At 48.6% G+C, this 144,179-nt stretch overlaps 2 protein-coding genes across 2 annotated transcripts; both read right to left on the bottom strand.

The window, feature by feature from the left end:
* Positions 1-16,886: 16,886 nt before the first annotated feature.
* LOC134949868 (3-galactosyl-N-acetylglucosaminide 4-alpha-L-fucosyltransferase FUT3-like) lies at positions 16,887-17,975 on the bottom strand. The gene has a single exon (XM_063938570.1). It carries the CDS (start codon positions 17,973-17,975, stop codon positions 16,887-16,889), a length of 1,089 nt encoding a protein of 362 aa, XP_063794640.1.
* Positions 17,976-47,951: 29,976 nt separating this feature from the next.
* Positions 47,952-123,454, bottom strand: RSPH6A (radial spoke head 6 homolog A). The gene is made up of 7 exons (XM_063937611.1): positions 123,045-123,454; positions 87,194-87,428; positions 82,511-82,966; positions 82,123-82,410; positions 81,885-82,029; positions 67,836-67,953; positions 47,952-49,743 (listed from the first exon to the last, which is right to left on the bottom strand). The coding sequence occupies exons 1-7, from the start codon at positions 123,143-123,145 to the stop codon at positions 49,509-49,511; spliced, it is 1,578 nt and encodes a 525-aa protein (XP_063793681.1). The 5' UTR covers positions 123,146-123,454; the 3' UTR covers positions 47,952-49,508.
* Positions 123,455-144,179: the final 20,725 nt, after the last annotated feature.

Genomic DNA, 144,179 nt, shown 5'->3' with positions numbered 1-144,179 from the left:
GCACTCCAGTGCCTGCAGGAATGTACTGGTGTTTGAACTGTTATGCAAAACAAATGGACTTACAGACAGACTGGGGAATATGACATAACGTACACAGAAGGTGATAGGGTAACAAAATACACACAAAGTGAACAGAGAAGCCCAGAGGCTAAGGAACTGGGTATCTCCCTTGTATTAGAACTGCTCAGATGAGAAAAGCAAGATGTTGTGTTTTAATACGTAGAGAACCCGAAATGCTGTTGCTAAGGGCAACAGCAAAACCCTAAAGGGTTACCAACGGGTGTGGCAGTAAACTCCTTGGTCAGAGATGGAATGATAGACACAAGGAGAGTCTCCACAATCCTAATTCTCACTTGCAGTGCACAGGTTCAGTTTACTGCCACTAAACTGACCCCTGACACCTAGCAAAGTGAGACAGGATTAGACAGGCAAGTCTTAGAATACAGCCGCAAACTTGCTAAGTTCACTGAGTAGTAACAGAACCCCAGCAAGCTAAACGACTGACTCCAGTCTTACTGCTAGGTCTGGATTGGCAGAGTGTAATACCAAATCCCCAGGCCTATTTGCAGTAAGCAACAAACAAATACAAAGCTACACAGTACTGGCTAACTTTCAGAAACTGACTAACCAACAAAGATTCAGCAGCATCTGCTTACCCTGAGAAGAGGCCTTATAAAGCAGGTGCTGTCCACGCCCCACTCAGACCTCACAGACTGTGAGCACAAAAACCAGCACCGGATCCCCTGCCATGCACAGAGCCTATAACCACTGCACAGCAAAAGACCCGAACCGGAGTATCAGCTGCGCTCAGGTCACTCCGCTAGCACTTGTCTCCCGGTTGCCATGACGACGTGGCAGCACAGGGCAGGAGACCCTAACAGTACCCCCCCTCTGACGAGGGGTCAAAGAACCCCTACCACCGGGTTTATCGGGGAACTGCGAGAAGAAAGAGCGTATCAGTCTGGGGGCATGAAGATCACAACTGCGCACCCACGACCGCTCCTCCGGGCCATACCCCTTCCAGTGCACCAAAAATGACAGCCGACCCCGAACCACCTTGGAGTCAAGAATCCTTTCAACAACAAACTCCCTCTGGCCACGTATCAGAAGAGGGGAAGGTCTTCCACTGGAAGAAGGATTACTAATCGCCCGTTTTAAAAGGGAACAATGAAATGTTTTATTGATACCCAAAGAACGGGGCAGATCTAACTGAAATGCCACCGGATTGATAACCCTGGTGATCTTATAAGGGCCGATGAACCGGGGGCCTAACTTATGAGATGGCTGTCTCAACTTCAAATTCTTGGTAGACAACCAGACGAAGTCTCCTAATTTGAAGCTGCAGGGTCTTTTCCGCTTATCAAAAACCCTTTTGGTCACTAATGACACAGACACAAGGGCTTTCTTCACTTTCCGCCAAATACCTCTAAGGACCGAAACCACAGAGGAACCACCAGGCGTGGAGTCCAGGGGGTCAAAAGAATTGGCCTTAGGATGATACCCATACACACAAAGGAAGGGAGAGATCCCTGTAGCAGAGTGAGCCGCGTTGTTATAGGCAAACTCCGCCATGGACAGATGAGCAACCCAGTCAGTCTGACACTTGGAGACATAACACCTGAGGAACTGCTCCAAGGACTGGTTCACCCTTTCAGTCTGCCCATTAGACTGCGGATGGTAGCCCGACGACAAGCTGACAGAAATCTGGAGATCGGAACAAAATGCCCTCCAGAATTTGGCCACAAACTGGGATCCGCGGTCAGAGACCACATCAAGTGGCAACCCGTGGAGACGCACAACATGCAGCATAAATAATTCAGACAGGCGTCTGGCCGATGGCAGCCCAACCAGTGGAACGAAGTGCGCCATCTTCGAAAACCTGTCAACGACAACCCAGATGGCTGTCATCCCCGAGGATTTGGGCAAGTCCACCACAAAATCCATTGAAATGTGGGTCCATGGCTTAGATGGGATAGAGAGTGGATGTAATGGGCCAACAGGAACCCCTCTAGGAGTCTTATTTCGGGCACAGATGTCACATGCCCGAACCCACTGATCCACATCCTTAGCCACCGAGGGCCACCACACCGCCCTAGATAGCAACTCCCGAGTTCTGGCAATACCCGGGTGACTTGCAGACTTCTTGGCATGGAATTCCAGGAACACTCGCTGTCTTAACCTAGGAGGCACAAACAAAAGACCTACCGGAAGGTCTGGAGGAGCCTGCTCCTGTGCTCTAAGGACTAATGATAAGAGGTCCTGGGTAATGCCCACCTTAATACATGATGGGGAAACAATGGGCAACGGCTCCTCGGTGGTCTCCTGGATTGGAGCAAAACTCCGCGAGAGCGCATCAGCCTTGATGTTTTTTGACCCAGGGCGATATGTTATCAAAAAATTAAAGCGAGCAAAAAACAAAGCCCATCGTGCCTGCCTGGCATTGAGACGCTTCGCTGACTCTAAATATGCCAGATTCTTATGGTCAGTGAGAATTGAGACCACAAACTTAGCCCCCTCAAGCCAGTGTCTCCACTCCTCGAGTGCATCCTTAATAGCCAACAATTCCCGGTTACCCACATCATAATTCATCTCGGCAGGCGAAAATTTACGGGAAAAGTAAGCACAGGGATGAAGGCGATTATCAGACACTCCCATCTGAGAAAGCACTGCCCCAATACCCATCTCAGAGGCATCCACCTCCACCACAAAAGGACGCTCTGGATCTGGGTGTCGCAGCACCTTGGCCGAAACAAATGCCCTTTTGAGACGGGCAAAAGCCGCTTTAGCCTCACAAGACCAGTGAGCAACATCCGCCCCTTTCTTAGTGAGTGCCACCAAGGGCGCCACTATAGACGAAAATCCAGCGATAAATCGTCTATAAAAATTCGCAAAGCCCAGGAAACGCTGAAGCGCCTTCAAACTAGTGGGCTGCACCCAATCCAGGACTGCCTGTACCTTGGAACCCTCCATTTGGAAACCTTCTGGGGAGATAATATATCCTAGAAATGCGATTTGCTGAACTTCAAATTCGCACTTCTCCAGCTTCGCCCCAAGCCGGTGGTCTCTGAGTTTCTGGAGGACTAAGCGTACATGCTTCCGATGTTCCTCCAGGGAATGGGAGAAGATTAGGATGTCATCTAAGTATACAACTAAGAATCTATCCAAATATTCCCTGAGCACATCATTCATGAAATCCTGGAAGACTGCCGGGGCATTACAGAGCCCAAAAGGCATCACCAAATATTCATAATGCCCTGAGTGGGTATTAAAGGCAGTCTTCCATTCATCCCCCTCTCTTATTCGGATTAGATTGTACGCACCGCGTAGGTCAATCTTAGAAAAAATGGTGGCAGTACGAAGCTGGTCAAACAAGACCGAAATGAGAGGCAGTGGGTATGAGTTTTTAATCGTGATACAGTTCAATTCCCTGAAGTCGATGCAGGGTCGCAACGAACCGTCCTTTTTACCCACGAAGAAGAACCCCGACCCAACTGGAGACTGTGAAGGTCTGATAAATCCCTTAGCCAAGTTCTCCTGAATGTACTCTGCCATAGCCTGAGTCTCAGGACGTGACAGGGAGTACAACCTGCTCTTGGGAAGCTTAGCATTTGGCAACAAATCAATGGCACAGTCATAGGGGCGATGGGGAGGTAGTACCTCTGCAACTTTTTTGGAGAACACGTCCGCAAAATCTGCATAACACCCTGGCAATCCTGGCAAACTTAGCTGCGAGAGCCTGACTGGAAGGCTCAAGCAACTCCTGAAACAATCAGTACCCCAACTAAGAATCTCCCCAGAGACCCAGTCAAATTGAGGATTGTGGGCCCTTAAACAGGGTAACCCCAACACCAATGGGGCAAAAGTACAGACAGTCACATAAAAGGACAATTTTTCAGAGTGTGTGGCTCCAATAAACAAAGAAATCTGGCTAGTGCAAGAGGTAATTTTACCTTGGGATAATGGTTCCCCGTTTAACCCACAAATCTCAATTTCCGATGCCAAGGGTACTAAGGGAACAGAGTGTTTCAGGGCGAATTGGCGGTCCATAAAAACCCCGTCGGCCCCACTGTCCACAAAGGCCTCAGTCTTGACAGTTTGACCGAGGATCTTCAAGGTCACCGGAATGATAAAAGTCTTCTTGGGAAATTCTGACTTCTGGCCTGACAGGATATTTCCCATCACCCTCAGGCCCTGAAGTTTTCCGGCTTTTCTGGGCATGATACTACCACATGACCTTTATTCCCACAGTACAAACACAACCCCTGCTGTCTCCTCCGCGTCTTCTCACGCGAGGAGAGGCGGGTAGCCCCAATCTGTATAGGCTCCTCGGAAAATTCCTCAGAGTCTGAGGATCCCTTGGGAAGGAAGGAAATCTCAGTCTCCCTTTCAAGCCTACGCTCTCTCAGCCGTCTATCCACCCGGATGGATAACTGCATGAGCTGATCCAAGCTATCAGGCAAGGGATATTGTACCAGTTGGTCCTTTATCTGGTTAGAAAGACCTCTTCGGTACTGGTGTCTCAGGGCTGGGTCATTCCACTGGGTATCATGGGCCAACCTCCGAAACTCCGTACAGTAAACCTCAACTGGCCTTCGCCCTTGCTTAAGGATCGAAATCTGAGCCTCGGCTGAGGCCGTCTTGTCAGGGTCATCATACAACATGCCCAGTGCCGTAAAAAAAGCATCAACACTTTTAAGCGACGGACAGTCAGGCTGCAACCCATATGCCCAGACCTGTGGGTCTCCTTGTAGCAAGGAAATCACTATGCCCACCCGCTGAATCTCCGACCCAGAAGACTGAGGCCTAAGCCGGAAGTATAGCTTGCAGCTCTCCTTGAAACAAAAGAACTGCGAGCGATCTCCAGAAAAACGATCCGGGAGATTTACTTTCGGCTCCTTAACCCCTGCAGGTGCTGCTGCTGCGGGAGCTCCGCCAGCAGCCTGGGAGGTGTGCATTTTAATGGACAAATCATTAAATTGTCGAGTCAGGACCTGCACCTGATCGACCACCTGTTGCAACGTATTTTGAGGGGTATGCTCCATATTCCCACAAAATTTCAACAGGAGTATTAGGCTGCTGAATATGTTATGCACACCAGTGCCTGCAGGAAAGTACTGGTGTCAGGACTGTTATGCACTCCAGTGCCTGCAGGAATGTACTGGTGTTTGAACTGTTATGCAAAACAAATGGACTTACAGACAGACTGGGGAATATGACATAACGTACACAGAAGGTGATAGGGTAACAAAATACACACAAAGTGAACAGAGAAGCCCAGAGGCTAAGGAACTGGGTATCTCCCTTGTATTAGAACTGCTCAGATGAGAAAAGCAAGATGTTGTGTTTTAATACGTAGAGAACCCGAAATGCTGTTGCTAAGGGCAACAGCAAAACCCTAAAGGGTTACCAACGGGTGTGGCAGTAAACTCCTTGGTCAGAGATGGAATGATAGACACAAGGAGAGTCTCCACAATCCTAATTCTCACTTGCAGTGCACAGGTTCAGCTTACTGCCACTAAACTGACCCCTGACACCTAGCAAAGTGAGACAGGATTAGACAGGCAAGTCTTAGAATACAGCCGCAAACTTGCTAAGTTCACAGAGTAGTAACAGAACCCCAGCAAGCTAAACGACTGACTCCAGGTTTACTGCTAGGTCTGGATTGGCAGAGTGTAATACCAAATCCCCAGGCCTATTTGCAGTAAGCAACAAACAAAGACCTCTTCGGTACTGGTGTCTCAGGGCTGGGTCATTCCACTGGGTATCATGGGCCAACCTCCGAAACTCCGTACAGTAAACCTCAACTGGCCTTCGCCCTTGCTTAAGGATCGAAATCTGAGCCTCGGCTGAGGCCGTCTTGTCAGGGTCATCATACAACATGCCCAGTGCCGTAAAAAAAGCATCAACACTTTTAAGCGACGGACAGTCAGGCTGCAACCCATATGCCCAGACCTGTGGGTCTCCTTGTAGCAAGGAAATCACTATGCCCACCCGCTGAATCTCCGACCCAGAAGACTGAGGCCTAAGCCGGAAGTATAGCTTGCAGCTCTCCTTGAAACAAAAGAACTGCGAGCGATCTCCAGAAAAACGATCCGGGAGATTTACTTTCGGCTCCTTAACCCCTGCAGGTGCTGCTGCTGCGGGAGCTCCGCCAGCAGCCTGGGAGGTGTGCATTTTAATGGACAAATCATTAAATTGTCGAGTCAGGACCTGCACCTGATCGACCACCTGTTGCAACGTATTTTGAGGGGTATGCTCCATATTCCCACAAAATTTCAACAGGAGTATTAGGCTGCTGAATATGTTATGCACACCAGTGCCTGCAGGAAAGTACTGGTGTCAGGACTGTTATGCACTCCAGTGCCTGCAGGAATGTACTGGTGTTTGAACTGTTATGCAAAACAAATGGACTTACAGACAGACTGGGGAATATGACATAACGTACACAGAAGGTGATAGGGTAACAAAATACACACAAAGTGAACAGAGAAGCCCAGAGGCTAAGGAACTGGGTATCTCCCTTGTATTAGAACTGCTCAGATGAGAAAAGCAAGATGTTGTGTTTTAATACGTAGAGAACCCGAAATGCTGTTGCTAAGGGCAACAGCAAAACCCTAAAGGGTTACCAACGGGTGTGGCAGTAAACTCCTTGGTCAGAGATGGAATGATAGACACAAGGAGAGTCTCCACAATCCTAATTCTCACTTGCAGTGCACAGGTTCAGCTTACTGCCACTAAACTGACCCCTGACACCTAGCAAAGTGAGACAGGATTAGACAGGCAAGTCTTAGAATACAGCCGCAAACTTGCTAAGTTCACAGAGTAGTAACAGAACCCCAGCAAGCTAAACGACTGACTCCAGTCTTACTGCTAGGTCTGGATTGGCAGAGTGTAATACCAAATCCCCAGGCCTATTTGCAGTAAGCAACAAACAAATACAAAGCTACACAGTACTGGCTAACTTTCAGAAACTGACTAACCAACAAAGATTCAGCAGCATCTGCTTACCCTGAGAAGAGGCCTTATAAAGCAGGTGCTGTCCACGCCCCACTCAGACCTCACAGACTGTGAGCACAAAAACCAGCACCGGATCCCCTGCCATGCACAGAGCCTATAACCACTGCACAGCAAAAGACCCGAACCGGAGTATCAGCTGCGCTCAGGTCACTCCGCTAGCACTTGTCTCCCGGTTGCCATGACGACGTGGCAGCACAGGGCAGGAGACCCTAACATGCAGGTATATATAATATATAATGACGGACCTGCTGGACGCTGTCAGCAGACTGCTGAACTACTAGTATGAAGAAGATAGAAAAAAAAACACCCCACCACAGGTAGGTATACAATTATGGACGAGCACTGACGACACAGAGGTAGCCACAGCCGTGGACTACCGTACTGCGTCTGCTAGTATAGAGATGATAATGATATAAAAAATATATATATATCACTACTGCAGGTATATATAATATATAATGACGGACCTGCTGGACGCTGTCAGCAGACTGCTGAACTACTAGTATGAAGAAGATAAAAAAAAAAAAACCCCACCACAGGTAGGTATACAATTATGGACGAGCACTGACGACACAGAGGTAGCCACAGCCGTGGACTACCGTACTGCGTCTGCTAATATAGAGATGATAATGATATAAAAAATATATATATATCACTACTGCAGGTATATATAATATATAATGACGGACCTGCTGGACGCTGTCAGCAGACTGCTGAACTACTAGTATGAAGAAGATAGAAAAAAAAAACACCCACCACAGGTAGGTATACAATTATGGACGAGCACTGACGACACAGAGGTAGCTACAGCCGTGGACTACCGTACTGCGTCTGCTAATATAGAGATGATAAAGATGATAGAGATGAACAAAAAAAATATAACACTACTGCAGGTAAATATTTATATAATATAATGAATGACGGACCTGCTGGACACTGTCAGCAGAATGCGTTTATAGAATAAAAAAAAAAAAACACCACAGGAGTGTTTGTTTAACTTTTTCAGGCAGACAATATACTGGTGGTCAGTGGTCACACTGGCAGCAAAAGTGTGCACTGTACTCCTGCTATAACTGCTCCCCAGTCTCCCCCACAATTAAGCTGTGTGAGCAGCACTGGCAGTGAGCACTCAGCACAGTCAGATATAATACATACATAGATGATATATTATCATTATCATATTATCATGCAGCACACTGAGGCTGAGCACAGATATGGTATGTGACTGTGTATCATTTTTTTTCAGGCAGAGAACCGATTAAAATTAAACTGGTGGTCACACTATCAGCAAAACTCTGCTGCACTGTACTGAGTACTCCTCCTAATGCTCCCCAAATTAGTAAATCAACTCAAGTGTCTCTGACTCTCTAATCTAATCTAAACGGAGAGGACGCCAGCCACGTCCTCTCCCTATCAATCTCAATGCACGTGTGAAAATGGCGGCGACGCGCGGCTCCTTATATAGAATCCGAGTCTCGCGAGAATCCGACAGCGGGATGATGACGTTCGGGCGCGCTCGGGTTAACCGAGCAAGGCAGGAGGATCCGAGTCTGCTCGGACCCGTGCAAAAAAGGCTGAAGTTCGGGGGGGTTCGGATTCCGAGGAACCGAACCCGCTCATCTCTAGTTAGGACCCACCCCACCCAAATGTAACTCACTCTGCACATGTTACATCTGCCCCACCTGCAGTGCAGCATGGTTTTGACCAGTTGCTAGCATTTTTTTTGCTTAGCTTCCAAATCAAAATCAGGCCATTGGTGCCCAACACAAGTTTAGAAGAATATGACCATATTTGTGGACAGCTGTTAATACTGTATATAAAAGACCCATAGGGTGTGCTTTTGTTTAGTGTTTCTAAGCAAACTCCCTAATTATTTAATTAAAATCTCTTAGTATACTCTATGCAAATTTGTTAATGTAAACTTGTACCTGTTATCCAGCACTGATAACCACTGAAACACATAGGGGTATCAAGCCTTGGAGAGAGAGAAAATGAAGCTTATAATTGTCGCTTATCTTCACAGTCTATGAAATGACATAAGCTGATTAGTTGCTGTGGGCAACTTCTCCATTTTCTCTCTCTCAAAAGTTTGATATATCTCCCCCTTTGAAATAAAAGAGTGAACTTTGCTCAATACATTCAAAACCAGGGGGCATATGTATCAAGGCTTGTAGAGAGATAAAGGTGAGAGCGAGGAAGATGACCGCAAACGTCGTCACATAGTGGGCAATCTGACTGCATTTACAAACATGTAATGGCCTGGTTAATTTTGAAAACATTGATTTTTATTGTAATTTCAATACACACGTAAACAATGAAATGGGCGATCACAGTACCAGTACAATAAATAATCACAGAAATAAACAGCAAACATAGGGTAAGGCCCAACAATTACCAGTCAAAATGATTGAATAGAAAAGAGACCAAAACTACAGACTCTGTAATGCCGCTAAGAAGTGTGTTTGTTTGGGCGGGGAAGGGGGGGGGGGGGGGGGGAGAGACCGAAAAAAAACAATACAAAATACCAGGGGGATTGGTCAGTATTGGACTGGACCAAAGGGGTATAGGGTCAGTATATTGGACTGGCCAATGGGGAGCTAAGTCTGGGGGCCCACCTCCTTTTCTAGTGGTCAGGTTCCCGATTGTGCACTTGAATTATACATATATTACATTATACTGCACAGGACTATGGTGTATTTTATACAGAACATTTATTTTATTAATCTGGTACATTATCATCCATGGACCAGCAGTATTTAATGTATATATTTATCAAGGGGCCCAGAACATGTACTCTCTAATGGTGAGCCAAACCTCTGTGGCAGGTGGCCACACACCCCAGGAGACTGGCCACACCCATAAGTATGGGCCCATACAACGGCATTCCACCGGTGGGCCCTTCATGCACCAGTCTGACACTGGAATAGGTAACAGGAAAAGAGAAAAGGAATTTAGCAGAGACCAGGAAGAGAAGAGGATTGGGACTGATACCATGGGGACCAGATTTTGTGGAAGGTGGCCACTGTGTCATTTTGTAAACTCAGGATGTATTCTATAGATGCCACAAAATGAACCCAAGCATGAAGGGCTGTTTTGGAGGGTGCTGCTGGAGACGTCCAGTTTATGGCTCTCAAATATTTTTCAGCATTACAGATATGAATTATTAACTTATCTTGAAATTTACTAGCTGTCTGGACTGGCGCACATAGGGGCGCTGTGGAAACATACTTGAACCCAGTAAGAATTGATGACAGGGCAGGACTACCATGTATGGAAAAATGTGCCCTCCTCACCACAACGTCTCTAGCAGGAACTTGGCGTTAAGGGAAATAGTGTGTGACGTTTAGTACCATCTAGTATAAACCTTATAACGTGTTTTCTTTATGACCAAACTGATGGAAGCCTTTGTACTTCTGGACATAATGGTGAACCATCACTCATCATCAATGAAGTAGAAAGATTGTCCTCCCATGCTAATTCATGAGGTTCCCAGTCAGGAGGAGTCAGGGCCAGAACAGAATGATATAATATAGAAATGTTACCTTTATGGCCTATTGAGTATATGCAAAGGTGTTCAAATGGTGATAGCCTTCGTAGGGTATGGTAAGGAAAGTGAGAGTTAACAAAGCTAACAATCTGTAGGTATTGGTAATGACACGAGGAAGATACTAAATAAAATAATCGAATACTGAATAACGGGATTGAAGATCTGCAGACGATGACTGAGCAAAGTCACCCTTCACCTGCCTAAACCAGTCCATCTATATCACTGCCAAAAGATTGCCATGATGGTGTTACACACATGAGGACATAGAGGGTGATTCCACATAGGGGGTTTAGAGGAAGGGTGAGGAGCAAACTTATTAGACACCTAGGAATCTATCCCACACTACTAGAGTGAATCGAATAGTTGGGATCACATAGGCCGTGGCTGGTCTGAGTGATTTAGTCAGCCAAAGGATCCTGTCATCCCTCCCAACCTAGAGCATAACATTCCTTAGATCAACCCTCCTATGTGATTATGTTGTTCTGCTAATAAGATTGGAGTATCGGAAGACCAAGGCCTCCCTCGTATACTGGTTTAGTTGGTTAGATTGCCAGAGACAAGGTTTGCTATCTGTACAGATAAAACGGTTACATGGCATTTGAAATGGAGCCCATGACCCTATTTGGGACAGGGATGGACAAAGATCGGAGCAAATACAGTTGCCGAGGAAGAGGAGGAGGTTAATTTTATTGCATTAATTCTATCGAACCACAAGATATACAGTGATCTCTGAGTTATTAAGTTGTGTTCTAATGACTGGAACATTGGGAAATAATTAGCTGGTATAAAAGAGAGGAGAACTTAGTACTGGAGATCCCAAGATATTTGTTAGCAGAGAGAAGCCAAATAAAGTTCATTTTGTTGTAAGCATTGACTGTACTTTCGCGGGAACATAGAGCTTGGGCTTCAGAGGTCAGTTTTGATTGGATTATTATTGGGCTTTGCCAAAGTTTTATGTTAATATGTGCTGATATACGGTACTGTGCAAAAGTTTTAGGCAGGTGTGTAAAAATGCTGCAAAGTACTGTAAGAATGCTTTAAAAATAAAAGTGTTAATACAGGTTGAGTATCCCATATCCAAAATGCTTGGGACCAGAAGTATTTTGGATATCATATTTTTCCGTATTTTTGAATAATTGCATACCATAATGAGATATCACGGCGATGGGACCCAAGTCTAAGCACAGAATGCATTTATGTTTCATATACACCTTATACACACAGACTGAAGGGAATTTAAGCCAATAGTTTTAATAACTTTGTGCATTAAATACACACAATTGTATACATACACACAATTCATTTATGTTTCACATACACCTTATACACACAGCCTGAAGGTCATTTAATACAATATTTTTAAAAGCTTTGTGTATTAAACAAGTTTGTGTACATTGGGAGTCATTCCGAGTTGATCTCATGCTGCCGATTTTCGCTGCGCTGCGATCAGATCTCTACTGTGCATGCGTATGCACTGCAGTCCGCACGTGCGTCGTATGGGTACAATGCGGATCGTTGCTGAGCTATGGCTTTATCGAAGAATCCATTCGCACAGCTGATCGCAAGGAGATTGACAGAAAGAGGGTGTTTATGGGTGGCAACTGACCGTTTTCTGGGAGTGGTAGGGAAAACGCAGGCGTGTCCGGGCGTTTGGAGGGAGGGTGTGTGACGTCAATTCCGGGACAGGACAGGCTGAAGTGATCACAAGGGCTGAGTAAGTTCTGACCAACACTGCACAAAATATTTTTGCAGAGCTCGGCTGCACAGGCGTTCGCACACATGCAAAGCAAAAATACACTCCACCGTGGGTGGCGACTATGCGTTTGCACAGCTGCTAAAAACAGCTAGCATGGGATCAACTCGGAATAACCCCCATTGAGCCATCAGAAAAAAAAGGTTTCACTATCTCACTCTCACTCAAAAAATTCCGTATTTCGGAATATTTGGATATGGGATACTCAACCTGTAGTTTATTTTTATCAATTAACAAAATACAAAGTGAATAGAAGACAAATCTAAATCAAATCAATATTTGGTGTGACCACCCTTTGCCTTCAAAGCAGCATCAATTCTTCTAGTCACACTTGCAAACAGTTTTTGAAAGAACTCGGTAGGCAGGTTGTTCCAAACATCTTGTAGAACTAACCACAGATCTTCTGTGGATGTTGTTTCACACAAATCCTTCTGCCTCTTGATATAATCGCAGACAGACTCGATGATGTTGAGATCGGGGCTCTGTGGGGGCCATATCAGATGCCTAAATTTAAAGCCAACCAGATGCCTCCCTGATGGTACTGCATGATGGATAAGTACCTCCCTGTATTTCTCAGCATTGAAGACACCATTAATCCTGACCAAATCCCCTACTACATTTGATGAAATGCAGCCCCAAACTAGCAAGGAACCTCCACCATGCTTCACTGTTGCCTACCAACACTCATTATTGTACCGCTCTCCAGCCCTTTAGCAAACAAACTGCCTTCTATTACAGCCAAATATTTCACATTTTTATTTATCAGTCCAGAGGACCGGCTTTCAGCCTCCCACTTCCTATGTTTTCATGTATAGTTGAGTCGCTTGGCCTTGTTTCCACATTCAAGGTATGGCTTTTAGGTCACAATTCTTCCATGAAGACCACATCTGGCCAGACTTCTCTGAACAGTAGATGGGTGTACCTGGGCCTCAGGGCCGTAACTATGTGCATGCCAGGTGTGCCCGGCACACAGCGCAGATGCCCAGAGGGCGCAACGGCCAGCGGCATGTAATGAGTCAAACTGACTCATTACATGCCACCTCTGCTGTGTGCGCCGCACTGTTGAGGAGAGAGTAGCGCCGGAGGCAGCAGAGGAGGAGGGAGGGGGACTGGAGCCGCAGCAGCGCTATGTAATTGGTAGTAGCGCCGCTGCAGCAGTCCCCTCTCCTATATTGGCTGCCCGGCGCTGCTGTGAATGCTGGGATGCGGTTCCTTCATCCCAGAATTCACAGTGGCGCTACTAACAATTACATAGCGCTGCTGCGGCTCCAGTCCCCCTCCCTCCTCTTCCTTCTCCCCTGCCTGGACCGAGGGATCTGCCTGCACGAGTAGCCTGACTGCCAGCGGGGAGAGATGGTAAGTATATCTCTCTGTCTCTCTCTGTCTCACTCTCTCTATCTCTATTTTTCTCTCTATTTTTCTATCCTGTCTGCCGCAATGTGTAAAAAGGGGGACTGGCTGCCGTAAGATGTAAAAAGGGGGACACTGTCTGCCGTAATGTGTAAAAAGGGGACGCTGTCTGCCGTAATGTGTAAAAAAGGCCGTAATGTGTAAAAAAGGGGGACGTTGTCTGCCGTAATGTGTAAAAAGGGGACGCTGTCTGCCGTAATGTGTAAAAAGGGGGACTGGCTGCCGTAAGATGTAAAAAGGGGGACACTGTCTGCCGTAATATGTAAAAAAGGGGGACGCTGTCTGCCGTAATGTGTAAAAAGGGGACACTGTCTGCCGTAATGTGTAAAAAGGGGACGCTGTCTGCCGTAATGTGTAAAAAAGGGGACGCTGTCTGCCGTAATGTGTAAAAAAGGGGGACGCTGTCTGCCGTAATGTGTAAAAAGGGGACGCTGTCTGCCGTAATGTGTAAAAAGGGGGGCGCTGTCTGCCGTAATGTGTAAAAAAGGGGACGCTGTCTGCCATAATGTGTAAAAAGGGGACGCTGTCTGCCGTAATGTGTAAAAAGGGGACGCTGTCTGCCGTAATGTGTAAAAAGGGGACGCTGTCTGCCGTAATGTGTAAAAAGGGGGGCGCTGTCTGCCGTAATGTGTAAAAAAAGGGGACGCTGTCTGCCGTAATGTGTAAAAAGGGGACGCTGCCTGCCGTAATGTGTAAAAAGGGGACGCTGTCTGCCGTAATGTGTAAAAAGGGGACGCTGTCTGCCGTAATGTGTAAAAAGGGGGGCGCTGTCTGCCGTAATGTGTAAAAAAGGGTACGCTGTCTGCCGTAATGTGTAAAAAGGGATGCTGTCTGCCGTAATGTGTAAAAAGGGGACGCTGTCTGCCGTAATGTGTAAAAAGGGGACGCTGTCTGACGTAATGTGTAAAAAGGGGACGCTGTCTGCCGTAATGTGTGAAAAGTGGGGCGCTGTCTGCCGTAATGTGTAAAAAAGGGGACGCTGTCTGCCGTAATGTGTAAAAAGGGGACGCTGTCTGCCATAATGTGTAAAAAAGGGGGACGCTGTCTGCCGTAATGTGTAAAAAGGGGACGCTGTCTGCCGTAATGTGTAAAAGGGGCTCTACCTGGTGCAGTGGCGCTACTGTGCAGCGTAATTTGAATAATGGAGACTGCTGTGCACCGTAGTATGAATTGGTATTATTTTGTGGCCACGCCTCTTCCCCATGAAGCCACGCCCTTATATATTTTTTGTGCGCCATGGGGGGGGGGGGGCGTCAATGCCGTCTCTTGCACACAGCGCTAAAATGCCTAGTTACGGCACTGCTGGACCTCACTGGTTTCTGCCAGTTCTGAGTTGAGGGCACTGCTGAACATCTTCCGATTTTGAAGGGAAGTAAGCATGATGTGTTTTTCATCTGATGCACAAAGTTTCTTTGGCCGACCACTGTGTCTACGGTCCTCAGCGTTGCCCCTTTGTGCTTCTTCAAAAGAGCTTGAACAGTACATCTTGAAACCCCAGTCTGCTTTGAAAACTTTGCCATGGAGAAACCTTGCTGATGCAGTACCTTGTGTCTTGTCATTGTGTATGACCTGTGACATGAAACTGTCTTCTACAACCTCACCTTTGCAACAGAGTTTGGCTGTTCCTCACCCAGTTTTAAGCCTTCTACACAGCTGTTTCTGTTTCAATTAATGACTGCCTTTCAACCTACATATGAAAATGATGATCATTATCACCTGTTTGGTATGACTGGTTAACCAAACACCTGACTATGAGCCTAATTCAAACCCGAACACAGCAGCAAAATCTCCTTCTAATGGGCAAAACCATGTGTACTGCAGGTGGGGGCAGATATAACATGTGCAGAGAGTGTTAGATTTGAGTGGGTTATTTTTTTTCTGTGCAGAGTAAATACTGGCTGCTTTATTTGACACTGCAATTTAGATTTCAGTTTGAACACACCCCACCCAAATCTAATTCTCTCTGCACATGTTATATTTGCCCCACCTGTAATGCACATGGTTTTGCCCATTAGAAATTTTTTTGCTGATGCGATCAGGTCTGAATTAGGCTGAATAATCCCACAAAATGCCTGACTTTGTGCAAGTGTACCTCTAAAACTTGATGGTGTTTTGAAAGCAAAGGAGTGTCACACCAAATATTGATTTGATTTAGATTTGTCTTCTTTTCATTCACTTTGTATAACTGATAAAATAAAAAATTAACACTTCTATTTCCACACCTACCTAAAACTTTTGCACAGTATTGTATATTGTGGAAGTTTCCTTATTGTTATTATATTATACTTTATTTATATGGTGCTACAAGGTAGCACCATATAAATAAAGTATAGTGTAGTATGGAGAAGAATATGATAGTATAAGTAATGGAAGCCAAAGCACATGAAGGAAGAAGGCCATGCTCGTGAGAGCTTACATTTTAAAGTGGAGGGGCAGACAGCCAATGGTGACACACGTGGGGTAGACAGTGAGATTTGAACAGAGGGTTATGATGAGAGATGACTGGATTTAAGTGTCTTGAGAGCCCATTTTAACTTTTGTATGCAGGTGGAGAGTCTGCTATGGGGATGGAGATAATTCCAGAGGTAAGGAGCAGCATGGGTAAAATCTTGGAGACACTAATAGGAGGAGATAATCAGTTAGCAGGATAGATGGCATTTATTTGTGGAGCGAAGAGGATGGGTGGGAGCGTGAAGGTATATAAGGTCAGAGATGTAAATGAGACAGGAATGGGTGAGGTCTTTGTAAGTAAGTGTGAGAAGCTTCAATTGGGATCTGAAGGGGAAGGGAGCCAATGTAGCGCTTGTAGGAGACGGGAGAAAGACATAGTTTGTTTGTAGAGGAAGATGAACTGGGCAGCAGAATGGAGCAGAGAGGGACAGTAATCACTGAGGCCAGATAGGACGTTACAGTATCACAGTGTGTGTGGCCATCCGAAGGTTTTATATGATCAACTTTTTATTTTCCTATTTAGTAGTGTGTAAAGACTGGGATACTTAAAAATAAACATTTGGGAAATATTAGAAGGTGTGCAGAACAATTTTGCAATCATTCATACAGTACATTCACCTCTCAAATCCCTAACTAAACAGGAAAAGGGTATCACAAATATTAACATATCAAATACCTGATATTCTTTTTACCTGCTGGTGTTCCTACTTATATGTCTTCTAAAAACCACTTTTCCACACTAGGGATAACTTGGTAATATGGAGCCTGGCGCAGAACCCGGCAGGCTTTGCAGTAGTGGTTATCCCACCCAGTTTCTCTTACCACACGGTATTGAGATCTCCAGAGAAAGTACTTCAGGTATCTTTTGTTATCTTTATCCAACTCTAGAAGATAAGACGCTAGGTCCTTTGCGCTTGGGAAATCATCTACATGAATAAAAGCATCTCCAGGCAGAAAACGCTCATAGTTTTTACGAGAGGTCCCTAATACAATGGGAACAGCCCAAGAGTCGTAGGCATTCGACCACAGTTTCTCAGTAATATAATCCTTATAGATGGAATTTTCAAAGGCCAGGTAAAATTTGTACTGGGAGATGGTTTGATAGAAGTCATCCCAGGACAATTTCATGTGTTTCTTCCCATAGACATCAATTGGAATGTATTTCTTCAGCTCCTCATAGTAGACATTGCGCCGGACACCCGGATACCACTTACTAACCACCCAAGAGACCAATTTAGACTTGGCTGGGATGATGAAGTTACTAGGTTCTCTCAAGGCTTCAACTCGTCCATAGGGTCTGTAGACATCAGAGTCCTGCCGGAATGTCATAGTCATGTTAAATAGGTTATCCAGGAAATGCAGATTTTTAATAATCAATGGAGGTTCCATGTTGAACCATACCCAACGTTGATAATGAGGCCTTGGTTGTTGTGGCAAAGATTTCTCATCATACATGATATCCACATGGTGCATGACCACAGCATCCGCAATGTTGTATAAACTCCTGTTTGCTGTTAATTTGCACCCAGGAATACCATAAACATTCTGACAAGTGTCTAATGGGAATGGTTCTCCAAAAGGCCAGACCCATACAAGGACAAGGAGGTCTTTCTCCTCATTGTTAATCAAGCTTGTGGAAGTCTTTAGGGATTCATCTGTTTTGTAAATGATCTTTCTCTCTTTACAATCAAGGTCCACTGACTGACCTAATCTTCCCCAAGTCCATGATAGCAAGATCACAAAGAAGATAATGGGAAAGATGAAGATCAGATTGCGACAATGGAAAGGTTTCAACATTATATTTACCCTGCAAAAAAAAAAAAATTACTGTTGTAAGATAATACTATAAGTAAGGGTGGCTTACATATCAAATAGAGATATACAGTATGTATATATATATATATATATATATATATATATATATAATTACATTTTGAAATTGTTGTTGCTAAATGGTATGTCATAATCAGTGGCAGCTACAGGCCACACATTGCAATAGTAGTTGCACTACGTAAAGTTTTTGCCATCCAATGTTGAAGATCTGGCACCAAAAAATAAAACATTTCTTTCCCCAATACATAAAGCAGTGGTGAAGTAGGAAGCATAGCAGCTGGCAGGGAAAGTGTGTGTGGCTACTATAAAACTGAAGCATTACCAGACACTAATACGGCAGATGTTTATGTCTAGCATCTCTGTGCTGCCAGGGGTGTAGCCAGAACTTTGTGGGCCCATAGCAACCTTTTGAAGTGGCCCCTGTCCCAACGCTTCTAGAGAGACACATCTCCACAGTAGTTATTAATTGTATGCCCCCTAATAGTGCCCAAATCATTTTCTGAACCATAATAATGCCCTAGTTAATGTTATGCCCCATAGTAGTGCAGTAGTTAATGCTATACCCCTTAGTAGTGCACTAGTTAACGTTATTCCCCGTAGTAGTGCCCTAGTTTATTTTATGAACACAGTAGTGCCCTAGTTCACATTATGCCACACTGTAGGACTACCAGTACACATTATGCAACACAGTACCCCCTCCCCAATTCACATTATGACAGTGTCCGCAGTTCATATTATGCCATATTACAGTGCCCCTAGTTCATTCTCTGCTACACTACAGTGACTCCACTTCATATTGTGCCACATTACCGCGCTCTAGTTCATATTACGAAACATTACAATGCCCACCAGTTCATTTTGTACCACAATACAATGAGCAAGTCCAGGGGTGTAACTAAATATATTGTATATCCCAAGGCAAAAGCTTGTAAGGGCCCCTATGCTCGTGCTGGGCCCAGGTATGGGTTTGGGGGCTTGACCTAAGCAGGGGAGGTATGGCCATGCCCCCCTTACTCAAATTGGTGGGGAGGGGGAGTATTTTCAGCACCGCGCTGAGTGCAATTTAGGAGGGGGGGGGGGGGGGGGCGCTATTGTGAACCTCAGCCAGGTGCAAATCCAGAGGGGGGCATGATCAGTGAGATGAGACTGCTGCTGCTGCTGCTTATCGGCCTCAGCCTCCACTGCAACCCAGCCAACACACAGCAGTGAGTGCTGGCTGTGGAACAAGGCTGCTGCTGTTGACAGGTAACAGAGTCGGGGTGAGAGGGTTGCAGAGATCTGGGCCCCTCCATCAGGCCGGGGAAATTAGAACCCGCCCCCCTCCTCCCTCTCTGTGGCTGTGCCTATGTATCACTCAATGGTGAAAAATGTATATAACACATGCAAATTTAACAGGGAAGGTGGACCTTCTCAGCTCTGGGCCCCATAGCAGCTGTACTCCAAGCACCTAAGGTAGCTATTCCCTTGTATGCAACTACATGTGGGGTGGTACAGTTGGAATGAGGAGGTGTTGTGAAAGTTGGAAAGAGAACGACAAAATAGCCACTGAAAAAAATAATGTATTGAGTCAGTTAGTGGCAACCATTACTGTGCTTTCATAGGCGTGCGCACGGGGGGTGCCTGGTGCCCACAGGCACCCCCTAATGTCCGGCACCCCCAAACACACCACGCCTGCAGCACACTGGTCAGTGCTCATTTCTGAGTCTGCCTCAGAAATGAGAAGCCCCCACCGCGCCCGCCGCCCTCCCAGTCGCCCGGTCAGGAAGGATTAATGTAAAATTATTTTAAGGTGAGGGGCAGTCTGGGCATTCCAGCGTCGGCTGCCCTTAACAAAGATGGCCGCCGCTACAGGAGGAGGGCTGCTGCGCATGCCCAGTCGCTGCAGCTTTTCCTCCCATGGTCCTTTGCGGAGTCAGGCAGCAGACTCCGGCCACTGCACCACCACTGAGGCAGATCCACGTCCCTTCTAGCCCTCACCACAAAGCTTTAAAACTATAAAGGACCAGGCCAGCACTAAACTTGTTCAAAGCAGTAAGCCCTTTTATATTTATTTAAAATTCTGGCAGGCTGCATGTATGTATATATATATATATATATATATATATATATATATATTTGCACAAATATATATATGTGTGTGTGTGTGTGTGTGTGTGTGTGTGTGTGTGTATATATATATATATATATATATATATATACTGTATATAAAATCTGTTAAATATGTGTTATGTTTGTACATTTTATTACTATAGATTACAGCCCTGGAAATATATATAATTAATAATGTGTTATTACTCAAATAATATTATACTGTGTAATGTAATAATGCATTAATTAATAATATATATTTTGAGGGATATAATCTATGGTAATAAAATATACAAATTTAACATGTATATATAGACCTTGATCTTGATAAAGGGGTTTGCGCCCCGAAACGTTGAATTTGCTGCCAGCTTCATTGTCCTATTAGTCCCCGAGTGCCAGACATACTTCTGTCCACCATGTGTTTAAGATTTGGGGCACCGGGGCATTCTGTCTGCCATTCATGAGTGCAGGTCATCTTTGGACATTATACATAAAATGTGTTGAATATATCTGTGCATGTTTTTATATACTGTATGTGTGCCCCTTAGTCCCCCCTTTTTTTTTTATCAAGAGACCATTTATGGATGCTCTAGTATCTATACCAGTAGTTCCCAAACTTTTTTTTTTATATCACAGCACCGTAGAGTGTCAGAATGTTTCTCACAGCACCCCAAGAACAAAAGTTTCTTATTGAGAAGTTTTGAAAAAATATTAAGTACTGTAAATTGTGTTTATATGTCATGCTTAGGTTCAATTTTGTGGTGAGGGACAGGGACATGACTGGCTTCTGTTTCTCCACATATTTTATTATGGGAAGCTACAAGCAATGGTTTTGCCTATTACATTGTACTTAAATTATTTGAATTGGTCAGTGAGGTCCCAGGCTTATAAATTTTGGGATTAATAATCATCTGCCAGCCCTCACTGTAAACTCTATTTATTCAAAATCCCTGTATTAGTTATACCCCTTTCACACAGTCATAAATTTCCCGGGTTAAAACACATGAACGCGCATCAACCCGGGAAATTTCTTGGTGTGAAAGGGTACAGGGACAAAAACCCGGGTTTTCTGTCCCTGCATTTCAACCCTGCAATCGACCAGGGTTGGTCCCGGGATGATCCCTGGACCCTGGACAGTGTGAATGGTGCAGGGACATGTCCCACCTTCCCGGGTTGCCTCTGCTGATGCTGATTGGCTATTCAGGGCACTTCCTGGTCTTGTGGTTTTTCTGAGACGCCCATTTTCAGAAAATGCAGGGCCATCTCGGGTTCAGTATGAAAGGTGCAGACCCGGGATGTCACGGCAAAAAATGCTGGTGTGAAAGGTGCCAACCCGGGAATGTCCCTGCATGAGCCCGTGGCAGAATTCCCGGGTTTTGTCCCTGCATTTCTGGTGTGAAAGGGGTATTAGTTTGTACTAGTATGAGTGCCAATATACAATACTAGACACACCCAATAGGCGGTGTTAGTCACACCCAATAGGTGGTTCTAGACACGCCCCTCCAATCGTGCACACCCTAATAAAATGTGCTGCGCACGCCTATGTGTGCTTCTCCATTTGCATTATGTAACCCTCCTTCACTTCTGTTTCTGGAGAAGGCTTTTGATGTAGTTTTGCAGGGACACCCTTGTGGTTATATGGCAACATATTATGCATCCTATTGGTGGAGTCGCAGCAAATAATGGTGCACGGCATAGCAATAGAGAATGGTGGGGGAGATGGATATAGACTAGCACCCTCCATAGGTGGGTCATGCCATTTAATTTGGGGGCAACACGGTGGTGAAATGGATAACTTTGCAGCTTCACAGCACTGGGGGTCATGGGCTTTCTTCTAACAAAGACCTTTTCTCTTTTCTATGTGGATTTTGCATTTCCCCAGACAATCCAAAAACGTAGGATTAATTGCGTATGACAAAAATAACAGTTTGCATGTGCCCATGTGACAGGGAATATAGGCTGTAAGCTCAGAGGGGGCAGAGGCTGATGTGAATGACAGAATATTCCCTGTAAAGCGCGGTATAATATGTGGGTACTATATAAATATTCATAAATAAGTGGTTGACATGCCACCTACTGGCTAAAGCTGAGATCTTTGTTAAAGAACTATTTTGCTTCACTTTCGTTCACTTCCAATTTCATGGAGTTTGAAATAAGGATCAATTCTCTCAACTTTCCGAAAAGAGAGTAATAGAATCACCGTTGCCTCTCTATGAACAGGTTCTCATTAATTTTCTTAAAAAAGGGACTATTGCAGCACTGTGTTAAGTGTACTGATTAAGGTATACTTGCAGTAGAGCAAGAAGGACAATGGGGGCCATTCCGACCCGTTCTCACGCTGCGGTTCTTCGCAGCAGTGCGAATGGGTCGGTTCTGCGCATGTGCGCTGGCCACAATGCGCACGCGCGTCGCTGCACAGCGATGGCCGTCGCTGGGCAACGACAAGAATAACGAAGAAAGCGATTGCTGCCGCAAAAAGAGTGACAGGCGGAAGGCGTTCCGGGGCATCAACTGACCGTTTTCTGGGAGTGGAGCAGTGATCGCAGGCGTGTATACAGGCGCTTGGGGGGCGGATGTCTGACGTCAATTCTGGGATCTTCATCGCTGGATCCATCGCACGGGGTAAGTAACTGCAGGGCTGGTCTTGTTTCACACAAAACTTTTTTAGCATAGCTGGGCTACACAAGCGATCGCAGCCCTGCTATGCAGAAATACACTCCCCCATAGGCGGCGTCTAGTTGATCACACGGGCAGCAAAAAGTTGCTACTTGCGATCAACTCAGAATGACCCCCAATATGAGGTGTCATGCTGTACAAAAAAACGTAGCCTCTTCAGGTGTGAATTTTTAATTTTAGAGATATATAATTTAAAGATTTTTTTTATATATATTTTATTGAAAAGATAATACATTTCAAGTTAAGAAAAAAATTGTCTTGTATATTAACCAATTAAGTTATAAATATATATTCAGATGCCCACTGGAGACATCGCAAAGTCATTTGCAATTGTGTACACATTCACAGCCTGTACACAATAAAGGAAAACAACAAGGCTAAGGATTGCCCTATTGCTGCACAGACTGGATGTGGCAGTAGTGACGCTGCCTCCATATTTCCCTGTGTACGTGATCACACGCCCTGAAAATGGCAATGACGCACCTGCGTTTCTGCCACCACTCCCTGTGAACACGTCCGAATGGTCACTGTCAATCTATGAATCCATGAAATCCTCACTGCAAGCGGGATCGCAGCGGCAACTTGGCTCAGTGCCATCAAAGCACATGCACAGTCTGATGATCGCCCCATTGCGTGCACATCGGCCATTGGCTACAAACATGAATTAGGCCCTTTGTACGCAGCGTGTGTGAGAAAATATGCTTAAAGCTGCAGGAGGCGCCTTGTGTAAAAAGATACCCATTGCCAGCTTCTGTGATCCGCTGCTGCGCCTCAAGATGCAGCATTGGATCAACATCACAGTCATCGTTCTCAGCCTCAGACATCTGAGTAATCCTCAGGTTACTCAGATGTCTGGTAAAACTACACTGCCGGGATCAGTGAAATTGCTTCTGAGGACGCAGCTACTGACTTCGGGAAGCCTCAAAATGAAGGCGAAGCGCTTCCGTTTTGAGGAACGCTCTTTGGCCCTCATTCCGAGTTGATTGCTGGCTAGCTATTTTTTGCAGAGCAGCGAACAGATAGTCGCCGCCCACAGGGGAGTGTATTTTCGCTTTGCAAGTGTGCGATCGCATGTGCAGCCGAGCGGTACAATTTTTTTTTTGCCGTTTCTGAGTAGGTCTGAACTTACTCAGCCGCTGCGATCACTTCAGCCTGTCCGGTCCTGGAATTGACGTCAGACACCCACCCTGCAAACGCCTGGACATGCCTGCGTTTTCCCTACCACTCCCAGAAAACGGTCAGTTGACACCCATAAACGCCCTCTTCCTGTCAATCTCCTTGCGATCGGTTGTGCATTTGGATTCTTCGCTAGAAGCATTGCACAGCAACAATGTTGTTTGTACCCGTACAACGCGCGTGCGCATTGCGGTTCATGCGCAATAGTAACCTGATCGCTGCGCTGCAAAAAAACGTCAGCGAGCGAATAACTCGGAATCAGGGCCTTTGTCTCCTCTCCAGTGCGCAGTCCCGAAATCATCAGTTATTTGCATCTGAATTAGGACTGTATGGGGGCAGTATCAGGCCATTAGTTGTGGCTCGTGAAAGAGAAGGGTTTTAGCTATGGAATGAACATGTTAGAAAAAGATGACAGAAATACAGCCCTGGATATGGTGCGTAATCAGCAATGTTATTTACAGCTCAATATGAAATAGAGAACATCCCTGTACCAGACATGGTTTAGATAGAAGTTTATACACCAGGGAGTTTATTTAGTAAGAGGAGGTGTGTTCAACTGGAAATTTAAATGGACACAAATAGTAAAACATGGGGAGTGTTACCATTAAAAGCATTGTACTTTTACATTTAGGGCTTAAGCATCATATCATGTGCTTGCTTTTACAAGCCGCTGCTAAAAAAATAAACCACTAAAGCTGGACATACTGAAAGTCTGTCTGCACGGTCTCTGTCAGATGTGGCCATACACGTGCATAGATATGTGTGACTGTGATCATACCTAAATTTACTGCCTCCCAACTAAAGTCCAGGCCTCCACATCAGCATCTCAGAATTCCTCCCTGGCAGCCTATGCTATGGTCCAAAATGTTGAAGCATGTGCTCTGCACGCTGTCTCTCTCTTCAGTCTGGGCACTAGGACCCAGACTGCTGGAGGCGAGACCTCCAACCTGACAAGTGTGCTACTGACGCTGCTGTGTGTGCATCTAGGCGAAGTACAACAACCACCAGAATTAACCCTATACGCTCCTGGCTGCAACAGGCGATATTGCATCCTGTACCTGCTGCACAATGTTTAATCCTGGGGTATTCTGCACCTGCTGTCTACTGGTTAATAAACCAACCCCTGGTTATCTACCCAGTGAACCTCCATCGTAGGATCTGCCAATATTAAATAGACCCCTAGGTCTGGACAGAAATAATGTGCCTGTGTGTAACCATTGTTCCCCAGTTATAACATCTTCTGCTTTACAAACAGAAATGAGCTGCAAGTACTTACGTTTTATGTAAGAACATTTTAAGAACAGTTGGGAAGAAGGCAGACAACGAGCGACGACCAGTTATCCTCACATTAGAAGCATCCTCTAAATTGGATTCAGCATAGTCTCTTCTTCTAAGCCACTTCATTACAAGTGTTCTACAGACTATAGGAGACTTATGATTTGCAGGTGATTTGTGAGAACAGGTCAGGATTAGCAGCACACCAGTCATCAAAGCCTTGGAAGTGACACAGCAATCCTCTGAAATTGCATCACTGTCACACAGAGTCACAACCGTCCCACCCATGCTTTATGTCATTTTAATGTATTTCATTAATGGTCTATCGGCCTAATTCAGACCTGATCGTAGATGTGCTTACGATCAGTTACTCTGACATGTGGGGGAACACCCAGCACAGGGCTAGTCCACCCCACCCGACCTCCCCCGCACAAGTACAAAAGCATCGCACAGCAGTGATGCTTTTGTACTTGAAGAGTAGCTCCCTACCTGTGCAGCTCCTGCGCGCTGGCAGAAGCTAGTCGTCGCTGTGCGGGTCGCAGCAGCTGCGTGTGAGGTCATGCACCTGCCGCGGCCGCCCTCCCACCTGTCCGGGCATATCTGTGTTGCCCGCACCGTGCCCCCTAAATAGCCTCCAAACGCCATGTGCCTCTCCCCTTCTTGCCCAGCGACCGTCTCTGCTTGTCCATCAGGCAGAGGCGATCGCAGGCCTGAGACAGCCGTCGGCTGCCTGGCATGCGCCAGCGCACTGTGGTGCCGGCGCATGCGCAGTTCAGACCTGATCTCTGCTGTGCGAAAACGCACAGCAGCGACCAGGTCTGAATTAGCCCCTATTCTTCAGCTGGTATCATCTGCTAGAGATGTGTAAATGTGACTATAATATGAGTTAGCATTGTTTTAAAAAGGAAAGTGTAGTTTTAGAGACGGGGGGTCCGGATCCCGGCGGTCAATATTTCCGACACCAGAATCCCGATCCTGAGAATGCTGACGGTTCCCCAAAGTGAGTATGAGGGCTTGAGTTAGGGTTATGAACTAAGGAGAGGGTTAGGCTGCAGGAAGGGGGGCAGTAAGGGTAAATCTGTGGGTAGGGATAGTTAGAGTTAGTTTGCGGGAGGGGACGGTTAGGGTCAGACTCTGAGAGGGTGGGTTAGGGTTAGACTGCGGGGAATGAAGCTAGGGTTAGGAGAAGGGGGGTGTTTAGGGTTAGGATGCTGGGACAGTTAGGGTTAGGTTTTGGGAGGGGACGGTTAAAGGTAGGCTGGGGGGAAGGGCTTAGGGTTAAAATGCTTCTGGTCATCAGACTGATTCTTCTAACATGCTTCTGAATCTGGGTGCCTATAAAGAATTTTGATATGTTGCTATGGGTCCACTTTTTTCAGTTCTTGGGACCAGGAAATCTTACTAGGGTTTGTCCTTCAATTACTCTTTTTTTCCTCTATCTCTACTTTTACTCAGTGAGCTCAAGGGGGGTATGATCTATATGGAGCATGGGGCTCCAAGCGTCAAAGTAGTGTCCGTTTGCTGCTGCAGCTTCCCCTCTGTAGGTATGTTCCGGCGGTCCCGGCTTCCCCTTCCGTATCCGCAGCCTGCAGCGTTTGTGCGGGAGGAGGCTGGTGGGAGGCAGCTGCTGCCCAGGGCCAAACGTAAGTATACAAAAACACGCACGCACTCACTCACTCACTCACTCACTCACTCACTCACTCACTCACTCACACACACTCACTTGTAAAAGGGAACTCTACCTGCTGTAATGTGTAACAGGGAGCTCTACCTGCCGTAATGCGTAAAAGGGAGCACTACCTTCCATAATGTGTAAAAGGGGACTCTACCTGCTGTACTGTGTAAAACGGGACTCTATCAGCTGTAATTTGTAAGAGGGGGCTCTACCTACCATAATGTGTAAAAGGGGCTCTACCTGCCGTAAGGTATAAAATATTAGAGAGAGGACCACTCCGCAGTCTGTCTCCATTCCAGCGCTAGAAGCAGCTTCCCTGCTCTAGCATTTAACCTCTAGTGTCAGCTCAATGCTGGAGGAGGTGACTGATGTACACTGTCCGGGCGGGACCGCACTTCCTCCGCAGTTCTTCCTGGGAGAGACCTACTGCACGGACGTGCAGCTTCTGCTTTCCTGTGTAGTGAGACCTTGTCTGCCCGCAGCCGCACCCTGTGTCTGTGTAACCGCTGTGAGATCGCTGTACTGCATTACCAGATTATTGTGAGTTCCTGCTGCTGCAGAACCTCTTCTGTTTACAACGAACTGTTACCTCTGTTATTTAAATAAACCTCAATTTTGGTTAAGTGCCATTGTGTGGACTAACATCCATATCCAACACCGCAACACTCTGCCAACATAAAAGGGGGCTCTACCTGCTGTAATGTGAAAAAAGGCGGCTCTACCTGGCATAATGTGTAAAAATAAGAATTTACTCACCGGTAATTCTATTTCTCGTAGTCCGTAGTGGATGCTGGGAACTCCGTAAGGACCATGGGGAATAGCGGGCTCCGAAGGAGACTGGGCACTCTAGAAAGAATTAGGACTACCTGGTGTGCACTGGCTCCTCCCTCTATGCCCCTCCTCCAGACCTCAGTTAGGGAAACTGTGCCCGGAAGAGCTGACACAATAAGGAAGGGATTTGGAATCCCGGGTAAGACTCATACCAGCCACACCAATCACACCGTACAACTCGTGATACTATATCCAGTTAACAGTATGAATAACAACTGAGCCTCACGAACAGATGGATCATAACAATAACCCTTTAGTTAAGCAATAACTATATACAAGCATTGCAGACAATCCGCACTTGGGATGGGCGCCCAGCATCCACTACGGACTACGAGAAATAGAATAACCGGTGAGTAAATTCTTATTTTCTCTGACGTCCTAGTGGATGCTGGGAACTCCGTAAGGACCATGGGGATTATACCAAAGCTCCCAAACGGGCGGGAGAGTGCGGATGACTCTGCAGCACCGAATGAGCAAACTCAAGGTCCTCCTCAGCCAGGGTATCAAACTTGTAGAATTTTGCAAATGTGTTTGAACCCGACCAAGTAGCAGCTCGGCAAAGTTGTAAAGCCGAGACCCCTCGGGCAGCCGCCCAAGAAGAGCCCACTTTCCTCGTGGAATGGGCTTTTACAGATTTAGGATGCGGCAGTCCAGCCGCAGAATGTGCAAGTTTAATCGTGCTACAGATCCAGCGAGCAATAGTCTGCTTAGAAGCAAGAGCACCAGCTTGTTGGGTGCATACAGGATAAATAGCGAGTCAGTTTTCCTGACTCCAGCCGTCCTGGAAACATATATTTTCAGGGCCCTGACTACGTCCAGTAACTTGGAATCCTCCAAGTCCCGAGTAGCCGCAGGCACCACAATAGGTTGGTTCACATGAAAAGCTGAAACCACCTTAGGAAGGAATTGGGAACGAGTCCTCAATTCCGCCCTATCCATATGAAAAATCAGATAAGGGCTTTTACATGACAAAGCCGCCAATTCTGATAAACGCCTGGCCGACGCCAAGGCCAACAGCATGACCACTTTCCACGTGAGGTATTTTAGCTCCACGGTTTTAAGTGGCTCAAACCAATGCGACTTTAGGAAATCCAACACCACGTTGAGATCCCACGGTGCCACTGGAGGCACAAAAGGGGTCTGAATATGCAGCACTCCTTTAACAAAAGTCTGAACTTCAGGAAGTGAAGCCAGTTCTTTCTGGAAGAAAATCGACAGAGCCGAAATCTGGACCTTAATGGAACCCAATTTTAGGCCCATAGTCACTCCTGACTGTAGGAAGTGCAGAAATCGACCGAGCTGAAATTCCTCCGTTGGGGCCTTCCAGGCCTCACACCAAGCAACATATTTTCGCCATATGCGGTGATAATGTCTTGCGGTCACATCTTTCCTAGCCTTAATCAGCGTAGGAATGACTTCCTCCGGAATGCCCTTTTCTTTTAGGATCCGGTGTTCAACCGCCATGCCGTCAAACGCAGCCGCGGTAAGTCTTGCAGCAGGTCCTGTCTGAGCGGCAGAGGCCATGGGTCCTCTGAGATAATTTCTTGAAGTTCTGGGTACCAAGCTCTTCTTGGCCAATCCGGAACCACGAGTATAGTTCTTACTCCTCTCCTTCTTATTAATCTCAGTACCTTGGGTATGAGAGGCAGAGGAGGGAACACATAAACCGACTGGTGACACCCACGGTGTCACCAGAGCGTCCACAGCTATCGCCTGAGGGTCCCTTGACCTGGCGCAATATCGTTTTAGCTTTTTGTTGAGGCGGGACGCCATCATGTCCACCTGTGGCCTTTCCCAACGGTGTACAATCATTTGGAAGACTTCTGGATGAAGTCCCCACTCTCCCGGGTGGAGGTCGTGCCTGCTGAGGAAGTCTGCTTCCCAGTTGTCCACTCCCGGAATGAACACTGCTGACAGTGCTAACATATGATTTTCCGCCCATCGGCGAATCCTTGTGGCTTCTGCCATCGCCATCCTGCTTCTTGTGCCGCCCTGACGGTTTACATGGGCGACCGCCGTGATGTTGTCTGACTGGATCAGCACCGGCTGGTGTTGAAGCAGGGGTCTTGCCTGACTTAGGGCATTGTAAACGGCCCTTAGTTCCAGAATATTTATGTGTAGGGAAGTCTCCTGACTCGTCCATAGTCCTTGGAAGTTTCATCCCTGTGTGACTGCCCCCCAACCTCGAAGGCTGGCATCCGTGGTCACCAGGACCCAGTCCTGTATGCCGAATCTGCGGCCCTCTAGAAGATGAGCACTCTGCAGCCACCACAACAGCGACACCCTGGTCCTTGGAGACAGGGTTATCAGCCGATGCATCTCAAGATGCGATCCGGACCACTTGTCCAACAGATCCCACTGAAAGATCCTTGCATGGAACCTTCCAAATGGAATTGCTTCTAAGAAGCTACCATCTTTCCTAGGACTCGCGTGCAGTGGTGCACCGACACCTGTTTTGGTTTCAGGAGGTCTCTGACTAGAGATGACAACTCCTTGGCCTTCTCCTCCGGGAGAAACACCTTTTTCTGTTCTGTGTCTAGAACCATCCCCAGGAACAGTAGACGCATTGTAGGAACCAGCTGCGACTTTGGAATATTCAGGATCCAGCCGTGCTGTTGTAGCACTTCCCGAGCTAGTGCTACTCCGATCAACAACTGTTCCCTGGACCTCGCCTTTATAAGGAGATCGTTCAAGTACGGTATAATTATCCTGTACCACAAATCTGAGGTACTCCTGGTGAGGAGGGTAAATAGGGACATGCAGGTAAGCATCCTTGATGTCCAGTGATACCATGTAATCCCCTTCGTCCAGGCTTGCAATAACCGCCCTGAGCGATTCCATTTTGAACTTGAACCTTCTTATATAAGTGTTCAAGGATTTCAAATTTAAAATGGGTCTCACCGAACCGTCCGGTTTCGGTACCACAAACATTGTGGAATAGTAACCCCGTCCCTGTTGAAGGAGGGGTACCTTGGTTATCACCTGCTGGGAGTACAGCTTGTGAATCGCCTCCAGCACCGCCTCCCTGTCTGGGGGAGTAGTTGGCAAGGCTAGGCTGATTTGAGGAAACGGCGAGGGGGAGACGTCTCGAATTCCAGCTTGTACCCCTGAGATACCACTTGTAGAATCCAGGGATCCACCCGTGAGCGAACCCACTGGTCGCTGAAGTTCCGGAGACGGGCCCCCACCGCACCTGGCTCCACCTGTGGAGCCCCAGCGTCATGCGGTGGACTTAGAGGAAGCGGGAGAGGACTTTTGTTCCTGGGAACTTGCTGTTTGGTGCAGCTTTTTCCCCCTACTTCTGCCTCTGGGCAGAAAGGACGCGCCTTTAACCCGCTTGCCTTTCCGGGGCCGAAAGGACTGTACCTGATAATACGGTGCTTTCTTTGGCTGTGAGGGAACATGGGGTAAAAATGTCGACTCCCCAGCCGTCGCTGTGGAAACGAGGTCCGAGAGACCATCCCCAAACAATTCCTCACCCTTGTAAGGCAAAACCTCCATGTGCCTTTTAGAATCCGCATCACCTGTCCACTGCCGAGTCCATAATACTCTCCTGGCAGAAAATAAGAATTTACTCACCGGTAATTCTATTTCTCGTAGTCCGTAGTGGATGCTGGGACTCCGTAAGGACCATGGGGAATAGCGGCTCCGCAGGAGACTGGGCACAACTAAAAGAAAGCTTTAGACTACTGGTGTGCACTGGCTCCTCCCACTATGACCCTCCTCCAGACTTCAGTTAGGATACTGTGCCCGGAAGAGCTGACACAATAAGGAAGGATTTTGAATCCCGGGTAAGACTCATACCAGCCACACCAATCACACCGTATAACTCGTGATACAATACCCAGTTAACAGTATGAGAACAACTGAGCCTCTCAACAGATGGCTCAACAATAACCCTTTAGTTAAACAATAACTATATACAAGTATTGCAGACAATCCGCACTTGGGATGGGCGCCCAGCATCCACTACGGACTACGAGAAATAGAATTACCGGTGAGTAAATTCTTATTTTCTCTGACGTCCTAAGTGGATGCTGGGACTCCGTAAGGACCATGGGGATTATACCAAAGCTCCCAAACGGGCGGGAGAGTGCGGATCACTCTGCAGCACCGAATGGGCAAACTCTAGGTCCTCCTCAGCCAGGGTGTCAAACTTGTAGAATTTAGCAAATGTGTTTGACCCCGACCAAGTAGCTGCTCGGCAAAGTTGTAGAGCCGAGACCCCTCGGGCAGCCGCCCAAGAAGAACCCACCTTCCTCGTGGAATGGGCTTTCACTGATTTAGGATGCGGCAGTCCAGCCGCAGAATGTGCAAGCTGAATCGTACTACAGATCCAGCGAGCAATAGTCTGCTTTGAAGCAGGTGCACCCAACTTGTTTGGCGCATACAGGATAAATAGCGACTCAGTCTTTCTGACTCCAGCTGTCCTGGAAACATAAATTTTCAGGGCCCTGACTACGTCCAACAACTTGGAAGCCTCCAAGTCTTTAGTAGCCGCAGGTACCACGATAGGTTGGTTCAGGTGAAAGGCTGATACCACCTTTGGGAGAAATTGGGGACGAGTCCTCAATTCTGCCCTATCCATATGGAAAATCAGATAAGGGCTTTTACATGACAAAGCCGCCAATTCTGATACCCGCCTGGCCGAAGCCAAGGCCAACAACATGACCACTTTCCACGTGAGATATTTCAATTCCACGGTTTTAAGTGACTCAAACCAATGTGACTTTAGGAAATCCAACACCACGTTGAGATCCCAAGGTGCCACTGAAGGCACAAAAGGGGGCTGAATATGCAGCACTCCCTTAACAAAAGTTTGAACTTCAGGTAGTGAAGCTAGTTCTTTCTGGAAGAAAATCGATAGAGCCGAAATCTGGACCTTAATGGAACCCAATTTTAGGCCCATAGTCACCCCTGACTGTAGGAAGTGCAGGAAACGGCCTAGCTGAAATTCCTCCGTTGGGGCCTTCCTGGCCTCACACCACGCAACATATTTTCGCCATATGCGGTGATAATGGTTTGCGGTTACTTCTTTCCTAGCTTTAATCAGCATAGGAATGACTTCTTCCAGAATGCCCTTTTCCTTCAGGATCCGGTGTTCAACCGCCATGCCGTCAAACGCAGCCGCGGTAAGTCTTGGAACAGACAGGGCCCCTGCTGCAGCAGGTCTTGTCTGAGCGGCAGAGGCCAAGGGTCCTCTGACATCATTTCTTGAAGTTCCGGGTACCAAGCTCTTCTTGGCCAATCCGGAACAATGAGTATAGTTCTTACTCCTCTTCTCCTTATTATCCTCAGTACCTTTGGTATGAGAGGAAGAGGAGGGAACACATAAACCGACCGGTACACCCACGGTGTCACTAGAGCGTCCACAGCTATCGCCTGAGGGTCTCTCGACCTGGCGCAATATCTTTCTAGCTTTTTGTTTAAGCGGGACGCCATCATGTCCACCTGTGGCCTTTCCCAATGGTTTACAATCAGTTGGAAGACTTCTGGATGAAGTCCCCACTCTCCCGGGTGGAGGTCGTGCCTGCTGAGGAAGTCTGCTTCCCAGTTGTCCACTCCCAGAATGAACACTGCTGACAGTGCTAACACGTGATTTTCCGCCCATCGGAGAATCCTTGTGGCTTCTGCCATCGCCGTCCTGCTTCTTGTGCCGCCCTGTCGGTTTACATGGGCGACCGCCGTGATGTTGTCTGACTGGATCAGTACCGGCTGGTTTTGAAGCAGGGTTTTGCCTGACTTAGGGCATTGTAAATGGCCCTCAGTTCCAGAATATTTATGTGCAGGGAAGTCTCCTGACTTGACCATAGTCCTTGGAAGTTTCTTCCCTGTGTGACTGCCCCCCAGCCTCGAAGGCTGGCATCCGTGGTCACCAGGACCCAGTCCTGTATGCCGAATCTGCGGCCCTCTTGAAGATGAGCACTCTGCAGCCACCACAGCAGAGACACCCTGGTCCTCGGAGACAGGGTTATCAGCCGATGCATCTGAAGATGCGATCCGGACCACTTGTCCAACAGGTCCCACTGAAAAGTTCTTGCATGGAACCTGCCGAATGGAATTGCTTCGTAGGAAGCTACCACCTTTCCCAGGATCCGCGTGCAGTGATGCACCGACACCTGTTTTTGTTTTAGGAGGCCTCTGACTAGAGATGACAGCTCCTTGGCCTTCTCCTCCGGGACAAACACTTTTTTCTGTTCTGTGTCCAGAACCATCCCCAGGAACAGTAGACGTGTCGTAGGGACCAGCTGTGACTTTGGAATATTTAGAATCCAGCCGTGCTGTTGTAGCACCTCCCGAGATAGTGCTACCCCGACCAACAACTGCTCTCTGGACCTCGCCTTTATCAGGAGATCGTCCAAGTACGGGATAATTAAAACTCCCTTCTTTCGAAGGAGTATCATCATTTCGGCCATTACCTTGGTAAAGACACTCGGAGCTGTGGACAGACCGAACGGCAACGTCTGGAATTGGTAATGACAATCCTGTACCACAAATCTGAGGTACTCCTGGTGAGGATGGTAAATGGGGACATGCAGGTAAGCATCCTTGATGTCCAGTGATACCATGTAATCCCCCTCGTCCAGGCTTGCAATAACCGCCCTGAGCGATTCCATCTTGAACTTGAATTTTTTTATATACGTGTTCAAGGATTTCAAATTTAAAATGGGTCTCACCGAACCGTCCGGTTTCGGTACCACAAACATTGTGGAATAGTAACCCCGTCCTTGTTGAAGTAGGGGCACCTTTACTATCACCTGCTGGGAATACAGCTTGTGAATTGCCTCTAACACTGCCTCCCTGGCTGAGGGAGTTGTTGGCAAGGCAGATTTGAGGAAACGGCGGGGGGGAGACGTCTCGAATTCCAGCTTGTACCCCTGAGATATTACTTGAAAGATCCAGGGATCCACCCGTGAGCGAGCCCACTGATCGCTGAAAGTTTTGAGACGGGGCCCCACCGTATCTGGCTCCGCCTGTGGAGCCCCAGCGTCATGCTGTGGACTTAGAGGAAGCGGGGGAGGACTTTTGCTCTTGGGAACTGGCTGTATGCTGCAGCTTTTTCCCTCTACCTCTGCCTCTGGGCAGAAAGGACGCGCCCTTAACCCGCTTGCCCTTATTGGGCCGAAAGGACTGTACCTGATAATACGGTGCTTTCTTTGGCTGTGAGGGAACATGGGGTAAAAATGTAGACTTCCCAGCTGTTGCTGTGGAAACGAGGTCCGAGAGACCATCCCCGAACAACTCCTCACCCTTATAAGGCAAAACTTTCATGTGCCTTTTAGAATCTGCATCTCCTGTCCACTGCCGAGTCCATAACCCTCTCCTGGCAGAAATGGACATTGCACTTATTTTAGATGCCAGCCGGCAAATATCCCTCTGTGCATCCCTCATGTATAAGAGTGCGTCTTTTATATGCTCTACGTTTAGCAATATAGTGTCCCTGTCTAGGGTATCAATATTTTCTGACAGGGAATCTGACCACGCAGCTGCAGCACTGCACATCCATGCTGAAGCAATAGCTGGTCTCAGTATAACACCTGTGTGTGTATATATAGACTTCAGGATAGCCTCCTGCTTTCTATCAGCAGATTCCTTCAGGGCGGCCGTATCCGGAGACGGTAGTGCCACCTTCTTTGACAAGCGTGTGAGCGCTTTATCCACCCTAGGGGATGTTTCCCAACGTGACCTATCCTCTGGCGGGAAAGGGTACGCCATTAGTAACCTCTTAGAAATTACCAGTTTCTTATCGGGGGAAGCCCACGCTTCTTCACACACTTCATTTAATTCCTCAGATGGAGGTAACACAACTGGTAGTTTTTTCTCTCCAAACATAATACCCTTTTTTGTGGTACCCGGGGTAACATCAGAAATATGCAACACATTTTTCATTGCCTCAATCATATAACGTGTGGCCCTATTGGAAGATACATTAGTCTCATCGTCGTCGACACTGGAGTCAGTATCCGTGTCGACATCTGTGTCTGCCATCTGAGGTAGCGGGCGTTTTAGAGCCCCTGATGGCTTTTGAGACGCCTGGGCAGGCACAGGCTGAGAAGCCGGCTGTCCCATATTTGGTATGTCGTCAAACCTTTTATGCAAGGAGTCGACACTGTCGCTTAATTCCTTCCACAGAACCATCCACTCAGGTGTCGACCCCGCAGGGGGTGACATCACATTTATCGGCATTTGCTCCGCCTCCACATAAGCCTCCTCATCAAACATGTCGACACAGCCGTACCGACACACCGCATACACACAGGGAATGCTCTGACAGAGAACAGGATCCCACAAAGCCCTTTGGGGAGACAGAGAGAGAGAGTATGCCAGCACACACCAGAGCGCTATATAACACAGGGATCCCACTATAAATGAGTGTTTTCCCTTATAGCTGCTTATTTTATATATACTGCGCCTAAATTTAGTGCCCCCCCTCTCTTTTTTACCCTTATGTAGCTTGACACTGAAGGGGAGAGCCAGGGAGCGTCCTTCCAGCGGAGCTGTGAGGGAAAAATGGCGCCAGTGTGCTGAGGGAGATAGCCCCGCCCCTTTTCCGGCGGACTTCTCCCGCTTTTTCTGGAACTCTGGCAGGGGTATTTTTACACCTATATAGCCTTCCTGACTATATATGGTGTAGATTTGCCAGCCAAGGTGTCTTATATTGCCCTCAGGGCGCCCCCCCCAGCGCCCTGCACCCATCAGTGACTGGAGTGTGAGGTGTGCATGAGGAGCAATGGTGCACAGCTGCAGTGCTGTGCGCTACCTTGTTGAAGACAGAAGTCTTCTGCCGCCGATTTTCCGGAACACTTCTTGCTTCTGGCTCTGTAAGGGGGCCGGCGGCGCTGCTCCGGGACCGAACATCGAGGTCGGGTCCTGTGGTCGATCCCTCTGGAGCTAATGGTGTCCAGTAGCCTAAGAAGCCCAAGCTACCACCAGTTAGGTAGGTTCGCTTCTTCTCCCCTTAGTCCCTCGCTGCAGTGAGTCTGTTGCCAGCAGATCTCACTGTAAAATAAAAAACCTAAATTATACTTTCTTTCTAGGAGCTCAGGAGAGCCCCTAGTGTGCATCCAGCTCAGCCGGGCACAAGATTCTAACTGAAGTCTGGAGGAGGGTCATAGTGGGAGGAGCCAGTGCACACCAGTAGTCTAAAGCTTTCTTTTAGTTGTGCCCAGTCTCCTGCGGAGCCGCTATTCCCCATGGTCCTTACGGAGTCCCAGCATCCACTTAGGACGTCAGAGAAATGGACATTGCATTTATTGTAGATGCCAGTTGGCAAATATCCCTCTGTGCATCTGTCATGTATAAGACTACGTCTTTAATATGCTCTACAGTTAGCAATATAGTGTCCCTGTCAAGGGTATCAGTGTTATCAGACAGGGAATCTGACCACGCAGCTGCAGCACTGCACATCCATGCTGAAGCAATAGCCGGTCTCAGTATAATACCTGAGTGTGTATATACAGACTTCAGGATAGCCTCCTGCTTTCTATCCGCAGGCTCCTTTAGGGCGGCCGTATCCGGAGACGGTAGTGCCACCTTCTTTGACAAGCGTGTGAGCGCTTTATCCACCCTAGGGGATGTCTCCCAACGTATCCTATCCTCTGGCGGGAAAGGGTACGCCCTTAGTAACTTTTTGGAAATTACCAGTTTCTTATCGGGGGAAACCCACGCTTCATCACACACTTCATTTAACTCTTCAGAAGGGGGAAAAACCACAGGTTGCTTTTTCTCCCCAAACATAATACCCTTTTTTGTGGTACCAGGGTTAATGTCAGAAATGTGCAACACATTTTTCATTGCCGTAATCATGTAACGGATGGCCCTATTGGAATGTACACTAGTCTCATCGTCGTCGACACTGGAGTCAGTATCCGTGTCGACATCTGTGTCTGCCATCTGAGGTAGCGGGCGTTTTTGAGCCCCTGATGGCTTTAGAGACGCCTGGGCAGGCACGGACTGAGAAGCCGGCTGTCCCACATTTGCTATGTCATCAAACCTCTTATGTAAGGAGTTGACACTGTCACGTAATTCCTTCCACATATCCATCCACTCAGGTGTCGACCCCGCAGGGGGTGACATCACATTTATCGGCACCTGCTGCGCCTCCACATAAGCCTCCTCATCAAACATGTCGACACAGCCGTACCAACACACCGCACACACACAGGGAATGCTCTGACTGAGGACAGGACCCCACAAAGTCCTTTGGGGAGACAGAGAGTATGCCAGCACACACCACAGCGCTATAAATCACAGGGATGTACACTATAATGAGTGATTTTACCCTATAGCAGCTATATATATAGTATTTGCGCCTAAATTTAGTGCCCCCCCCTCTCTTTTTTACCCTATTGAGCCTGGAAACTGCAGGGGAGAGCCTGGGGAGCGTCCTTCCAGCGGAGCTGTGAGAGGAAATGGCGCCAGTGTGCTGAGGGAGATAGCCCCGCCCCCTTCACGGCGGACTTCTCCCGCTTTTTTTATGGATATATGGCAGGGGATTTTACACATATATAGTCTTAATGACTATATTATGTGTGTTTTTTGCCAATGTAAGGTAATCTTATTGCAGCCCAGGGCGCCCCCCCAGCGCCCTGCACCCATCAGTGACCGGAGTGTGAGGTGTGCAATGCATGGGGAGCAATGGCGCACAGCTGCAGTGCTGTGCGCTACCTTAATGAAGACCGGAGTCTTCAGCCGCCGATTTCCTGGACGTTCTTCTTGCTTCTGGCTCTGCAAGGGGGACGGCGGCGCGGCTCCGGGACCGGACGACCGAGGCTGGGCCTGTGTTCGATCCCTCTGGAGCTAATGGTGTCCAGTAGCCTAGAAGCCCAAGCTAGCTGCAAGCAGGTAGGTTTGCTTCTCTCCCCTAAGTCCCTCGTAGCAGTGAGTCTGTTGCCAGCAGATCTCACTGAAAATAAAAAACCTAAATATACTTTCTTTTCTAGAAGCTCAGGAGAGCCCCTAGGGTGCATCCAGCTCGAGCCGGGCACATATTCTAACTGAGGTCTGGAGGAGGGGCATAGAGGGAGGAGCCAGTGCACACCAGGTAGTCCTAATTCTTTCTAGAGTGCCCAGTCTCCTTCGGAGCCCGCTATTCCCCATGGTCCTTACGGAGTTCCCAGCATCCACTAGGACGTCAGAGAAAGGGGCTCTACCTAGTGTGGTGTGTGACAGGGTCTGTACCTGGCGTAATGTGTAAAAGGGGCTCTACCTGGTGTAATGTGTGTAAGTAGCGCTACTGTGCAGTGTAATTTGAATAATGAAAACTACTGTATAGCGTAATATGAATTGGTATTATTTTGTGGCCACACCCCTTCCCCACGAAGCCACTCCCCTGTATTTTTGGCGGAGGGGAGGCACCGATGCTGTTTCTTGCACACAGCGCTATAATGTCTAGTTAAGGCACTGGGGCTGAGTACAAAAATGTGAGACTTTGGACCAAAATCTGGGAGCAGTGGGGGCTATTTAATGTGCTATTACTGGCATTTCAACACCATTGTACTGGCACATCGTGGGCATCGCTCCAATTAAATCATCCCCTTAGCCTTTTCCTTGGGCAGAAGTGTGAATTCCCCTTCCTTCTCTTCCCATTGGATGTCTCCCTACCCCTGAGCATGACATGTTAAGCTCGCCAGCATTATGCCATGATTTGTGATGACTTCTCGTACTCAGGACTTTGTGACACACACCAATCACTTTACACGATTGTTGTGATGGGTTGGATATGGAATCCCGGCAGCTGGGATCCCGGCCGCCAGAATGCTGGCAGCCAAGCTCCCACACGTGGGAATAGCCCTGGTGCAGCTGTCGGCATACTCGGCGGTCGGGATCCCAATGTCAGTATTTTGACCGCCGGGATCCTGATCGCCAGGATATTAACTACATCCTGTTCTGACAACCTTGTTCTTTATGCTGATCTGTTCAGACGCTGTACTTAGCTTCACCGGTGTGAATGTAGTTGATGTCCATGAGGCCTATTTATTAACATTATTTTAGTATCACTGAAATTACCCACTTAACTGACATGGTCAGATTTCATGCCACTGCGCCGTCCCACCCTGTCCCCCTGTTTTTGACGAGGAGATACGTTCTGCAGATGTGCATAATATAATGTTTAACTATTTTAAAAAATACTTTTTCAAATTTATTAAATAAAATAAATTTTAAAAAACAATGTTGTTAACGCTTTGGAAGGGAAAAATCGTCAGTTAAGTGGTTTAATTTTAAAGGGCTTTTGGAGCAGTTTTCGCGAAAACTGCTCCAAACCCTTTAATTGTAATTTTTTTTAGTAACCCACATCGCATTCCCCATACTTATAACGGGAAATGTGATGTGGCCGAATTTTACTAAAAAAAAAAATGTCACAAAACACTGCAGTGTACCCTGTGATTATACCAGCTCAGGCTGGCGGAATCACAGGGCAGCACTGCGAGATCCCTACTTTTGATCAGCCTTCTCTGCCCCCTGGCAGAGAAAGCTGTGCAGGGACTGGCCAGTGTGATCAGCTCTCTATGTCGCAAGCAGTGCACAGGATCCGATGCCCGGCAACTCTGTAGGAACAGCGATCACTGGCTCCCTGGACTGGTAAGTATATTTACCGTGGGTGTGGGAGGCGGGTCCAGGGCGCGAGGGTTCAACCTGGCGGCGGCGGTTGTGGCGATGACAGCAGTGGCGGCGCATGCGCAGCAGGACATTGGTGTATTTAAAAAAAAAAAAATACCCCGATGATGCTGCGGATTGTCATCGCAGGGACAGAGCTTGTTTATATTTACAATTGGGTTGTATAATTGCAGATGAGATTATGGGTTTGGTTGGAGGTCTTCACAGATTTGTGATTGTGATCGCAATCAGTGTGCAGTCAGTCGCAATTGCAATCCATGCTGAATGAAGCCCTATATTCGGTATACTTCAATCCAACAACACTGCCCCTTATCATAGGCAAACGCAGGGGGGGTTTCCGGTTGTCTGGAACCCCCCCTCCTCTTGGCAAGTGGCTCAAATTAGGACAATAGCAATTGTATATAATACGATTACTAGAGCTGCTGCCACATCATGCAGTGTAAGGGACAGAGCAGAGCTGTTGCACATGCCCAGTCTGTGCGTGTGTTTCTCAGTCCTCAAACAGTGCAATGGACCGGAGAGTTGCTACCAGGAAGAAGAGACAGGAGCCTAACCCTGAGGTGGGAGAATGTGTGCTTAGAAAGTGCAGTGCTGGTTCTATTATATTTGTGTATTGATTACAGTATGTTTAACCTTTTCCTGACCATTTATTTATATTATTTAAATATGTTTCATAATAATAATAATAATAATAATAATAATTTTATTTATATAGCGCTCTTTCTCCAACAGGACTCAAGGCGCTTTACAGGCATCAAAAACAATACACATAATACAGAAGATTTAAGTAATACAGCAATAGATAAGCCACACAGACATAAAAGAAAACCTTAAGCACACAGAAAGCATAATGCAGGATTGGTGTAGGCATTTTGGGTAATAACTTCCAAGGGTTGTGTATTCCACCCTCACAAGGTACCAAGTGCGGCAGCCATCTTGGGCACTCAGCGTAGGATTACCCAAGGTGGAATAGTCCACCCCTAGAAGAGATGACACAAAATGGGGGTGATTTCAGAGTCCTACATTTTAGAGTAGGGTTCCAACAAAGCCACAAGGTCCATGTATTTTTCATCCCATCCACAAGTGTACCATATGGGGCAGCCATGTTGGGCGCACTTTGAAGGTTACACTGTGGTAGGTGAGCCATACAAGGGCCAAGTTCATATATGGGAAAACTGATGCTTATGTAGTAGTATGATGTACCCTGCATGTAGGGCACAATGGCAAGGTGTGCAATCAGTGGAGGTTAACATTACAGGAAAAAGACATGGTGGGGTGAAGCGAGCAATGGGAAGAAACAAAACAAAAACACAATAGCAGGTAATTAGCGGCAGAAGTAAAAATAAGATTTTACTTACCGATAAATCTATTTCTCGTAGTCCGTAGTGGATGCTGGGGACTCCGTCAGGACCATGGGGATTAGCGGCTCCGCAGGAGACAGGGCACAAAAATAAAGCTTTAGGATCAGGTGGTGTGCACTGGCTCCTCCCCCTATGACCCTCCTCCAAGCCTCAGTTAGGATACTGTGCCCGGACGAGCGTACACAATAAGGAAGGATCTTGAATCCCGGGTAAGACTCATACCAGCCACACCAATCACACCGTACAACTTGTGATCTGAACCCAGTTAACAGTATGACAACGTAGGAGCCTCTGAACAGACGGCTCACAACAAGAACAACCCGATTTTTTTGTAACAATAACTATGTACAAGTATTGCAGACAATCCGCACTTGGGATGGGCGCCCAGCATCCACTACGGACTACGAGAAATAGATTTATTGGTAAGTAAAATCTTATTTTCTCTAACGTCCTAGTGGATGCTGGGGACTCCGTCAGGACCATGGGGATTATACCAAAGCTCCCAAACGGGCGGGAGAGTGCGGATGACTCTGCAGAACCGAATGAGAGAACTCCAGGTCCTCTTTAGCCAGGGTATCAAATTTGTAGAATTTTACAAACGTGTTCTCCCCCGACCACGTAGCTGCTCGGCAGAGTTGTAATGCCGAGACCCCTCGGGCAGCCGCCCAGGATGAGCCCACCTTCCTTGTGGAATGGGCCTTGACAGATTTAGGCTGTGGCAGGCCTGCCACAGAATGTGCAAGTTGAATTGTGCTACAAATCCAACGAGCAATCGTCTGCTTAGAAGCAGGAGCACCCAGCTTGTTGGGTGCATACAGTATAAACAGCGAGTCAGATTTTCTGACTCCAGCCGTCCTTGAAATATATATTTTCAATGCCCTGACAACGTCCAGCAACTTGGAATCCTCCAAATCGCTAGTAGCCGCAGGCACCACAATAGGCTGGTTCAGGTGAAACGCTGACACCACCATAGGCAGAAAATGAGGACGCGTCCGCAGTTCTGCCCTGTCCGAATGGAAAATCAGATATGGGCTTTTATACGATAAAGCCGCCAATTCTGACACTCTCCTGGCTGAAGCCAGGGCCAGTAGCATGGTTACTTTCCATGTAAGATATTTCAAATCCGCCGATTTGAGTGGCTCAAACCAATGGGATTTGAGAAAATCCAAAACTACATTAAGGTCCCACGGAGCCACTGGGGGCACAACCGGGGGCTGTATATGTAGTACTCCTTTTACAAAAGTCTGGACTTCAGGAACTGAAGCCAATTCTTTCTGGAAGAAAATCGACAGGGCCGAAATTTGAACCTTAATGGACCCCAACTTGAGGCCCATAGACAATCCTGTTTGCAGGAAATGTAGGAATCGACCCAATTGAAATTCCTCCGTGGGGGCCTTCCTGGCCTCGCACCACGCAACATATTTTCTCCAAATGCGGTGATAATGTTGTGCAGTCACCTCCTTCCTGGCTTTAACCAGTATAGGAATGACCTCTTCCGGAATGCCTTTTTCCCTTAGAATTCGGCGTTCAACCGCCACGCCGTCAAACGCAGCCGCGGTAAGTCTTGGAATAGACACGGTCCCTGCTGAATCAGGTCCCGTCTTAGAGGTAGAGGCCACGGATTTTCCGTGAGCATCTCCTGAAGTTCCGGGTACCAAGTTCTTCTTGGCCAATCCGGAGCCACGAGTATCGTTCTTACTCCCCTTTGCCGTATAATTCTCAGTACTTTGGGTATGAGAGGCAGAGGAGGAAACACATACACTGACTGGAACACCCACGGTGTTACCAGAGCGTCCACAGCTATTGCCTGAGGGTCTCTTGACCTGGCGCAATACCTGTCCAGTTTTTTGTTGAGGCGAGACGCCATCATATCCACCTTTGGTTTTTCCCAACGGTTCACAATCATGTGGAAGACTTCTGGATGAAGTCCCCACTCTCCCGGGTGTAGATCGTGTCTGCTGAGGAAGTCTGCTTCCCAGTTGTCCACTCCCGGAATAAACACTGCTGACAGTGCTATCACATGATCTTCCGCCCAGCGAAGAATCCTTGCAGCTTCTGCCATTGCTCTCCTGCTTCTTGTGCCGCCCTGTCTGTTTACGTGGGCGACTGCCGTGATGTTGTCCGACTGGATCAACACCAGCTGACCCTGAAGCAGGGGTTTTGCCAGGCTTAGAGCATTGTAAATCGCTCTTAGCTCCAGTATATTTATGTGAAGAGACATCTCCAGGCTTGACCATACTCCCTGGAAGTTTCTTCCCTGTGTGACCGCTCCCCAGCCTCTCAGACTGGCATCCGTGGTCACCAGGACCCAGTCCTGTATGCCGAATCTGCGGCCTTCTAACAGATGAGCCCTCTGCAACCACCACAGAAGAGACACCCTTGTCCGTGGCGATAAGGTTATCCGCTGATGCATCTGCAGATGCGATCCGGACCATTTGTCCAGCAGATCCCACTGAAAAGTTCGTGCGTGGAATCTGCCGAATGGGATTGCTTCGTAAGAAGCCACCATCTTTCCCAGGACTCTTGTGCATTGATGCACAGACACTTTTCCTGGTTTTAGGAGGTTCCTGACAAGTTCGGATAACTCCTTGGCTTTCTCCTCCGGAAGAAACACCTTTTTCTGAACCGTGTCCAGAATCATTCCCAGGAACAGCAGACGTGTCGTCGGGGTCAACTGAGATTTTGGAAAATTCAGAATCCACCCGTGTTGTTGCAGCACTACTTGGGTTAGTGCTACTCCGTCCTCCAGCTGTTCTCTGGACCTTGCCCTTATCAGGAGATCGTCCAAGTAAGGGATAATTAATACGCCTCTTCTTCGCAGAAGAATCATCATTTCGGCCATTACCTTGGTAAAGACCCGAGGTGCCGTGGACAATCCAAACGGCAGCGTCTGAAACTGATAATGACAGTTTTGCACCACGAACCTGAGGTACCCTTGATGTGAAGGGCAAATTGGGACATGCAGGTAAGCATCTTTTATGTCCAGGGACACCATAAAGTCCCCTTCTTCCAGATTCGCTATCACTGCTCTGAGTGATTCCATCTTGAACTTGAATTTTTGTATGTACAGGTTCAAAGATTTCAGATTTAGAATAGGTCTTACCGAGCCGTCCGGCTTCGGTACCACAAATAGCGTGGAGTAATACCCCTTTCCCTGTTGTAGGAGGGGTACCTTGACTATCACCTGCTGAGAAAACAGCTTGTGAATGGCTTCCAATACCGTCGCCCTGTCTGAGGGAGACGTTGGCAAAGCAGACTTTAGGAACCGGCGAGGGGGAGATTTCTCGAATTCCAACCTGTAACCCTGAGATACTACCTGCAGGATCCAGGGGTCCACCTGTGAGCAAGCCCACTGCGCGCTGAAATTCTTGAGTCGACCCCCCACCGCTCCTGAGTCCGCTTGTAAAGCCCCAGCGTCATGCTGAGGGCTTTGCAGAACCCGCGGAGGGCTTCTGTTCCTGGGAAGGAGCTGCTTGCTGCCCTCTCTTACCCTTTCCTCTGCCTCGGGGCAGATATGACTGTCCTTTTGCCCGCTTGTTCTTATAGGACCGAAAGGACTGCGGCTGAAAAGACGGTGTCTTTTTCTGTTGGGAGGGGGTCTGAGGTAAAAAGGTGGATTTCCCGGCAGTTGCCGTGGCCACCAAATCCGATAGACCGACGCCAAATAATTCCTCCCCTTTATACGGCAATACTTCCATATGCCGTTTGGAATCCGCATCACCTGACCACTGTCGTGTCCATAAACTTCTTCTGGCAGATATGGACATCGCACTTACTCTCGATGCCAGAGTGCAAATATCCCTCTGAGCATCTCGCATATAAAGAAAAGCATCCTTTAATTGCTCTAAAGTCTGTAAAATACTGTCCCTATCCAGGGTATCAATATTTTCAGTCAGGGAATCCGACCAGACCACTCCAGCACTGCACATCCAGGCTGAGGCGATGGCTGGTCGCAGTATAACACCAGTATGTGTGTATATACTTTTTAGAGTAGTTTCCAGCCTCCTATCAGCTGGATCCTTGAGGGCGGCCGTATCAGGAGACGGTAACGCCACTTGTTTTGATAAGCGTGTGAGCGCCTTATCCACCTTAGGGGGTGTTTCCCAGCGCGCCCTACCCTCTGGCGGGAAAGGGTATAATGCCAATAACTTTTTAGAAATTAGCCCTTTTCTATCTGGGTTAACCCACGCTTCATCACATACATCATTCAATTCCTCTGATTCAGGAAAAACTACAGGTAGTTTTTTCACCCCCCACATAATACCCCTTTTTGTGGTACTTGTAGTATCAGAGATATGCAAAGTCTCCTTCATTGCCGTGATCATATAACGTGTGGCCCTACTGGAAAACACGTTTGTTTCTTCACCGTCGACACTAGATTCAGTGTCCGTGTCTGGGTCTGTATCGACCGACTGAGGTAAAGGGCGTTTTACAGCCCCTGACGGTGTCTGAGACGCCTGGGCAGGTACCAACTGGTTTGACGGCCGTCTCATGTCGTCAACTGATTTTTGTAATGTGCTGACATTATCACGTAATTCCATAAACAAAGCCATCCATTCCGGTGTCGACTCCCTAGGGGGTGACATCACCATTACCGGCAATTGCTCTGCTCCACACCAACATCGTCACCATACATGTCGACACACACGTACCGACACCCAGCAGACACACAGGGAATGCTCTATTGAAGACAGGACCCCACTAGCCCTTTGGGGAGACAGAGGGAGAGTTTGCCAGCACACACCCAAGCGCTATAATATATATGGGAACAACCCTATATAAGTGTTGTATCCTTATAGCAGCTTAAATATAGTAATATCGCCAAAAAAAAAATGCCCCCCCTCTCTGTTTTACCCTGTTTCTGTAGTGCAGTGCAGGGGAGAGTCCTGGGAGCCTTCCTCACAGCGGAGCTGAGCAGGAAAATGGCGCTGTGTGCTGAGGAGAATAAGCCCCGCCCCCTTTTTCGGCGGGCTCTTCTTTGGAGTCTGTGAGATCTGGCAGGGGTTAAATACATCCATATAGCCTCAAGGGCTATATGTGATGTATTTTTAGCCATAAAAAGGTATTATACATTGCTGCCCAGGGCGCCCCCCCAACGCCCTGCACCCTCCGTGACCGCTGTGTGAAGTGTGCTGACAACAATGGCGCACAGCTGCAGTGCTGTGCGCTACCTCAGGAAGACTGAAAAGTCTTCTGCCGCCTGCTTCTGGACCTCTTCCATCTTCGGCATCTGCAAGGGGGGTCGGCGGCGCGGCTCCGGGACGAACCCCAAGGCGAGACCTGTGTTCCGACTCCCTCTGGAGCTAATGGTGTCCAGTAGCCTAAGAAGCCAATCCATCCTGCACGCAGGTGAGTTCACTTCTCTCCCCTAAGTCCCTCGATGCAGTGAGCCTGTTGCCAGCAGGACTCACTGAAAATAAGAAACCTAAAAAACTTTTTCTAAGCAGCTCTTTAGGAGAGCCACCTAGATTGCACCCTGCTCGGACGGGCACAAAAACCTAACTGAGGCTTGGAGGAGGGTCATAGGGGGAGGAGCCAGTGCACACCACCTGATCCTAAAGCTTTATTTTTGTGCCCTGTCTCCTGCGGAGCCGCTAATCCCCATGGTCCTGACGGAGTCCCCAGCATCCACTAGGACGTTAGAGAAATTGGGATAACATTATTTTGATCAGATCTTAGTACGGGTGGGTAGGATACAGCCAATACTATAGGCAATCTATAGTGTTAAATATTAATACGGTATTCCATGTTCTGCAGAGTGGGAGATTGTGGATTGCATTTGGAAACCCCCCTCTAGAAATCCTGCATTTGCCACTGCTTATAGACCCTAAAATGTGTCTCTGTGGAAGCATCTTAAACACATCTATAAATGTTTTTAATTTGACCAGCATTGCCAATGCTATAATAAACAGAATTTGGCTGGCAGTGAAGTCTCCTCATTTATTGACATGAACAGCTCTTGTAAAGGACACCGCGGGTAACCCCACCATTGAAACTAATGGAGGAAGCTGTGCGATGCGCTGTCTGCCAGCTCAGACGCGCAAAGCCAATCAGGAGAGTGCCACGAAGTGGCGCTTCCTGATTGGCTGAAGGGACCTTTCTGTGACAGGAGTCACGGGGGGGTCTTTGCATTCGGGGAAAGGGGTCCCATGTTTACCCTTTCAGTCCGTCTGGTTCGGGTAAATGCGTTTTTTTGTTTTGCCAAGTACGTGGATTACAATAAAAGAACCGGACACTGGATCAGGTGAGTATAATTTTATTTTCAGGTACCCCGGACGTCGACATTGGAGACGTGGCCATAGTCGGCGTGTCAACATAGGTAAGTATGTGTGTCGGCATGTATGTAATAAAGTTATACTTTCACGGTGTCTGTGTCCTGTTTTTATTTGGGTATTTTTTTTGCAGTAGAACTACAGGTACCAGCGGGCCCGTTTCCCCCCCGCATGCTGGTACTTGTGGTTCTCCAATTACCGGCTTGCGGGGGTGGCATGCTGGGACTTGTAGTTCTTCTGAAAAAAACAATATTCTTACATTTTCAACAAGGCTATCAGCCCCCCATCCACAGCCCTTGGATGGGGGGACAGCCTCGGGCTTCACCCCTGGCCCTTGGGTGGCTGGGGGGGGACCCCTTGATTGAAGGGGTCCCCACTCCTCCAGGGTACCCCGGCCAGGGGTGACTAGTTGGGTATTTAATGCCACGGCCGCAGGGCGCTGTATAAAAGTGACCCCCGGCTGTGGCATTATCTGTCCAGCTAGTGGAGCCCGGTGCTGGTACAAAAAATACGGGGGACCCCTACTCTTTTTGTCCCCCGTATTTTTTGCACCAGGACCAGGCGCAGAGCCCGGTGCTGGTTGTTTAAATACGGGGGATCCCGTCATTTTTTTTCCCGTATTTTGGCAACCAGGACCGGCACAAAGAACCCGAGGCTGGTTATGCTTAGGAGGGGGGACCCCACGCAATTTTTTTCCGGGTTTTTTACCGTTTTTTAAACATTTTTAAAAATCTAATCAAAATCCGTCAAATCGGCCGTTTTTCGACACCGGGACTGTCGAATTCGTTTTTTATTGAATATGTCGAATTCCGGCACCCACCTGCCGGAATTCGACGGTCGAATTGTGTCGAATTTAAAAACGGGCGAAAAAGTGCCACAATTCGCCCGGAATTGCATATACCCCTAAGTGGTAAATTTACTAAAGGTTCTAAAAATGAAAAGTGGTGATGTTGTCCATTGCAATCAATCAGATTCTGCCTATCATTTTCAAAGATGCAATAGAGAAATGATAGACAGAATCTAATTGGTTCTTAAGGGCAACATCACCACTTTTAATTTTTAGAATCTTTAGTAAATTTACCCCTAAGTATGAACCACAGGCGTTACTAGTATGAGAATGTTAAAATAAATACCATAAAGTGTGTCCTACTGGTATAAGATATAGGATGTGTTTGAATGTAGCGTCTGAAGATGGATCTTGTACATGTGACGGGCTGCTCTCCACCTGCTGCTCTTTGGTGTTGTTTTATGTATATGTACATCAGTTTGATTACATAACTTTAACAACTTGTCTATCACTACTGTTGGATATTGTATTACATATGAAACCTTTCCTGATTGAGTCACCTCATGTTGTGCTGTGTGGGAGATTGTTTACTTGCAGCGCCTTGTCTTTTTGTCTTGTGTTATATTTGTGTTTCACGCTTCTATAGATGTGTGTACCACATGTGCAGCCAGCCAACTCTCAAACAAACAAAACTTTATTTCATATATTACTTAAAGAAACAAAAAGTAAGGAACTGCATTAGTCATCGTCCTCTTCCTCTTCTTCTTCCTCTTCCTCCTCTGCCTCTTCTGCAGCAGCCGCAGCCTCTTCCTGTGCGGCCTTCAGAGCTTGTTCCTCCTCTACTGTAGGGTCTAAACCTTCACTAATCTCTGGTCCACTTGGGTACTCCGACTGGGGTGGAGGAGGAGCAGGGGGGCTGTATACCTCAGGGCTGTATTTTACTCCCCAACCAATGTAAATGTTTTCAAATTTTCTGTGAATGTACCAAAAGGAAATGTTAGTTGTTGTAAGGAAGGCGTTTAGTAAACACATAATGATGCTATGCCTCATGAATTATGCATTTCTTGACTGTTCACAATATGAATGAGTTAGGAGGATGTCTGGAGACCTTTATTGAGTTTATTTGAGGGACAGGACGACACCATATTTATATATCTGTTCCACCATTCTGAAGTGTGAGGCACCCTAAAGAGTACTGATTAACTGGGAACTACCCAAAGATATTCTGTTAAGCAAGACATAATAAAAAGTTGTGATTACTAGTTTCTATGAGAACATTTTTATTTTATATTTATTCTTTGTACAGATGTCAAAAACCCATAGAATATTTACAAATACTTTTACCAACAGGCATGTGATCCAATATGGAATCTAGGTCTTTAGAAATAAGGTCAGTCACTTGACCAATAAGATGATCCAGTTGGCAGTGTTTTACTGAGAGTCCTTTTAAAGCTCCCAGGGGCTTTTTACATAGACTACCTACGTATGCGTAACTCCCAACCGTCCTGATTTTGGTGGCACAGGACACACTTATCAGGCACTATCCCACTGGTGGTTGTTGGGGAAGTGTGTGTGTGTGGGAGGGGGGGGAGGGGGGTGTTTGTGTGTGAAGGGGGTTGGCAAGCCCCATGTAACCCGCTGCTTTGCTTGGCAGAGCAAGCAGTGAATTATAGATGCCATGCAGCATCTATTCATTGAGGAGAGGGACTGAGGCCATGCCCTGCAGCCACATAGAGCTCTGGGCATGCTCCCAGCAAGCTGAAACTTGGAGGCGTGGCTTGTGGGGGTGGCATTTTCTGTGAGGTCACACCATTTGCCAAAGGGCAACTCCCCTTTTTGATATGCACATTTGCTAATATCTCTATTTCTCCTACGTCCTAGAGGATGCTGGGGACACTTCAAGAACCATGGGGTATAGATGGGATCCGCAGGAGACATGGGCACTTTAAGACTTTAAAGGGGGTGTGAACTGGCTCCTCCCTCTATGTCCCTCCTCCAGACTCCAGTTTAGAATCTGTGCCCAGTGAGACTGGATGCACACTGAGTTTCTCTAAAAAAGACTTTTGTTAGGTTTATTATTTTCAGGGAGACCTGCTGGCAACAGGCTCCGTGCTTCGTGGGACTGAGGGGAGAGAAGACCTACTTCTGTGAGTTTCAAGGCTCTGCTACTTTGGCTACAGGACACCATTAGCTCCTGAGGGTCTGAACGCTAGGTACGCCTAGATGCTCGTTCCCGGAGCCCGCCTTCACCCCCCTTGCAGAGCCAGAAGTCAGAAGACAGGTGAGTAGAAGAAGATCGGAAAACTTCAGTAACGGCTTTGAGGTACCGCAGAGCGGCCGCGCTGCGCGCCATGCTCCCACACACAGCGGCACTACAGGGTGCGGAGGGGAGGGGGGGGCCCGTGGCAGCATTAAAATCCTCATATAAGACTGGCAAGGTGGTTTTTAAGTGCCAAGGCACTAAATCCAAGCCCCGCCAGTATAAATATTTAAAAAAAGAGCGGGGCTGAAGCGCGCCATTAAGGGGGCGGGGCTTAGCCCTCACAGCTCTCATCAGCGCCATTTTCTCTTCACAGAGCTGCAGAGACGCTGGTCCTTCCTCTACACTGCTGTATCAAGTAAAAGGATGCAAAGCAGGGGGGGGGGGGGCACAGTTATTTTGGTGCTATATATGTATTTATAAAAGCGCTAACAGGTCTGAGGCTTTGTATAAAGGTTTTCAGAACCGGGATAAGCACTGGGTTGTGAGCTGGCAAACTCCCTCTGTGTTTCTCTGACAGGCTTTACTGTGGGTCTTTCCCCTATATGCCCAGTGTGTCTGTGGGTGTCGGTACACGTGTGTCGGCATGTCTGAGGCTGGGTGCTCTTCCCAGGAGGAGGCTGGATTAGGGACAGAAACGGCTGTGGGAGTGACCATGTCGGCACCGCCGACTCCTGATTGGGTAAATGTGTTGAGTGCTTTGAATGCAAATGTGGCTCTATTAAATAAGAGATTTGATAAATCTGAGTCTCAGAACCAGGCATGGAAAAAATCCGTGGAGGATGTTTTGTCACAGGTCCAGACCCCCTCGGGGTCGCATAAGCGTTCATTTACCCAGATAGCAGATACAGATACCGACACGGACTCTGACTCCAGTGTCGACTATAGTGATGCCAGATTAAATCCTAAACTGACTAAGAGCACATGATTGTGGCGATAAAAGACGTGTTACATATCACGGAGGATCCTGCTGTTTCTGATACAAGGGTCTGTATGTATAAAGGAAAGAAACCTGAGGTAACGTTTCCTCCCTCTCATGAACTGAACTCGCTTTTTGAAAAGGTTTGAGAAAATCCTGACAAGAAGTTTCAGATTCCCAAGTGAATTCCGGTGGCATATCCGTTCCCCTCTGGGGTTAGGGAAAAGTGGGAGTGGACAAGGCTCTGTCACGACTGTCCAAAAAGGTGCTGCTTCCGTCCCCTGACGTGGCAGCCCTAAAGGAACCTGCGGATCGTAAGCAGGAAAATACATTGAAATCCATTTATGTCACTACAGGTACGCTGCTCAGACCTGCCGTTGCTTCGGCATGGGTGAGTAGCGCTATTGAAAAGTGGGCAGATAACTTGTCATCTGAGATAGATACCCTGGATAGGGATAGCATTCTTTTGACACTGGGTTATATCAAGGACGCTGCAGCCTACCTAAAGGAAGCTGCGAAAGACATTGGCCTTTTGCGATCAAGGGCCAATGCCATGGCAGTTTCAGCTAGAAGAGCATTGTGGATTCATCAATGGAATGCTGATGCTGACTCTAAGAAGGTTATGGAGTCTCCGCCATATAAAGGTGGTGTCTTGTTTGGTGACGGCCTCGCTGACCTGGTATCTACGGCTACCGCGGGTAAGTCATCATTTTTACCTTATGTTCCTGCACAACAAAAGAAAACGCACCACTATCAGATGCAGTCCTTTCGGCACAATAAATACAAAAAAGGACTAGGGTCTTCCTTCCTTGCTTCTAAAGTAAGAGGAAAGGGAAAAAGGTCACCGGCTGTGGCAGGTTCCCAAGAGCAGAAGTCCTCTCCGGCTTTTGCCAAATCCACCGCATGACGCTGGGACTCCTCTGCGGGAGTCCACACCGGTGGGGGCACGTCTCCAACTCTTCAGTCAGTTCTGGGTTCGTTCGGCCCTAGACCCATGGGTGTTAGAAATAGTGTCCCAAGGGTACAAACTGGAGTTTCAAGACGTCCCCCCTCTGCGATTTTTCAAATCAGCCTTACCAGCTTATCTTCCGGACAGGGAAGTAGTATGCGATGCGATACAAAAGTGGTGTCAAAATCAAGTCATTGTTAAGGTGCCCCATCACAATAGGGAGAAGGTTTTTATTCGAGCCTCTTCGTGGTCCCGAAGCCGGACGGCTCGGTCAGACCAATTCTGAACCTAAAATCCCTCAATTTCTATCTGCGAAAATTCAAGATGGAATCTCTCCGAGCAGTGATCTCCAGTCTGGAGGAAGGGGATTTTATGGTGTCGGTCGACATAAAGGATGCCTACTTACACGTCCCCATATATCATCCACATCAGGCTTACCTGAGGTTTGCGATTCAGGATTGTCATTACCAATTTCAGACGTTGCCGTTTGGTCTATCCACGGCTCCGAGGATTTTCACCAAAGTTATGGCGGAGATGATGGTTCTCCTGCGCAAGCAAGGAGTCACAATTATCCTGTACTTGGACGATCTCCTGATAAAAGCGAGATCCAGGGACCGATTACTGCAGAGCATTACGATTTCCATGACAGTTCTGAACAACATGGTTGGCTCCTGAACTTGCCAAAGTCACAGTTAAGTCAGACGAAACGACTGTCGTTTTTGGGAATGATTCTGGACACAGAATTACAGAGAGTTTTTCTTCCAGAAGAGAAGGCTATGGAAATTCAGAGTCTGGTCAAACAAATTCTGAAGCCGGCGAGAGTGTCAATCCATCAATGCACTCGATTGCTGGGGAAGATGGTGGCGGCCTACGAGGCCATTCAGTTTGGCAGGTTCCATGCCAGAGTGTTTCAGTGGGATCTGTTGGACAAGTGGTCCGGGTCCCATCTGCACATGCACCGACAGATAATCCTGTCTTCCAAAACCAGAATCTCACTCCTGTGGTGGCTGCACAGCTCTCACCTCCTAGAGGGGCGCAGGTTCGGGATCCAGGACTGGATCCCTTTGACCACGGTTGCGAGTCTCCGAGGCTGGGGTGCGGTCACACAGGGGAAAAATTTCCAGGGAAAATGGTCAAGCCATGAAGCTTGTCTACACATAAACATTCTGGAATTAAGGGCCATTTACAACGGCCTTCTACAAGCGGAACATCTTCTTCGCGATCTACCTGTCTAAAGTCAGTCGGACAACATAACGGCAGTGGCGTACTGCCAGGGCAGAACGAAGAGCAGAGCGGCAATGGCAGAGGCCACAAAAGTTTTCCGCTGGGCGGAAAGACATGTAAGCGCTCTGTCAGCGGTCTTCATTCCAGGTGTGGACAACTGGGAAGCAGACTTCCTCAGCAGACACGATCTCCATCCAGGAGAGTGGGGCCTTCATCAAGAGGTCTTTGCAGAAGTGACAAGTCGTTGGGGAATTCCTCAAATAGACATGATGGTGTCTCGCATCAACAAGAAACTTCCGAGATATTGTTCCAGGTCGAGGGACCCTCAAGCAATAGCTGTGGACGCCCTAGTGACACCGTGGGTGTTTCACTCGGTATATGTGTTCCTTCCGATTCCACTCAGTCCAAAAGTGATAAAGATCATAAGAAGAACAAGGGTTCATGCAATCCTCATTGTTCCAGACTGGCCAAGGAGGGCCTGGTATCCAGATCTTCAAAAATTGGTCATCGGAGATCCCTGGCCTCTTCCTCTACGAGAGGATCTGTTACAGCAGGGGTCGTGCGTGTACCAAGACTTACCGCGGCTTCGTTTGACGGCTTGGAGGTTGAACGCTGGATCCTAGCCCAAAAGGGTATTCCCAGTGAAGTCATTCCCACTCTTCTTCAGGCTAGAAAAGAAGTAACGACGAAACATTATCACCGTATTTGGAGAAAATATGTGTCTTGGTGTGAATCCAAGAAGGCTCCTTCGGAAGAATTTCAGCTGGGCCATTTTCTCCATTTTCTACTGTTGGCCTTGGCCTCTGCAAGGCGGGTGTCTGATTTGGCAGCTTTGTCTCACAAGAGCCCCTATTTGATCTTCCATGAAGATAGAGCGGAGTGAGAACTCGTCAGCAATTTCTGCCAAAAGTGGTGTCATCGTTTCACATGAACCAGCCTATTGTGGTGCCAGTGGCTACTGACGCCTTAGTGGAATCGAAGTTTCTGGATGTGGTCAGAGCTTTGAAAATTTATGTAGCCAGAACGGCTCAGATTAGGAAAAAGGAGGCTCTGTTTGTCCTGTACGATCCCAACAAGATTGGGGCTCCTGCTTCCAAGCAGACTATTGCACGCTGGATCTGTAATACGATTCAGCAAGCTCATTCTACGGCTGGATTGCCGTTACCGAAATCGGTGAAGGCCCATTCTACCAGAAAGGTGGGCTCGTCCTGGGCGGCTGCCCGGGGGGTCTCGGCATTACAGCTTTGCTGAGCAGCTACTTGGTCGGGTTCAAACACTTTTGCAAAGTTTTACAAGTTTGATACCCTGGCTAAGGAGGACCTCTTGTTTGGTCAATCGGTGCTGCAGAGTCATCCGCACTCTCCCGCCCGTTCTTGAGCTTTGGTATAAACCCCATGGTTCTTGAAGTGTCCCCAGCATCCTCTAGGACGTAGGGGAAAATAGGATTTTAATACCTACCGGTAAATCCTTTTCTCTTAGTCCGTAGAGGATGCTGGGCGCCCGTCCCAGTGCGTACTGTATCTGCAGTTGTTGGTTATGGTTACACACGTGTTGTGTTGCGTTTATAGTCAGCCTGTTGCTGTCGTTATTCATGCCGTTGCATGCGTTGGGTTAAATGCCATGTTGTACGGCATATTTGAGGTGTGAGCTGGTATGTATCTCACCTTAGTTTAAATCAAAATAAATCCTTTTTCCTCGAAATGTCCGTCTCCCTGGGCTCAGTTCCTATAACTGGAGTCTGGAGGAGGGGCAAAGAGGGAGGAGCCAGTTCACACCCCTTTTAAAGTCTTAAAGTGCCCATGTCTCCTGTGGATCCCGTCTATACCCCATGGTTCTTGAAGTGTCCCCAGCATCCTCTACGGACTAAGAGAAAATAAGAATTTACTTACCGATAATTCTATTTCTCGTAGTCCGTAGTGGATGCTGGGGACTCCGTCAGGACCATGGGGAATAGCGGCTCCGCAGGAGACAGGGCACAAAAGTAAAAGCTTTAGGATCAGGTGGTGTGCACTGGCTCCTCCCCCTATGACCCTCCTCCAAGCCTCAGTTAGGATACTGTGCCCGGACGAGCGTACACAATAAGGAAGGATTTTGAATCCCGGGTAAGACTCCTACCAGCCACACCAATCACACTGTACAACCTGTGATCTGAACCCAGTTAACAGCATGATAACAGCGGAGCCTCTGAAAAGATGGCTCACAACAATAATAACCCGATTTTTGTAACAATAACTATGTACAAGTATTGCAGACAATCCGCACTTGGGATGGGCGCCCAGCATCCACTACGGACTACGAGAAATAGAATTATCGGTAAGTAAATTCTTATTTTCTCTGACGTCCTAAGTGGATGCTGGGGACTCCGTCAGGACCATGGGGATTATACCAAAGCTCCCAAACGGGCGGGAGAGTGCGGATGACTCTGCAGCACCGAGTGAGAGAACTCCAGGTCCTCCTCAGCCAGGGTGTGCCCCTGACCAAGTAGCAGCTCGGCAAAGTTGTAAAGCCGAGACCCCTCGGGCAGCCGCCCAAGATGAGCCCACCTTCCTTGTGGAATGGGCATTTACATATTTTGGCTGTGGCAGGCCTGCCACAGAATGTGCAAGCTGAATTGTACTACACATCCAACTAGCAATCGTCTGCTTAGAAGCAAGAGCACCCAGTTTGTTGGGTGCATACAGGATAACAGCAAGTCAGTTTTCCTGACTCCAGCCGTCCTTTGAAACCTATATTTTCAGGGCCCTGACAACATCTAGCAACTTGGAGTCCTCCAAGTCCCTAGTAGCCGCAGGTACCACAATAAGCTGGTTCAGGTGAAACGCTGACACCACCTTAGGGAGAAACTGGGGACGAGTCCGCAGCTCTGCCCTGTCCGAATGGACAATCAGATATGGGCTTTTGTGAGACAAAGCCGCCAATTCTGACACTCGCCTGGCCGAGGCCAGGGCCAACAACATGGTCACTTTCCATGTGAGATATTTCAAATCCACAGATTTGAGCGGTTTAAACCAATGTGATTTGAGGAATCCCAGAACTACGTTGAGATCCCACAGTGCCACTGGAGGCACAAAAGGGGGTTGTATATGCAGTACTCCCTTGACAAACTTCTGGACTTCAGGAACTGAAGCCAATTCTTTCTGGAAGAAAATCGACAGGGCCGAAATTTGAACCTTAATGGACCCCAATTTGAGGCCCATAGACACTCCTGTTTGCAGGAAATGCAGGAATCGACTGAGTTGAAATTTCTTCGTGGGGCCTTCCTGGCCTCACACCACGCAACATATTTTCGCCACATGTGGTGATAATGTTGTGCGGTCACCTCCTTCCTGGCTTTGACCAGGGTAGGAATGACCTCTTCCGGAATGCCTTTTTCCCTTAGGATCCGGCGTTCAACCGCCATGCCGTCAAACGCAGCCGCGGTAAGTCTTGGAACAGACATGGTACTTGCTGAAGCAAGTCCCTTCTTAGCGGCAGAGGCCATGAGTCCTCTGTGAGCATCTCTTGAAGTTCCGGGTACCAAGTCCTTCTTGGCCAATCCGGAGCCACGAGTATAGTTCTTACTCCTCTACGTCTTATAATTCTCAGTACCTTAGGTATGAGAAGCAGAGGAGGGAACACATACACCGACTGGTACACCCACGGTGTTACCAGAACGTCCACAGCTATTGCCTGAGGGTCTCTTGACCTGGCGCAATACCTGTCCAGTTTTTTGTTCAGGCGGGACGCCATCATGTCCACCTTTGGTCTTTCCCAACGGTTCACAATCATGTGGAAGACTTCCCGATGAAGTCCCCACTCTCCCGGGTGGAGGTCGTGCTGAGGAAGTCTGCTTCCCAGTTGTCCACTCCCGGAATGAACACTGCTGACAGTGCTATCACATGATTTTCCGCCCAGCGAAGAATCCTTGCAGTTTCTGCCATTGCCCTCCTGCTTCTTGTGCCGCCCTGTCTGTTTACGTGGGCGACTGCCGTGATGTTGTCCCACTGGATCAATACCGGCTGACCTTGAAGCAGAGGTCTTGCTAAGCTTAGAGCATTGTAAATTGCTCTTAGCTCCAGTACATTTATGTGGAGAGAAGTCTCCAGACTTGATCACACTCCCTGGAAATTTTTTCCTTGTGTGACTGCTCCCCAGCCTTTCAGGCTGGCATCCGTGGTCACCAGGACCCAGTCCTGAATGCCGAATCTGTGGCCCTTTAGTAGATGAGCACTCTGCAGCCACCACAGAAGAGACACCCTTGTCCTTGGAGACAGGGTTATCCGCTGATGCATCTGAAGATGCGATCCGGACCATTTTTCCAGCAGATCCCACTGAAAAGTTCTTGCGTGAAATCTGCCGAATGGAATCGCTTCGTAAGAAGCCACCATTTTTCCCAGGACCCTTGTGCAATGATGCACTGACACTTTTAATGGTTTTAGGAGGTTCCTGACTAGCTCGGATAACTCCCTGGCTTTCTCCTCCGGGAGAAACACCTTTTTCTGGACTGTGTCCAGAATCATCCCTAGGAACAGCAGACGTGTCGTCGGAGACAGCTGCGATTTTGGAATATTTAGAATCCACACGTGCTGTCGTAGAACTACTTGAGATAGTGCTACTCCGACCTCCAACTGTTCTCTGGACCTTGCCCTTATCAGGAGATCGTCCAAGTAAGGGATAATTAAGACGCCTTTTCTTTGAAGAAGAATCATCATTTCGGCCATTACCTTGGTAAAGACCCGGGGTGCCGTGGACAATCCAAACGGCAGCGTCTGAAACTGATAGTGACAGTTTTGTACCACGAACCTGAGGTACCCTTGGTGAGAAGGGCAAATTGGGACATGGAGGTAAGCATCCTTGATGTCCAGGGACACCATATAGTCCCCTTCTTCCTGGTTCGCTATCACTGCTCTGAGTGACTCCATCTTGATTTGAACCTTTGTATGTAAGTGTTCAAATATTTCAGATTTAGAATAGGTCTCACCGAGCCGTCTGGCTTCAGTACCACAATATAGTGTGGAATAATACCCCTTTCCTTGTTGTAGGAGGGGTACTTTGATTATCACCTGCTGGGAATACAGCTTGTGAATTGTTTCCAATACTGCCTCCCTGTCGGAGGGAGACGTTGGTAAAGCAGACTTCAGGAACCTGCGAGGGGGAGACGTCTCGAATTTCCAATCTGTACCCCTGGGATACTACTTGTAGGATCCAGGGGTCCACTTGCGAGTGAGCCCACTGCGCGCTGAAACTCTTGAGACGACCCCCCACCGCACCTGAGTCCTGTACGGCCCCAGCGTCATGCTGAGGACTTGGCAAAAGCGGTGGAGGGCTTCTGTTCCTGGGAATGGGCTGCCTGCTGCAGTCTTCTTCCCTTTCCTCTATCCCTGGGCAGATATGACTGGCCTTTTGCCTGCTTGCCCTTATGGGGACGAAAGGACTGAGGCTGAAAAGACGGTGTCTTTTTCTGCTGAGATGTGACTTGGGGTAGAAAAGGTGGATTTTCCAGCTGTTGCCGTGGCCACCAGGTCCGATGGACCGACCCCAAATAACTCCTCCCCTTTATACGGCAATACTTCCATGTGCCGTTTGGAATCTGCATCACCTGACCACTGTCGTGTCCATAAACATCTTCTGGCAGATATGGACATCGCACTTACTCTTGATGCCAGAGTGCAAATATCCCTCTGTGCATCTCGCATATATAGAAATGCATCCTTTAAATGCTCTATAGTCAATAAAATACTGTCCCTGTCAAGGGTATCAATATTTTCAGTCAGGGAATCCGACCAAGCCACCCCAGCGCTGCACATCCAGGCTGAGGCGATCGCTGGTCGCAGTATAACACCAGTATGTGTGTATATACTTTTTAGGATATTTTCCAGCCTCCTATCAGCTGGCTCCTTGAGGGCGGCCGTATCTGGAGACGGTAACGCCACTTGTTTTGATAAGCGTGTGAGCGCCTTATCCACCCTAAGGGGTGTTTCCCAACGCGCCCTAACTTCTGGCGGGAAAGGGTATAACGCCAATAATTTTCTATCGGGGGAAACCCACGCATCATCACACACTTCATTTAATTTATCTGATTCAGGAAAAACTACAGGTAGTTTTTTCACACCCCACATAATACCCTCTTTTGTGGTACTTGTAGTATCAGAAATATGTAACACCTCCTTCATTGCCCTTAACATGTAACGTGTGGCCCAAATGGAAAATACGTTTGTTTCTTCACCGTCGACACTGGAGTCAGTGTCCGTGTCTGTGTCTGTGTCGACCGACTGAGGTAAATGGGCGTTTTAAAGCCCCTGACGGTGTTTGAGACGCCTGGACAGGTACTAATTGGTTTGCCGGCCGTCTCATGTCGTCAACCGACCTTGCAGCGTGTTGACATTATCACGTAATTCCCTAAATAAGCCATCCATTCCGGTGTCGACTCCCTAGAGAGTGACATCACCATTACAGGCAATTGCTCCGCCTCCTCACCAACATCGTCCTCATACATGTCGACACACACGTACCGACACACAGCACACACACAGGGAATGCTCTGATAGAGGACAGGACCCCACTAGCCCTTTGGGGAGACAGAGGGAGAGTTTGCCAGCACACACCAAAACGCTATATTATACAGGGACAACCTTATATAAGTGTTTTCCCTTGTAGCATCTTAATATATAATAATATCGCCAAATAAGTGCCCCCCCTCTCTGTTTTAACCCTGTTTCTGTAGTGCAGTGCAGGGGAGAGCCTGGGAGCCTTCCTAGCAGCGGAGCTGTGTAGGAAAATGGCGCTGTGTGCTGAGGAGAATAGGCCCCGCCCTCTTTTCGGCGGGCTTCTTTTCCCGTTTTTCTGACAACCTGGCAGGGGTTAAATACATCCATATAGCCCCAGGGGCTATATGTGATGTATTTTTAGCCAGCATAGGTACTTTCATTGCTGCCCAGGGCGCCCCCCCAAGCGCCCTGCACCCTCAGTGACCGTTGGTGTGAAGTGTGCTGAGAGCAATGGCGCACAGCTGCAGTGCTGTGCGCTACCTCATGAAGACTGAGAAGTCTTCAGCCGCCGATTTCTGGACCTCTTCTCTCTTCAGCATCTGCAAGGGGGTCGGCGGCGCGGCTCCGGTGACCCATCCAGGCTGTACCTGTGATCGTCCCTCTGGAGCTAGTGTCCAGTAGCCTAAGAAGCCAATCCATCCTGCACGCAGGTGAGTTCACTTCTTCTCCCCTAAGTCCCTCGTTGCAGTGAGCCTGTTGCCAGCAGGACTCACTGAAAATAAAAAACCTAACAAAACTTTTACTCTAAGCAGCTCTTTAGGAGAGCCACCTAGATTGCACCCTTCTCTGCCGGGCACAAAAACCTAACTGAGGCTTGGAGGAGGGTCATAGGGGGAGGAGCCAGTGCACACCACCTGATCCTAAAGCTTTTACTTTTGTGCCCTGTCTCCTGCGGAGCCGCTATTCCCCATGGTCCTGACGGAGTCCCCAGCATCCACTTAGGACGTCAGAGAAAAGGATTTACCGGTAGGTATTAAAATCCTATTTTCATTTTCAAGAATGTTATGAGCTACTTGCTAATTATCTGTTAATCTGAGAATGGATTTTTTTCTCCCTACATGGTGTTTACATCTACTGCTTTATTTATGGATCGTCATAGGATTTAATTACTAAAGCAAAGTAAGTGTTTTATATCAAATTTTAGAAAATTTTCTTTTACTGCTCAGTTTTGGGACTATGCAGTATACTTTTGGAAATAATTTATTAAATATGAAATAATTATTCATTATGTATTTTTGAGAACTAATTATTCTGCAATTATTCATGTTTGTATTATTTCTGGCTGTGTGTGTATGCTTTAAAAGTGTATGTGTATAATAAATGTTAAGGTATTTTCACATAATCATGGTTTATTAGTATATTCATATATTATTTATATGCAGTTGATCTCTTATTTGTGGAACCCTACCTTGGATAGACATTAACTGCAGCAATTTACAACTGAAATTGAGTCATCTTCAGTTGTTTTGTTATCTAAGGTAATTGACAGTTACATGAATGTAGTTTGTATGAACTACGTCAGATAAATAATTTATATAATTGTGACACTACTTCTACTTAATGAAGGATAATGCTAAACCCAAAAAAACATATTCTAAAGAATGCTCTTAAGTGGACTCTTTAATCTTTCAGATAATTTAGGAAAACCTTCCAGATCAATGAAACATCCTTAATGTACTTAAATTACTATAGAAACCTTTTCATTCACTTCAGCAGAATCTGCGTTGTAAGCTTAAAAGTCTTTGTGGACAATAATGTTTTACATACTTAAATATACAAAATATATATATATATAGGGCTGCCCACTCTCGCCCCTGATCTTTGCTTTGGTGATAGAACCTAGCGTGAAAACTTATATATACCTACAGCTAGAGATAAATCTCAAACTGTATATATATCTGGCGCTAAAATAATGTATGGTAGTAATTTACCAGATGGTAATCAGTGAAAATTGTGATCTCTAGGGCTGCTGAGCAAAAACAGCTGGTTAGGCTGAACAACTAATTGAAATACAAAGGAGAAAGAAATGCTCTGCGCACCAAAAATCACTTTGAATTGATTGATTGATTAATTAAGTGCAGTCTAGCAAGGAGAATGATTGACTCAATGAAACTTGACCTTTTTTATAGTGAAAAATATTTTATAAAACAGTTAATGACACAAAACAAAGTAAATAAGACAAACAATACATATATATATATATATATAGCAGTATAAAAACCGGAGGTATTTCACCTCTTGCAAGTGTAAATAGAAACACTGTATCTAACTTTTATAAACGTGCTGTTTAAACAGCATACACTGTATCTAAAATGCAGATCGGATATCTTAAGTGAAAGAGGCTCTATACAAAGAGCAACAATCGATTCTAACACTGGCGTCCCAGTGTGGAATCAAATAAAATGTCCACAGATGGCTCCACAATAAAATTATTAGAAGCAAAGCAAGTAATAATAGTTACCCTCGTGCTGATTCCTGAGATGTAATGCAGAGTCCTGTATGCATTTGCACGGGGAGAATGTAAAGATTGGTAGTTGCTGCCACAATGGTAATTAAAAGACAGACTTGTTGGAATATTTATTCTCCGTAATAATAGCCGTCAGTTGACCGTCAGATGATGACATGTAGGGAGTTTCCCAGCAAGGGACCTGATCCGTATGGCTATCGGTAACAGCATGGAACGGCAAAACCGCTGATGGCTGGCGCCGCACTGGTGTCACAGCGGAGATCCGTCTATATCCAGCTTGTCGCAGCGGGATTCTGATGTAGAAGTGCCGTTAGCAGCTGGACTCCCTTTAACCTCACTGCGGAGGTATAATTACTGTAGGTCACTTGGCTTAGATGTGGACGGAACCGGAATAGCAGGACCGAGATGGTAGGAGCCCGTCTGTGGAGTAACTGATATCCACTGCACTGCACTCGTAGAAAGGGGCGTCAACGCGTTTCGTCTCCTAGCAACGGAGACTTCCTCAAGACGTCCTTCCTCGTCTTGAGGAAGTCTCCGTTGCTAGGAGACGAAACGCGTTGACGCCCCTTTCTACGAGTGCAGTGCAGTGGATATCAGTTACTCCACAGACGGGCTCCTACCATCTCGGTCCTGCTATTCCGGTTCCGTCCACATCTAAGCCAAGTGACCTACAGTAATTATACCTCCGCAGTGAGGTTAAAGGGAGTCCAGCTGCTAACGGCACTTCTACATCAGAATCCCGCTGCGACAAGCTGGATATAGACGGATCTCCGCTGTGACACCAGTGCGGCGCCAGCCATCAGCGGTTTTGCCGTTCCATGCTGTTACCGATAGCCATACGGATCAGGTCCCTTGCTGGGAAACTCCCTACATGTCATCATCTGACGGTCAACTGACGGCTATTATTACAGAGAATAAATATTCCAACAAGTCTGTCTTTTAATTACCATTGTGGCAGCAACTACCAATCTTTACATTCTCCCCGTGCAAATGCATACAGGACTCTGCATTACATCTCAGGAATCAGCACGAGGGTAACTATTATTACTTGCTTTGCTTCTAATAATTTTATTGTGGAGCCATCTGTGGACATTTTATTTGATTCCACACTGGGACGCCAGTGTTAGAATCGATTGTTGCTCTTTGTATAGAGCCTCTTTCACTTAAGATATCCGATCTGCATTTTAGATACAGTGTATGCTGTTTAAACAGCACGTTTATAAAAGTTAGATACAGTGTTTCTATTTACACTTGCAAGAGGTGAAATACCTCCGGTTTTTATACTGCTATATATATATATATATATGTATTGTTTGTCTTATTTACTTTGTTTTGTGTCATTAACTGTTTTATAAAATATTTTTCACTATAAAAAAGGTCAAGTTTCATTGAGTCAATCATTCTCCTTGCTAGACTGCACTTAATTAATCAATCAATCAATTCAAAGTGATTTTTGGTGCGCAGAGCATTTCTTTCTCCTTGGTGATAGAACCGTTAGCAGCCCGTATCCGGGCCTCGGCCGATATTGGGGGGCTGGAGGTGGGGGGCTCCGTTTACAAGATCTCCCTGTTTGCAGATGATGTCCTCCTCTCGCTTTCCTCACCGCACACTTCTCTGCCGAACCTTTTCAACCTTCTGAGTATGGACATATATCGGGTTATAAAGTTAATTGGTCTAGAACGGAAGCTCTCCCCTTCCACGTTCCTCCTAACCACCTGTCCCGCATGCAATCCAACTTTAAATTTTCTTGGTGTGCTTCTAAAATCCGATACCTGGGGATCTTTATTACGCGCCGCTACGGAGATCTGTATGGGGAGAAATTCTCCCCCCTGCTTATAAACATTAAGGCCGATCTCCATAAATGGCAGTCCTTGATTATATCCTGGCTGGGTCGTATCATAGCTCTGAAAATGAATATTATCCCCCGCCTACTTTATATGTTTCAGACGCTGCCTGTGAAAGTTCCGGACTCTGTCTTGGCACAAGTTCACTCTTGGTTTGTCCGCTTTGTCTGGAGAAATAAGGTCCCTAGGATAGGTTTCTCCACTCTACGCAAACCAGTACAGGATGGCGGTCGAGGTTTCCCGGATATCCGCCTTTACTACCTGGCCACTCATCTTAGCCAAGCTGTTGCTTGGTTCGCCCCTGCTCAGAATGTCCGATGGCTCCAACTGGAATCTGCACTGGGCCACACTATGTCCTTGTCGTCCTTACTCTTATCCTCCCCCAAATCTAGATCTCCTCATTTGCAAATGCACCCTGTGCTGGAATTCTCTTGCCAGATATGGGACTACTGCACTCGTCGCTTCCACCTGCTGTCATCCCCCTCTTCGCTTACCCCCCTATGGGATAACCCTTCTTTCGCCCCGGGTCATTCTCGGACTCGCTCTCGTCTATGGTCGGAAAGGAATATCCGCTTTGTTCTGGATGTACTGTCGAAGGGCGCCTGCCCGCCTCTATCGGATATCATGACAAAATATAATTTCCCGGAAGCGAACCCCTTTACCTATTTCCAGATAAGACACTTTGTCTCTTCTCTATCGAATTCTTCCCCGTTCCAACCTTTATCCACTCTGGAGTCTTATTGCTATCATAAACCGCTCGCCCGAGGAATTATTTCCCTACTATACTCCCTTCTTCAGGAGCGGGATCGGTTGACGACCCCGGCTTTTGTACTTCAGTGGGAACGGGACCTAGGACCACTGCCTGCTGACCACGATTGGTCGGACGTCTTCACTGCTGCCGCAAAATCTTCCATCTCAACCCTAGTAAAGGAAAACGCCTACAAAATATTATACAGGTGGTATTTAGTCCCCTCTAGACTCCATAAAATGTTTCCTTCCTCTTCGCCCACGTGCTGGAGAGGTTGCGGCGGCCTCGGCTCTTTCCTCCACATCTGGTGGACGTGTCCTAAGATCGCGCTATTTTGGGACTCAGTCGCGCACCTGATAAGTACAGTGCTCCATACCCAGGTATCTAAAGACCCTTGGTCTTTTCTGCTGGGCCTCCCCATTGTTAACATACCTCCAAGCTCCGGTAAACTACTAACGCAGATCTTAAATGCTGCTCGATGCTCAATTGCCCTCCACTGGAAACAGAGGGAGGCCCCCCCTATTAAGCGGGTCATTGATAAAGTATGGTACTTCGCAAGCATGGAAAAAATCACTGCATACCTCCATAACAGATCTTTCCAGTTTCTTTTGATTTGGGAATTATGGTTCGAATCTCAAGCTCCCACCCGTAGAATACGCTCCCCTGAGGGTTCTGTGGCCCTCCTACTGTGACTTTTGTAATCTCCTAACCTATCGGGTAGACATGGGACCGTTCTTAATATTACCTTTTCGTGTATCTCAAATGTTACCTTCTATTTTGCACTAGCGCTCCGAGTGGCATTTGCTAGATAAGGAGACGCACTGGCGGACCCTCCAACTCTGTCTTTTCTCCCTCTACTCTATACCTTCCCCGTCTTTTCCTTCTCTTCTTTTCTCCTCCCTTGCCTTTTCTTTATCCTTCCTCTCTTTCCTGGTACAGTCACGAGATTATTCCTGGGTTCCTATTTCATCGGTTTGCCTCTGTTACTCCCGATGTATATTTTATCTTTATTTCCTTTTATTATCAATGTAATGTCTTTTATTATGGGAACCCTATGACCTCTTTCTTAAGGTTATATTTCTGCTCTATGTATAATGTTGCTTTATGGATATGCTCTCCCCACGTGTTGTGGGGGGTTAATGTTATCCCTTATAACCTGAAAATTAAATAAACAATTTAAAAAAAATATATATATATATAGCACTCATTTTCCAAATTAAAAACTGAATTGGTTCATGTGGTAGGTACACTGTCCAACACAGAGTATCTAACATTACCTAAAACAACATAACAGCTTAATGACTGATTTTGGGGATTGATGCTGTATGGGGACTAAGAATTCTGCACCTCCCTCCACTGTTGTGTCATTGGGCCATCATAAGCAGATTTGGAATTTAAAGCTCAGGTAACTGTCGGCTCTACAATGTAAATCTGGACCGCTTTCAATATAAGAATTGGAAATAAAAAATGTATCTGCCATGTTCAATGTATTTTCCAATCAAAATCTATTTCACAGATCTAGACATGTCTACATACGTTTATGTTAAACTAGTATTTTGGACGCATCATTTCGAAGGTCACTAGTTATCGTGCCCGTTGTTTCAGATTTTTCTTCTCTTTCCTCTTCTCCATCTCATTGTTCTCTTTTTCCCATATGAATTTCTATCTCTCATCTCTGTCCCTCCCCTCTGTCCCTTCTGTCTGTCTCCCATTATTCATCTTTCCCTCATCTTATTCTTCCCTTCCTCAGTTTCTCTCACACACTCATCTTTGTTCCATCTCACTCCATTTCTCTCTCCCATCTCTGTTCCTCAAACCCTATCTCTCTCTCATCTCTCTCCCCCTAACCCCTCCAGAAGAAAAGCCCCATCCCAGCTCACATGCACTAAGCACATTAAACAGAAATTAATGAAAGTAGGATGTATGTCTGTATATCTCCAGATGAACAATAGTTGGGTCATGTCCAGATGTGGCCATTATGGGCTTGAGACCTTCAACCTGTAATATGCCTCAACATGATTATTCACCTGTTCTCCAACACTCACCTCTTATGATTTATTAATTGGACAAAATATAAAAGGAGCAAACACTAGAATTTCAGAAAACTGGAGGTATCCGATAACGTACTTAGAGCTGGCAATGGTGTATGCTCCAGGCCATAAGTTGGAACGGAGAACTGCAAGAGCATACTGAGGGATGAGATGGGAAGATAGAGAAGCTGTCCATGGAGGTGTATTGTTGATCTCTGCAAGAAGAGAAGTGGAGATTGAGCCTCAGTTTTTAGTATGAGAGACCCAGTTTATGAAGACAGGGTAGAACATTTTGGGTTAAGAATAAGAAGAAATAGCACATCACGACTTAGGTAATAGCTATGTGGCTATGACAAGAGGAGAACACCATAATACTGGCAGCCATTAGGTCTTGCCTGGCTGTTATACTGATGCAAAACCTAACTGGAGAGGACAATGGTTGGTAATTTACTAATATGCCCACAGCTAGATCAGATTATAATGGAGTTTAACAGGAAATTCTATGGAATTTCCAATGATCTCTTTAGCACTTCCATTGACTGTATTCTGTATTTTTTTTTATCAAAATGGAAATTGGATTAAAAAAAATAAGAATTTACTTACCGATAATTCTATTTCTCGTAGTCCGTAGTGGATGCTGGGGACTCCGTCAGGACCATGGGGAATAGCGGCTCCGCAGGAGACAGGGCACAAAAGTAAAAGCTTTAGGATCAGGTGGTGTGCACTGGCTCCTCCCCCTATGACCCTCCTCCAAGCCTCAGTTAGGATACTGTGCCCGGACGAGCATACACAATAAGGAAGGATTTTGAATCCCGGGTAAGACTCATACCAGCCACACCAATCACACTGTACAACCTGTGATCTGAACCCAGTTAACAGCATGATAACAGCGGAGCCTCTGAAAAGATGGCTCACAACAATAATAACCCGATTTCTGTAACAATAACTATGTACAAGTATTGCAGACAATCCGCACTTGGGATGGGCGCCCAGCATCCACTACGGACTACGAGAAATAGAATTATCGGTAAGTAAATTCTTATTTTCTCTGACGTCCTAAGTGGATGCTGGGGACTCCGTCAGGACCATGGGGATTATACCAAAGCTCCCAAACGGGCGGGAGAGTGCGGATGACTCTGCAGCACCGAGTGAGAGAACTCCAGGTCCTCCTCAGCCAGGGTGTGCCCCTGACCAAGTAGCAGCTCGGCAAAGTTGTAAAGCCGAGACCCCTCGGGCAGCCGCCCAAGATGAGCCCACCTTCCTTGTGGAATGGGCATTTACATATTTTGGCTGTGGCAGGCCTGCCACAGAATGTGCAAGCTGAATTGTACTACACATCCAACTAGCAATCGTCTGCTTAGAAGCAAGAGCACCCAGTTTGTTGGGTGCATACAGGATAACAGCAAGTCAGTTTTCCTGACTCCAGCCGTCCTGGAAACCTATATTTTCAGGGCCCTGACAACATCTAGCAACTTGGAGTCCTCCAAGTCCCTAGTAGCCGCAGGTACCACAATAAGCTGGTTCAGGTGAAACGCTGACACCACCTTAGGGAGAAACTGGGGACGAGTCCGCAGCTCTGCCCTGTCCGAATGGACAATCAGATATGGGCTTTTGTGAGACAAAGCCGCCAATTCTGACACTCGCCTGGCCGAGGCCAGGGCCAACATCATGGTCACTTTCCATGTGAGATATTTCAAATCCACAGATTTGAGCGGTTTAAACCAATGTGATTTGAGGAATCCCAGAACTACGTTGAGATCCCACAGTGCCACTGGAGGCACAAAAGGGGGTTGTATATGCAGTACTCCCTTGACAAACTTCTGGACTTCAGGAACTGAAGCCAATTCTTTCTGGAAGAAAATCGACAGGGCCGAAATTTGAACCTTAATGGACCCCAATTTGAGGTCCATAGACACTCCTGTTTGCAGGAAATGCAGGAATCGACCGAGTTGAAATTTCTTCGTGGGGCCTTCCTGGCCTCACACCACGCAACATATTTTCGCCACATGTGGTGATAATGTTGTGCGGTCACCTCCTTCCTGGCTTTGACCAGGGTAGGAATGACCTCTTCCGGAATGCCTTTTTCCCTTCGGATCCGGCGTTCAACCGCCATGCCGTCAAACGCAGCCGCGGTAAGTCTTGGAACAGACATGGTACTTGCTGAAGCAAGTCCCTTCTTAGCGGCAGAGGCCATGAGTCCTCTGTGAGCATCTCTTGAAGTTCCGGGTACCAAGTCCTTCTTGGCCAATCCGGAGCCACGAGTATAGTTCTTACTCCTCTACGTCTTGTAATTCTCAGTACCTTAGGTATGAGAAGCAGAGGAGTGAACACATACACCGACTGGTACACCCACGGTGTTACCAGAACGTCCACAGCTATTGCCTGAGGGTCTCTTGACCTGGCGCAATACCTGTCCAGTTTTTTGTTCAGGCGGGACGCCATCATGTCCACCTTTGGTCTTTCCCAACGGTTCACAATCATGTGGAAGACTTCCCGATGAAGTCCCCACTCTCCCGGGTGGAGGTCGTGCTGAGGAAGTCTGCTTCCCAGTTGTCCACTCCCGGAATGAACACTGCTGACAGTGCTATCACATGATTTTCCGCCCAGCGAAGAATCCTTGCAGTTTCTGCCATTGCCCTCCTGCTTCTTGTGCCGCCCTGTCTGTTTACGTGGGCGACTGCCGTGATGTTGTCCCACTGGATCAATACCGGCTGACCTTGAAGCAGAGGTCTTGCTAAGCTTAGAGCATTGTAAATTGCTCTTAGCTCCAGTATATTTATGTGGAGAGAAGTCTCCAGACTTGATCACACTCCCTGGAAATTTTTTCCTTGTGTGACTGCTCCCCAGCCTTTCAGGCTGGCATCCGTGGTCACCAGGACCCAGTCCTGAATGCCGAATCTGTGGCCCTTTAGTAGATGAGCACTCTGCAGCCACCACAGAAGAGACACCCTTGTCCTTGGAGACAGGGTTATCCGCTGATGCATCTGAAGATGCGATCCGGACCATTTTTCCAGCAGATCCCACTGAAAAGTTCTTGCGTGAAATCTGCCGAATGGAATCGCTTCGTAAGAAGCCACCATTTTTCCCAGGACCCTTGTGCAATGATGCACTGACACTTTTCCTGGTTTTAGGAGGTTCCTGACTAGCTCAGATAACTCCCTGGCTTTCTCCTCCGGGAGAAACACCTTTTTCTGGACTGTGTCCAGAATCATCCCTAGGAACAGCAGACGTGTCGTCGGAGACAGCTGCGATTTTGGAATATTTAGAATCCACCCGTGCTGTCGTAGAAGTACTTGAGATAGTGCTACTCCGACCTCCAACTGTTCTCTGGACCTTGCCCTTATCAGGAGATCGTCCAAGTAAGGGATAATTAAGACGCCTTTTCTTTGAAGAAGAATCATCATTTCGGCCATTACCTTGGTAAAGACCCGGGGTGCCGTGGACAATCCAAACGGCAGCGTCTGAAACTGATAGTGACAGTTTTGTACCACGAACCTGAGGTACCCTTGGTGAGAAGGGCAAATTGGGACATGGAGGTAAGCATCCTTGATGTCCAGGGACACCATATAGTCCCCTTCTTCCTGGTTCGCTATCACTGCTCTGAGTGACTCCATCTTGATTTGAACCTTTATATGTAAGTGTTCAAATATTTCAGATTTAGAATAGGTCTCACCGAGCCGTCTGGCTTCAGTACCACAATATAGTGTGGAATAATACCCCTTTCCTTGTTGTAGGAGGGGTACTTTGATTATCACCTGCTGGGAATACAGCTTGTGAATTGTTTCCAATACTGCCTCCCTGTCGGAGGGAGACGTTGGTAAAGCAGACTTCAGGAACCTGCGAGGGGGAGACGTCTCGAATTTCCAATCTGTACCCCTGGGATACTACTTGTAGGATCCAGGGGTCCACTTGCGAGTGAGCCCACTGCGCGCTGAAACTCTTGAGACGACCCCCCACCGCACCTGAGTCCGCTTGTACGGCCCCAGCGTCATGCTGAGGACTTGGCAAAAGCGGTGGAGGGCTTCTGTTCCTGGGAATGGGCTGCCTGCTGCAGTCTTCTTTCCTTTCCTCTATCCCTGGGCAGATATGACTGGCCTTTTGCCTGCTTGCCCTTATGGGGACGAAAGGACTGAGGCTGAAAAGACGGTGTCTTTTTCTGCTGAGATGTGACTTGGGGTAAAAAAAAAAAAAAGGTGGATTTTCCAGCTGTTGCCGTGGCCACCAGGTCCGATGGACCGACCCCAAATAACTCCTCCCCTTTATACGGCAATACTTCCATGTGCCGTTTGGAATCTGCATCACCTGACCACTGTCGTGTCCATAAACATCTTCTGGTAGATATGGACATCGCACTTACTCTTGATGCCAGAGTGCAAATATCCCTCTGTGCATCTCGCATATATAGAAATGCATCCTTTAAATGCTCTATAGTCAATAAAATACTGTCCCTGTCAAGGGTATCAATATTTTCAGTCAGGGAATCCGACCAAGCAACCCCAGCGCTGCACATCCAGGCTGAGGCGATCGCTGGTCGCAGTATAACACCAGTATGTGTGTATATACTTTTTAGGATATTTTCCAGCCTCCTATCAGCTGGCTCCTTGAAGGCGGCCGTATCTGGAGACGGTAACGCCACTTGTTTTGATAAGCGTGTGAGCGCCTTATCCACCCTAAGGGGTGTTTCCCAACGCGCCCTAACTTCTGGCGGGAAAGGGTATAACGCCAATAATTTTCTATCGGGGGAAACCCACGCATCATCACACACTTCATTTAATTTATCTGATTCAGGAAAAACTACAGGTAGTTTTTTCACACCCCACATAATACCCTCTTTTGTGGTACTTGTAGTATCAGAAATATGTAACACCTCCTTCATTGCCCTTAACATGTAACGTGTGGCCCAAATGGAAAATACGTTTGTTTCTTCACCGTCGACACTGGAGTCAGTGTCCGTGTCTGTGTCGACCGACTGATGTAAATGGGCGTTTTAAAGCCCCTGACGGTGTTTGAGACGCCTGGACAGGTACTAATTGGTTTGCCGGCCGTCTCATGTCGTCAACCGACCTTGCAGCGTGTTGACATTATCACGTAATTCCCTAAATAAGCCATCCATTCCGGTGTCGACTCCCTAGAGAGTGACATCACCATTACAGGCAATTGCTCCGCCTCCTCACCAACATCGTCCTCATACATGTCGACACACACGTACCGACACACAGCACACACACAGGGAATGCTCTGATAGAGGACAGGACCCCACTAGCCCTTTGGGGAGACAGAGGGAGAGTTTGCCAGCACACACCAAAACGCTATATTATACAGGGACAACCTTATATAAGTGTTTTCCCTTATAGCATCTTAATATATAATAATATCGCCAAATAAGTGCCCCCCCTCTCTGTTTTAACCCTGTTTCTGTAGTGCAGTGCAGGGGAGAGCCTGGGAGCCTTCCTAGCAGCGGGGCTGTGTAGGAAAATGGCGCTGTGTGCTGAGGAGAATAGGCCCCGCCCCCTTTTCGGCGGGCTTCTTCTCCCGTTTTTCTGACAACCTGGCAGGGGTTAAATACATCCATATAGCCCCAGGGGCTATATGTGATGTATTTTTAGCCAGCATAGGTACTTTCATTGCTGCCCAGGGCGCCCCCCCAAGCGCCCTGCACCCTCAGTGACCGTTGGTGTGAAGTGTGCTGAGAGCAATGGCGCACAGCTGCAGTGCTGTGCGCTACCTCATGAAGACTGAGAAGTCTTCAGCCGCCGATTTCTGGACCTCTTCTCTCTTCAGCATCTGCAAGGGGGTCGGCGGCGCGGCTCCGGTGACCCATCCAGGCTGTACCTGTGATCGTCCCTCTGGAGCTAGTGTCCAGTAGCCTAAGAAGCCAATCCATCCTGCACGCAGGTGAGTTCACTTCTTCTCCCCTAAGTCCCTCGTTGCAGTGAGCCTGTTGCCAGCAGGACTCACTGAAAATAAAAAAACCTAACAAAACTTTTACTCTAAGCAGCTCTTTAGGAGAGCCACCTAGATTGCACCCTTCTCGGCCGGACACAAAAACCTAACTGAGGCTTGGAGGAGGGTCATAGGGGGAGGAGCCAGTGCACACCACCTGATCCTAAAGCTTTTACTTTTGTGCCCTGTCTCCTGCGGAGCCGCTATTCCCCATGGTCCTGACGGAGTCCCCAGCATCCACTTAGGACGTCAGAGAAAATTACTGTAACCTTATACATTCTATTCTTAATGGGAAATTAAATAGTAAATTAATTATACTCTGTGACAGGACGATACCGTACGGAAGCACTCGCAGCTTCCGCGTCCCGTTGACTGCGCACAGAATGGAAGGTCAAGCCGCACGAGGCCTGACCACATAGGGGATTCCCGCTTACCGTCAGTAACCGCCTGTTACTGACTTCACCCACTGCGCTGTGGGCGGGTTCTCGCTGCCACCACCAAACTCCTAACCTGCCGTGGCGTTTGGAACCACGGTTCTGCTCTGTATGTGCCGACGCACTGCTTTACCACACCTGTGTGGTGTCGACGAATCCCCACTAGCCACTTGCTAGGCCTCTACCGGTAGCTGGCGGAAGGCGGAGCTTGGAGACGTCAGGTGCTTCCCTGGACAGCCGGAGGACGGGGCTAGGTTTGGCCTAACCCTGTTGGTCACAAGATGAAGCAGTCTTCTTGAGGCAAAGGTGTTTATTGCTCAAATAACCTTTAAAAAGGCTCCTCCCTATTGCTAGGGGCAACAGCATACAATTAAGATGTTTCAGCAGAAGAAGATGTTACAATACACAATCCTATGGGCCAACTGCCCTCCTTTTATCCCTCTCCAAGACCCTCTACCACAGGGGGTAAGCCCGCCCTGTGGTGTACAACCAATCAATGTTTACCCATGAGCTGTGCATGCTCTGGACTCATGCACACCTAACATTGTCCCCAATGGACAGTGGGGAGTGGCCGGTCTCCTTTGTCTCTCCCATCTGGGAGAGCAGGCTACTCCCACGGTGCCGTTCAGTCTGGCTGGGGGGAAGTTTTCCCTCCTAAACTGACTTCCAGAAACCTGCCCGGGACCCCTCTCACTGCCTGCAGCCTGGATTTGGGCTCCAGAGCTGGGCAGCCTGACTCCCCGGTCCAGGTCTCTGGTTCACTACGGCTGATCTCCATGGAGCTCCAAGAAACCCCTCAGCTTGTTCTATAGCTAAGCTGCTTCTCTTTCTCCCTGTCCCCATTGGAACTGTGAGGCTGGATGGGAAAGCATTCCGTTTTTAGGGAAAAGGTCTGGGAGAATCCATCAGCCTGCACAGCTATGGATTCCCCCCTCCTGGGACACACAATCAAGTAAGTGCATTTTATCTTTAAATACATTACATTTTTAAATCACACTGTACATTTCTCTTTAAATATACACTGAGCCTGTGCCCTGCACAGACTCTACATATTCAGGCACTGCAGTGCCTTCCCTAGCCCTGCAGCCTGGCTGCTAGGGCTCTCCCTCTCAGTGCTGGAGGCATGGGGCTGGCTTCCCCCATCCTTCAGCCTGCCTTCCTGCCTCTGGGGTTCCAGGGAGCTGGCTCTCCCTGTCCCCCCAGGGTGGCACTACTTTGGTGGCCTCGCCGCACGCAGCGGCGCACCCCCCTGTACCTAAGCCCGGCGGCCCGGGACTCTTGTCCCGGCCGCCGTGACTCTGGCTTTGTTGTGGTGCTGGGGCGCCGGGAGCGTAGCTCCCGGACCCCAGCGCTCATCATCTTGCTTGGCCGCCTAATGTGCCCACGCCGCTAGGGAGCCGGCTAGCCCGGTCCCCCATGAGCGGCGCCTGTCTGTTAGCCTCGCTGCAGCGTCCGGCGGGGAGCCGGGCTGCAGCGCACCCCCCTCGCCGACTAGCAGCCCGGGACGTCCGTCCCGGCTGCTGCGGCTGGCCACCCGTGCTGGGCTGAGGCGCCGGGAGCAGAGCTCCCGGCCCCCAGCGGCGGCTCTCACATAGAGCACTGCAGCGGGAGCCGAGCTCCCAGCCGCAGCGCTCACCCTTCTCCCCGGCGCGCACACTCCAGTGCGCCCGGGGCTACACTGACCGCTGCCGGGAGCGGAGCTCCCGGACTCCGGCGGTCAGCGGCTGCCTCCTCTCCCCCGGCGTGCACACTCTGCTGAGCGCACCGGGGGCTGTCCTCCCTGCTGTGGTCTCCGGAGGGGTCCGGGACCACGGCACAGGTTAAAATACAATTTTAAACATTAATAAAACACGGCGCCTAGCGCCCACAATACATTTCAAATTTGGCGCCAAGCGCCCCTTTGTCTTGGCAAATGGCGCCGGGCACTAGGGATTAACCCCTTCAGTGCCAGGGCGGCCATTTGCCTCGTGGCTGGGGCTCTCCGGCCACACTCCCCCCCCCCCATTCAAGCGGGTCAACCAGGGACCCATGTCCCAACGATTTGGGTCCTGGTCCCGCAGTCCGTTGGGGTGAAGGGGACGCTACCTGGGGGGTGTAGGCTCTGGCCTAGACAGTTCATCCATAGTGCAATGGGCCTCTCTTCGTGGGTGCACAATGTTCAAATAGTCCACCTGAAGTCCAAGTTCAAGGCTCCACCACAAAAGTCTGTCCAATTCCCCCAAGGTAGGTTGCAGCCACCTAACAGGTAGGTGGTAAGTCACCACGGTGGGGGGCCGGTTACAAACAAGTGCCACCCACGGTGTCCCAACTGTGGCATACCCCACCTCCCACCATAGCAGTTTTCTGCTCAAACAGGCCACAGGGTGCTCCTGCCCATATGGCTCTCTCTGGCTCGGTACTGCTCCCAGTCCGTGCAGTGGCGCAATAGTTCGTAACACACAGTCCTGGTCAAGAATGTGCGCCATCAGCACTGGAGCGGGTACCCGAGCCTCTTTCAATGACTGGAATGCCAACTCGCAAGCGGGTGCAAAGTCCACTGACTTGGGAATGCCCTTCCTAGCCATCTCTGTCAAGGGGTTCACTACAGGACTAAAGTCAATGACAACATGTCCGTAGGGCCTTACAGGTTCTAAGGTCAGTACCGGTCTGGGTGATGTGGGTCGGGGACAGCCTCTGGTTGCCTCCACCCCCTCTGGGTTGGGCCTACCCCTGTCTCCTCCCACATGGTGCCCCAGGCACTGCACCTCCGTCATTCCTACCTGGCAACTGTCTGCCCTAACTGTCAGACCTGCCCTCCAATCCTCCTCCGTCGACCTATGACTCGGGAAACCTACCCTGTCACCTAGGCCTACTCCTTCCTCCTCGTCCGCTACCTGTGCCACAGGGATGGCGGCCAGACCACCAGCCTCTGGATCCTGTGTGGCATCCACTACAGGGAGGCTGCGTGTCTTCCCCGATCTACGGTGCACAGGTAGGGGACCTGCTATGTCCACAGCAACTTGCTGCAAGGGTTCTCCTATGGGCAGAGGCCCAGAGACAACACAACCGCTGGAGTGCCCCGGCTGCCAACGCATGGCACCAGCCTTACAGTTGGTCTGGGCGTCATCCGACATTCCAGACCAGGGTAAGCTCTGTGTCAGGCACTTCAGGGTACGGTCTGTCTCCGGGTTGCTGTCCAAAGGGGTTTCGCTGGCAACCGACACCGGTTGCGCAGGAACGTTCCCTGAGGGGACCAGTTGGACACATTCCCTATCTGGTCTATCCCCTCCCACTTTCCTGGCTACCCTGTACCTTAACCCTTCCCGCCAGGTCAAACTTCCCGCCCCAACCCTGTCAAGGCCGCTGCCAGAGTGGCGCCTCATGCCTTTCGGGGATGGGTCAGAGAGTTGAACCTCCCTAAACTCCTGCCTGTGGCCCTCAATCTCTCCTAAATTGGGACGCTCTACAGGGGGATCTAGGTGGGGACTACTAGGGTCAGTCTGGTAGGGGTCAGTCATGGAAAAATCAGTGTGGTTTCTCATACTCACCGCCGGAGTTGGCAAACCACTTGGGTCAGGAGCATCATTGGGCACCCCCACAGGATCAAACGAGCTGGAACCGACATCCTCTGCGTTGCTAGGGGACGTAGGCATACCAGAGGCAAAAGGCATGCGGGGTCGATGTACTGATCTAGCCGCTGTGATCTTTTCCTCTGGGCTGGTTGATGCTGTGGTTGGCTGTGCTGGCAGTTGTCTAGCAGCTGTAGTCTTTTCCTCTGGGCTGGGCGGTGCTGGAGTAGCTGATGTCAACGGTGGTTTTGGAACTTGACTCCGGGGAATGGCGCCAACAAACGTAGTGACGATCCCACCACCCAGATCATTTCCTAGGACCACATCAGTTGGGAGACCATCCATGACGGCAACTTCTCGCAACTCTGGTCCAGCTCCCCAGTCCAGGTAGACTCTTGCCATGGGAACCGCTTTTTCTGTTCCTTCTGCCAGGGTGACCGTGGCAGTGCGACCCTGCAATACTGCAGCAGGATCTATAAGGTGGGGGCTCACCACAGTGATTGAGGCCCCAGAGTCTCTTAGGCCTTCTCCCTGCAGGGGTCCCACGTGGACTGGCTGCAGGTGCCTCCACATGTTGTGTAGGGGCTGTTTGGCCATGCAGGTGACTCTCTCCGCAGAGTGCACCTGTCTCTCGCCACACTCCATCGGACTGACTGGAGGGGGAACAGTCTCTGTAGGCTCATCTCCTCTCGTCAAACAAGCGAGCCGGGCTCCAGCACTCGGATTTGGGGCACGAGTCTGGGGTGCTTGGGATGCAGGACAGTTCATCCTCAGATGTCCGATTTTCCCACAGCCGTAGCACTTCTTCTCCAGTCGTGGCACCGATGATCTCTGATCAGTTGCAGGGACGCTGCGGTGCGGTTGCTGGCCAAGAGCACCCATGTTGGAAGATGCTTGTCTTTGGGGGTGATGAGTTGAAGAGGGTGGTCCCCTTGGTGGTACAGTCTGTTGGAGCTGGCTGCTGGCGGGGCGCTTCTGCCCCCGTGGCCGAATTGCCACATATTTGTCGGCTAATTGGGCAGCCATTTTTAAGCTGGGTGGCTCCCGATCTAGCACCCACTCCTTCACTTCTTGGGCGCACCTGCGGTAGAACTGCTCCCTGCAGATCAGGTCGATCAGTGCGTCCCACGTAGTGGCTTCCGAATCTTTCACCCACTTCACCACGTACTGCCTCAGCTGGGTGGCGAACTGCTCATGGGTGCTGCTAGGATTCTTGGGCAAGTCTCTGAATTTCTTCCTGTAAGACTCAGGAGTGATGAAGAATCGCTGGAGGAGGGCCTTCTTGACTTCGTCGTAGTTCCCACAGTCCTCCGTCGCCACTCCTCGATAGGCCTCCAAGGCCTCTCCATGCAGAGTGGGCACAAGGTGTCTCACCCACTCTGACTTGGGTAGATCATGTAGTTTACAAGTCCTCTCAAAGACTTGCAAATGTCCATCAATGTCCCCATCACTGTCTGCAAACTTGGCAAACTGAACTCGTCCTGATCTGTGTACAACAGCTGACAACGGCTCCCGGGGTACCACGGCCTGTGGTGCCCGCTCATCACGCCACATCTGGATGATGATCAAGCGTTCTTGCTCTGTTGCCCTTTCCCCCAATTCCGCTAGCCGATCTGCTAGGGTATCCGGGCCGCCCCCCCTGGGACGTTGGGATCCTGGCCCTGCTAGGGATTGCCGGGAAACATTGCTGCTGTGAGAGAGGGCGGGGCTTGTGGTTCTCACCGGTTCCTTACGAAGGTCCACTGGTGGGCCGTCCTCTGCGATGCTGACGCCGTCAGTGCTTTCCACCTCCGCCCGATGAGACTCCTCCCAGCTCCTGAGCGCCGCCTGCATGACGCTCCTGGACGCGTTGGAAGGGATTTCCACACCCTTCCCCTGGCATACGATCTCCAGATCCTCCTTGGACATTCCGCTGAATTCCGCCATCTTGTGCGTCCTCCTGCGCTGCAGTTACTCCTCTCCTGAGTAACTCGGCTTCTCCAATCGGGTGATGAAAAGCCGCCTGGGATTATCCCACCACTATGCCACCAATTTCTGTGACAGGACGATACCGTACGGAAGCACTCGCAGCTTCCGCGTCCCGTTGACTGCGCACAGAATGGAAGGTCAAGCCGCACGAGGCCTGACCACATAGGGGATTCCCGCTTACCGTCAGTAACCGCCTGTTACTGACTCCACCCACTGCGCTGTGGGCGGGTTCTCGCTGCCACCACCAAACTCCTAACCTGCCGTGGCGTTTGGAACCACGGTTCTGCTCTGTATGTGCCGACGCACTGCTTTACCACACCTGTGTGGTGTCGACGAATCCCCACTAGCCACTTGCTAGGCCTCTACCGGTAGCTGGCGGAAGGCGGAGCTTGGAGACGTCAGGTGCTTCCCTGGACAGCCGGAGGACGGGGCTAGGTTTGGCCTAACCCTGTTGGTCACAAGATGAAGCAGTCTTCTTGAGGCAAAGGTGTTTATTGCTCAAATAACCTTTAAAAAGGCTCCTCCCTATTGCTAGGGGCAACAGCATACAATTAAGATGTTTCAGCAGAAGAAGATGTTACAATACACAATCCTATGGGCCAACTGCCCTCCTTTTATCCCTCTCCAAGACCCTCTACCACAGGGGGTAAGCCCGCCCTGTGGTGTACAACCAATCAATGTTTACCCATGAGCTGTGCATGCTCTGGACTCATGCACACCTAACATTGTCCCCAATGGACAGTGGGGAGTGGCCGGTCTCCTTTGTCTCTCCCATCTGGGAGAGCAGGCTACTCCCACGGTGCCGTTCAGTCTGGCTGGGGGGAAGTTTTCCCTCCTAAACTGACTTCCAGAAACCTGCCCGGGACCCCTCTCACTGCCTGCAGCCTGGATTTGGGCTCCAGAGCTGGGCAGCCTGACTCCCCGGTCCAGGTCTCTGGTTCACTACGGCTGATCTCCATGGAGCTCCAAGAAACCCCTCAGCTTGTTCTATAGCTAAGCTGCTTCTCTTTCTCCCTGTCCCCATTGGAACTGTGAGGCTGGATGGGAAAGCATTCCGTTTTTAGGGAAAAGGTCTGGGAGAATCCATCAGCCTGCACAGCTATGGATTCCCCCCTCCTGGGACACACAATCAAGTAAGTGCATTTTATCTTTAAATACATTACATTTTTAAATCACACTGTACATTTCTCTTTAAATATACACTGAGCCTGTGCCCTGCACAGACTCTACATATTCAGGCACTGCAGTGCCTTCCCTAGCCCTGCAGCCTGGCTGCTAGGGCTCTCCCTCTCAGTGCTGGAGGCATGGGGCTGGCTTCCCCCATCCTTCAGCCTGCCTTCCTGCCTCTGGGGTTCCAGGGAGCTGGCTCTCCCTGTCCCCCCAGGGTGGCACTACTTTGGTGGCCTCGCCGCACGCAGCGGCGCACCCCCCTGTACCTAAGCCCGGCGGCCCGGGACTCTTGTCCCGGCCGCCGTGACTCTGGCTTTGTTGTGGTGCTGGGGCGCCGGGAGCGTAGCTCCCGGACCCCAGCGCTCATCATCTTGCTTGGCCGCCTAATGTGCCCACGCCGCTAGGGAGCCGGCTAGCCCGGTCCCCCATGAGCGGCGCCTGTCTGTTAGCCTCGCTGCAGCGTCCGGCGGGGAGCCGGGCTGCAGCGCACCCCCCTCGTCGACTAGCATCCCGGGACGTCCGTCCCGGCTGCTGCGGCTGGCCACCCGTGCTGGGCTGAGGCGCCGGGAGCAGAGCTCCCGGCCCCCAGCGGCGGCTCTCACATAGAGCACTGCAGCGGGAGCCGAGCTCCCAGCCGCAGCGCTCACCCTTCTCCCCGGCGCGCACACTCCAGTGCGCCCGGGGCTACACTGACCGCTGCCGGGAGCGGAGCTCCCGGACTCCGGCGGTCAGCGGCTGCCTCCTCTCCCCCGGCGTGCACACTCTGCTGAGCGCGCCGGGGGCTGTCCTCCCTGCTGTGGTCTCCGGAGGGGTCCGGGACCACGGCACAGGTTAAAATACAATTTTAAACATTAATAAAACACGGCGCCTAGCGCCCACAATACATTTCAAATTTGGCGCCAAGCGCCCCTTTGTCTTGGCAAATGGCGCCGGGCACTAGGGATTAACCCCTTCAGTGCCAGGGCGGCCATTTGCCTCGTGGCTGGGGCTCTCCGGCCACATACTCATTGCTCCAGAAGAAAACACGTTTACAGAGAATTTTGCGAAAGCAGTGCTGGGTGTTAGGAGATAAAGGGTGGGCACCTGCATCCTCAGATAGAGGGGTAAGGAGTGGTGGGCCCACTTCAGGTTCTGGTTCCTCTTCCTCCTCCTTCTCTTCCTCCTCTCCTTCCTCTTCTTCTACCTCTTGTTCAGATTTTACAGCAGTGTTCAACCAAACACAGCGCCCCTGAGAGTTGGAGATGACAAATAAATGTTCCCATAATTAAAACAAAACAAGGGAGATGACCATATCTAAACTAATGAGAGACAGTCTTCTGACCTGCGGCAGTATGTGCTGGACATGGTGAACCCAAGTAGACAAGCTGTCTACCAGTTCAGTCACTGGAATTCCTTCAAATTCTGGGTTCTCCTCATATGTATCTCTAGCTGCTCCTTCCTCCTCTTCTTCCCCCTCTTCTTCTCCAAACTGGTAGTAACCCAGAGGGCTGACATGGGTGCCTGCGGAGATCCGGCCAATCTGAGCGCGCAGAAGGTTTGCTTCTGTTCCCGGAAATGGGGGATAAGTGATAACTGGAGCATCGAGATTTCCAGTGAAGAGACGTTTGATCTATTGAGAAAGGATGATCAGATGGGCGTGTGACTGGGATTGGTAAAGAAGGACATACACATATAGAGTTAGAGAAACACAAATCTATATAGAGAGATACCTTTCGTGCAGCTGTGATCTGTGCAGGTGTAACTGGAGGTAGCCTGACCCATTCTGACCCAACTTCAGTGCACACAAAATACACATATTTATTTGCACCTGTACCATTGTCCTCTCGGGGCACTAATGGGGGAGGGCGGTAAGTGGACTGCGGGGGCAAGTCTTCTGCTTCCTCTTTATCTTCATCCTCCTCCTCTTGCTCTGCTGCTTTCTCTTCCTCTTCTGCACCCTCCTCAGTTTCTTCATCTTCACCTTCACGAAACTGCACCTCTGCCACCAAATAACTGCCAGTAATACCCAAGATTTTGCCCCAGAAGCGGCAGTACTGGATTGGATGGTTGTCAATAAGACGTTTCAAGGCAAGGGCTATCCGTACTATTTCATCTCGTCCCAAACTCACTCCTCCTTGTTGAAGAAGGTGAGCAAGGTCAAAGAGGTTAGGAAGTGGAGAGTCTGTCTATAAAAAAAGACAAACAATTAAAATGATGTCCATTTGGCCTAGGAAATACAGAAACTACCAGTAAATACAGTTTTAAGGAAAAATTATGCAGCGACAAGAATACATTTCATTTTGCAAATATATTATAATCTAAATCAGGTCAAATTTTCCAAAAGTTAGGAACCAGAACCTGAAGTCAGGAGACAACGATATCGTGATTAAAGACTTGCAAGCCATGCAAAAACTCTTAGAGGTGGGAGCAAGGCAACTTGGCAGTGAAATTACCTTTTTGCACATCAGCAAATAATTAAAACTGTCCACATAGAGTTGAGCATTGCAGACCGCTATTGCCATTACTGCAGCCAGATCTGCTTTGCTAATGTAGGAAACCACAGACCCTATTTAGTTTTGCACTTCTATCTTCTTCCTATAGTTTATACATACAGTAGAAATACCACACAACTTGCCCCCTAACAACCGGGAACATACAAAAAATAGGCCACCTATTGTATTAATGAAACTGGTTTATTCCTGAATAAAATGCTAAAACTTGAGAGTTCACAATATAAAACAGTCAGAATAACTTATCTGATTACCCCAAAGGTTGTCCACTTCCTCCTTTCATGTCACAGTGATTCTCACAGGAATCTAGCTACCGTGAATGGATAGCAGCTGAACATATTCCTACATTTGTTCTTATATTGCAAGATGAGGCATCTTTTATATAGGATCATTGTTTTGTTTTTCATTTTATATATATATATATATATATATATATCTATATATACACTGTATATCAGGGCCGTAACTAGGTCTGTGCCAGCGGTGCCTGGCACACAGCACATATGCACTGTGGGCGCAGTACCGCTGGCAACACTGCCTGATCCCCTCTTCTGCCGCCACCGCTGTAGGTTAAAGTGAGCCGCGGCTGTAGTGCCCAATCCTTCTCTCACCTCGCACCTGCCCCTGCCAGAGTTATAGTGCAGCGCGCACAATGGCAACCCGGCAGTCATGTCCTGCCCCTCCCGCCCGGAGGTTGCAGTGACGACCTCCTGCTCTCTTGTAGACCTGTGCTCCCAGGGGACATGCTGGCTAAAAAGCCCTGGATCTACAACCACACAGCGGCAGAGAGTGGCCAGCGAGCTCCAGGACTGCACCTAAGCAGCCCCTCTGCCCCTGCTTGTGCTTGTCAGTGAGTGGCCTGGTCTCTGGGCAGCGGCCCTTATAAAGGTGAGGGGAGAGAGGTGATGTCCTCTGTACCCTGGCTCCTCCCTGTCCCGGTGCTGCTATTTGCTTCTTGTTGTTCATATGCACCGCATCCTCACCACCGCGGCCACTCAGGACAGTGTTGCAGATGCCACGTTGAGCCTTGGTATTCACTGGCGGCACATGCACTCATGCCACAGCATCCGGTTGGTGCATACAGGGTTGGTGAAGGAGCAATGGCAAGCGAGTCCTGAGTGGCCACGGCGGTGAGGAGGCGGTGCATGTAAACAACAAGAAGCGAATAGCAGCGCCGGGATGGGGAGAAGCCAGGTTACCAAGTAGATGTCAGGGGAGTGCCGAGAAAGGCAGTTAACGCTGTGGGAGAGGTTAGTACATCCCGCACTGAGGACAGAGAACCGGCACGTAAAAGGGGACTCTACCAGCCATACTGTGTAAAAAGGAGCTCTGCCTGCCGTAATGTATAAAAGAGGAATCTACCAGCCGTAGTGTGTTATAGAGGGCTCTACCTGTGATAAGGTGTAAAAGGGGACTCTACCTGGCGTAATGTGTAAAAGGGGGCTCTACCTGGCGTAATGTGTAAAAGGAGGCTCTACCTGGCACAATGTGTAAAAGGGGGCTCTACCTGGCACAATGTGTAAAAGGGGGCTCTACCTGGCACAATGTGTAAAAGGGGGCTCTACCTGGCATAATGTGTAAAAGGGGGCTCTACCTGGCATAATGTGTGTAAGTGGCGCTACTGTGTGGCATCATTTGAATAATGGAGACAACTGTGCAGCGTAATATGAATTGGTATTATTTTTGGCCATGCCCCTTACACATGAAGCCATGCCCCTACAGTTTTGAGGCACACCTACAGCGCGCACTGGCCCTATTTTAAATATGGTGTGTGTGGGGGGGGGGGGGGGGGGGCAATGCTGATTCTTGCACACAGTGCTAAAATGTCTAGTTACGGCACTGCTGTATGTATATATATATATATATATATATATATACGTGGCACGGAGGCTGGTTGTGGCGTTTATCCTTGTGAGTGCAGACTGCCTTTTCTGTGTATATATATATATATATATATATATATATATATATATATATATATAGAGAGAGAGAGAGAGAGAGAGAGAGAGAGAGAGAGAGAGAGAGAGAGAGAGAGAGAGAGAGAGAGAGAGAGAACGGGCGGCACTCCACGGATTTTTCAGAAGAATTGAGACAGCTACACAAGCTTAATAATCAACGTTTCAGGTGCTGTTTTAATACCACCTTTCGTCAGGATACAAACAATACATATACAACATACCTTATATAGATCCCAGTGCACAGACCCACATCACAATCACCGCCCATTTCCGGTCACGAGTGCCGTCATAACATACGGCCATCCGTAACCGACGGGAGAATCTAATCCCCTAGCAACCAACAAAGCTACTGGTCACCTCCGTGCTCCGGGCCTCCCACCACCAGCTCGCCCACCGGAAGCGCGTCAGAGCCGCATCTACCAATAGGCGGGCGGGAGGGGAGGGGCCCGTCACCCGGGCAACGGAGAAACAATAATAAAGAACACCGAACGGTGCATGGACTCTACTGCTGCACAGCTTAGTACATTATCAATTGGTAATTGGTCCAGGTTTATGAATAATTATTTTACTGCATTACTCTAGATATTCTAAATTAGCTTACTGGATAATTCTATGCGGTATGCAGTATTAGATCCATGTTTTTGATAATGTACTAAGCTGTGCAGCAGTAGAGTCCATGCACCGTTCGGTGTTCTTTATTATTGTTTCTCCGTTGCCCGGGTGACGGGCCCCTCCCCTCCCGCCCGCCTATTGGTAGATGCGGCTCTGACGCGCTTCCGGTGGGCGAGCTGGTGGTGGGAGGCCCGGAGCACGGAGGTGACCAGTAGCTTTGTTGGTTGCTAGGGGATTAGATTCTCCCGTCTGTTACGGATGGCCGTATGTTATGACGGCACTCGTGACCGGAAATGGGCGGTGATTGTGATGTGGGTCTGTGCACTGGGATCTATATAAGGTATGTTGTATATGTATTGTTTGTATCCTGACGAAAGGTGGTATTAAAACAGCACCTGAAACGTTGATTATTAAGCTTGTGTAGCTGTCTCAATTCTTCTGAAAAATCCGTGGAGTGCCGCCCGTTTTCTCTCTCTCTGTTCTTGCTCCTTCTGGACCGTGGGAGGGCACCCAGGTATTTAATTAATTCATTTGGAGTGCCGGTCATATTGGAACTATATATATATATATATATATATATATATATATATTGTAGATAAATAGTTATAATTTGACCATTTTGCACTCTTATCAATAATAGTCCAACAACAGAGGGTGCTCCTCGGAAGCAAATGCCAGTGGTCCAAAATAACAGGCAAGTCCAATCATCAGAAGTAGTGCCCTCCTTTTCGACGATTGGACTTGCCAGTTAGATACTGTACATAGATATCAATGAAAGAATATGCACACATATGTACACACACCCACACATATATTATATACATATATATATATATATATATATATATTTTCTATTCTTTTTATATAGAGAGTTAGATAGATATAAATGAATATGCACTCATATGCACACACACACACACACATAAATATAATATGTCAGTTTGTCACAGGAGCGCCTGACCTCAGAACTCCTTTCTGAAACTTGGTGCTATGTCAGTTATGTCAACAATAAAATCTATCATTCTGGCACCATTTTCGGGGCCCCTCTCCTATCACTTATCGGTTACGCTCAAAGCATATCCGCTTTAAAAATCAGTAGCATGCACCTCTAAAGGCCGTTAATTAAGAACACAGAATATCAGGATGAGAAATTAAGTTTTAATTTCAAGAATAACTTCAGAGCTACAGTTAAAAAAAAGTTACAAAGATTTAATTCTTGAAAAAAAAAAAAAAGATCTGTGACGGACATACCCTATAATCAGTGCCTATTGCTCTTTCATATTACTATCACCCCCTCATTATCCTCCCAGAATTTCCCGCATTTTGCTCTCACCATCTCCCCGTCTCCTTCGATCTCCTCGCCATCCCCCGCACCCCGAAAGAACAGTGCCCGTTGAGACTCCGCCTTAAGGTAGGTGGGAGGGTCATCTCTCAGGGTGCGCAGTGAATCCAGACCTTTGTTCAGTCTGGACCAGTGGAGTTCTGTGCTCAGCTGCTCCAGGACATCCAGGGCATTAGGAGGACGCTCTGACAGGATCCGTGACAGAAGGGCAGCAAGATGTTCATATCTGTGGAATAGACCCAAGGATTTACAGTAATTATTGTTGATGTACTGTATGTTACATCTGCTTCCTCTCTAAGGTAGAAGTATGAAACCTAAAAAGGACAAGTGGACAAGTTGTCCATAGCAACCTATCAGTTTCTGGCTATCTTTTAGCAAATACTTTCTATAAAATTATAGGTAGATTGGTTGTTATGGGCAAGTTCTCCAAGTCTTCATTCATCTCCCGAGGGCTGGATTGGGATGGAAAACCAGCCAGGGAAATTTCTGGAAGCAGCCCTAATGTTGGCGGGGGTAATATACTTCCTCCTCATAGGGTCAGATTCTGAGTTAGACGCAGTTGCGGCCTTCATTACGCCTTCTGCTGCAGCTGTGTCTGCAACTAATGCGTCCAAATGTGCAAAGACTGAGACGCCCACTGTCAGTGTCTACAGACACTGCAATCGTGCTTTGTGCGTCTTTAGACCCCACCATCAATCACACCATTGAAACTTGCACCAGGCCTGTGCTAGGTGCAGATCATCCATCTGTGTATGGCCTCCAATATGAAAAATTCAACGTGGGCTGTTTCAGCGTCCTGACCGATTTTTAAAAGGCAAAATGCACCCTGCCCCTTTAGTAGTGCCCTGCTAAAACAGCCTGCCACCACAGCCACGTGCGCTATATAAGAAACTGGTAATAAATAAATAATGAATAAAATGAAAATACAAAACACATCAAGAAGTCTCCTCTGCCCGATTCCAACTCTCTCTGCAGCACTGCAAGCAGCATCTAAAAGCCGGAAGCCCGCTGGCTGCAAACAGCTGAGTCTGTGTAGGGGAAGGAGTATCCGGACATTGGGTCGACACAGTCTAGGTCGACACCTATTGGTCGACATTGGTTAGGTCGACACATGAAATAGGTCAACACGACCATTAGGTCGACATGAAAGAGGTCGACATGAGTTTTTCCCAAATTTTTTAACGTTTTCATACTTTACGATCCACGTGGACTACGATTGGGAATGGTAACCTGTGCCGAGCACAGCGAGGCACCTTGCCCAAAGCATGGCGAGCGAAGCGAGCCATGCGAAGGGACACGGTGTACTAATTGGGGTTCCCCGTCACTTTACGAAGAAAATGACACCAAAACCTCATGTCGACCGTTTTCCATGTCGACCTTGCTCATGTCGACCTAATGGCTGTGTCGACCCAATGTGTGTCGACCTAGACACTGTCGACCCTGAGTCCCATACCCCAGGGAGGGATTAGACACCTTAACCATACCTGTCAACATTTTCTAGGTGAAAAGAGAGAGACATATGCATACCCAAAATCAGGGGGCGTGACCTCACTGCTAATGGGTGTGGCCTCCGGCTAGGGGACATGGCCTTGCATTAAATGCCCTGCCGAAAAATGGGGCTCTCCCGCCAAAATCAGGACAGTTAGGCGGTAGGTCTAACACAAACAAAAAAGTTTTCTTCATGACACTTTCAGCAAGAACTATTACCGAGACCCCCCCATGAGAGCAGGACTATGATACAGTAGGGCCTACCGGGAATATCATTGGGGTCGATTCAATTCAGCAACAGTTGAATAGCACCAGGAGTTAGCTCCCGCCACTATTCAATGCAGCTCAAAATAAGAATTTACTTACCGATAATTCTATTTCTCGGAGTCCGTAGTGGATGCTGGGGTTCCTGAAAGGACCATGGGGAATAGCGGCTCCGCAGGAGACAGGGCACAAAAAAGTAAAGCTTTACTAGGTCAGGTGGTGTGCACTGGCTCCTCCCCCTATGACCCTCCTCCAGACTCCAGTTAGGTACTGTGCCCGGACGAGCATACACAATAAGGGAGGCATTTTGAATCCCGGGTAAGACTCATACCAGCCACACCAATCACACCGTACAACTTGTGATCTAAACCCAGTTAACAGTATGACAACAGAAAGGGCCTCTTAAAGATGGCTCCTTAACAATAACCCGAATTAGTTAACAATAACTATGTACAAGTATTGCAGATAATCCGCACTTGGGATGGGCGCCCAGCATCCACTACGGACTCCGAGAAATAGAATTATCGGTAAGTAAATTCTTATTTTCTCTATCGTCCTAAGTGGATGCTGGGGTTCCTGAAAGGACCATGGGGATTATACCAAAGCTCCCAAACGGGCGGGAGAGTGCGGATGACTCTGCAGCACCGAATGAGAGAACTCCAGGTCCTCCTTTGCCAGGGTATCAAATTTGTAAAATTTTACAAACGTGTTCTTCCCCGACCACGTAGCTGCTCGGCAGAGTTGTAATGCCGAGACCCCTCGGGCAGCCGCCCAAGATGAGCCCACCTTCCTTGTGGAGTGGGCTTTTACAGTTTTAGGCTGTGGCAGGCCTGCCACAGAATGTGCAAGTTGAATTGTGTTACAAATCCAACGAGCAATCGACTGCTTAGAAGCAGGTGCGCCCAACTTGTTGGGTGCATACAATATAAACAGCGAGTCAGATTTTCTGACTCCAGCCGTCCTTGCAATGTATATTTTTAAGGCTCTGACAACGTCCAACAACTTGGAGTCCTCCAAGTCGCTAGTGGCCGCAGGCACCACAATAGGTTGGTTCAGATGAAATGCTGATACCACTTTAGGGAGAATATGCGGACGAGTCCGCAGTTCTGCCCTATCCGAATGGAAGATTAGATAAGGACTTTTATAAGATAAAGCCGCCAATTCAGATACTCTCCTGGCAGAGGCCAGGGCTAGTAACATAGTCACTTTCAATGTGAGATATTTCAAATCCACCTTTTTCAATGGTTCAAACCAATGGGATTTGAGGAAATCTAAAACTACATTTAGATCCCACGGTGCCACCGGAGGCACCACAGGAGGCTGTATATGCAGTACTCCCTTGACAAAAGTCTGGACCTCAGGGACAGAGGCCAATTCTTTTTGGAAGAATATTGACAGGGCCGAAATTTGAACCTTAATGGATCCCAATTTGAGACCCATAGATAATCCTGATTGCAGGAAATGTAGGAAACGACCCAGTTGGAATTCCTCCGTCGGAACCCTCCGATCCTCGCACCACGCTACATATTTTCGCCAAATGCGGTGATAATGTTTCACGGTGACTTCCTTCCGTGCCTTAATCAAGGTAGGAATGACTTCTTCTGGAATGCCTTTCCCTTTTAGGATCTGGCGTTCAACCGCCATGCCGTCAAACGCAGCCGCGGTAAGTCTTGAAAAAGACAGGGACCCTGCTGTAGCAGGTCCCTTCTCAGAGGTAGAGGCCACGGTTCGTCCGTGAGCATCTCTTGAAGTTCCGGATACCAAGTCCTTCTCGGCCAATCCGGAACCACTAGTATTGTTCTTACTCTTCTTTGCCGTATGATCTTCAATACCTTTGGTATGAGCGGCAGAGGAGGAAACACATACACTGACTGGTACACCCAAGGAGTTACCAGTGCGTCCACAGCTATTGCCTGTGGATCTCTTGACCTGGCGCAATATTTGTCCAGTTTCTTGTTGAGGCGAGACGCCATCATGTCTACAATTGGTCTTTCCCAACGGTCTATTAACATGTTGAAGACTTCTGGATGTAGACCCCACTCTCCCGGATGAAGATCGTGTCTGCTGAGGAAGTCTGCTTCCCAGTTGTCCACGCCCGGGATGAACACTGCTGACAGTGCTATCACGTGATTCTCCGCCCAGCGAAGAATCTTGGCAGCTTCTGCCATTGCACTCCTGCTTCTTGTGCCGCCCTGCCTGTTTACATGGGCGACCGCCGTGATGTTGTCCGACTGAATCAACACCGGCTTTCCTTGCAGGAGAAGTTCCGCCTGGCTTAGAGCATTGTAGATTGCTCTTAGTTCCAGAATGTTTATGTGAAGAGACTTTTCCAGACTCGTCCATACTCCCTGGAAGTTTCTTCCTTGTGTGACTGCTCCCCAGCCTCTCAGGCTGGCGTCCGTGGTCACCAGGATCCAATCCTGAATGCCGAATCTGCGGCCTTCTAATAGGTGAGCCTTCTGCAACCACCACAGAAGTGACACCCTTGTCTTTGGTGACAGGGTTATTCGCAGGTGCATCTGCAGATGCGACCCTGACCATTTGTCCAACAGATCCCTTTGGAATATTCTTGCATGGAATCTGCCGAATGGAATTGCTTCGTAAGAAGCCACCATTTTTCCCAGGACTCTTGTGCATTGATGTACTGACACTTTTCCTGGTTTTAGGAGGTTCCTGACCAGATCGGATAACTCCTTGGCTTTTTCCTCTGGAAGGAAAACCTTTTTCTGAACCGTGTCCAGAATCATTCCTAGGAACAGCAGACGAGTTGTCGGGATTAAATGGGATTTTGGAATATTCAGAATCCACCCGTGTTGTCTTAGCACCTCTTGAGATAGTGCTAAAACTGTCTCCAGCTGTTCTCTGGACCTTGCCCTTATTAGGAGATCGTCCAAGTATGGGATAACTAATACGCCTTTTCTTCGAAGAAGAATCATCATCTCGGCCATTACCTTGGTAAAGACCCGAGGCGCCGTGGACAATCCGAACGGCAGCGTCTGAAACTGATAGTGACAGTTTTGAACAATGAACCTGAGGTACCCCTGGTGTGCGGGGTAAATCGGAACGTGTAGATACGCATCCTTGATGTCCAAGGATACCATAAAGTCCCCTTCTTCCAGGTTCGCTATCACTGCTCTGAGTGACTTTTAGAATAGGCCTTACCGAGCCATCCGGCTTCGGTACCACAAATAGAGTGGAATAATACCCCTTTCCTTGTTGTAATAGGGGTACTTTGACTATCACCTGCTGAGCGTACAGCTTGTGAATGGCTTCCAACACCCTCTCCCTTTCGGAAGAGACGGTTGGTAAGGCAGACTTCAGGGAACGATGAGGAGGATCCGTCTCTAATTCCAACCTGTACCCCTGAGATATTATCTGCAGGATCCAGGGGTCTACCTGCGAGTGAGCCCACTGCGCGCTGTAATTTTTGAGACGGCCCCCCACTGTCCCCGAGTCCGCTTGAGAGGCCCCAGCGTCATGCTGAGGTTTTTGCAGGAGCCGGGGAGGGCTTCTGTTCCTGGGAAGGAGCTGCCTGTTGGTGTCTCTTCCCTCTTCCTCTGCCTCGTGGCAGGTACGACAAGCCCTTTGCTCTCTTATTTTTGTAGGAGCGAAAAGGCTGCGGTTGAAAGGTCGGTGCCTTTCTCTGTTGGGGAGTGACTTGAGGTAAAAAAGTGGATTTCCCGGCAGTAGCCGTGGCCACCAAGTCTGATAGACCAACTCCAAATAACTCCTCCCCTTTATACGGCAAAACCTCCATGTGACGTTTTGAATCCGCATCGCCTGTCCACTGTCGTGTCCATAAGGCTCTTCTGGCTGAAATGGACATAGCACTCACCCGAGATGCCAGTGTGCAAATATCCCTCTGTGCATCACGCATATAGATAAATGCATCCTTTATTTGTTCTAACGACAGTAAAACATTGTCCCTATCTAGGGTATCAATATTTTCAATCAGGGATTCTGACCAAACTACTCCAGCACTGCACATCCAGGCAGTTGCTATAGCTGGTCGTAGTATAACACCTGCATGTGTGTATATATTCTTTTGAATAACTTCCATCTTTCTATCTGATGGATCCTTAAGTGCGGCCGTCTCAGGAGAGGGTAACGCCACTTGTTTGGATAAGCGTGTGAGCGCCTTGTCCACCTTAGGGGGTGTTTCCCAGCGCGCCCTAACCTCTGGCGGGAAAGGGTATAATGCCAATAACTTTTTTGAAATTATCAACTTTTTATCAGGAGCAACCCACGCTTCATCACACACGTCATTTAATTCTTCTGATTCAGGAAAAACTGTTTGTAGTTTTTTCACACCATACATAATACCCTGTTTTACGGTATCTGTAGTATCAGCTAAATGTAACGTCTCCTTCATTGCCAAAATCATATAACGTGTGGCCCTACTGGAAAATACGTTTGAATTTCTACCGTCGTCACTGGAATCAGTGCCCGTGTCTGGGTCTGTGTCGACCGACTGAGGCAAAGGGCGTTTTACAGCCCCTGACGGTGTTTGAGGCGCCTGGACAGGCATTAATTGATTGTCCGGCCGCCTCATGTCCTCAACTGACTGTTTAAGGGAAGATAAACCATCACGTAATTCCACAAATAAAGGCATCCATTCTGGTGTCGACCCCCTGGGGGGTGACATCTGCATATTTGGCAATTGCTCCGCCTCCACACCAATATCGTCCTCATACATGTCGACACCACGTACCGACACACACCGCAAACTCACAGGGAATGCTCTAATGAAGACAGGACCCACTAGCCCTTTTGGGGAGACAGAGGGAGAGTCTGCCAGCACACACCACAAAGCGCTATATATACAAGGGATATCCTTATATTAAGTGCTCCCTTATAGCTGCTTTAATATATATATATATAGCCATTAATGTGCCCCCCCTCTCTGTTTTACCCTGTTTCTGTAGTGCAGTGCAGGGGAGAGACCTGGGAGCCGTTCTGACCAGCGGAGCTGTGACAGAAAATGGCGCCGTGTGCTGAGGAGATAGGCCCCGCCCCTTTTTCGGCGGGTTCTTCTCCCGCTATTTTTCCAGTCAGGCAGGGGTTAAATATCTCCATATAGCCCCTATGGGCTATATGTGAGGTATTTTTAGCCTTGTATAAGGTTTATATTTGCCTCTCAGAGCGCCCCCCCCCAGCGCTCTGCACCCTCAGTGACTGCCCAGTGAAGTGTGCTGAGAGGAAAATGGCGCACAGCTGCAGTGCTGTGCGCTACCTTATGAAGACTGAGGAGTCTTCAGCCGCCGGTTTCCGGACCTCTTCACGCTTCAGCATCTGCAAGGGGGTCGGCGGCGCGGCTCCGGGACCGGACTCCACGGCTGGGCCTGTGTTCGATCCCTCTGGAGCTAATGGTGTCCAGTAGCCAAGCAGCAAATCCACTCTGCATGCAGGTGAGTTTACTACTTTCCCCCTAAGTCCCACGTTGCAGTGATCCTGTTGCCAGCAGGACTCACTGTAAAGAAAAAAAAAAAAAAAAACCTAAACTAAACTTTCTCTAAGCAGCTCTTTAGGAGAGCCACCTAGATTGCACCCTTCTCGTTCGGGCACAAAATCTAACTGGAGTCTGGAGGAGGGTCATAGGGGGAGGAGCCAGTGCACACCACCTGACCTAGTAAAGCTTTACTTTTTTGTGCCCTGTCTCCTGCGGAGCCGCTATTCCCCATGGTCCTTTCAGGAACCCCAGCATCCACTTAGGACGATAGAGAAATTAAGTTGGCGAAGGCCCGTTCTCGCGGACTTAAAAGGTTGAATTGTTGGGAGAACGGGCAATCTCCGACTTAACTCCCCGCCGCGATGCTGATTCCCGACAGAATCAGCCTTGCGCCGGCCGCGCGGCAGCACTTTTGTCGGATTTCCTCTCTCATTCCCCGTGGGTGAGAGAAGAATTCCCGACAATTGGTGTCACTTGTCCCTGTCTTGAATAGCGCCGGCGCTATTCAACTGTCGCTGAATTGAATCGACCCCATTGACCCTGATCAAGGGTATTACACGGTAAACACTTATCACATATACAGTATAGTGGATGCCAATTGACAGTATAAACTGTTTGTTGTGTGGATGATTATATACTTTAATTTGGAGATAAAAAATAAGAATTTACTTACCGATAATTCTATTTCTCATAGTCCGTAGTGGATGCTGGGGACTCCGTAAGGACCATGGGGGATAGCGGCTCCGCAGGAGACTGGGCACATCTAAAGAAAGCTTTAGGACTAACTGGTGTGCACTGGCTCCTCCCCCTATGACCCTCCTCCAAGCCTCAGTTAGGATACTGTGCCCGGACGAGCGTACACAATAAGGAAGGATTTTGAATCCCGGGTAAGACTCATACCAGCCACACCAATCACACCGTATAACCTGTGATCTGAACCCAGTTAACAGCATGATAACAGAGGAGCCTCTGAAAGATGGCTCACAACAATAATAACCCGATTTTTGTAACAATAACTATGTACAAGTATTGCAGACAATCCGCACTTGGGATGGGCGCCCAGCATCCACTACGGACTATGAGAAATAGAATTATCGGTAAGTAAATTCTTATTTTCTCTAACGTCCTAAGTGGATGCTGGGGACTCCGTAAGGACCATGGGGATTATACCAAAGCTCCCAAACGGGCGGGAGAGTGCGGATGACTCTGCAGCACCAAATGAGAGAACTCCAGGTCCTCCTCAGCCAGGATATCAATTTTGTAGAATTTTACAAACGTATTTGCTCCTGACCAAGTAGCTGCTCGGCAAAGTTGTAAAGCCGAGACCCCTGGGGCAGCCGCCCAAGATGAGCCCACCTTCCTTGTGGAGTGGGCATTTACAGATTTTTGGCTGTGGCAGGCCTGCCACAGAATGTGCAAGCTGAATTGTACTACAAATCCAACGAGCAATAGTCTGCTTAGAAGCAGGAGCACCCAGCTTGTTGGGTGCACACAGGATAAACAGCGAGTCAGATTTCCTGACTCCAGCCGTCCTGGAAACATATATTTTCAGGGCACTGACAACGTCTAGCAACTTGGAGGCCTCCAAGTCCCTAGTAGCCGCAGGCACCACCAATAGGTTGGTTCAGGTGAGACGCTGAAACCACCTTGGGGAGAAACTGAGGACGAGTCCTCAATTCCGCCCTGTCCGAATGGAACATCAGATAAGGGCTTTTTCAGGATAAAGCCGCCAATTCTGACACGCGCCTGGCCCAGGCCAGGGCCAACAGCATGACCACTTTCCATGTGAGATATTTTAACTCCACAGATTTAAGTGGTTCAAACCAATGTGACTTTTGGAACCCAAAACTACATTGAGATCCCAAAGTGCCACTGGAGGCACAAAAGGAGGCTGTATATGCAGTACCCCTTTTACAAACATCTGAACTTCAGGGACTGAAGCTAGTTCTTTTTGGAAGAAAATTGACAGGGCCGAAATTTGAACCTTAATGGACCCCAATTTCAGGCCCATAGACACTCCTGTTTGCAGGAAATGTAGGAATCGACCCAGTTGAATTTCCTCCGTCGGGCCTTACTGGCCTCGCACCACGCAACATATTTTCGCCAATTGCGGTGATAATGTTTTTGCGGTTACATCCTTCCTGGCTTTGATCAGGATAGGGATGACTTCATCCGGAATGCCTTTTTTCCTTCAGGATCCGGCGTTCAACCGCCATGCCGTCAAACGCAGCCGCGGTAAGTCTTGGAACAGACAGGGTCCTTGCTGGAGCAGGTCCCTTCTTAGAGGTAGAGGCCACGGATCCTCCGTGAGCATCTCTTGAAGTTCCGGTTACCAAGTCCTTCTTGGCCAATCCGGAGCCACGAATATAGTGCTTTCTCCTCTCCATCTTATCAATCTCAGTACCTTGGGTATGAGAGGCAGAGGAGGGAACACATACACTGACTGGTACACCCACGGTGTTACCAGAGCGTCTACAACTATTGCCTGAGGGTCTCTTGACCTGGCGCAATACCTGTCGAGTTTTTTAATCATGTGGACGACTTCTGGGTGAAGTCCCCACTCTCCCGGGTGGAGGTCGTGCTGAGGAAGTCTGCTTCCCAGTTGTCCACTCCCGGAATGAATACTGTTGACAGTGCTATCACATGATTTTCCGCCCAGCGAAGAATCCCTGCAGCTTCTGCCATTGCCCTCCTGCTTCTTGTGCCACCCTGTCTGTTTACGTGGGTGACTGCCATGATGTTGTCCGACTGGATCAACACCGGCTGACCTTGAAGCAGAGGTCTTGCTAAGCTTAGAGCATTGTAAATGGCCCTTAGCTTCAGGATATTTATGTGAAGTGATGTATCCAGGCTTGACCCTAAGCCCTGGATATTCCTTCCCTGTGTGACTGCTCCCCAGCCTCGCAGGCTGGCATCCGTGGTCACCAGGACCCAGTCCTGAATGCCGAATCTGCGGCCCTCTAGAAGATGAGCACTCTGCAACCACCACATGATGGATACCCTTGTCCTTGGTGACAGGGTTATCCGCTGATGCATCTGAAAATGCGACCCGGACCATTTGTCCAGTAGGTTCCACTGGAAAGTTCTTGCGTGGAATCTAACGAATGGGATTGCTTCGTAGGAAGCCACCATTTTTACCCAGAACCCTTGTGCATTGATGCACTGAGACTTGGTTCGGTTTTAGGAGGTTCCTGACTAGCTCGGATAACTCCCTGGCTTTCTCTTCCGGGAGAAACACCTTTTTTTTTTTTCTGGACTGTGTCCAGGAACATCCCTAGGAAACAGAAGACAAGTCGTCGGAACCAGCTGCGATTTTGGAATATTGAGAATCCAATCGTGCTGCCGCAACACTACCTGAGATAGTGCTACACCGACTTCCAACTGTTCCCTGGATCTTACCCTTATCAGGAAATCGTCCAAGTAAGGGATAACTAAAATTCCCTTCCTTCGAAGGGATATCATTTCGGCCATTACCTTGGTAAAGACCCGGGGTGCCGTGGACCATCCGTACGGCAGCGTCTGAACTGATAGTGACAGTTCTGTACCATAACCTGAGGTACCCTTGGTGAGAAGGGTAAATTTTGACATGAAGGTAAGCATCCTTGATGTCCCGAGACATCATGTAGTCCCCTTCTTCCAGGTTCGCAATCACTGCTCTGAGTGACTCAATCTTGAATTTGAACCTCTGTATGTAAGTGTTCAAAGATTTTAGATTTTAGATTTAGAATCGGTCTCACCGAGCCGTCTGGCTTCGGTACCACAATAGTGTGGAATAATACCCCGTTCCCTGTTGCAGGAGGGGTACCTTGATTATCACCTGCTGGGAATACAGCTTGTGAATGGCTTCCAAAACTGCCTCCCTGTCAGAGGGAGACGTCGGTAAAGCCGACTTTTGGAAACGGCGAGGGGGAGACGTCTCGAATTTCAATATGTACCCTTGAGATATTACCTGAAGGATCCAGGGGTCTACTTGCGAGTGAGCCCACTGCGCACTGAAATTCATTGAGAACGGGCCCCCACCGTGCCTGAGCTTGTAAGGCCCTAGCGTCATACTGAGGGCTTTGCAGAGGCGGGAAAGGATTTCTGTTCCTGGGAACTGGGTAATCTCTTCAGCCTTTTTCCTCTCCCTCTGTCACGAGCAGAAAAGAGGAACCTTTTGTCCGCTTGCCAACAAAGGACTGCGCCTGATAATACGGCGTCTTATTTTGAGAGGCGACCTGGGGTACAAACGTGGATTTCCCAGTTGTTGCCGTGGCCACCAGGTCTAAAAGACCGACCCCAAATGTCCCCTTTCAAAGGCAATACTTCCAAATGCCGTTTGTAATCCGCATCACCTGACCATTTTACTGGTAGAATTGGACAACGCACTTATACTTGATGCCAGTCGGCAAATATTCCGCTGTGCATCATGCATATATAGAAATGCATCTTTTAAATGCTCTATAGGCAATAATATACTATCCTTATCTAGGATATCAATATTTCCAGTCAGGGAATCCGACCATGCCAACCCAGCACTGCACCTCCAGGCTGAGGCGATTGCTGGTCGCAGTATAACACCAGTATGTGTGTGAATACATTTTTGGATACCCTCCTGCTTTCTATCAGCAGGATCCTTAAGAGCGGCCATCTCATGAGAGGGTAGAGCCCTTGTTCTTACAAGCGTGTGAGCGCCTTATCCCCCCTAGGGGGTGTTTCCCAACGCACCCTAACCTCTGGCGGGAAAGGGTATACAGCCAATACTTTTTAAGAAATTATCAATTGTTATCGGGGGGAAACCCACGCATCATCACACACCTCATTTTATTTCTCAGATTCAGGAAAACTACAGGTAGTTTTTCCCTCACCGAACATAATACCCCTTTTTGGTGGTACTCGTATTATCAGAAATGTATAAAACATTTTCCATTGTCTCAATCATGTAACGTGTGGCCCTACTGGAAATCACGGTTGTCTCTTCACCGTCGACACAGGAGTCAGTATCCGTGTCGGCGTCTGTATCTGCCATCTGAGGTAACGGGCGCTTTAGAGCCCCTGACGGCCTATGAGACGTCTGGACAGGCACAAGCTGAGTAGCCGGCTGTCTCATGTCAACCACTGTTTTTTTATACAGAGCTGACACTGTCACGTAATTTTCAACAGTACATCCACTCAGGTGTCGACCCCCTAGGTGGTGACATCACTGTTACAGACACTCTGCTCCGTCTCCACATCATTTTTCTCCTCATACATGTCGACACAAACGTACCGACACACAGCACACACACAGGGAATGCTCTGATAGAGGACAGGACCCCACTAGCCCTTTGGGGAGACAGAGGGAGAGTATGCCAGCACACACCAGAGCGCTATATATATATACAGGGATAACCTTATATAAGTGTTTTTCCCCTTATAGCTGCTGTATGTTTTAATACTGCGCCTAATTAGTGCCCCCCTCTCTTTTTTTAACCCTTTCTGTAGTGTAGTGACTGCAGGGAAGAGCCAGGGAGCTTCCCTCCAACTGAGCTGTGAGGGAAAATGGCGCCAGTGTGCTGAGGAGATAGGCTCCGCCCCCTTTTCGGCGGCCTTATCTCCCGTTTTTCTGTATATTCTGGCAGGGGTTAAATGCATCCATATAGCCCAGGAGCTATATGTGATGTATTTTTTGCCATGTAAGGTATTTTTATCATGTTTTATTGCGTCTCAGGGCGCCCCCCCCAGCGCCCTGCACCCTCAGTGACCGGAGTATGAAGTGTGCTGAGAGCAATGGCGCACAGCTGCAGTGCTGTGCGCTACCTTATTGAAGACAGGAACGTCTTCTGCCGCCGATTTTTCCGGACCTCTTCGCTCTTCTGGCTCTGTAAGGGGGCCGGCGGCGCGGCTCCGGGACCCATCCAGGCTGGGCCTGTGATCGTCCCTCTGGAGCTAATGTCCAGTAGCCAAGAAGCCCAATCCACTCTGCACGCAGGTGAGTTCGCTTCTTCTCCCCTTAGTCCCTCGATGCAGTGAGCCTGTTGCCAGCAGGTCTCACTGAAAATAACAAACCTAAACTAAAACTTTCACTAAGAAGCTCAGGAGCACCCTTCTCGTCGGGCACAGAAATCTAACTGAGGCTTGGAGGAGGGTCATAGGGGGAGGAGCCAGTGCACACCAGTTAGTCCTAAAGCTTTCTTTAGATGTGCCCAGTCTCCTGCGGAGCCGCTATCCCCCATGGTCCTTACGGAGTCCCCAGCATCCACTTAGGACGTTAGAGAAATAGGATTTTAATACCTACCGGTAAATCCTTTTCTCCTAGTCCATAGAGGATGCTGGGGACTCCAAAAGGACCATGGGGTATAGACGGGATCCGCAGGAGACATGGGCACACTATAAGACTTTGAATGGGTGTGAACTGGCTCCTCCCTCTATGCCCCTCCTCCAGACCTCAGTTATAGGAACTGTGCCCAGGGAGACGGACATTTCGAGGAAAATCATTTTTGTTAAACTAAGGGTGAGATACATACCAGCTCACACCACAAACACACCGTACAACTGGATTAGCAGGAATACCAGATAACAGTATGAACGTAAAACAACAACGAGCTGAACATAACCGATACACAACCTTTGTGTAACCGAAAACAACAACTAACAATACAACTGCAAGTAACAGTAAGCACTGGGATGGGCGCCCAGCATCCTCTACGGACTAGGAGAAAAGGATTTACTGGTAGGTATTAAAATCCTATTTTCCCTTACGTCCTAGAGGATGCTGGGGACTCCAAAAGGACCATGGGGTCTATACCAAAGCTCCAGACCGGGCGGGAGAGTGCGGACGACTCTGCAGCACCGATTGAGCAAACATGAGGTCCTCATCAGCCAGGGTATCAAACAGGAGTGGCTCTTGCCCCGGGCAAGCAGTACTTTTGCCTGGGGAGCCGCATCTACGAGGGCGCTGCCGCATCCTAACGGGCGCCGCCATGTTACTGTAGGACTGGAGTCCTGACTGAGCACAGCGCAGTCAGCGCTGACCCTCCCTCCCATCCGCCCACTTTCCCATGATGCATTGCGCACCATCGCACGGTGCGCAATGACATCATCGCGCACCGCCTGATGTCATCGCGCACCACATCGAGGAAGGAGGCGAGCGGCAGCGCTGATAAGGGCACTCTTGAGGCGGGCGGCCCAGCGGTCAGCGGCACGACATGATCATGGCGGTTGGCGGCACAGCACAGCATCATGATCAGGGCGGCTTGTTCCTGCACTGTCCCACTGTCTTTTAACAAGTTCCATCATTGCAAAACTGCAAGCCAGGTGAGGAAACAGTGATATATGAAGTACTTTTCTTCTATTAAATCTCAGCTTTCTGTGAGCTATTATTTATTTACCTCTGCCACCACCACTGGGACCATGTAACAACTACTACTTTATGAGCTTCTAATTTCTACTGTACATATTATCTTTAATTTTCCATTCTATGACTTCTCCCTGAAATAAGTATTACTTTGTGGTAATGGGACTGTTGGACACCACTGTGCGGTGTAATGTGAATTGGTGCAATTCTGTGGCCACTCCCCTTCATCATTAAGTTACGCCCCTATTTGGCATGCATTGTCCCTGTTTTGAATGGGGAGCGGTGGGGGGGGGGCAGAGGAAAAGTTAAAAGTTTGCACTGGGAGCGACAAGGTCTAGAACCGGCCCTGGTATCAAACTTGTAGAACTTAGCAAAAGTGTTTGAACCCGACCAGGTAGCTGCTCGGCAAAGCTGAAGTGCCGAGACCCCTCGGGCAGTCGCCCAAGATGAGCCCACCTTCCTGGTAGAATGGGCCTTCACTGACTTCTGCAACGGCAATCCAGCCGTAGAATGAGCGCGCTGAATCGTATTACAAATCCAGCATGCAATAGTCTGCTTGGAAGCAGGATTTCCAATCTTGTTGGAAGCATACAGGACAAACAAAGCCTCCGTTTTCCTAACAAGAGCCGTTCTGGCGACATAAATTTTCAAAGCTCTTACGAAATCGAGAGATTTTGGCACCGCCACAGCATCCGTAGCCACAGGCACCACAATAGGTTGATTTATGTGAAACGAAGAAACCACTTTCGGCAGAAACTGTTGACGAGTCCTCAATTCCGCTCTATCCACATGGAAAATCAAATATGGGCTCTTGTGAGACAAAGCCGCCAATTCCGACATCCGTCTGGCGGATGCCAAGGCCAAAAGCATGACCACTTTCCAAGTGAGAAATTTCAACTCAACTTTTCGCAAAGGTTCAAACCAGTGAAACATAAGAAATTGTAACACCACGTCAAGATAACACCACGCAATGAGAAAGGCAAGTCAGATGGTTGGTTGCACAGGGAGAGGAATCAGTAGCAGGAAAAGAGAAGTAATAATGCCACTGTATAGGTCATTGGTGCGGCCTCATCTGGAATACTGTGTCCAGTTCTGGAGACCATGGGGGTCATTCTGAGTTGTTCGCTCGGTAAATTTCTTCGCATCGCAGCGATTTTCCGCTTAGTGCGCATGCGCAATGTTCGCACTGCGACTGCGCCAAGTAAATTTGCTATGCAGTTAGGAATTTTACTCACGGCTTTTTCTTCGTTCTGGTGATCGTAATGTGATTGACAGGAAGTGGGTGTTTCTGGGCGGAAACAGGCCGTTTTATGGGCGTGTGGGAAAAAACGCTACCGTTTCTGGGAAAAACGCGGGAGTGGCTGGAGAAACGGAGGAGTGTCTGGGCGAACGCTGGGTGTGTTTGTGACGTCAAACCAGGAACGACAAGCACTGAACTGATCGCACTGGCAGAGTAAGTCTCGAGCTACTCAGAAACTGCACAGAGATGTCTTTTCGCAATATTGCGAATCTTTCGTTCGCAATTTTAAGAAGCTAAGATTCACTCCCAGTAGGCGGCGGCTTAGCGTGTGTAAAGCTGCTAAAAGCAGCTTGCGAGCGAACAACTCGGAATGACCCCCCATATCTCCAGAAGGATATAAATACATTAGAGAGTGTACAAAGAAGGGCAACTAAAATGGTGCATGGCCTACATCACAAAACTTACCCGGAAAGGCTAAAAGATCTTAACATGTATAGTATGGAGGAGAGAAGGGAAAGGGGAGACATGATAGAAACTTTCAAATATACCAAAGGTTTTAACAAAGTTCAGGAGGGAAACATTTTTCAAAGGAAGATAAGTATTAGAACTCGAGGACATACACTGAAACTGGAGGGAGGCAGGTTCAGGGGAAATTTAAGGAAAAATTATTTCACAGAAAGGGTAGTGGATAAGTGGAATAGCCTCCCATCAGAGGTAGTAGAGGCTAAGACTGTGGAGCAGTTTAAACATGCCTGGGATAGGCATGTGAATAACCTTACAAGGAATTAAGGTTCAAAGAGGGTTGCGATTACCTAAAGGATAAAATAAAATGGGCAGACTAGATGGGCCAAGTGGTTCTTATCTGCCGTCAAATTCTATGTTTCTATGTAAGATCCCACGGTGCCACCTGCGGCACAGACGGAGGATGGATATGCAGCACTCCCTTCACGAAAGTCTGAACTTCAGGAAGGGCGGCCAATTCTATTTGAAAGAAAATAGATAAAGCCGAAATCTGCACTTTGATGGAACCCAATTTCAGGCCTGCATCCACACCTGCCTGCAAAAAATGGAGGAAACGACCCAGCTGAAACTCCTCCACAGGAGCTTTCTTGGCTTCACACCACGACACATATTTTCTCCAAATACGGTGATAATGCTTCGCCGTGACCTCCTTTCTAGGCTTAAGGAGAGTGGGGATGACTTCCCCGGGAATACCCTTACGAGCTAGGATTTGGCGTTCAACCTCCACGCCGTCAAACGCAGCCGCGGTAAGTCCTGAAATACGCATGGCCCCTGCAGTAACAGGTCCTCTCTGAGAGGAAGCGGCCAAGGATCTTCTATGAGCAATTCCTGAAGATCCGGATACCAGGCCCTCCGTGGCCAATCTGGAACGACGAGTACTGCTGGAACCCTTGTTCGTCTTATGATCCTCAACACTTTTGGAATGAGAGGAAGTGGAGGGAACACATATACCGACTGAAATACCCACGGAGTTACCAGGGTGTCCACTGCACTGGCGTGGGGGTCCCTTGACCTGGAACAATACCTCGGAAGCTTCTTGTTGAGGCGAGACGCCATCATGTCTATTTGAGGAATTCCCCAACGCCTTGTCACTTCTGCAAATACCTCTTGATGAAGAGCCCACTCTCCTGGATGGAGATCGTGTCTGCTGAGGAAGTCTGCTTCCCAGTTGTCCACGCCCGGAAGGAAGACTGCTGACAGAGTGCTCACGTGCTTTTCCGCCCAGCGGAGAACTCTTATGGCCTCCGCCATCGCCGCTCTGCTCTTTGTTCCGCCCTGGCGGTTTACGTACGCTACCGCTGTTACGTTGTCCGACTGAATCAGGACAAGTAGACCTCGAAGCAGGTGTTCCGCTTGCAGAAGGCCATTGTAAATGGCTCTTAACTCCAGAACGTTTATGTGGAGACAAGTTTCCTGGCTTGACCATTTTCCCTGGAAACTTCTTCCTAGCGTGACTGCTCCCCAGCCTCGGAGACTTGCATCTGTGGTCAGCAGGACCCAATCCTGGATTCCGAACCTGCGTCCCTCTAGAAGGTGAGAACTTTGCAGCCACCACAGGAGAGAAATTCTGGTCCTGAAAGATAGACTTATTTTCCGGTGCATGTGCAGGTGATACCCGGACCATTTGTCCAGCAGGTCCCACTGAAACACCTGTGCATGAAACCTGCCAAACGGAATGGCTTCGTAAGCCGCAACCATCTTCCCTAGCACTTGTGTGCATTGATGAATCGACACTCTTGCCGGTTTCAGAATCTCCTTGACCATGTATTGGATTTCCAGAGCTTTTTCCGCTGGAAGAAACACTCTTTGCAGTTCTGTGTCCAGGATCATGCCCAAGAAAGGCAGACGAGTTGTCGGAATCAACTGAGACTTTGGCAAATTTAGAATCCAACCATGATGTTGCAGAACCGTCAGGGAGAGCTCCACATTTCTTAGCAACAGCTCCTACGACCTCGCCTTTATCAGGAGATCATCCAAGTATGGGATAATTGTGACACCCTGCTTGCGTAGGAGTACCATCATTTCCGCCATGACTTTGGTGAAGACCCTCGGGGCCGTGGAAAGCTCAAACGGCAACGTCTGAAATTGGTAATGAGAATCCTGCACCGCAAATCTCAGGAAAACTTGATGTGGAGGATATATCGGGACGTGTAAGTAGGCATCTTTTATGTCGACTGACGCCATAAAATCCCCCCTTCTAGACTGGAAATCACTGCTCGAAGAGATTCCATCTTGAACTTGAAAGTTTTCAAATACAGATTGAGGGATTTTAGGTTCAGGAACGGTCTGACCGAGCCGTCCGACTTTGGCATGACAAAGAGGCTCGAATAGAACGCTCCTCCCCGTTGGGATGGGGGAATCAGGACAATGACACTCTGTTGACACAGCTTTTGTATCGCAGCATTCACTACTTCCCTTTCTGGGATAGAAACTGGCAAGGCTGATTTGAAAAATCGGTGGGGGGGGGGGGGGGGGGGGCGTCTCCTGAAACTCCAGTTTGTATCCTTGGGACACTATGTCTAAGACCCAAGGATCTAGGCCCGATTGAAACCAGACCTGACTGAAGACTGGGAGACGGGCCCCCTATCGGCACGGACTCCCGTAGGGTAGCCCCAGCGTCATGCGGTGGACTTGGCAGAGGCCGGGGAGGACTTTTGGTCCTGGGCGCCAGACACAGCAGGCGACCTTTTTCCCCTTCCTCTACCTTTTGAAGCAAGGAAGGACGAGCCCCTTCCTTTCTTGTATTTATTAGGCCGAAAGGACTGCATCTGATAATGGGGTGCCTTTTTCTGTTGTGCGGGAACATAAGGAAGAAAAGATGACTTACCCGCTGTAGCGGTAGACACCATATCAGCGAGGCCGTCACCAAACAAGACACTACCTTTATAAGGGAGAGCTTCCATAGCTTTCTTGGAGTCGGCATCAGCATTCCATTGATGAATCCACAGCGCTCTCCTGACCGAGACTGCCATGGCATTGGCCCTTGATCCCAAGAGGCCAATATCCCTCGCCGCATCCTTTAGTTAAGCTGCAGCGTCCCTGATATAACCGAGAGTCAAAATAATGTTATCCCTATCTAGGGTATCCATGTCAGATGCCAAATTATCAGCCCACTTAGCAATAGCACTACTCACCCATGCAGACGCCACGGCAGGTCTGAGGAGTGCACCCGTAGTGACATAAATGGCTTTTAATGTGTTTCTTGCTTACGATCCGCAGGATCCTTGAGGGCAGCCGTGTCAGGAGACGGAAGCGCCCCTTTCTTGGACATCCGGGACAGAGCCTTGTCCACATTGGGAGATGACTCCCACTTTTCCCTGTCGTCAGAGGGGAAAGAATATGCCATAAAAATCCTCTTGGGAATCTGCCATCTTTTATCAGGCGATTCCCAAGCTTTTTCACATAGAGCGTTCAGTTCATGAGAGGGGGGAAAACGTCACCTCAGGCTTTTTTCCCTTATACAAACAAACCCTCGTATCTGGAACAGCAGGTACTGCACAGAAATATGTAAAACATCTTTAATTGCCACAATCATGTACTGAATACTCTTAACCAATTTTGGATGTAAACTGGCCTCACTATAGTCGACACTGGAGTCAGAGTCTGTGTCGGTATCCGTATCAGCTATTTGGGTAAATGAACGCTTTTGTGACCCTGAGGGGGCCTGCACCTGGGATAAGGCGTCCTCCATGGATTTTCTCCACGTTTGTGTCTGAGAATCAGATTTATCCAGCCTCTTAGACAATGTACAATTGCATTCAATGTACTCAACATATTCACCCAATCAGCAGTCGGCGGTGCCGACAGAGTCACCCCCAAATCCTTCTCTGTGCCCCCAGTAACTTCCTCCGGGGAGGAGCACTCAGCCTCAGACATGTCGACACACTGTACCGACACACACACACACACACACACACACACTCACACTGGCTATAGGGGACAGACCCACAGGGAAGCCTGTTAGAGAGAACACAGAGGGAGTATACCAGCTCACACCCCAGCGCCCAAATACTACTAAAAAAATAATATATGATCACTGCGCTGTTTTATATAAATATATAGCACCAATTGGGTGTGCCCCCCCCGTTTTGCTCCCCGTACTTGTTAAGGAGAGTGGAGGTCCGGGCCAGCGTCTCTGCATGCTCTGTGAAGAGAGAAAATGGTGCTGGTAAGCTGTGCGGCCTAAGCCACGCCCCCACCCGGCGCGCTGTAGTCCCGCTCAAATTCAAATTAATATACTGGCGGGGGTCGTATATGTAGTGCCTAGGCACTGATAACATGCACTTTGCCAGTTTAAAAATAAGAATTTACTCACCGGTAATTCTATTTCTCGTAGTCCGTAGTGGATGCTGGGAACTCCGTAAGGACCATGGGGAATAGCGGGCTCCGAAGGAGACTGGGCACTCTAAGAAAGAATTAGGACTACCTGGTGTGCACTGGCTCCTCCCTCTATGCCCCTCCTCCAGACCTCAGTTAGGGAAACTGTGCCCGGAAGAGCTGACACAATAAGGAAAGGATTTGGAATCCCGGGTAAGACTCATACCAGCCACACCAATCACACCGTACAACTCGTGATACTATACCCAGTGAACAGTATGAACAACAACTGAGCCTCTCGAATAGATGGCTCCAAACAATAACTATATACAAGTATTGCAGACAATCCGCACTTGGGATGGGCGCCCAGCATCCACTACGGACTACGAGAAATAGAATTACCGGTGAGTAAATTCTTATTTTCTCTGACGTCCTAGTGGATGCTGGGAACTCCGTAAGGACCATGGGGATTATACCAAAGCTCCCAAACGGGCGGGAGAGTGCGGATGACTCTGCAGCACCGAATGAGCAAACTCAAGGTCCTCCTCAGCCAGGGTATCAAACTTGTAGAATTTTGCAAACGTGTTTGAACCCGACCAAGTAGCAGCTCGGCAAAGTTGTAAAGCCGAGACCCCTCGGGCAGCCGCCCAAGAAGAGCCCACCTTCCTCGTGGAATGGGCTTTTACAGATTTAGGCTGCGGCAGACCAGCCGCCGAATGTGCAAGTTGAATCGTGCTACAGATCCAGCGAGCAATAGTCTGCTTTGAAGCAGGAGCACCCAGCTTGTTGGGTGCATACAGGATAAATAGCGAGTCAGTTTTTCTGACTCTAGCCGTCCTGGAAACATATATTTTCAGGGCCCTGACTACGTCCAGCAACTTGGAATCCTCCAAGTCCAGAATAGCCGCAGGCACCACAATAGGTTGGTTCACATGAAAAGCTGATACCACCTTTGGAAGGAATTGGGAACGAGTCCTCAATTCCGCCCTATCCATATGAAAAATCAGATAAGGGCTTTTACATGACAAAGCCGCGAATTCTAATACACGCCTGGCCGACGCCAAGGCCAACAGCATGACCACCTTCCACGTGAGGAACTTTATCTCCACGGTTTTAAGTGGCTCAAACCAATGCGACTTTAGGAAATCCAACACCACGTTGAGATCCCAAGGTGCCACTGGGGGCACAAAAGGAGGCTGAATATGCAGCACTCCCTTTACAAAAGTCTGAACTTCAGGCAGTGAAGCCAGTTCTTTTTGGAAGAAAATCGACAGAGCCGAAATCTGGACCTTAATGGAACCCAATTTTAGGCCCATAGTCACCCCTGACTGTAGGAAGTGCAGAAATCGACCCAGCTGAAATTCCTTCGTTGGGGCCTTCCTGGCCTCACACCAAGCAACATATTTCCGCCATATGCGGTGATAATGTTTTGCGGTCACATCTTTCCTAGCTTTAATCAGTGTAGGAATGACTTCCTCTGGAATGCCCTTTTCTTTTAGGATCCGCTGTTCAACCGCCATGCCGTCAAACGCAGCCGTGGTAAGTCTTGGAATAGACAGGGCCCCTGCTGCAGCAGGTCCTGTCTGAGCGGCAGAGGCCATGGGTCCTCTAAGATCATTTCTTGAAGTTCTGGGTACCAAGCTCTTCTTGGCCAATCCGGAACCACGAGTATAGTTCTTACTCCTCTTCTTCTTATTATTCTCAGTACCTTGGGTATGAGAGGCAGAGGAGAGAATACATAAACCGACAGGTACACCCACGGTGTCACTAGAGCGTCCACAGCTATCGCCTGAGGGTCCCTTGACCTGGCGCAATATCTTTTTAGTTTTTTGTTGAGGCGGGACGCCATCATGTCCACCTGTGGCCTTTCCCAACGGTTTACAATCTTTTTGAAGACTTCTGGATGAAATCCCCACTCTCCCGGGTGGAGGTCGTGTCTGCTGAGGAAGTCTGCTTCCCAGTTGTCCACTCCCGGAATGAACACTGCTGACAGTGCTATCACGTGATTTTCCGCCCATCGGAGAATCCTTGTGGCTTCTGCCATCGCCAACCTGCTTCTTGTGCCGCCCTGTCGGTTTACATGGGCTACCGCCGTGATGTTGTCTGACTGGATCAGCACCGGCTGGTGTTGAAGCAGGGGTCTTGCCTGACTTAGGGCATTGTAAATGGCCCGTAGTTCCAGAATATTTATGTGTAGGGAAGTCTCCTGGCTTGACCATAGTCCTTGGAAGTTTCTTCCCTGTGTGACTGCCCCCCAGCCTCGAAGGCTGGCATCCGTGGTCACCTGGACCCAGTCCTGTATGCCAAATCTGCGGCCCTCTAGAAGATGAGCACTCTGCAGCCACCACAGCAGAGACACCCTGGTCCTTGGAGACAGGGTTATCAGCCGATGCATCTGAAGATGCGATCCGGACCACTTGTCCAACAGATCCCACTGAAAGATCCTTGCATGGAACCTGCCAAATGGAATTGCTTCGTAGGAAGCTACCATCTTTCCCAGGACTCGCGTGCAGTGATGCACCGACACCTGTTTTGGTTTCAGGAGGTCTCTGACTAGAGATGACAACTCCTTGGCTTTCTCCTCCGGGAGAAACACTTTTTTCTGGTCTGTGTCCAGAACCATCCCCAGGAACAGTAGGCGCGTTGTAGGAACCAGCTGCGACTTTGGAATATTCAGAATCCAGCCGTGCTGTTGTAGCACTTCCCGAGATAGTGCTACGCCGACCAACAACTGCTCCCTGGACCTCGCCTTTATAAGGAGATTGTCCAAGTATGGGATAATTAAAACTCCCTTTTTCCGAAGGAGTATCATCATTTCGGCCATTACCTTGGTAAATACCCTTGGTGCCGTGGGCAGACCAAACGGCAACGTCTGGAATTGGTAATGACAGTCCTGTACCACAAATCTGAGGTACTCCTGGTGAGGAGGGTAAATGGGGACATGCAGGTAAGCATCCTTGATGTCCAGTGATACCATGTAATCCCCTTCGTCCAGGCTTGCAATAACCGCCCTGAGCGATTCCATTTTGAACTTGAACCTTCTTATATAAGTGTTCAAGGATTTCAAATTTAAAATGGGTCTCACCGAACCGTCCGGTTTCGGTACCACAAACATTGTGGAATAGTAACCCCGTCCTTGTTGAAGGAGGGGTACCTTGATTATCACCTGCTGAGAATACAGCTTGTGAATCGCCTCCAGCACTGCCTCCCTGCTTGGGGGAGCTGTTGCAAGGCTGATTTGAGGAAACGGCGAGGGGGAGACGTCTCGAATTCCAGCTTGTACCCCTGAGATACCACTTGTAGAATCCAGGGATCCACCCGTGAGCGAGCCCACTGGTCGCTGAAGTTCCGGAGATGGGCCCCCACTGCACCTGGCTCCGCCTGTGGAGCCCCAGCGTCATGCGGTGGACTTAGAGGAAGCGGGAGAGGACTTTTGTTCTTGGGAAGTGGCTGTATGGTGCAGCTTTTTCCCCCTACCTCTGCCTCTGGGCAGAAAGGACGCGCCTTTAACCCGCTTGCCTTTCTGGGGCCGAAAGGACTGTACCTGATAATACGGTGCTTTCTTTGGCTGTGAGGGAACATGGGGTAAAAATGTCGACTTCCCAGCTGTTGCTGTGGAAACGAGGTCCGAGAGACCGTCCCCAAACAATTCCTCACCTTTGTAAGGCAAAACCTCCATGTGCCTTTTAGAATCTGCATCACCTGTCCACTGCCGAGTCCACAATCCTCTCCTGGCAGAAATGGACATTGCATTCATTCTAGATGCCAGCCGGCAAATATCCCTCTGTGCATCTCTCATGTATAAGACTGCGTCTTTAATATGCTCTATGGTTAGCAATATAGTGTCCCTGTTGAGGGTATCAATGTTATCAGACAGGGAATCTGACCACGCAACAGCAGCACTGCACATCCATGCTGAAGCAATAGCCGGTCTCAGTATAATACCTGAGTGTGTATATACAGACTTCAGGATAGCCTCCTGTTTTCTATCCGCAGGCTCCTTTAAGGCGGCCGTATCCTGAGACGGTAGTGCCACCTTCTTTGACAAGCGTGTGAGCGCTTTATCCACCCTAGGGATGTCTCCCAACGTATCCTGTCCTCTGGCGGGAAAGGGTACGCCATTAGCAACTTTTTAGAAATCACTAATTTCTTATCGGGGGAAGCCCACGCTTCTTCACACACTTCATTCAACTCATCAGATGGGGGAAAAACCACTGGTTGCTTTTTCTCCCCAAACATAATACCCTTTTTTGTGGTACCTGGGTTAATGTCAGAAATGTGCAACACATTTTTCATTGCCGTAATCATGTAACGGGTGGCTTTGTTGGAATATACACTAGTCTCATCGTCGTCGACACTGGAGTCAGTATCCGTGTCGACATCTGTGTCAGCCATCTGAGGTAGTGGGCGTTTTTGAGCCCCTGATGGCTTTTGAGGCGCCTGGGCAGGCACGGGCTGAGAAGCCGGCTGTCCCACATCTGCTATGTCGTCAAACCTTTTATGTAAGGAGTTGACACTGTCGCGTAATTCCTTCCACATATCCATCCACTCAGGTGTCGACCCCGCAGGGGGTGACATCACATTTATCGGCACTTGCTCCGCCTCCACATAAGCCTCCTCAAACATGTCGACACAGCCGTACCGACACACCGCGCACACACAGGGAATGCTCTGACTGAGGACAGGACCCCACAAAGTCCTTTGGGGAGACAGAGAGAGAGAGTATGCCAGCACACACCACAGCGCTATATAATGCAGGGAGTTACACTACACAAGTGATTTACCCTATAGCCGCTATATATATAGTATTTGCGCCTAAATGTAGTGCCCCCCCTCTCTTTTTTACCCTATTGAGCCTAGAAACTGCAGGGAAGAGCCTGGGGAGCGTCCTTCCAGCGGAGCTGTGAGAGGAAATGGTGCCAGTGTGCTGAGGGAGATAGCCCCGCCCCTTTTTCGGCTGACTTCTCCCGCTTTTATAATAATAATGTGGCAGGGGTATTTTACACATATATAGCTTCTTAGGCTATATTATGTGTGATTAGCCACTTTAAGGTACTCTAATTGCTGCCCAGGCCCCCCCCCCCCCTAGCGCCCTGCACCCATCAGTGACCGGAGTATGTGGTGTGCACAGGGAGCAATGGCGCACAGCTGCAGTGCTGTGCGCTACCTTAATGAAGACCGGAGTCTTCAGCTGCCGATTTCCGTGAAGATCTTCATGCTTCTGGCTCTGCAAGGGGGACGGCGGCGCGGCTCCGGGACCGGACGACCGAGGCTGGGCCTGTGTTCGATCCCTCTGGAGCTAATGGTGTCCAGTAGCCTAGAAGCCCAAGCTAGCTGCAAGCAGGTAGGTTCGCTTCTCTCCCCTAAGTCCCTCGTTGCAGTGAGTCTGTTGCCAGCGGATCTCACTGAAAATAAAAAACCTAACAAATACTTTCTTTTCTAGAAGCTCAGGAGAGCCCCTAGTGTGCAACCAGCTCGAGCCGGGCACAGATTCTAACTGAGGTCTGGAGGAGGGGCATAGAGGGAGGAGCCAGTGCACACCAGGTAGTCCTAATTCTTTCTTAGAGTGCCCAGTCTCCTTCGGAGCCCGCTATTCCCCATGGTCCTTACGGAGTTCCCAGCATCCACTAGGACGTCAGAGAAAACTCCAGTAACCTGCTGCCCAGGGCGCCCCCCCTGCGCCCTGCACCCTGCGAGTGCCGTTGGTGTTTGTGTGGGAGCATGGAGCGCAGAGCGACCGCTGCGCTGTACCTCCGTTACTGAAGTCTTCTTTCTTCTGGCTTCTGTGAGGTGGTTGACGGCGCGGCTCCGGGAACAAGCAGCTAGGCGCACCAAGTGATCGCACCCTCTGGAGCTAATGGTGTCCAGTAGCCTAAGAAGCAGAGCCTTTAACTCAGAAGAAGACCTCTGACTTCTCTCCCCTCACTCCCACGAAGCAGAGAGCCTGTAGCCAGCAGGTCTCTCTGAAAATAAAAAACCTAACAAAGTCTTTTCAGAGAAACTCAGGAGAGCTCCCCTAGTGTGTGTCCAGTCTCTTCTGGGCACAGAATCTAACTGAGGTCTGGAGCAGGGGCATAGAGGGAGGAGCCAGTTCACACCCATTCAAAGTCTTATAGTGTGCCCATGTCTCCTGCGGATCCCGTCTATACCCCATGGTCCTTTTGGAGTCCCCAGCATCCTCTAGGACGTAAGAGAAATTAGGATGCATGAATGGCGTTCAGAGTAATAATTATGAGATACAACTGGGTGATTAGAAATCCCTTATGTTCTGATGATAATTCAATAGAATTGTTGCTCCAAGACTAATACTGATGTCAAACTACTATATATACTGGTTAATGGCTGTACATCTTCCACAGAAACATCATAGCGAATGATACCACTTTCACATTGCATTCCCGGGTTTATCCTGGGTGCAATCTGGCAGAGACCCCTATCAGACCGGCGGCCCATCTTATTGCCAGGTTAATGATGTCACCACGGCAATATGCCGAGGCGGCGCATGAAGATGACATCATCTCCAATAGCCGGCTCTTCCTATGCTGTGAACGGATCTCCGGGTTACCCATTCACACCGCACCGTGACCCAATGACATAGGGATTGGGTGTTGCAGGTGAAGTCTTGGAGAGCCACACACAGTCCTAGGCTGCCGGTTGACCACCACTGTCATGGGCTCATTAATGTATTAAAACAGCCTATGGAAGATGCAGTATATTACGCTATTTAATATTATCACTATTATTACTAATATTTAAATGATTTGCTCTTTATATGTTTATTTCTCAAATTGTAAGCAGAATTTTCACGCTATTAAAGTATATATATGTGTAATTATTTGTGTTACTAATCATGCAATCATACTGTAATTGTGGATTATGACGTTTTATGTAATACTGCTACACGGCGCCTTTAGTTTACAGATATGATTTTCTACACTGTGATTGCCTGCATTTTATGTGAATTTATTGTCTGATTATCAGATGTTCATCTCCTGAATCACATGGCAATGTACTTTTGGGAGTCTGTTGTCTGAGGAAACATTAGAAGCGCCGCTAAGCGTGTAGACTTGTGTTACAGACTGTTTGTGGAGACTGACATACCCCTTTCACACCGCACAAATAACCCGGTATCGACCCGGCATATTGCCGGGCCGACACGGGTCAGTGTACGGTGTGAAAGGGCTATAGTGGAATTCCCGAGTCGCCTAACCCGGTAATTCAAGCAGTGTTATTCCCGGGTTGAATACCGGGTCAGTGGCAGCGTGAACGGGTTCCCGAGTTGATGCGACCCGGGATTCGTTCACTGATAGGAAGAGGGACGCGGAGATGAGCTCATCTTTCAGCTCCACCTCCGCCACTATGGCAACCGGCCCGGCATATTGCCGGGTCAGTTAGCCTGCTGTTAGGGTCCAATACCGGATCCCACCAGGGAAGGACCCGTTTCCAGTACCCGGATGGGATCCGGCATTGGCGATATGAAAGGGGTATTAATGGTGGTGCAATGCGGATATGAGGGACCCACTGTATCAGAGAGGACTGAGATGCTCAGATTATGCTAACCTTAATATACAGAGGTTTTATAAGTGCTCCACTTATTTTACTATTACTAATTTATACAGTGAGCACTATATATATATTCCTTATATATTCTCCAGAGTTTACAGATTGTGCTGGATTCCCTTCTATGCATAGTAACAGTTTCCTCACTGGAACAAATGTGACTACACCGAGATTTTTATTATACTTACTCTGTTTATCTCCCCTCTTGGAGGGTAGGTGTACGTGGGCAGCATAGGGGTGAATCATGTAATGATGGCTCTGCCTCAAAAAGTACAATGCTGTGAAGTCCCATCATCATCCCTAGGCTTACCATACTATCCCTTTAAACCGGGACATCCATAAATGACAAAGATTCTATGACTGGCTGACTTCAAACCTGCATTTCACCTAGTATAATCAGACACAGAACCTGTGTAATCCATGAGTGTCCCAGTTTAAAGGGATAGTATGGGAAGCCTAATCGTGTCCCAGTCTCACCTATTTCACTAGGAATTGAGTAGGATGATAGAGGCCATAGGTCCCAACATGGAAGATTCCCAGTGGGCAGAAGCACATGTGGGGCCTGTTTTGTTTGTTGACATGTGAGGGGTGGCGCTGCCGCCATGGTTACACGGTATACCTCTGGTGCTGCCCATGTGAGGCTACTTTAACAAATAAAAGTTCTAAAGGTTTGTTGGGGTGCGCTCCCTGGGTCACTAAGGGCAAAATCCTCCGTCCAGACAGAAAATTGAAGAGCTCTCTATTCCGCAACACTTCCCTGCTCCAATTTCAACGGTATTCCCAAAATAGAAAGAGAGCAATATATAGTGAAGTACAGTAGGGTTAAAATCCCTTCACATAAGGTGATGGATCCACTCACACAGGGTTAATAGGTGAAGAGGGAAAGGGTTCAAGAACTGGAATCCACCATACAGATGCGAGCCTACGTACCGGAATTAGTGGGGTGTCTATAGCACCCACCCGTATACGCTTGTTATATCACTTTCTTTCATCTACGATTTTCTGTCTGGACGGAGGATTTTGCCCTTAGTGACCCAGGGAGCGCACCCCAACAAACCTTTAGAACTTTTATTGAACTTTCTTGGGATAGTGGTGACCATCCCGGTTGGAGGACTGCAGCACCTCTGATTTGAAGCGCCATCTGTACATTTTTTGTCTTCGGTACTTTAACAAATGTTTCCAGGGTCACTTTCAGTCCCCAATCTACCCCTACCCAACTTTGAAAGAAAGTGCAATGGAATATATAAATGCACTACATAAATGTTAATAAATACATTTAAAATACATAGATGCTACAGCCAAGAATTATCAAACTTTTTGGTGTGACTGGGCCTTTCAAACAGCAGTGAAAATTTAAAACAAATTGTAATACCAAAAGCTATATTATCCATTTTTTTCCCTGTAGGGGCCAATTTATTTTATTGTTTTCTGTTAGGGCCAATGTGTGTTTTCTCTATCGTCCTAGTGGATGCTGGGGTTCCTGAAAGGACCATGGGGAATAGCGGCTCCGCAGGAGACAGGGCACAAAAGTAAAGCTTTCCGATCAGGTGGTGTGCACTGGCTCCTCCCCCTATGACCCTCCTCCAAGCCAGTTAGATTTTTGTGCCCGGCCGAGAAGGGTGCAATCTAGGTGGCTCTCCTAAAGAGCTGCTTAGAAAAGTTTAGCTTAGGTTTTTTATTTTACAGTGAGTCCTGCTGGCAACAGGATCACTGCAACGAGGGACTTAGGGGAGAAGAAGTGAACTCACCTGCGTGCAGGATGGATTGGCTTCTTGGCTACTGGACATCAGCTCCAGAGGGACGATCACAGGTACAGCCTGGATGGTCACCGGAGCCTTGCCGCCGGCCCCCTTGCAGATGCTGAAGTAAGAAGAGGTCCAGAATCGGCGGCAGAAGACTCCTCAGTCTTCTAAAGGTAGCGCACAGCACTGCAGCTGTGCGCCATTTCCCTCTCAGCACACTTCACACGGCAGTCACTGAGGGTGCAGGGCGCTGGGAGGGGGGCGCCCTGGGAGGCAAATGAATACCTATTTTGGCTAAAAATACCTCACATATAGCCTCCGGAGGCTATATGGAGATATTTAACCCCTGCCAGAATCCGTTAAGAGCGGGAGACGAGGCCGCCGAAAAAGGGGCGGGGCCTATCTCCTCAGCACACAGCGCCATTTTCCCTCACAGAAAGGCTGGAGGGAAGGCTCCCAGGCTCTCCCCTGCACTGCACTACAGAAACAGGGTTAAAACAGAGAGGGGGGGCACTAATTTGGCGCTAGAAATATATAAAAAAGATGCTATAAGGGAAAACACTTATATAAGGTTGTCCCTATATAATTATAGCGTTTTTGGTGTGTGCTGGCAAACTCTCCCTCTGTCTCTCCAAAGGGCTAGTGGGTCCTGTCCTCTATCAGAGCATTCCCTGTGTGTGTGCTGTGTGTCGGTACGTGTGTGTCGACATGTAGGAGGACGATGTTGGTGAGGAGGCGGAGCAATTGCCTGTAATGGTGATGTCACTCTCTAGGGAGTCGACACCGGAATGGATGGCTTATTTAGGGAATTACGTGATAATGTCAACACGCTGCAAGGTCGGTTGACGACATGAGACGGCCGACAAACAATTAGTACCGGTCCAGACGTCTCAAAAACACCGTCAGGGTTTTTAAAACGCCCGTTTACTTTAGTCGGTCGACACAGACACAGACAGGGACACTGAATCCAGTGTCGACGGTGAATAAACAAACGTATTCCTTATTAGGGCCACACGTTAAAGGCAATGAAGGAGGTGTTACATATTTCTGATACTACAAGTACCCACAAAAGAGGGTATTATGTGGGATGTGAAAAAACTACCATAGTTTTTCCTGAATCAGATAAATTAAATAAAGTGTGTGATGATGCGTGGGTTCCCCCCGATAGAAAATTATGGGCGGTATACCCTTTCCCGCCAGAAGTTAGGGCGCGTTGGGAAACACCCCTTAGGGTGGATAAGGCGCTCACACGCTTATCAAAACAAGTGGCGGTACCGTCTATAGATAGGGCCGTCCTCAAGGACCAGCTGACAGAAGGCTGGAAAATATCATAAAAAGTATATACACACATACTGGTGTTATACTGCGACCAGCGATCGCCTCAGCCTGGATGTGCAGAGCTGGGGTGGCTTGGTCGGATTCCCTGACTAAAAATATTGATACCCTTGACAGGGACAGTATTTTATTGACTATAGAGCATTTAAAGGATGCATTTCTATATATGCGAGATGCACAGAGGGATATTTGCACTCTGGCATCATGAGTAAATGCGATGTCCATAACTGCCAGAAGATGTTATGGACACGACAGTGGTCAGGTGATGCAGATTCCAAACGGCACAAAGGTGTATTGCCGTATAAAGGAAGAGGAGTTATTTGGGGTCGGTCCATCGGACCTGGTGGCCACGGCAACTGCTGGAAAATCCACCGTTTTTTACCCTAAGTCACATCTCTGCAGAAAAAGACACCGTCTTTTCAGCCTCAGTCCTTTCGTCCCTATAAGATCATATCTGCCCAGGGATAGAGGAAAGGGAAGAAGACTGCAGCAGGCAGCCCATTCCCAGGAACAGAAGCGTTCCACCACTTCTGACAAGTTCTCAGCATGGCGCTGAGACCGTACAGGACCCCTGGATCCTACAAGTAGTATCCCAGGGGTACAGATTGGAATGTCGAGACGTTTCCCCTTCGCAGGCTCCTGAAGTCCGCTTTACCAAGGTCTCCCTCCGACAAGGAGGCAGTATGGGAAAAAATTCACAAGCTGTATTCCCAGCAGGTGATAATTAAATTACCCCTCCTACTACAAGAAAAGGGGTATTATTCCACACTATATTGTGGTACTGAAGCCAGAAGGCTAGGTGAGACTTATTCTAAAAAAATTTTTTTGAACACTTACAAAGGTTCAAATCAAGATGGAGTCACTCAGAGCAGTGATAACGAACCAGGAAGAAGGGGACTATATAGTGTCCCGGGACATCAGGGATGCTTACCTCTATGTCCCAAAATTTGCCCTTCTCACTAAGGGTACCTCAGGTTCGTGGTGCAGAACTGTCACTATCAGTTTCAGACGCTGCCGTTTGGATTGTCCACGGCACCCCGGGTCTTTACCAAGGTAATGGCCGAAATGATGATTCTTCTTCGAAGAAAAGGCGTCTTCATTATCCCTTACTTGGACGATCTCCTGATAAGGGCATAGTCCAGGGAACAGTTGGAGGTCGGAGTAGCACTATCTCGGATACTGCTACAACAGCACGGGTGGATTCTAAATATTCCAAAATCGCAGCTGATCCCGACGACACGTCTGCTGTGCCTAGGGATGATTCTGGACACAGTCCAGAAAAAGGTGTTTCTCCCGGAAGAGAAAGCCAGGGAGTTATCCGAGCTAGTCAGGAACCTCCTAAAAACAGTGCATCATTGCACAAGGGTCCTGGTAAAAATGGTGGCTTCCTACGAAGCAATTCCATTCGGCAGATTTCACGCAAGAACTTTTCAGTGGGATCTGCTGGACAAATGGTCCGGATCGCATCTTCAGATGCATCAGCGGATAACCCTATATCCAAGGACAAGGGTGTCTCTCCTGTGGTGGTTATAGAGTGCTCATCTTCTAGAGGGCCGCAGATTCGGCATTCAGGATTGGATGCTGGTGACCACGGAGCCCAGCCCGAGAGGCTGGGGAGCAGTCACACAAGGAAAAAATTTCCAGGGAGTGTGATCAAGTCTGGAGACTTTTCTCCACATAAATATACTGGAGCTAAGGGTAAATTTATAATGCTCTAAGCTTAGCAAGACCTCTGCTTCAAGGTCAGCCGGTATTGATCCAGTGGGAAAAACATCACGGCACTCGCCCACGTAAACAGACAGGGCGACACAAGAAGCAGGAGGGCAATGGCAAAAACTGCAAGGACTTTTCGCTGGGCGGAAAATCATGTGATAGCACTGTCAGCAGTGTTTCATCCCGGGAATGGAAACTGGGAAGCAGACTTCCTCAGCAGGCACGACCTCCACCCGGGAGAGTGGAAACTTCATCGGGAAGTTTTTTCCACATGATTGTAAACCGTTGGGAAATACCAAAGGTGGACATGATGGCGTCCCGTCTGAACAAAAAACGGGACAGGTATTGCGCCAGGTCAAGAGACCCTCAGGCAATAGCTGTGGACGTTCTGGTAACACCGTGGGTGTACCAGTCGGTGTATGTGTTCCCTCCTCTGCTTCTCATACCTAAGGTGCTGAGAATTATAAGACGTAGAGGAGTAAGAACTATACTCATGGCTCCGGATTGGCCAAGAAGGACTTGGTACCCGGAACTTCAAGAGATGCTTACAGAGGTCTTATGGCCTCTGCCGCTAAGAAGGGACTTGCTTCAGCAAGTACCATGTCTGTTCCAAGACTTACCGCAGCTGCGTTTGTCGGCATGGCGGTGGAAAGCCGGATCCTAAAGGAAAAAGGCATTCCGGAAGAGGTCATTCCTACCCTGGTCAAAGCCAGAAAGGAGGTGACCGCACAACATTATCACCACATGTGGCGAAAATATGTTGCGTGATGTGAGGCCAGGAAGGCCCCACAAAGAAATTTCAACTCGGTCGTTTCCTGCATTTCCTGCAAACAGGAGTGTCTATGGGCCTCAAATTGGGGTCCATTAAGGTTCAAATTTCGGCCCTGTCGATTTTCTTCCAGAAAGAATTGGCTTCAGTTCCTGAAGTCCAGAAGTTTGTCAAGGGAGTATTGCATATACAACCCCCTTTTGTGCCTCCAGTGGCACTGTGGGATCTCAACGTAGTTCTGGGATTCCTCAAATCACATTGGTTTAAAACCAGTCAAATCTGTGGATTTGAAGCATCTCACATGAAAAGTGACCATGCTCTTGGCCCTGGCCTGGACCAGGCGAGTGTCAAATTGGTGGTTTTTTCTCAAAAAAGCCCATATCTGTTTGTCCATTCGGACAGGGCAGAGCTGCGGACTCGTCCCCAGTTCTCTCCCTAAGGTGGTGTCAGTGTTTCACCTGAACCAGCTTATTGTGGTGCCTTGCACCTACTAGGGACTTGGAGGACTCCAAGTTGCTAGATGTTGTCAGGGCCCTGAAAATATGTTCCAGGACGGCTGGAGTCAGGAAAACTGACTTGCTGTTATCCTGTATGCACCCAACAAACTGGGTGCTCTTGCTTCTAAGCAGACTATTGCTAGTTGGATGTGTAATACAATTCAGCTTGCACATTCTGTGGCAGGCCTGCCACAGCCAAAATATGTAAATGCCCATTCCACAAGGAAGGTGGGCTCATCTTGGGCGGCTGCCCGAGGGGTCTCGGCTTTACAACTTTGCCGAGCAGCTACTTGGTCAGGGGCAAACACGTTTGCTAAATTCTACAAATTTGATACTCTGGCTAAGGAGGACCTGGAGTTCTCTCATTCGGTGCTGCAGAGTCATCCGCACTCTCCCGCCCGTTTGGGAGCTTTGGTATAATCCCCATGGTCCTTTCAGGAACCCCAGCATCCACTAGGACGATAGAGAAAATAAGAATTTACTTACCGATAATTCTATTTCTCGGAGTCCGTAGTGGATGCTGGGCGCCCATCCCAAGTGCGGATTATCTGCAATACTTGTACATAGTTACAAAAATCGGGTTATTATTGTTGTGAGCCATCTTTTCAGAGGCTCCGCTGTTATCATACTGTTAACTGGGTTTAGATCACAAGTTGTACGGTGTGATTGGTGTGGCTGGTATGAGTCTTACCCGGGATTCAAAATTCCTCCCTTATTGTGTACGCTCGTCCGGGCACAGTACCTAACTGGCTTGGAGGAGGGTCATAGGGGGAGGAGCCAGTGCACACCACCTGATCGGAAAGCTTTACTTTTGTGCCCTGTCTCCTGCGGAGCCGCTATTCCCCATGGTCCTTTCAGGAACCCCAGCATCCACTACGGACTCCGAGAAATAGAATTATCGGTAAGTAAATTCTTATTTTTTTTCCTGTGGGGGCTATTAGGGCTGCTTCCATAAATTTCCTGGGATGGTTTTCCATCCCAATCCACTGCTGCTAGAGGGTGACCTACTCTGCCAGGTGTTCTTGAGGACACCCCAAATATCAGGAGCCTCCCTGACAGTCCAGAAGAGTAAGAAAGTTTTGCTGCTAGGAAATATCAGTTCTGCAACTCCTGATGAACTAAAAGCCTCAGCATGCTCTGCAGAAGCTCTCAGTGACAGGGCAAGCTGGGTCTGGGGCCTGTTGGAAAATGCTTTTAGGCACAGCACTTAGAAGGTCTGGCTGTATTCGTCCATGATCTGCTACGAAGGCCTCATCCAGCTCTTGGAAGTGTGTCTGGAGACTGGAAGTGCCCAGGGATGCCCTTTTTGGTCTGGCCTCCCCACATAAGCTCAGAAGAGCAAAAAGCCTCCGCAGCCAGCGGATCAGCACCACAGGGCTCAGCCACCGAGTGTCACGCACATATCTGGTACTGTTTGTTCAACAACAGTTTATTCACCATATACTGACACAAGTATCTATATGGCCCCTAATCTCTACAGTTAAAGCAAGCACACACATACACATTTTCGATTTGTCTGGTATGTATCACTCAGGTCAGTGTCTCCTCACAATATGTACACCCATAGCTATTAAAAAAAAATATGTATTTCTTGCCCAGAAAGAAAAGAAGCCTCCATCCTACATACTTACAGGCTGACCCCGGATGACCCCGCCTGCAGTAGATAGGCTTTAGCATTTTGGATCTGTAGCTCTCGTGGATCCGGAGCCACACCAGCCGGATTCTCCGACATCTCTCCTTCAGTGATCCTGCCACGGAACCCAGAGTCCCACAACGCTCGCGGAGAAGCCCCGAGCCGGTAAGAGAGTCCCCGGCGTCCGTCGGTCTGCGACTCCAGTTGCTGCGGTTACCGCTCGCTTCCCCGTTGCTAGGGAACCAAACGAAGCTTTCCCAATCACCTGACGAAAGTTCTGTTTGCACGGCATGCCGGGAGTTGTCAGTCACAGCCCAGCCCTCACTACATGGTTGAAGCTAGTGGGCTCCTCACTACATGCGTGTCTGGTCTGGAGGTGGTTTCATCGCTCATCCTATGTGTGGTGCTGGTCACCAGCAGCACTGCAGAATATCACTATCCATTACTAATACCCTGACTGAGCTGTGATCCTCTGCACTGCTGTCACTGGCTGTAGTTACATCTACTCACACAACATAGCACCAGAGATCCATGTGTGGGTTACACCAACATACTGCTGAAAGCAAGGTGTAACCATAGTAATAGATCATAATACAGCCACACATAGCACCTGTAATCTATTGGTATACAGTATATGCGGATCATGAGAATGTCTGAGGGAATTGTGTGTTGTTAATCACATCATAACTGCTTGTTGAAGCGCTGCAATACTATACACAGCTGCATACCAAACTGTAGAATAATATATGGGCTTCTGGGGCTGGTGCCTTGTTATAGTGTAACATTAGGGTCAGTATGTGGCCTCACTGACTCTGGGCCTGATTCTGTATCGCAAGCAAAGCGGCCGCAAGTCAGCTTTATTACCTCATGCTAACGCCAGTTTCTCTAACGTCCTAAGTGGATGCTGGGGACTCCGTAAGGACCATGGGGAATAGCGGCTCCGCAGGAGACTGGGCACATCTAAAGAAAGCTTTAGGACTATCTGGTGTGCACTGGCTCCTCCCCCCATGACCCTCCTCCAAGCCTCAGTTAGATCTTTGTGCCCGAACGAGAAGGGTGCACACTAGGGGCTCTCCTGAGCTTCTTAGTGAAAGTTTTAGTTTAGGTTTTTTATTTTCAGTGAGACCTGCTGGCAACAGGCTCACTGCATCGAGGGACTAAGGGGAGAAGAAGCGAACTCACCTGCGTGCAGAGTGGATTGGGCTTCTTAGGCTACTGGACATTAGCTCCAGAGGGACGATCACAGGCCCAGCCTCGGAGCTCGGTCCCAGAGCCGCGCCGCCGGCCCCCTTACAGAGCCAGAAGACAGAAGAGGTCCGGAAAATCGGCGGCAGAAGACATCCTGTCTTCACCAAGGTAGCGCACAGCACTGCAGCTGTGCGCCATTGCTCCTCAGCACACTTCACACTTCGGTCACTGAGGGTGCAGGGCGCTAGGGGGGGGGGCGCCCTGAGCAGCAATAAAAACACCTTGGCTGGCGAAAATACATCACATATAGCCCCCAGGGCTATATGGATGTATTTTAACCCCTGCCAGAATCCATAAAAAAGCAGGAGAAAAGTCCGCGAAAAAGGGGCGGAGCCTATCTCCTCAGCACACTGGCGCCATTTTCCCTCACAGCTCCGTTGGAGGGAAGCTCCCCTGGCTCTCCCCTGCAGTCACTACACTACAGAAAGGGTTAAAAAAAGAGAGGGGGGCACTAATTAGGCGCAGTATTAACAATACAGCAGCTATAAGGGGAAAAACACTTATATAAGGTTATCCCTGTATATATATAGCGCTTTGGTGTGTGCTGGCAAACTCTCCCTCTGTCTCCCCAAAGGGCTAGTGGGGTCCTGTCCTCTATCGGAGCATTCCCTGTGTGTGTGCTGTATGTCGGTACGTTTGTGTCGACATGTATGAGGAGAAAAATGATGTGGAGACGGAGCAGATTGCCTGTAATAGTGATGTCACCCCCTAGGGGGTCGACACCTGAGTGGATGAACTGTTGGAAGGAATTACGTGACAGTGTCAGCTCTGTATAAAAGACAGTGGTTGACATGAGACAGCCGGCTACTCAGCTTGTGCCTGTCCAGACGTCTCATAGGCCGTCAGGGGCTCTAAAGCGCCCGTTACCTCAGATGGCAGATATAGACGCCGACACGGATACTGACTCCAGTGTCGACGGTGAAGAGACAAATGTGACTTCCAGTAGGGCCACACGTTACATGATTGAGGCAATGAAAAATGTTTTACACATTTCTGATAATACGAGTACCACCAAAAAGGGGTATTATGTTCGGTGAGGAAAAACTACCTGTAGTTTTCCTGAATCTGAGAAATTAAATGAGGTGTGTGATGATGCGTGGTTTTCCCCCGATAACAACTGATAATTTCTAAAATGTTATTGGCATTATATCCTTTCCCGCCAGAGGTTAGGGTGCGTTGGGAAACACCCCCTAGGGTGGATAAAGCGCTCACACGCTTGTAAGGGCTCTACCCTCTCCTGAGATGGCCGCCCTTAAGGATCCTGCTGATAGAAAGCAGGAGGGTATCCTAAAAATAAGATTTTACTTACCGATAAATCTATTTCTCGTAGTCCGTAGTGGATGCTGGGGACTCCGTCAGGACCATGGGGATTAGCGGCTCCGCAGGAGACAGGGCACAAAACTAAAGCTTTAGGATCAGGTGGTGTGTACTGGCTCCTCCCCCTATGACCCTCCTCCAAGCCTCAGTTAGGATACTGTGCCCGGACGAGCGTACACAATAAGGAAGGATATTGAATCCCGGGTAAGACTCATACCAGCCACACCAATCACACCGTATAACTTGTGATCTGAACCCAGTTAACAGTATGACAAACGTAGGAGCCTCTGAACAGACGGCTCACAACAATAACAACCCGATTTTTTTGTAACAACAACTATGTACAAGTATTGCAGACAATCCGCACTTGGGATGGGCGTCCAGCATCCACTACGGACTACGAGAAATAGATTTATCGGTAAGTAAAATCTTATTTTCTCTGACGTCCTAAGTGGATGCAGGGGACTCCGTCAGGACCATGGGGATTATACCAAAGCTCCCAAACGGGCGGGAGAGTGCGGATGACTCTGCAGCACCGAGTGAGAGAACTCCAGGTCCTCCTCAGCCAGGGTATCAAATTTGTAGAATTTTACAAACGTATTTGCTCCTGACCAAGTAGCAGCTCGGCAAATTGTAAAGCCGAGACCCCTCGGGCAGTCGCCCAAGATGAGCCCACCTTCCTTGTGGAATGGGCATTTATATATTTTGGCTGTGGCAGTCCTGCCACAGAATGTGCAAGCTGAATTGTACTACACATTCAACTAGCAATCGTCTGCTTAGAAGCAAGAGCACCCAGTTTTTTGGGTGCATACAGGATAACAGCAAGTCAGTTTTCCTGACTCCAGCCGTCCTGGAAATCTATATTTTCAGGGCCCTGACAACATCTAGCAACTTGGAGTCCTCCAAGTCTCTAATAGCCGCAGGTACCACAATAAGCTGGTTCAGATGAAACGCTGACCCCAACTTAGGGAGAAACTGGGGACGAGTCCGCAGCTCTGCCCTGTCCGAATGGACAATCAGATATGGGCTTTTGTGAGACAAAGCCGCCAATTCTGACACTCGCCTGGCCGAGGCCAGGGCCAACATCATGGTCATTTTCCATGTGAGATATTTCAAATCCACAGATTTGAGCGGTTTAAACCAACGTGATTTGAGGAATCCCAGGACTACGTTGAGATCCCACAGTGCCACTGGAGGCACAAAAGGGGGTTGTATATGCAGTACTCCCTTGTCAAATTTCTGGACTTCAGGAACTGAAGCCAATTCTTTCTGGAAGAAAATCGACAGGGCCGAAATTTGAACCTTAATGGACCCCAATTTGAGGCCCATAGACACTCCTGTTTGCAGGAAATGCAGGAATCGACCGAGTTGAAATTTCTTCGTGGGGCCTTCCTGGCCTCACACCACGCAACATATTTTCGCCACATGTGGTGATAATGTTGTGCGGTCACCTCCTTCCTGGCTTTGACCAGGGTAGGAATGACCTCTTCCGGAATGCCTTTTTCCCTTAGGATCCGGCGTTCAACCGCCATGCCGTCAAACGCAGCCGCGGTAAGTCTTGGAACAGACATGGTACTTGCTGAAACAAGTCCCTTCTTATCGGCAGAGGCCCTGAGTCCTCTGTGAGCATCTCTTGAAGTTCCGGGTACCAAGTCCTTCTTGGCCCATCCGGAGCCACGAGTATAGTTCTTACTCCTCTACGTCTTATAATTCTCAGTACCTTTGGTATGAGAAGCAGAGGAGGGAACACATACACCGACTGGTACACCCCTGGTGTTACCAGAACGTCCACAGCTGTTGCCTGAGGGTCTCTTGACCTGGCGCAATACCTGTCCAGTTTTTTGTTCAGGCGGGACGCCATCATGTCCACCTTTGGTCTTTCCCAACGGTGCACAATCATGTGGAAAAAACTTCTCGATGAAGTCCCCACTCTCCCGGGTGGAGGTCGTGCTGAGGAAGTCTGCTTCCCAGTTGTCCACTCCCGGAATGAAAACTGCTGACAGTGCTATCACATGATTTTCCGCCCAGCGAAGAATCCTTGCAGTTTCTGCCATTGTCCTCCTGCTTCTTGTGCCGCCCTGTCTGTTTACGTGGGCGACTGCCGTGATGTTGTCCCACTGGATCAATACCGACTGACCTTGAAGCAGAGGTCTTGCTAAGCTTAGAGCATTGTAAATTGCTCTTAGCTCCAGTATATTTATGCGGAGAGAAGTCCCCAGACTTGATCACACTCCCTGGAAATTTTTTCCCTGTGTGACTGTTCCCCAGCCTTTCAAGCTGGAATCCATGGTCACCAGGACCCAGTCCTGAATGCATAACTGTGGCCCTTTAGTATATGAGCACTCTGCAGTCACCACAGAAGAGACACCCTTGTCCTTGGAGACAGGGTTATCATGATGCATCTGAAGATGTGATCCGGACCATTTGTCCAGCAGATTCCACTGAAAAGTTCTTGCTTGAAATCTGCCGAATGGAATCGCTTCGTAAGAAGCCACCAATTTTCCCAGGACCCTTGTGCAATGATGCACTGACACTTTTCCTGGTTTTTGGAGGTTCCTGACTAGCTCGGATAACTCCCTGGCTTTCTCCTCCGGGAGAAACATCTTTTTCTGGACTGTGTCCAGAATCATCCCTAGGGACAGCAGACGTGTCGTCGGAGACAGCTGCGATTTTGGAATATTTAGAATCCACCCGTGCTGTCGTAGAACTACTTGAGATAGTGCTACTCAGACCTCCAACTGTTCTCTGGACCTTGCCCCTATCAGGAGATCGTCCAAGTAAGGGATAATTAAGACGCCTTTTCTTTGAAGAAGAATCATCATTTCGGCCATTACCTTGGTAAAGACCCGGGGTGCCGTGGACAATCCAAACGGCAGCGTCTGAAACTGATAGTGACAGTTTTGTACCACGAACCTGAGGTACCCTTTGTGAGAAGGGCAAATTTGGACATGGAGGTAAGCATCCTTGATGTCCAGGGACACCATATAGTCCCCTTCTTCCTGGTTCGCTATCACTGCTCTGAGTGACTCCATTTAGAATAGGTCTCACCGAGCCGTCTGGCTTCAGTACCACAATATAGTGTGGAATAATACCCCTTTACTTGTTGTAGGAGGGGTACTTTGATTATCACCTGCTGGGAATACAGCTTGTGAGTTGTTTCCAATACTGCCTCCCTGTCGGAGGTAGACGTTGGTAAAGCAAACTTCAGGAACCTGCGAGGGGGAGACGTCTCGAATTTCCAATCTGTACCCCTGGGATACTACTTGTAGGATCCAGGGGTCCACTTGCGAGTGAGCCCACTGCGTGCTGAAACTCTTGAGACGACCGCACCTGTTTTTACGGCCCCAGCGTCATGCTGAGGACTTGGCAGAAGCGGTGGAAGGCTTCTGTTCCTGGGAATGGGCTGCCTGCTGCAGTCTTCTTCCCTTACCTCTATCCTTGGGCAGATATTATGGGGACGAAAGGACTGAGGCTGAAAAGACTATGTCTTTTTCTGCTGAGATGTGACTTGGGGTAAAAAGGTGGATTTTCTAGCTGTTGCCGTGGCCACCAGGTCCGATGGACCGACCCCAAATAACTCCTCCCCTTTATACGGCAATACTTCCATGTGCCGTTTGGAATCTGCATCACCTGACCACTGTCGTGTCCATAAACATCGTCTGGCAGATATGGACATCGCACTTACTCTTGATGCCAGATTTTCGCATATATAGAAATGCATCTTTTAAATGCTCTATAGTCAATAAAATACTGTCCCTGTCAAGGGTATCAATATTTCCAGTCAGGGAATCCGACCAAGCCACCCCAGCGCTGCCCATCCAGGCTGAGGCGATCGCTGGTCGCAGTATAACACCAGTATGTGTGTATATACTTTTAGGATATTTTCCAACCTCCTATCAGTTGGCTCCTTGAGGGCGTCCGTATCTGGAGACGGTAACGCCACTTGTTTTTATAAGCGTGTGAGCGCCTTATCCACCCTAAGGTGTGTTTCCCAACGCGCCATAACTTCTGGCGGGAAAAGGTATACCGCCAATAATTTTCTATCGGGGGAAACCCACGCATCATCACACACTTCATTTAATTTTTCTGATTCAGGAAAAACCACATGTAGTTTTTTCACACTCCACATAATACCCTTTTTTGTGGTACTTGTAGTATCAGAAATATGTAACATCTCCTTCATTGCCCTTAACAAGTAACGTGTGGCCCTAAAGGAAAATACGTTTGTTTCTTCACCGTCGACACTGGAGTCAGTGTCCGTGTCTGTGTCGACCGACTGAGGTAAAAAGGACGTTTTAACACCCCTGACGGTGTTTTAGACGCCTGGACAGGTACTAATTGGTTTGCCGGCCGTCTCATGTCGTCAACCGACCTTGCAGCGTGTTGACATTATCACGTAATTCCTTAAATAAGCCATCCATTCCGGTGTCGACTCCCTAGAGAGTGACATCACCATTACCGGCAATTGCTCCGCCTCCTCACCAACATCGTCCTCATACATGTCGACACACAAGTACCGACACACAGCACACACACAGGGAATGCTCTGATAGAGGACAGGACCCCACTAGCCCTTTGGGGAGACAGAGGGAGAGTTTGCCAGCACACACCAAAAACGCTATATTATACAGGGACAACCTTTATATAAGTGTTTTTCCCTTATAGCATTTTAATATATATATACATATCGCCAAATAAGTGCCCCCCCTCTCTGTTTTAACCCTGTTTCTGTAGTGCAGTGCAGGGGAGAGCCTGGGAGCCTTCCCACCAGCATTTCTGTGAGGGAAAATGGCGCTGTGTGCTGAGGAGAATAGGCCCCGCCCTTTTTTCGGCGGGCTTCTTCTCCCGTTTTTCTGAGACCTGGCAGGGGTTAAATACATCCATATAGCCTCCAGGGGCTATATGTGATGTATTTTTAGCCAGAATAAGGTATTATACATTGCTGCCCAGGGCGCCCCCAGCAACGCCCTGCACCCTCCGTGACCGTTGGTGTGAAGTGTGTGACAACAATGGCGCACAGCTGCAGTGCTGTGCGCTACCTTCATGAAGACTGAAAAGCCTTCTGCCGCCGGTTTCTGGACCTTCAATCTTCAGCATCTGCAAGGGGGGTCGGCGGCGCGGCTCCGGGACGAACCCCAGGGTGAGACCTGCGTTCCGACTCCCTCTGGAGCTAATGGTGTCCAGTAGCCTAAGAAGCCAATCCATCCTGCACGCAGGTGAGTTGAACTTCTCTCCCCTAAGTCCCTCGAGGCAGTGAGCCTGTTGCCAGCAGGACTCACTGAAAATAAGAAACCTAAAAACTTTTTCTAAGCAGCTCCTTAAGAGAGCCACCTAGATTGCACCCTGCTCGGACGGGCACAAAAACCTAACTGAGGCTTGGAGGAGGGTCATAGGGGGAGGAGCCAGTACACACCACCTGATCCTAAAGCTTTAGTTTTGTGCCCTGTCTCCTGCGGAGCCGCTAATCCCCATGGTCCTGACGGAGTCCCCAGCATCCACTTAGGACGTCAGAGAAATGTATTTACACACATACTGGTGTTATACTGCGACCAGCAATCGCCTCAGCCTGGATGTGCAGTGCTGGGTTGGCGTGGTCGGATTCCCTGACTGAAAATATTGATACCCTAGATAGGGACAGTATATTTTGCCTATAGAGCATTTAAAAGATGCATTTCTATATATGCGTGATGCACAGCGGAATATTTGCCGACTGGCATCAAGTCTAAGTGCGTTGTCCATTTCTACCAGTAGAGGGTTATGGACACGTCAGTGGTCAGGTGATGCGTATTCCAAACGGCATTTGGAAGTATTGCCTTAATAAGGGGAGGAGTTATTTGGGGTCGGTATTTCAGACCTGGTGGCCACGGCAACAGCTGGGAAATCCACGTTTGTACCCCAGGTCGCCTCTCAACATGAGAAGACGCCGTATTATCAGGCGCAGTCTTTTCGTGGACAAGCGGGCAAAATGTTCCTCATTTCTGCCCCGTGACAGAGGGAGAGGAAAAAGGCTGCAGAAATCAGCCAGTTCCCAGGAACAGAAACCCTCTCCCGCCTCTGCCAAGCCCTCAGTATGACGCTGGGGCTTTACAAGCAGAATCAGGCACGGTGGGGGGCCCGTCTCAATGAATTTCAGCGCGCAGTGGGCTCACTCGCAAGTAGACCCCTGGATCCTTCAGGTGATATCTCAGGGGTACAAATTAGAATTCGAGACGTCTCCCCCTCGCCGTTTTCCTAAAGTCGGCTTTACCGATGTCTCCTTCTGACAGGGAGACAGTTTTGGAAGCCATTCACAAGCTGTATTCCCAGCAGGTGATAATCAAGGTACCCCTCCTGCAACAGGGAACGGGGTATTATTCCACACTGTTGTGGTACTGAAGCCGGACGGCTCGGTGAGACCGATTCTAAATCTAAAATCTTTGAACACTTACATACAGAGGTTCAAATTCAAGATTGAGTCACTCAGAGCAGTGATTGCGAACCTGGAAGAAGGGGACTACATGATGTCTCGGGACATCAAGGATGCTTACCTTCATGTCAAAATTTACCCTTCTCACCAAGGGTACCTCAGGTTTATGGTACAGAACTGTCACTATCAGTTCAGACGCTGCCGTATGGATGGTCCACGGCACCCCGGGTCTTTACCAAGGTAATGGCCGAAATGATGATATTCCTTCGAAGGAAGGGAATTTTAGTTATCCCTTACTTGGACGATTCCCTGATAAGGGTAAGATCCAGGGAACAGTTGGAGGTCGGTGTAGCACTATCTCAGGTAGTGTTGCGGCAGCACGATTGGATTCTCAATATTCCAAAATCGCAGCTGGTTCCGACGACTTGTCTTCTGTTCCTAGGGATGATCCTGGACACAGTCCAGAAAAAGGTGTTTCTCCCGGAGGGGAAAGCCAGGGAGTTATCCGAGCTAGTCAGGAACCTCCTAAAACCGAGCCAAGTCTCAGTGCATCAATGCACAAGGGTTCTGGGTAAAGTGGTGGCTTACTACGAAGCAATCCCATTCGGCAGATTCCACGTAAGAACTTTCCAGTGGGACCTGCTGGACAAATGGTCCGGGTCGCATCTTCAGATGCATCAGCGGATAACCCTGTCACCAAGGACAAGGGTGTCCCTCCTGTGGTGGTTGCAGAGTGCTCATCTTCTAGAGGGCCGCAGATTCGGCATTCAGGACTGGGTCCTGGTGACCACGGATGCCAGCCTGCGAGGCTGGGGAGCAGTCACACAGGGAAGGAATATCCAGGGCTTATGGTCAAGCCTGGAGACATCACTTCACATAAATATCCTGAAGCTAAGGGCCATTTACAATGCTCTAAGCTTAGCAAGACCTCTGCTTCAAGGTCAGCCGGTGTTGATCCAGTCGGACAACATCACGGCAGTCACCCACGTAAACAGACAGGGTGGCACAAAAAGCAGGAGGGCAATGGCAGAAGCTGCAAGGATTCTTCGCTGGGCGGAAAATCATGTGATAGCACTGTCAGCAGTATTCATTCCGGGAGTGGACAACTGGGAAGCAGACTTCCTCAGCACGACCTCCACCCGGGAGAGTGGGGACTTCACCCAGTAGTCTTCCACATGATTATAAACCGTTGGGAAAAACTCGACAGGTATTGCGCCAGGTCAAGGGACCCTCAGGCAATAGCTGTAGACGCTCTGGTAACACCGTGGGTGTACCAGTCAGTGTATGTGTTCCCTCCTCTGCCTCTCATACCCAAGGTACTGAGATTGATAAGATGGAGAGGAGTAAGCACTATATTCGTGGCTCCGGATTGGCCAAGAAGGACTTGGTAACCGGAACTTCAAGAGATGCTCACGGAGGATCCGTGGCCTCTACCTCTAAGAAGGGACCTGCTCCAACAAGGACCCTGTCTGTTCCAAGACTTACCGCGGCTGCGTTTGACGGCATGGCGGTTGAACGCCGGATCCTGAAGGAAAAAAGGCATTCCGGATGAAGTCATCCCTATCCTGATCAAAGCCAGGAAGGATGTAACCGCAAAACATTATCACCGCATTTGGCGAAAATATGTTGCGTGGTGCGAGGCCAGTAAGGCCCGACGGAGGAAATTCAACTGGGTCGATTCCTACATTTCCTGCAAACAGGAGTGTCTATGGGCCTGAAATTGGGGTCCATTAAGGTTCAAATTTCGGCCCTGTCAATTTTCTTCCAAAAAGAACTAGCTTCAGTCCCTGAAGTTCAGACGTTTGTAAAAGGGGTACTGCATATACAGCCTCCTTTTGTGCCTCCAGTGGCACTTTGGGATCTTAATGTAGTTTTTTGGGTTCCAAAAGTCACATTGGTTTGAACCACTTAAATCTGTGGAGTTAAAATATCTCACATGGAAAGTGGTCATGCTGTTGGCCCTGGCCTGGGCCAGGCGCGTGTCAGAATTGGCGGCTTTATCCTGTAAAAGCCCTTATCTGATTTTCCATTCGGACAGGGCGGAATTGAGGACTCGTCCTCAGTTTCTCCCTAAGGTGGTTTCAGCGTTTCACCTGAACCAACCTATTGTGGTCCCTGCGGCTACTAGGGACTTGGAGGACTCCAAGTTGCTAGACGTTGTCAGGGCCCTGAAAATATATGTTTCCAGGACGGCTGGAGTCAGAAAATCTGACTCGCTGTTTATCCTGTATGCACCCAACAAGCTGGGTGCTCCTGCTTCTAAGCAGACTATTGCTCGTTGGATTTGTAGTACAATTCAGCTTGCACATTCTGTGGCAGGCCTGCCACAGCCAAAAATCTGTAAATGCCCACTCCACAAGGAAGGTGGGCTCATCTTGGGCGGCTGCCCGAGGGGTCTCGGCTTTACAACTTTGCCGAGCAGCTACTTGGTCAGGAGCAAATACGTTTGTAAAATTCTACAAAATTGATACCCTGGCTGAGGAGGACCTGGAGTTCTCTCAATTGGTGCTGCAGAGTCATCCGCACTCTCCCGCCCGTTTGGGAGCTTTGGTATAATCCCCATGGTCCTTACGGAGTCCCCAGCATCCACTTAGGACGTTAGAGAAATTAAGAATTTACTTACCGATAATTCTATTTCTCGTAGTCCGTAGTGGATGCTGGGCGCCCATCCCAAGTGCGGATTGTCTGCAATACTGGTACATAGTTATTGTTACCAAAAAATCGGGTTATTGCTGTAGTGAGCCATCTTTTCTAGAGGCTCCTCTGTTATCATGCTGTTAACTGGGTTCAGATCACAAGTTGTACGGTGTGATTGGTGTGGCTGGTATGAGTCTTACCCGGGATTCAAAATCCTTCCTTATTGTGTACGCTCGTCCGGGCACAGTGTCCTAACTGAGGCTTGGAGGAGGGTCATTGGGGGAGGAGCCAGTGCACACCAGATAGTCCTAAAGCTTTCTTTAGATGTGCCCAGTCTCCTGCGGAGCCGCTATTCCCCATGGTCCTTACGGAGTCCCCAGCATCCACTACGGACTACGAGAAATAGAATTACCGGTAAGTAAATTCTTATTATCTGCACGGCTGCTGGTTTTCCGTTCTGTTCTGTACACGGATGATACTTGAATCTACCTCTCCTCCCCAGATTTGTCACCATCTCTATGGGCCGTGTCACTGAATGCCTCTCTGCCATTTCATCTTGTATGCCATCTCGCCTCCTCAAACTATATCCTATAATTGTATTTCCACCAACCAATAGTAGTTACCAAACTAAAACAGTATCTCTATCACTGCTGATACCTTAACAATCAATCCTATCCCACAAGCTCACTGCCTAGCAGGAGCGTAACTCCCAGAGGCAATGGAGTTGCCTGCGTCCGGGCTCCAAGCCCTGAAGGGGCACCTGCATGTACAGCAGTACATATATGGTTCACAGCAGGATCCAAGGGGGTCATTCAGATCTGGTTTCGCACAGCGGGCCATCAGATCCAAAGTGCACATGCATATGCATCGCACTGCGTCGGCACGTTGCACAGGGGATGGTGCGAACGATCCATTCGCACGGGTGTTCGCAAGGAGATTGACAGGAAGAGGCCATTTGTGGGTGGCAACTGACCGCTTACAGGGAGTGTCCGGAAAAAAAACAGGCGGGCTAAGGCGTTTTCAGGGAGGGTGCCTGAAGTCAGCTCCGGCCCTGATCAGCAGAATTCCATCGCACGAGAAGATTAAGTCCTGAGCTGCGCAGAGACTGCACACAATCAGTTTGTGCAGCTCTGCTACACATGCGATCGCACACTTGCGCAGCAAAAATACACTCCCCTTGTAGGCGGAGGCTATCTGATCGCAGGACTGCAAAAATTGCTACCCAGCGATCAGATCTGAATTAGGCCCCAAGTGTGATCGCTGCTCTTCCAATGAAGCTCTGCAATGCGCCTGCTGCTGCTGCAGAGTTAAATGGCTCTGTCCCAGGAGCCCTGCTAACACCTGCAATAGGGGACAGGACAGTTCCTCCCTGGTACGGTTCAGCCTGCGCTGCAGCAAGTGACGGTACACCCACCGCTGCTGCTGGTTTATGTAATGAAACCCGCCAGTGAAAGCTGCTTTTGCATGCTGCAGACAGCTGAATCACAGCGGAGCTGGAGCCCTGCCAATTCACTGCGGGCCTGTAGACCGGCTGAGATATCTATATAATTCTGTAAATTGTGGGTATATATCTATATCTATATTATATAGCCTAGGTGCCATCCATGTCTCTGAACTGTCCTGTCATTCCCACATTCATTCTTTCTCAAAATCATGTTACGTGAAGGACCCCTACAAGGCGTCACCACCGGATACCTGCCCGTCTGCATCATCCCACTGAGCACCGTGACCCTCGGGCGTCTATCACGTGACGGGGCCGACGGGCGCCCGACGACGGACTCGAACGGAGGGCTGCTACTCTCTCCTGCTGGGCTTCTCACAGTAAGTGTGACAGGGCGGCCCCGAACGGCGGCGAGACGCGGCGGGTGGCTCCGCCATTGAGGCCTACGCCACTGCCGGAAGCCGGGGACTTGAGTTTTAGATCGGCCCAGGGGGGAGCTCCGGAGCGGCCCATACCTACACGGTGGCATACTCTGAGCCCTGCGGACGCCCATTCGACCCCTTGGAGACTTTTAGTGGACCCCCAGGTGCCCCCCTGTAGCAGGGGAATACTACAAGAGCCCGGAAACCCCAACCCCTGCATTTTACTCCTCAGCCTGCCAAAACTGCAGAGGCCATTTTGGATTCACAACATCACACTGACCACAGAGAAACAGGGATCCCTCTGATCAGGCTTCTTCACTGTAATGAGCCTAATACTGCTTTAATTAAGCTACATTGATTCCTCACTACCTCCTGGGGTTTCTGGAGTCTGGGAGCACCGGTGGACGGAGCCCTGCCACACTGCCTGACGATATAATCAGACCTCATACATATGTCATTTAGATCCCCTTATACTTCCCTGATAGAATCTTCAAAGGAAGTGGGTCGCTCCCTGGGAGCCGGCAATGCAGGTGCCTTATATCTACCTCCACATTACCGAAGAAGCGGGATCTGAAGCCCACCACGTGCCTGCTACCGTAACAACGATCACCAATTAATGACGTGCTAGTGCCATTCCATTGGGAGTCATCATGCTATAGGCACTTCACAGCGTACCAAACAATGCTAACTCTATACTCATGATATCTTCTGCAATCAAGTATCCATCCAATCATTTATAAACATGGTTAGATCCGGGAAAAAGAAGGGCAACACCGCACAACCTAAAGAGACCGCGACCCAACCGGGAATGAGATCGTTCCTACAATCTACACCTGCAAGGCTATCCGGAAACCTCTCTCCCTCCAGCCCGTCTTCCTGTCATTCTGCTTCCTCTGCCTCCCCGTTAATGATGGAGCAGCCCACCTCACACACCCACAGCGACACCGCTCTTCATGATATCCTGCAATTTATGAAAACACTCCCTACTAAGAAGGATATCCAAGATACCATACGAAAAGAGCTGGCATCAATCAAACAAGATATCTCCCAGCTTTCTGATAGAGTAGACTCGCTGGAGGATCACAGAGCCTCCACTGTTAACTACCTGGGATCCTTAACAGACGTCATCAAATCCCAATCAGACGAGATCAGATCGCTACGATCCCGCGTACTGGATTTGGATAACAGAGGGAGGAGGAATAATATTCGGGTGAGAGGCATCCCAGAGGAAGTCCCCCAGACGGGCATAGTGGATGCTTTGACGACAATCTTTAACACAATTCTGGGCAAAGATCCAGCTGCCACCATAACATTTGACAGAGCCCATCGCGCTCTAAAACCAAGGGGGCTTCCCTCAGATCGACCCCGAGACGTCATATGTCGTCTGCATTACTATTCCCAAAAGGAAGAAATCATGAATAAAGCGCGACATATTGACGACTTGAAACACAACGGTGACCCTATCTCCGTCTTTCAAGATCTCTCCTGGCACACCCTGCAACAAAGGAAGATTCTTCGCCCCCTGACGGAGGAACTCCGCAAGCGACAGCTGAAATACAGATGGGGTTTCCCTTTCAGCTTACAGGTATCCTCCTCAGGCAAGATATATTCACTCCACACTACATCCGACCTTCCCACTTTCTGCTCAGGACTCGGTCTCCCACCCTTAAAGGTCCCAGACTGGGACTTTACCCTCCCGGATCTACAACCACCACAGCCTTCGAGAGGGGGAGAGTCATGGCAAGTGGTCGGCAGTCCTCAAAAGAAACCCTCAAAACCACTTCCTGCACGCCAGGATCATCCCCCCACCTGAAGAAACTGATTTCCATTACCCTGCTGAATGATCCTTACTGTTTTCTCTAGGTGGACTGAATACCCTGACTGTGAGATACCGGGTGAGACACGTTATACGCGGCCTAGGGCCAATTTGACCTCGTTTTACTATGCCCCCCTTTCCTTCTCGCCCCCCCGGTTTCATTTTCAGTCCCGGAATTCAGCGATGGGACATTGGCAGAAGATAGTTACTTGTTTCTACCGATTTATACTATTAGTCATTATAAGTTTTACTAAGTTAAAATTGCACTATTACAATATTTAAGCTAAAAATAAGTGCCTGTAAGGGTGACTCCCTTACCCCGATCCCGCACACGGCCGTTGTGCCCCATGGGGATGCTGGTTAACAAACCTACCTGCTTCCCCATTGCGGATGTTATTATGTTTACGATGTTTCTATTATTTGTAACTTGTTCTTTTCATCACTCTTCTTCTTCTCATTGTTTTTCTATTTCTTTTGGTGAACTGTCCGAGTGCTACGCCTCACTGTGCTATGATACAATGTGATGTCTTCTCCAGGGGTAATCAAACTCACCTCGATTAATGCAAAGGGTCTTAACACCCCCGAGAAAAGATCCCATCTACTTCGGACACTACGATCCGACGGAGTGGATGTGGCTCTAATCCAGGAGACACATTTTAAGATCTCTGCTCGAGGCCCCTCCTTGGTAAATCCAAAATATCCCCTGGCTTTCTACTCTAACAACCCTGAAGGTAAATCTAAGGGAGTTGCTATAATTTTCTCCAAGGCCCTCCAGGTATCTAATGTCTCGGTCCACAAACTTATCCCTGGGAGGTTACTGGTAGTCCAATGTAATATATTTTCCCAGGCGTACACCCTCATATCCCTTTACACTCCAAATCAAGGACAAATCCCCTTTTTTCGATCCTTTCTTCCCCGGCTTGAAGCCCTAGCGATGGGCATAGTGGTTTTGGGAGGCGACCTCAACTGGTCCATGGACCCCTCCATCGACACCTCTCCCCCAGCCCCTAGATTTTCTGAACACAAGCATAGACAGGTCAGGAAGATCTTCCACGAACTTCAATTTGCTGACACCTGGCGGGTCACACATCCCACTGACAGAGATTTCTCTTTTTTCTCACACCCACATCAGGTTTACTCACGCCTTGACTACATGTTCTTAAGCCATAGACACCTCCCCCTAATCGTAGATGCCTCTATTGGCTCCATCACGTGGTCGGACCATGCCCCAGTATCCTTGTCCCTATCGGCCCCATCTCGTGCCCTCGGCCCTTGGACCTTGCGCCTTAATGAATCGCTCCTATATGACGCATATTGTAAATCAGAATTGGATAAGGCATTGTCCGACTACTTTGATATCAATGACACAGGAGAAGTATCCGAAATCACGATTTGGGAAGCCCACAAATGTGTTATACGGGGTAAACTGATCCAACTAGGTTCGTTTGTGAAGAAAAACAGTCAGGCCTTGATCACTGCATTACTACACAAAATTCACACCTTAGAAACCCGCCACAAATCCTCCCTGACCCCATCGGATTTGATGGAGCTGTCTGCGGCCCGAGCACAACTCCGAACAACCCTCAATAACAAAACCCAAGCCTCCCTGCGTAGATGTAATAGTAAATATTATAAGTGGGGGAATAAACCAGGCAGGCTCTTAGCCCAGGCACTTAGAACCCAGAGATTGGCCTCCTTCATCCCATCAATGAAAAACAACACGGGCTCCACATACTTTAAATCCCCGGAGATAGCAGCATGCTTTAAAAGCTATTATAATACTCTATATAACCTGGGTAACCCTTCCCAGACCCATGACCCTCTCTCCAATATGTTAAGAGCCAGGAAATATCTAGCCGATGTGGCATTTCCTCAACTATCAAAGTCTGCCCAGAAATCTTTAGAAGCACCTTTTACTTTGGCCGAGATGGACCATGTTATCTCTATCGCTCCCCTACGTAAAAGCCCGGGCCCAGATGGCTTCACAGCCACCTACTATAAGATGTTTAAAGAAATGCTGGCTCCCAAATTACTGCGGGCCTTTAACTCCATATCCGCCGAGACCCACTTCTCTAGACAATCACTTGAGGCCCATATTACAGTGATCCCTAAACAAGGAAAGGACCCCTCAGTATGCTCCAGCTACAGGCCAATCTCCTTGCTTAATATAGACCTCAAATTCTTCGCGAAACTAATGGCTCTTAGACTGAATGAATTTCTCCCGTCGCTCATCCACAACGACCAAGTGGGTTTCGTACCCGGTCGGGAAGCGAAGGATAACACGACTAAACTCCTCAGTCTAATCCATTTGGCCTCCAGCAGTAAGATATCTACTGTACTACTGTCCACAGATGCCGAAAAGGCCTTTGACAGGGTAAATTGGGATTTCATGAGAGCGGTGCTGGAGCATATTGGGTTGGGCCCACGAGCCCTCCATAGAATATTATCTTTGTATACACAACCATCAGCTAAGGTACGGGTTAATGGGACTCTCTCTGATAACTTTCTAATTAGTAATGGAACGAGACAGGGCTGCCCCTTATCCCCCCTGATCTTTGTCCTCTGTATTGAAGCCCTGGCCAGAGCAATTAGAGCTAATGACGAGATTAAAGGACTACAAGTAGGGGATATAGATTATAAACTTGCTCTATTTGCAGATGATCTGCTGACGACGGTCACAGACCCCGCACACTCGCTTCCCAACCTGATGAGCGAGTTAGACATTTTCAGTTCACTATCAGGTTTTAAAATCAACACATCCAAATCCTATGCCCTTCATATCTCAACCCCCCATTCGGTTCTAATTGGCTTGAAAGCTACGTTCCCTTTCCAGTGGAGGGACTCCCACCTTACATACCTGGGAGTTCAACTATCCAGCGACTCCTCACGTCTACTGTCCTTGAATTTCCACCCCATTCTCCAAGCCATTAGAAACGACTATTGCAGATGGCAATATCATAATCTTTCTTGGCTTGGTAGAATCAATGTTGTAAAGATGAATACACTACCCAAACTGCTTTATCTCCTTCAGACCTTACCGATTCAGATCCCTGACTCCTGGTTCCGGACCGTGAGATCTTTGATCCAGCAATTTATATGGCGTCGTAATAGACCCAGAATCAAAAGGTCAATCCTGACTCGACCTCCCCAGAAAGGGGGCTTTCTATTACCAGATATTGAAATCTACTACCAAGCAATCCTCCTGAGCAGAGTCTTGGATTGGACCAGGAGCCGGGAGATTAAACAATGGGTGGTCTTGGAAGGTTCATGCTTGCAACTGTTCCCAGAAATCTTCCCATGGCTCCCGACCTTGCCCAAATTACTACGCCCTCACCCGACCATTTCTCCTACACTTTCTTTTTGGAAGGGGACACGACGAAGATCGTGCATCTCTTCTGTTTTTGGCCCCCTAACCTCTTTTCTGAGTAATCCGACCTTCCCACCTGGCCTCTCACTAGGATATTATCAAAACTGGGCGTTGGAGGGACTCTTTAGAGTGGGGCAGTTGGTCCACCCATCCGGAGTTAAACAGTTCTCGGAGATACGAGAGAAATGGGAGATCCCACAAAGAGATTTCTGGAAATTCCTACAGATCCGTCACTTCCTACATACAAATAATGCATACCGTGAAGCATCAAGGGAGCTGACCGCGTTTGAAAAAATGTGTGTGGCCCCTATGAATCCAATACACACTATCTCCACCCTGTACAAGCTTCTATGTGCGTCTGACTCCCTGATACCTCCCCATTTTACTCAAAAGTGGGAGAGAGATCTAAACATCTCACTCTCGGATAAGGAATGGGACTCTATCTTTCTTAAAACACATAAGAGCTCCATCTGTATCCAAGTTAGAGAAACGCAATATAAGATCCTAATGAGGTGGTACAGACACCCCACTCTCTTACACGTCATTTCCCCATCCATCTCACCTACCTGCTGGAGATGTCGTAAGGACCTAGGCTCTCTGCTACACATCTGGTGGACCTGTCCCCTTATTAAAAACTACTGGGATGATGTAATCTCAACCTCCAACACCATCCTACATACCTCCGTCCCGTCTGACCCAGCCTTTTGGCTACTAAACCATTCCACTACCCCAATCTCTACCTACAAGTCATCATTAATACGACACCTGGGCAATGCCGCACGAGCAGTGATCCCCACAATGTGGAAATCTGTCAATCCCCCCACAAGGAATACCTGGTTCTCCAGATTAGATTATTATATGAACATGGAAGATGTATTAATGAGCGCTGGGGACAGGCGTTCGGAATTTACTGCTATATGGTGGCCTTGGATAGATTACAAGACATCCGAATCATATACGACTTACATTTCCTCTACAAAATAGAGTAAAGGACGGGAACTGGCTCTTGACTCAATTTGTAATGGGATCTTGGATGAATAAGCCTAACTCTTGAATCACTGCACATGTCTTACTCTCCTTGCTTATCATACTCGGTTCAGTCACCCCAGTCTTTTGATGTTTTCTTTCTCTTTTTCTTCTTCTTGTTACATACCTATCCATTATTAGGTTTCCTTAAACCAAAATGTTAATGTGGACTACAACTATGCAGAATATGCGATTATCGATCTATATACGCTCATGCTGTCATACCATTCTGCCTTTGATTGATACCCAGATATATTTACAATTTGTTGTAAGTCTATATTGTTACAATAAAAACAGATTATACAAAAAAAATCATGTTACGTATATCTTACACAAGACATTGCAAAAACTCTAATCCATGCTCTCATTATAACCTGCATTGATTATTGCAATAGTCTTCTTACTGGTCTTACCAAAAACAGACTCTCACCACGGCAATCCATTCTGAATGCAGCTGTGATGCTAATCTTCCTCGCTAGACGTTCATAGTCTGCGGATCTGCTCAGTCAGTCCCTCCATTGGCTACATGTATTCTACTGTATTTAATATAAATTACCTGTACTCACACACAAGTCTGTTAACTGAACTACATGCGCACAGCGTCTATTCAGGGGAGACAGGAGGAGAGGGGGCATGCCAGCGGCTCACATAGCGCTGGGCATGCCCCCTCAGTGATGAAAACGAGGGCGTGGCTAGCGATTGTGGGTCCTCCAGCAAAGTCACGCCCCCTTTTCACAGGCCACACCCCTTTTCGGGAGCACGCCCCTCTTTAGAACATAAGAAAGTTGGGAGGTATGGTACAGTATGTATGTGTATGTATGTATATGTGTATGTGGTGTGTGTGTATCTGTGTGTGTTTGTATGTGTGACTGTGTGGCATAATGTGTGTAAGAGTCACTACTACAGGGGGAGTTACATGTGTAAGCATCACTGGTGCACGGGGCGTAACGTGTGTAAGTGTCACTGCTACAGGGGGCGTTATGTGTGTAAGCGTCACTGCTACAGGGGGCGTTATGTGTGTAAGCGTCACTGCTACAGGGGGGTTACGTTGTAAGCGTCACTACTACAGGGGGTGTTATGTGTGTAAGCGTCACTGCTACAGGGGGGTTACGTGTGTAAGTGTCACTGCTACAGGGGGCGTTATGTGTGTAAGCGTCACTGCTACAGGGGGCGTTATGTGTGTAAGCGTCACTGCTACAGGGGGGTTACGTTGTAAGCGTCACTACTACAGGGGGTGTTATGTGTGTAAGCGTCACTGCTACTGGAGGCGTTATGTGTGTAAGCGTCACTGCTACAGGGGGCGTTATCTGTGTAAGCGTCACTGCTACAGGGGGGTTACGTGTGTAAGCGTCACTGCTACTGGAGGTGTTATGTGTGTAAGCGTCACTGCTACAGGGGGTGTTATGTGTGTAAGCGTCACTGCTACAGGGGGGTTACGTTGTAAGCGTCACTA

This window comes from Pseudophryne corroboree, chromosome 8 (genome assembly GCF_028390025.1).
Source record: "Pseudophryne corroboree isolate aPseCor3 chromosome 8, aPseCor3.hap2, whole genome shotgun sequence".
In the NCBI taxonomy this organism is placed as follows: domain Eukaryota; kingdom Metazoa; phylum Chordata; class Amphibia; order Anura; family Myobatrachidae; genus Pseudophryne; species Pseudophryne corroboree.
Note: the sequence above shows the minus strand (reverse complement) of the source record. Positions and strands in the feature narration are given on the sequence as shown.

Coding starts and splice junctions, on each gene's coding strand:
- RSPH6A (XM_063937611.1), bottom strand. CDS start 123,145: ATGTCGGAGAATCCGGCTGGTGTGGCTCCGGATCCACGAGAGCTACAG. Junction 82,411..82,510: donor AGATCACAGCTGCACGAAAG/GTATCTCTCTAT, acceptor CTTTCTCAATAG/ATCAAACGTCTCTTCACTGG. Junction 82,030..82,122: donor TCCAGCACATACTGCCGCAG/GTCAGAAGACTG, acceptor TCCAACTCTCAG/GGGCGCTGTGTTTGGTTGAA.
- LOC134949868 (XM_063938570.1), bottom strand. CDS start 17,975: ATGTTGAAACCTTTCCATTGTCGCAATCTGATCTTCATCTTTCCCATT.